This window comes from Marmota monax, unplaced genomic scaffold, assembly GCF_021218885.2.
Source record: "Marmota monax isolate L192 unplaced genomic scaffold, Marmota_monax_Labrador192_F-V1.1 WCK01_AAM20220418_F8-fsc00197, whole genome shotgun sequence".
Classification (NCBI taxonomy): Eukaryota; Metazoa; Chordata; class Mammalia; order Rodentia; family Sciuridae; genus Marmota; species Marmota monax.
The window spans coordinates 2,729,853-2,851,748 of record NW_026694815.1 but is presented as its reverse complement, the minus strand read 5'-3'; the positions used below and the strand labels follow the sequence as shown (position 1 = coordinate 2,851,748).

Below are 121,896 nucleotides of genomic sequence, written 5' to 3'. Positions count from 1 at the left end.
TAATGTATTAATAGCTTTTCATTAAATCTTTTTGTCTTGTTTTTAAACAGTAATACCCAGAGAAAGAAAATCAGGGCAAAGCACAAAGCTACAAAGTACATACTGAAGAAGATGCTAGAATACTGGCTGACTCTTGAGGTAGGCAAAGTGGAAGACCTGGGGAGAGGAAAAATGGTGCCACATTATGAAGAAGTTTGGCATTAATGAAGAGTAGCACTGGGTTGCTCTGCCTGTGTTTTCTTTTCTTTCTTTCTTTTTTTTGGTACCAGTGATTAAACCGGGGTGCTTAACCACTGAGACATATCCCTACCCCTTTTTATTTTTATTTTGAGACACAGTCTTATTAGTTTGCTTGCAGTCTTGCAGAGTTGTTGAGGCTGGCTTTGATCCTCCTGTCTCAGCCTCCAGAACCCCTAAGATTACAGGTGTGCACCAAGGTACCCAGCTGTATTTTATTTATAAAATAACACTTAACAAAACACTACCTAATTAATCCATTCAAAAGTATTGAAAACCCCCACAGAATTATATGACAGGAAATGATGAAAATAATAAAAATACTCTTTCATGTCTGTTACCCTTCCTATTAGCGACAAAGTATTACATAGACACACTGTCATTTAATTTTCTCCTCTTTATACTTTGATTGTTTTAAAAAATCTTCTGTAAAAACTACCACATAAACTATTCTTATCCCAACTTCTTTGTACCCATGAGTATATCTATAGACACTTAGAAGTGAGATTATTTAGCCAAAGTTCATGATATTTAATATTTTTGATAAATGCTACCAGCTTTCCCTTCTACAAAGCTGTCCATATTTACAACCAGTTCGACTTTCCTCAGGAGCATGTATGCTGACCTATTTCTTTACTGCTCCACCAACACTGAATGTGACCATTCTTTCAATTTTTATAACCTGATAGAGGCAAAAATCACGTTGTGTTCTTTCAGTTCCCATTCTGTTTATTATTATTATTGAAGCTGAGCATCTTATCGTGTGTTTATTAGTCACATATATTTGTCTATTTTTGAAAACTGAGTTCTTTTTATTTTTGCTTTATAATAACAGTTTTATATGTATACATATACACACATATGTACTAGCTATTGAGCTTTTGTGTGTTTTACATATTTTAGACCATTTTCACCCTTCCTTTGTGTTTTTGTTAATGATGCCTTTCTTCAAGCAATTAAAGCACTATTTAATCAATTACATTTTTCAATAACTTCCTTCATGGCTTCTGGGCTTTATGTCTCTTCTGCCTCTAATTATCAAACTAAATCATGATATTTTGTAATTTTGTTGTTCATGTGTAGACTTTAAATCTCCCTATAATTTATTTTTGGTATGGCTGGTTAGATGTTTAGCTTTTTATTTATTTATTTATTTATTTTTGTAGGATGGTCATTATTTCACCATTTGGTTCTTTCTCTTTTTTGAGCTGGCTTTTAGTATGTATCAAATACATATGTAAATGGATCTTTTTTGTTTTATTTTATTCTACTGATATTTTTATACCTAGGGAAATACCACACTGTGTTCATTGCTATGGATGTGTAGTGGGTTTTATTCTTTGGGCCAAGGATGCACTTCATCATTTTTTCTTCTGTTGATTATCCTTGTACATTTTCTTTTCCAAATTAATTTAGAATCAGCATGTTGATCTCCAGAACTGTGAAAAAAATATCTTTCTGCTGTTTAAGTCACTTAATTTGTCGTATTTTTGTAATGGCAGCCCTAGAAAACTGATATAACAGTCCAGAAAAGGATGGGAGTAGGGTTCCAAGAAATATAAGGGCTTTCCAAGACATGTAGTTTCATTTTTTTTTAAATATATTTTTTAAGTTGTTGATAGACCTTTATTTTATTTATTTATATGTGGTGCTGAGAATCAAACCCAGTGCCTCACACATGCCAGGCAAGTGCACTACTGCTGAGCCCCAGCCCCAATGTAGCTTCTTCTTCTTTTTTTTTTAATTTTTTTTTTGTAGATGAGTAGCATGCCCATCTGTCTTTATGTGGTGCTGAGGATTGAACCCAGTGCCTCACATGTGCTAGACAAGCGCTCTGCCACTGAGCTACAGCCCCAGTCCCTCACATGTAGCTTCTTAAATCACATAAATCTCAAGATGAATTTGAATTTGAAAAATAACATTGCCAAAGAAAAAAATTAATAATAACAGGCAATTTTAAGCTGGATTTCTACCAGGACATGATACCCTTGGTCCTTGTGTAAAGAATTATTAGACATCAATGAGCAGGTGGGGGTAGATTCTGAAGACCTCACCAAATGGGGAAACCCCAGAATCCTGAACTATGGTGATGCTATAGTATTTATAGCTTAAAGGACCCAGAACCCAGAAATCAGCTTGCTTTCCACCATGACCGGGGCCATGATGTAGTCCTGGGTCTCTTGCTAATGCAGTCTCTGCTTTGTGTCTTTCTATTCCTGACGACTGCTCCAGTCTTGGTAGAACAAGGCCTCTTTACCCACATTTATGACCTCTCAAATCTCTGGTATCTAAACATATTTAAGAGGTGGCTATCAACCATTACCAAAAAGATTCACATAAGTAAATCCGTTTTGCACTGAGTTTCTTTCCAGTTTCACCCATACTTTGGCCTACTTTAAAACAGTTGAGGTAATGTGTTGATGGGAGTTATTTTTATATGTCTTGGAGAATTTTTTTGAGATATTTTATGGGACGAAATGAATCACTCATCCCACACAGATGGGGACTTCTCAACACAGTCCCTCAAAAACTCATGGATTGTGAGCCCAAGGAGAAATCTTATCTGTGGCCTTCTTTATAAACACTCAGGTCATGTTCGTACCCTTAGGGGGTCCTGCCTGGACCCAGACACAGCTGCTGGGGAGTTCTTCCTTCCTGTGCTCCCATGGTGCCAAAGCAGAGATGGGGCACCCACACTTATTAGCAATGCTAATCAAGACAACAATTAGATACATGGTTTTAGGTATCTACTTAGCAAATTCTTAGCTATTTTAGCATGGTTTCCATGCTGGCTAAATTGCTATCAAAGTGTAAACATTTCAAGGTGTTCCTTTCATTTTACTAGCATCAATATAACTACTATACACCAAGAAATTTCAAAATTAAACTAATTTAAAAGATTTGTAACTTAGAATCATGTTCAAAATACTTTCACTTCTCCCTATCAGAGGGTCAAAAGAGTTGAAGTTGTAAATATTTATTTTCCATACTGAAAAATTTTAGGTGTATAGAACCTTTCACCAGTTATTAAAGGTTATGGTTTGGTGGGATGACCATTGAATAGCTTCCTATAGATCAGAGCATTGTGAAAATGACTGGTCCATGAAATGGCAGTTGAGGTGGTATAGAATCTCACTTGTGAGACCCTGGAGTAGCATGCTTCAGAAGCAACTGATAGTTTTGGGAATGTGCCAAGAAGCTTGAAGATATGGAAAAACATCTCTTTAATGTTGCAGGTCTTGGCAGTTATATAGTAGGCCCCAGGCAAGTATAACAAAATAGTTTCAAAGTAGATCACATTGTATTTCTGAGTTTTAAAGTTCCCCCAGTTAAAAAAGGTATTCAGTCAATATGAAATGCATACTTTTGGTTTGTATGAAACATGCATACTAAATTACTGTCACATTAAAATTTATTTAAAAATACATGATCGCATTAAAAAGCATATTTTACAGTAGTTAAAGCAGCAATAGTTTTTTTATTACAAATTCTAAAAAAAAGAATCCAACTTTAAAAGTAAAAAGACACACTGATTATCATTGAAAACATTAAATTTAAAATTATCTCCTAAACAACAACAAAAAATCTTTACATTAGCACAACTGCAATGTATTTGTTGGGTTTTACAGACATAGAATTGCTGTATGGTTTAGACCCTATCAATAATTTCTTTTAAGTACAATGATAACGAAGCATTAAGACAACTAGACACAGGTAGTAGTGGATCTGAAAAATAAAGGGTCCATTGACCAGTTTTGGGTCAGAGAAACCTATTCTGTTGGTAATAAAAGGTTCTTATGAATTGGGTCGTGGCCATGCACGTCAGTGTACAGGAAGAGCAGAAGGCCCTACTCCTTCCCTGCCAGTTCCAGGAAGCAGCCACTTCTTCTATGACTCATAGATGTTCCTTGGTCCTTATTTATCTGGACATACTCATGGGATATTCAGAACTGAAATTAAGAACCCCAAACAAACTTATTTGCATTTGAAGTCTTTTATATCATATTCTCCCCATTATTCTAAGACCCCACCAACAGGGGTAGCTGGAGCTGCTCACATGGTACAGGCTGTCTGACCCTGGGGTTCTGGTTTTGATGGTGCTATCAGTGGTCAAAGAAGAGTCTTGAAGGCCCAGAGACTGTGGCAGTGGCTTTAGCTATGGTGAGCAACAGCTGAGTACAATGTTCTCAGCAAGCAGTGTTACCCACTGGGTTGGGCCATAACAAAATGCATTTGAAATCAATAAGACTAAACCGTATACATAAAACAATAATGAACAGTATGAACCAACAACTACAACGATAACGGATCAGGCCTCTAAAAATCCAGAAACCAGAAAACTATTTTAAAGTGTTTAAATATAATTATACAAGAAAAAAAAAAAAAAACTCAGCTAAACAAGTTAAGCAACCTTATTTTCACATCCATACATTTAAAAAAAAAATGACCTTTGCTGGCATTAGGTACTATATGATCTTTAGTACTTTTCCCCTTGATATATAAGCACGTTAGAGAACTTTATAAAGTAGAGAACATACAGAGAAGGCACTGTTTTGGCACTAGCAAAAAGGGTAGTTAACTTCATTCACCAGAAATACTCACTAATCACGTGAATCTTAATAATCCATGACGTACACTCTAAACTCAATCCTTGAAAGCCCTGTGGGAATTGTAATTTTGGTGCTGTCACTTGAAGCAATCAGGAGAACGGTGAGGGCAACGGTGCAGGGCAAGGAGAGCTGGAATTTTGGCACGACTTTGTCATGTAGTTTGCAATTCTGGAATATGCCCTGATAGAGATAATAAGGCTCAGCTGCTCTCTCATCATTGAGGGCAATTACTTTCCCTTATACTCCTTGTGAAGTACTCAAATGAATTTAGAAAATATGGTAAAAACAGATTCTAATTAAAAATGTTTTATCAAAAAGAACTGACAGCTAACTTGCCAACACCCAGGACTCAGAAAATATTTTGGCTAATATTTAAAATAAAAAAGTTTAAAAACTTTTTCATTAAAATAAAAAACAGGCTCTTATTCTGCCTTTCATTGGTTGATATCAACTTTGGTAACAGTAAAATTTTATATACTGATATTAGTTTCAACATTGAGATGTTGATACATAGAACTAATGCACATGTGTATGTATCAAATGATATTTTAGTTTTCTTGATGTTTATCTTGGGGGAAAAAGTGGTTAAGCAATTATCTGAATTTTAGTATATACCGAAGGCTCTAACAAGCTTTTCTCATAAGGAGTTTTTAAACTAGAGTATGCACAGTCATCTTCTTAAATGCAGGGATAGCATTGCCTTTTATGGTAATTCACAAAGTATTCCTTTTTAGAGAAAAACATTAAGGAGTCATTATAAGACATTTTCATTGAAAAATGTTGAGAACATAGTTCCTAGTATATAAAGAAAAGTTATGGGAGCTGCTTTTACTTAATCACAATTAAAAGAATGTGATATACTTTTTTTTTTTTTAATTCTGGAGAGGACTTTATATAAATTTGATTGATTACTAGTCAAATCTACATAAAACATTTTGGTAATCCTAAAAAAGTAAATATAACATTTTGTTCAAAGGGTTATAAATTCAAATGCAGGCAACAGAACTGGTGTGTCAGAAAAGGTACAAAGGAAACAAGTAAACAGTGATACCTAAAGTCCCTACCTCTACTCCATTTAGATTACAAAGCACCTGTTATAATATATCTATAATGTAGAGTTCAGTGATTTTATATTAGAAACATGATAAATATTTCTTAATCTATCTATAGAAAATATACATATAAAATTGCTGTATATTTTTAAATAGTTTAAAACCTAAAATACCTATCAATATAAAACACTAATTTTTCTCCACATCAGTTGGCTTTTCTATCCAAATAACAATATCATATCCAAAGCCTACCATAAACACAACTTAATACACTGATGTTTGAAACACACACACACACACACATATACATCACACATACATACATAAACGTGCTTACATACATACAAACAGGCACATCCACTTGAGTCTTCACAGAAAAAATGTGCTGCCATGACCAAGCATCTCTTCATAGACATTTTTGTCTACTAAGCATTTCAATGTGGAAAAAACAATTTTTAACTTAATTCTGCTCCCTAATTGAATACAGTGGGCATAATATTTTAGCTGCCTATCACATTCTAAGCTAATTTCTTAATTTTGTTATAGTAAAAGATTAAAAGATTCATATATGAAATTGTGCACATTTCCTGTGTGAAGGGCCCATTCTACATTGATTCTAGAATAAAAAGGGTCTAAGTGTACTGCTAGAACAGCAAGGATTTCATCCCCACAGTCCTTACTAAAATATTTTGCCCCTTGCTTATTTAACTCCTCCCCTTCAGTAAAACTTGGCTGGGCTTCAGATTTTACCACATGCATCCTGGAAATTGTGGAATGTCAGTAATGAGTTGCGTTAGGGATGCTAAAACATAGCAGCTATAAACATAGGCCTCCTACCTATTAATCTGATATTCAATTAAAACAACTCCTGACTACACAATATAATTGTAACTTGAATAGCATCAATAAGATAACTGATCTCCTAAAAGAAATGTCAGAAAACAAATGTTTTCCTTGCCTTTGGATTAGGGGGATCAACTAGCATGCTTGGTAACACTCACCCAGGTGTTCTGGGATGCCACCCACCTGTAAGTGTCTAGCTCTAGCCTCCTCTAATGAACCATTTAAATATTTGCACAAAAAGTCATTCATGAGGAGCAAAACACATTTAAGATGAATTTATGATCCACTATAAGGTAAAATATAGAACGTAGAATATTTTAACATATACAATTTATTCAGAGACAAAGGTTATCATGTTTATATAGCTTTAATTCAGTTTGGTTAATTTTTTAGTTTAAAGCTTTAAGTAATTATGTTCTTCAAATTCTTCAAAAGAATTCCCCACTTATTGATGGCTATTGTGAAACACTGCAACTGGTACTAATAGTTTAACTGGTACTAACAGCTTAAATGACTGTTAGTCATTTAAAAGCAAAGGAAATAAAAAGTGCTAAAAGATTTATTGGGGAGCAGGGTGGAAGACTTCCCTAAGTGCTTCCAAAAGAAACAACAGAATCAAAATAGATCTTAACTCCTTAAACTGGGTCAAATGCCCTTTACTATCCAAACAGGCACTTTAATATCAGAATAGGGGAGTTGTTTCTTACATTCTTGCATCTTTTCCTCTACTTGGTGTTGTAAAGGTAGAATTTGCTATTGTATCCCCTCACACTTAGGATAAGACAAAATAATAGAAAAAGAGGAGTGAATTTTGTGCCTGTTTAGTTAAAAATGTTGAACTGTGATCAGGTCCTACAAAAAATGTATGAATTATTCCATCAACTGAGTCATTTGTCAGATTCTACTGGTTTAAGTGACTTCCATTTATTCCTGCTTTCAGGCCATGGGGCCCACCTCACTCCTTAGTTTTAAGAGTCCCAAGTAGATCACAGTACATCTCACAAGCACTTCAGTGGGTTGAGGGTGCAGACGGTGCAGGTATCTCACCTCTAAGGACCATAGCTTGCAAAGAAGAGTTGCAGGGGATGCCATCTGGTGACATGGAATGCCATTCTGTCCTGCATATAACAGCAGAAGCAAATGCTCCTTCTGGCTGAAGTTAGCAAACTGTTGTACCACACAGGAAAAAACTGAACTAAACTCATTACTGGTATTTACAACTTAAAGAAAAGGCTCATTCTTTATCCCCTCACCCCTATCAGTGATAGACATGATAGTGGGCAACTGCATCTTTAGTGTACCTGCACTGACATTAACGAAGCCTATTAAGGAAAAGCAATCATTATTTCCCCAACCACAGAGGGCACGTATAAAACACTTTCTATTCAGTGATTTACCTCTATTTAGGTATGTGCAGTATATGCCACCAATTATGACAATACTGGTGTGATGTGACAAAATAATAGTAAAATACACCAACTAACTTTTAACATTCATGTTCCCAAACACATACCTACATTCACACATACACACACACATACACTATTTTAGGGATATTCATCACTGAGAAGAGAGCTCAGGAGGTTTCCCATGCATATAATTCACCAAGTGAGGAGATACAATTCAGGTGAACTGTGCACGCCGCAATCCCATGACAACCTAGCATGATGATGACATCCTGTCATAGTTTATTCAATGTAGGATATGTACGTAAGACTGTGGACCAGCTCTGCTCCTGCAAGCATTAGCATTCACTTGTCTTTTCATGGAATATGAAAGGCAAACTGAGATTTCTTTGGTGATGGTCATTTGGTTGAATGGCAGATTTTTCCTCTGCTGTTGTATTAATGTTGTCTGAATAAGCATCTTCATCATCTTCTTCATCCCTTGGGTTACCCTCCAGGCTGTGTCTAATGCCGTAAGCAAAGTAAATAAGAAAACCTTTTGGAGGGAAAAAAACAACAACAAAGTTTTAGGTGTGTCAGAAAGTAACTCTTCATCTGGGAAATTTAACATACAACTTAATAGGTTTTCCCCTCTTCTCTTTCTGGCATTTTAGAAGAATGGAATGCAAATACAAGGTACCCCATAGCATGTCTCCTCTATATTTTTCTGGTAGAAAAATGTACTTCTTTATTTTCAACTTTATAGCATGCATTTTTCTCTAAATAAATGTTTTTCAGGCAATGTTTATATGGAATAAAATTATATGTATGTTTTCAAAACTCAATATCATACTTTCAACAAAATGACATGTAGGTAAAGACTAAAATTACATCTTAAATATGCATGGTGGACTATCACAGTCATGGTTAGTTATTCTGGAAAGCATGTCCTATGTTAATAAAACATGGATATGCCTTCCACATGTCACTATCACCAGGAGAGGCCAAAGAATGGTGTATACAGGAACTGTCAATCAACGGTCATGCTAACTGTGTGAGGCTAAGAGGTGATGTTTTACGTATTCTTTTAAGGTAATTACATATATGCAAGCATTTTGCTGTGTTTTGGTTATATTTTAGAGAACTGGGTGAGAATTTGGGTTGATATGACATTACTTTTTCTGTGCTTCATTTTTCTCATTCATAAGTTGGAGAAAATAGAACCCAAGTGGTTTTCCAGGCTTACTGAGAGATTTACATTAAAAAAGGGATCTGAGGGACTGGAAATATCTTTGGGTGGTACGGCATTTGCCTAGCATGTGCGAGAGCCTGAAGTCTATCCCCAGCACTTCAAGCACAACAAAAAACAAACAAACAAACACAAAAAAACAGGTATGTAAAAAATACCTGAGAAAGAAAACACTGATGTATTCTAAGACTTGGGATAGGAAGGAACTGAAGAATTTTAAAAAGCTTGAAGTTAGAGAGGAAATATTCTCTAATGACAGCCCATGAAAAATGAAAGAGAGGGCCAAAGTTCCCAAAACTAATACATTAAAAAACTTACCAAGAGCCATCCAAATGCTGAATCTGACCCAAGTATCTGCACTCAATTGGACCATCAGGTAAATGTTCACCAGGATGCTAAATGCTGGCAAAAATGGTAAGAATGGAACCTAAGAGGAAAAGGACATCTTTTTAAACTCATATTTTTATACTCATATTTGAAAGCATATTCCTCAAATGATTCCAAAATTACGCAATAAATTTGTCATAATTACTCTCAAAATGCATCATTAAATTTATATTCTTCCAAGAAAACCAATCCAAGTAAAAAATGTACTTCTAGAGACTGCTGAAAGGAGAGACACATTTCAGATTATTTACTGAAGCTCAAAGCAATAGGAGATTTGCATCACCACCAAGATAAAGTGGGTTAAGGGCTTATCCGTCTACTATAGAAATCAACAGGGCATGCCTCTGGAACTCTGTGTATACATGGTAACCCTCTTCCAGCCCAAGCCTGCTCTCACTTCTAATAGGACATGATTATTACAGAGGAAGGGCTTTCGATGGGAATAAATGTGAGAGGGCTTTGAATCTCTAAATATATTCCAATTATTTTTCTGATATTACAGATTAGTAAAAAAATTTGTTTATTACCCTATATAAAAATCTTGCATTAGGAGCATATCCAAATTTTAGCAATGGGGAGTACAACAGCCAATATAGAGGGAATACTGTGACAAAAGGGACATGTCCAGGAATTTTGATATTCTTGTTCATGGGTTAACATTGTTAGAATTAGTATTTTTTTAAAAAAACAACTCACAGTTCAAACAGAGGGAAGTAAGTGCACACAATGTTTAGGATCTCTAATCCCCACCACACATACCATAAAGGCTACTTTTTGCTGATTTTGTGGCTGCCTCCAAATAGTGAGGATGACGGTGATGCAGAGAACGAGAAACAGCACGAGAAGAGCGAGGCTCCAGGCTTCCCTCCTGGCAATAGCCTGGACTCCATAAGTGGTCAGAATACTCAGGCCCAATATGAGGAATGCTGCAAGGTGTAAGTATTAAAATGAAGTCAGCATGTGCACTTCACTTCCGCAGTTCTAAGTCTATTCTGATACAACATGAGTTCTTTATATATGTGCTTCACTGAATATAAAGATTATTTGCTTCCTCCTTTCTTCTTTTGCATTGGGAAAAGAGATGGTTGATTTTACTGATTTAAGAAACACTGTATGATTCTGCATTACCGTCTGCTTAGACAACAACCTTCTCACTTGGTGCTACCATCTTGCTTTCCTTGCCCATATGCCATCTGGAACCTCATTTGCTACTCTCTGACTATATTACATGGACTGATGGGATGCTATAGAGGGTAGACAGTTCCCCCGCTTTTTTTTTCCCCCAATGAGAGATGGCAAGTGTATTTTAAGCTGTTGCAAACATAAAGTGATAATTCAGATGGATAATATTATATGACCTGCATCATTTCTCCCTGTTTCAGACAATGACATGATTCCTAGTCTATATTAGAGGGTCCTCTAACTCTTCTTCAGAGAAACCTCTTCTTCCCTGGCTTGCCAGCAATAATCTTGTGCCATAAAAGCCTTGTGAAAGCAAGGACCATCTCTCCTACTACTCCAAGTGCCCAGCAGGGTGCCACACCGATGATGATCAAGAAAAGTCACTGGATTTACGGGTAATTAGATAACTGGGTGAGCAAACAAAGATTTACTACATTGCCTCCCAATCCTATCAGATTCCGGTTCCATTATTGGAAGAGGTATTTGACTTGATAGACTTAAAGCAGAGTATCCTAACAGCCAGTGAAATGTTTTGCACTTCTGCAACTCTTTCCTTAGGAAATTTCTTCCTTTCTTCTTCAATTATCAAGACACAATAAACCTATCTTGATAATACTCACATAATCTCAACTACACATAACTTGTTAGGTGGAAATTTCAGGACTCAAATTGGTTGCTAACATAGGTTAGAGCAACACAAGTCCTACTGTCCTCTTTCTTTCACTTCATTCTGGCTCCATCTACACACATCTGCTGGTCTTTACAACATGCAGTGAGGAAGACTTACCTAGGAATCCTACCAGAAAGCTCACGAGAGAAGCCGACTGTCGTGTAGGCAGAGCAGAGGGGCTAAAGAGTGTTCGCAGGCTGAAGCCTTGTTGTTGCAGCATGATGACTTGGGACTCACTTTTTGAGGCTGTATCGGCACATGATCCCAGAGCTTCTTTCTCAGGGGAGTATTTGGGCTGCTCATAACATAAACCAGGCTGGTACCTATCCCAAATAGATACTTGTGTCTTTATTTTCAAAGAGACATTTGGCTCAAATGAAACCAGCAGCTACAACTCTTTTTTTTTTTTTTTTTATAATTACCTATATTTTATTTTTATTTTTTTAATTTTTTATTGTTGGTTGTTCAAAACATTACATGTTTCTTGATATATCATATTTCACACTTTGATTCAAGTGGGTTATGAACTCCCATTTTTACCCCATATACAGATTGCAGAATCACATCAGTTACACATCCATTGATTTACATATTGCCATACTAGTGTCTGTTGTGTTCTGCTGCCTTTCCTATCCTCTACTATCCCCCCTCCCCTCCCCTCTTCTCTCTCTAACCCCTCTACTGTCATTCATTTCTCCCCCTTGTATTATTTTTCCCTTTCCCCTCACTTCCTCTTGTATGTACTTTTGTATAACTCTGAGGGTCTCCTTCCATTTCCATGCAATTTCCCTTCTCTCTCCCTTTCCCTCCCACCTCTCATCCCTGTTTAATGTTAATCTTCTTCTCCTGCTCTTCGTCCCTACTCTGTTCTTAGTTACTCTCCTTATACCAAAGAAGACATTTGGCATTTGTTTTTTAGGGATTGGCTGGCTTCCCTTAGCATAATCTGCTCTAATGGCATCCATTTCCCTGCAAATTCTATGATTTTGTCATTTTTTAATGCAGAGTAATACTCCATTGTGTATAAATGCCACATTTTTTTTTTATCCATTCGTCTATTGAAGGGCATTTAGGTTGGTTCCACAGTCTTGCTATTGTGAATTGAGCTGCTATGAACACTGATGTAGCAGTGTCCCTGTAGCATGCTCTTTTTAGGTCTTTAGGGAATAGACCGAGAAGGGGAATAGCTGGGTCAAATGGTGGCTCCATTCCCAGCTTTCCAAGAAATCTCCATACTGCTTTTCAAATTGGCTGCACCAATTTGCAGTCCCACCAGCAATGTAGAAGAGTACCCTTTTCCCCACATCCTCGCCAGCACTTGTTGTTGTTTGACTTCATAATGGCTGCCAATCTTACTGGAGTGAGATGGTATCTTAGGGTGGTTTTGATTTGCATTTCTCTGACTGCTAGAGATGGTGAGCATTTTTTCATGTACTTGTTGATTGACTGTATGTCCTCCTCTGAGAAGTGTCTGTTCAGGTCCTTGGCCCATTTGTTGATTGGGTTGTTTGTTATCTTATTGTCTAATTTTTTGAGTTCTTTGTAGCTACAACTCTTAAGTAGGACATGTTACAAAGTCATACTGTATGTAATCAAGTGACTCTTCCCACGACCCAGACACATGATGTGCCGACCCAGGTCACAAACCTCTTCAATAAAACATCTGTAGCAACCCTGGATTTTCTCTGATAACACTTAATTAGAAAGTTATACAATAGATGCAAAAAACAGTTAAATTTTAAGGTGAGGCAATTGTGACAATAGGATAATTGTTTCTGAAATTGTCTAAGCTCAAAGGAAATGAAGTTCATGGAAACAGTATAGAAACTTTGGCTAAATACCAGCTACCGAATAGTGTAATCTCTTCAGGTTGGTATTCAAAGGCCTCATCATAGTCTGGTCTCATTTCCACTAACTTTCCAATCTGACTCCTGTAGTTTAACCCAGACTAGCTCATCTAACCATTTTGCCTTCTCCCTACCCAGTGCATACCATTTTCCTTTATGATTTGTGCCCTCTTCCTCTATAGAAAGTTGTCAAGATAGCAGCCTGCACCTCCTACCACAGGCCCCACCTCCTGGTATCTCCCCCATCCTTCTCCAGTGAGGCCTCTTCTTCTGAGCAGCCTTTGCTTACTTTAGAAAGTAGTATTTTCCCTCCATATAAAGAAATATGCTCACTGAGAAAAAATACACTAAAGTATACAGAAGAAAATTAAAACCACCTGGAACCACTCCCAGTGTTAATCACTGTTAGCATTTTGGTACAATTTCATCCAGACATATATGTGTATATACATATATCAATTCTTTATGTAAACATGTTATTTAAGTAAGCTCAGATGCTATATATAGGTTTACATCCTGAAACTGACATATATATCCACACAATTATCATTTTATTTGCTGTAAAAGAATCCACTGAATAAATGTATCCTCATTTATCTAACCATTCTCTTTTTGATAGGTTAGTTGCATTTTTTTTCACTCTTGTAAATTTACCTTTTCCATGAACATCTTTTAAATCTATCTCTGCATGCTTCTTTTTTAAATTTGTTTTAGTTACACATGACAGTACAATGATCTTGACATATCATACATTTGAATCAGACAGGGTTTAATTTCTCATTGTTCTGAATGTACAGGTTGCAGAATCATATTGGTCATGCAGTCACATATATACATACAGCAATAATAATGTGTGCATGCTTCTTCAATTAAACTTTTAGTGTAAAATTTTGGCACTGAATTATCGGGACAAAAAGTATTGTATATTTAAATGTCTTTATACATTATAAGAAATTACCATTTACATAGATTGGGCCAACCTATCACTAATGATCAAACTGTGCTCAATTCTTTGCTAAAGACCAAGGCTGCTTCTGCTTCTGCCACTTTACAATGATTTTTAATGACGGACATGGCCTCTCACCTTGTCAGACTATTGGCATCCTTGAAAGAAAGGATGGTAAGACCCATTTTCTTTACTCCCAGAGCCCTACCTGGCACATGCCTTTCAGAACCAGTGGCAACTCACCTGAGAATGAGCACACAGGCTGCGACCAGAGAGTAGGCCATAAGGGTGCCAATGGACATCATGTCCACAAGTGCCTTCAGGTCAAAAAGAAATGCCATCACAGCTATTGGGAGAAGAAAAGGAAAAAAGACCAAGTTCATGACCTCAGATGAAATTCAATACAGTTAATCACTTGACTCAGGGACAAATAACTGGCACTTTTTTAAAAATTTCAATATCAATGACAAATTAAAGTATAGAAAATATATTTCTCATAGTTATAAAGTGTTCTTTAGGTCATATAAATTGCTAATCAGTCTTCAAAGACTCTCAGCTGTCTAGCAAGTACAAAATACGTCTCATTTATTATTTGCAACACATTTGTCCTGACAAACAGTGAAAATATATGATAGAATACTGTCCTGGGATGTCTCAGAAGAAAAACTTTGCTAGCAAATACTGGCTAGCTCATTATTAAAAATCATTAAAAAATTTCAGAGAGTTTTCATATAGAAGTTATATAGTCATTTTAATTTCTATCTGTATTAAGAAGTACATACAACTCAAAAACTTTGAAATGAGTTTGAAAAATTAAACAATACAATAATTTTCAATTCAATATTTCTAATATAGATGAAATTCTACTGTGATTAAAGCTATACATTCCAGGTAGACTGGTTAGATGTGAGAGACCAGTTTGTGGTTCTGCACACCAAATCCCAATGATGTTAGCAAGTAAAATATACTTTAATATTAACTTAAATTTATCACATATTAGTCCTTATCCTATAAGTAGAGAATGTCACATTACATTTACATGGTATTCTAGACCTCTCTCTGAAAGATGTATATCTTATGATTTCATTTCATCTTTAAGTCAATGATCTTATGAGATGGGAAATAATTTCAGTTTACCTATGTAAAATAGCTGCTATTGGACCATTTTTGACCCAAAACCCAGCATTTGCCCATAGTCTGACCTAACCGGATTATCCCCATTTTATAGACAGGTTAACTCAGCAAGGCTACAATCACCAGGCTGAGGCAGAGCTCCACCTAAACCAACATCCCTGCACTCCTTCTACAATACTACATCTTTTCTTTAAATACACTGTAAGCCTAACTTCAAAAACTCTTTATTGCTAGTATACTTAATTTTAATATGTTGTATAAGGATCACAGTGAAATAAAGTAGTTAGAGAGGAAAATATGATTGATTATCCATACAGGCAAGTAAGGTCTGAGAGTCCAAAATAACCAAAATATAATATTTCAGAGCATTAAAAGAAGAATTCCATTACAATTACCTTCTTTCATTATTAACTTCTACATCTTATTATGCTGCTAAATTACATTATTTTCAAGTGGAAAGGGATACATTATTTTTAAAATTCTGAATACAAAGTATTATTGGGCAATAGTTTTACTTAAAAGAGAAAAAGGTTTTAGAGATTAAATAAAATGTGTGATCCTTTGACAAGAAAAATTTATGAACTATCTTTAATACTGTAATGCACTGATAAATAAAATGATCTTTGGGTCATCCAGTTCAATCTTTATTTTATAGGGACAGAAATCTGAGAAAACACATGACCTGACCTTCTAATCTACACCTTGTCAACTGTCAGATTTATTGAAAAATGTTCAAAGTGAAACTTTTTCAGCAAATACTTTCTAGCCCTGAAATCTCATTTCATATATAATGAAGCATTAGCCCTCTCTAAGTCCCCAATATATCAGAGCTTTAACAAAATTATTTTGACTTAAATGTCTACTACCAAGACTATATCATTTTATATATATATATAAAACTTTCTATTGTTTTTATCCTGCTTCCTATAACAGTCCTTTAAGACCATTCTTTTCAAGCTGTAGAATCTCTGAAATTTTTTGCATGCAATAAGAATCTGGCCGAAGGCATTTTACAAGGATATTAAGACATGTCAAAATGTAGGCAATCTGGATTTTCTGAATGTAAGTTACACGTCCAAATTGGTGCAAATACAACTAGATTCCAAATGGGGTAAGAGGATATTGTAAGTCTTAGAGAACTAGGCACCCAGGAAGGAGGGATGCCACAGTACTGAGGGCAGCGAGTATAATGGCCAGCCAGAGGTTATTTTTTATCTTTGACATTTCTCAATACTTTAATCAAGGAGGGGTGAAGTTTAACTTTCAAAAAATCCTAGAATCATTATTTTAAAATTAATATTTCCCAAATTAAGTGATTCTTCAATTAAAATATTCTGTATCAAAAATAGAATTTCATGTGCTCATTCATCAATTAAAAAAGTATACCCAATACATATTGAAGAAGCATTATTTTATAACCTTTGCACATCAGTTAGAAGTCCAAATGGTTAAAATAATGACATAATTTAAAAATCTCAAAAGATCAATTAAGGATGAATTTCAATTTACCACCACCACCACAATTTTCAAATGTTAATCCCAATGCTCATACATTAATTTATCCATGATTTTGTTCTTAACTTACATGCACAGCATGCAGACCCACTTTCTAAGTCCATGCATGCGCACAAAATGCTCCAGTCCAGTGCTGAAGAAGCCTATGTGTAAAGCTTACCAGAAATGACCCCTGCAGTCAACGTGGCAGCAACTGGTGACTGCCTCTTACTCACTCTGGCAAGAAATCTAAACAGTAAACCATCCCGGGCCATGGCAAACAGAATGCGGGGTAAAGGAAACATAGAGCCCAGAAGACTAGAACAGAAAAATTCATAATCCACATGTAAGTTATTTTAAGTATTATTCCAGAAAGGTATATACACAGGTAAAGACTGGACATAGTAACATGCAGAACCAAAAAATTCAAAACAAGAACAAGTCACAAAAAATTACTGAACTATTGAACTTCGTATCAATCAAAACAGGTGATCACCTAACTTTCTATTCTTTCTCAGAATCCTTGATGAAAAAGATCCCCCTTTTCTCAACAGACATCAACCCTCTCTCACCTGCCACTGCACCCGATGATAAAGTAGCAATTATTGGTGTCTTCGTTTTGGAATTGATTTGAGCTAGACATTTGAAAAGCAACCCATCCTCCGCCATAGCATAGATTACCCGAGGCATTGGGAAAATGGATCCAAGAAGACTGAATGAAAAGCAAAGACATGCAGTATGGCAAACACATTCATGCAAGATTACACCTCAGCACTGAAATCAAGTAACTGTGTACAAATCAGCTGGACAGCTATAATTATGAAGTATATTATTTTAAAATGCACTATGATTGGACATTTAAAAATATTTGACAATACATTGTACTAGTCGTTATTTTGTTCCAGATTATTTGCCCAACCAAATTATCACACTGAAAACAATATTGCAAGTAAGTCATCTGTGTGCATCTTACTGAATTAAAATGAAATAATTAGACATTACCAAAAAAACCAAATTAATATCATTAAGACATTTTTGGTGACAATAATTCATAAATAAAATTCCTAAATTAACACATAATTAAAGAAGAGATTAAGCAGCTGTATCTCATATTCAGTAACTATGCATTTTTATATTATCATTATTTTTCATCATATAGACTAATCTTTGATCAAATTGGTAATAATTCCCAGCATCACAAGATAATTAAAGCTGATACAGGTTTTTTAAAAAAATCAACTTACTGCAAATGTAGTACAGAGAAGTAGCCACAACTAAAAGTTAGTAACAGTAAAGTTTAACAAGAATTTTGCTTAAGATTTTTAATTACTTGTGTTTCTAGTAATACCATTCCATCTATTATTTAGTTGTAGAAGATGAACACTAAAGAGAAAACAAGTAAAATGCTTTATTTTTAAAAATCCATTTTCTCTTTTAATAAAGGTGTGTTGAGCTTAATCACAGATGAATCTCTGTCCAACCCTTCTAAGACTACAGTGACACAATATGTTTACAATTCTGAGTTTTTAAACCATGTGAAGGTCTTCAAAATAAACCTCAACACTAGCAGATGGCTGAGAAACCCACAATAGCAATTTCTTTCTTTTTTGAGATCTTACAATACTACTCAGGCTGGCCCCAAACTCCTGGGCTCAAGTAATCCTCCTGCCTCAGCCTCCTCTGTGACTAAAACTATAGGTGTACACTACTGTGTCCAGGTCACAGAATAATTTCTAATTGCCACTCAACATTATTATGTTTTAAAAAAATAAAAGGAATTCTGAAATAAAACTACACTGAAAGTTATATTTATTTTTCTAATTTGACTTTTAGAAAATTACTTTCACTCAAAACATTAGTAATCAGGCAAAAAGATTAATTTTCTCTTTGTAAAAATATTCTATAGTACAATGTACCATATTAGGGTAAAATTTTACTTTTGATCATGTATTAATTGGAAATATGGATAACTCAAAAAAAAAAAAACCAAGATATGAATCCTAAAGTATTAAAACGAACAGCAACTGAATATGACCATGTAAGATTCAAATACCCTTTTCTCTTCAGATAAATAGGATATGAACTTCCACCATTAATTTGAGAATGGTAATTTCTATTTCTAGAGCAAGTTCATTCTGAAAAGTCTATGCTCATAATAAAAAGCATATGTTTATATTTTAAAATGATACAACACGTATCTTCCACTCATACAGACTCAGTATTACTTTAAGGGACAGCAGGAAGTGCCAAGTCTGCATACAGTTTCAGACCGTCTAACACTGCAAGCAACACCAAGGCCAGCAGAAAAACGTACCACAGTTAGATTCCTAAAGTTTTATAACACACACTTATACAAAGATGAGTGACATATATGTGTTTGTGCTGATGCCATATATATTTGAGTAGAAGCTTGGACCATCCATATCTTGAAAAGCTAATTCTAAACTGATGGGGAAAAGGGCTTTTTGTTTTAATCAATTAATATTATTACATGGCAATTCAGTGCAAACTGTTTAGTGAGAGCACACAGCTGCAAAATAAGTTCATCATGTTAGGATATTTTTAGAACATACAAAGGCAATTTTTTTTAGATACTAACTGTACTTTTATTTTTCATCATATAGACTAATGGAGGAACCCAAACTGCCCCTACCCCAAAGGCAAAGCAATGTACCTTGTTGACAACGCACACAGAGAGCCTGCTGCAACAACATATTTGGCAGGGCCCCATCCAACATACTCAAATGCCACTGGAAGGGGGCTTTTTTCATCGAGGAGGTAGTAGGGCATCATAAGTGTCAAAGCTGCAGAGACCCCGAAATAAGCCATAAAGCAAACAAGCAAAGAAGTCACTATTCCAATGGGAATAGCTTTCTGGGGATTCCGGACCTCTTCGCCTAAGGAAAGAAACAAAAGATATTCATGCTTAATATAAAATAAAATTAAGGGCAAAGAACTTAATGTGGGTCAAATTCTTCCTGTCCTCCATGATGATTCTACTCTGCACCTGTCCCTGCTGTTTTCTTAGATTGATCCACTTATTTGACACAAAACTTCCCCTCTTTTTTTTGAAAGTACTTAGCTATTACATAAAAATCTAATTTCCAGAGGGAGAAGTCACGCATTTTAAAAAAAGAGAAGTTTCCCATTTAAAAAAAAAAACAAAAAAACATATCAGCATTCTTAAGGATTTAGGGATAGGCCTACAGTCTTAATCCACTTGGAAAATGACTCATCCACAGAGATTAAATGACTTCCATGACACTCTGTAGGCTCTTAAACATGAAGGCTTCCCATAAACTTATTTCTAAAGGAATTCTAGTTGCAATATAAAAAAAGAATATTTTGTATCCTTACAAAATTAGGCATTACCCAAAACATGGTCAACTATATTATAAGGTCATGTAATGGTAAGAACCCAGAGGAAATACTTGCAGAGTGATTCTTCTTTTAAAAATTTGTTCTTTTTAGATACACATGACTGTAGAGTGTATTTTGACATATTATACACACATGGAGTTTAACTTATTCTATTTAGGATCTCATTTTTGTGGTTGTGCATGATGTGGAGTTTCACTGGTTGTGTATTCGTATATGTACATATCTGAATTGTTAGGAAATAGGAAAGTTATATGTAAGATTCATTTTGTTTCTTATTTCCATACCCCCTCCCTTCCCTTTATCCCCCTTTGTCTAATCCAATGAATTTCTATTCTTCCCTCCCCACCCCCTTTATGTGTTAGCATCCACATATCAGAGAGAACATTTGGCCTTTGGTTTTTTGGGATTGGCTTATTTCATTTAGCATGACAGTCTCCAGTTCTATCCATTTACTGGCAAATGCCATATTTCATTCTTCTTTAAGGCTGAGCAATATTCCATGGTATAAATATACTGCATTTTATTTATCCATTCATCTGTTGAAGGGAATCTAAGTTGGTTCCATAGCTTAACTATCGTGAATTATCGAGCTGCTAACTGACTTGGCTGTGTTACTGTGGTATGCTGATTTTAAGTCTTTTGGGTATAAACTGAGGAGTGAGATAACTGGGCCAAATGGTGGTTTCTGAGATGCAACAATTTGCAATCCCAACCAGCAATGTATGAGTGTACTGGAGTGAGATGAAACTTCAGCGTAGTTTTAATTTATATTTCTCTAATTACTAGTGATGTTGAACATTTTTTCATTTATTTGTTGACCATTCATATTTCTTCTTCTGTGAAGTGTCTGTTCAGTTCCTTGGACCACTTATTGATTGGGTTATTTGGGTTTTAGGGGTTAAGTTTTTGAGTTCTTTATATATCCTGGAGATTAATGCTCTATCTGAGGTGCAGGTGGCAAAGGTTTCCTCCCATTTTGTAGGCTCTCTGTTCACCTTCTTGATTGTTTCCTTTGCTGTGAAGAAGCTTTTTAGTTTGATGCCATCCCACTTAGTGATTCTTGATTTTATTCATTGTGCTTTAGGAGTCTTGTTGAGGAACTCTGTTCCTAAGCTGACATGACAGAGCGTTGGGCCTACATTTTCTTCTAGTAGGCATAAGGTCTCTGGTGTAATGCCGAAGTCCTTGATCCACTTTTGAGTTTTGTGCAGGATGAGAGACAGGGGTTAAATTTCACTCTGCTACAAATGGATTTCCAGTTTTCCTAGCACTATTTGTTGAAGAGGCTATCTTTTCTCCAACATATGTTTATGGCACCTTTGGCTAGTATGAGGTAACTGTATTTATGTGGGTTTGCCTGTGTCCTCTATTCTGTTTCACTGGTCTTCGTGTCTGTTTTTGTGCCAATACCATGCTGGTTTCTTTACTACATCCGTGTCGTACAATAATAACGTCTACTATTGTGATGCCTCCTACTTCACTTTTCTCACTAAGCATTGCTTTGGTCGTTCTGGGTCTCTTATTTTTCCAAATGAATTTCACAAGTGCTTTTTCTATTTTATGAAGATCATTATCAGAACCTTAACAGGAAAATTGCACTAAATCTGTATAGCACTTTTGGTATTATGGCCATTTCGACAATACTAATTCTGCCTATCTAAGAACATGCAAGATCTTTCCATCTTCTGAGGTCTTCTTCAATTTCTTTCTTTAGAGTTCTATAGTTTTCACTGTAGAGGTCTTTCGCTTCTCTTGTTAGCTCAAGTCCCAAATGTTTTAATTTTTTTGAGGCTAGTTTGACTCAGATAGTTTTCATAATTTCTCTTTCAGTTGATTCATCATTGGTGTAGAGGAATGTAATTGATTTATGATTGTTAATTTTATATCCTGACACTTCACTGAATTCATTTATGAGTTCTAGAAGCGTTCTGGTTTTGTGCAGGGTGAGAGACAGGGGTTAACTTTTTTGGGTCATCTAAATATAGAATCATTTCATTGACAAATAGGGTTAGTTTGAGTCCTTCTTTTCCTATTTGTAACTCTTTAGCTAGAGTTTCAAGGACTATGTTAAAAAGAAGTGGTGAAAGAGGGCACCTTTGTCTTATTTCAGTTTTTAGAGGGAATGCTTTCAATTTTTCTCCATTTAGAATGATGTTGGCCTTTAGTGTATACAGCTTTCACAATGTTGAGGCATGTTCCTATTATCCCTAGCTTTTCTAGTGTTTTGAACATGAAGGGGTGCTGTATTTTGTCAAATGCGTTTTTTGCATCTATTGAGATAATTACGTGATTTTTGTCTTTAAGTCTATTGATGTGATGAATTACGTTTATTGATTTTATAAGTTGAACCACCTTGCATCCCTGGGATAAACCCCACACTTGATTGTGGTTCACTATCTTTTTAATATGTTTTTGTATTCAATTTGCCAGTATTTCATTAAGAATGCTTCCATCTATGTTCATCAGGGATATTGGTGTGAAGTTTTCTTTCCTTGATGTGTCTTGGTCTGGTTTTGGTATCAGGGTGATATTAGCTTCATAGAATGAGTTTGAAAAGGTTTCTTCCTTTTCTATTTCATGGAATAATTTAAGGAGGATTGGGGTTAGTTCTCTAAAGGTCTGGTAGAATTGGCTGAGAATCTGTCTGGCCTTGGGCTTTTATTTGTTGGTAGGCTTTTGATGACATCTTCAATTTCATTGCTTGAAATTGATTTGTTTAAATGTTCTATGTTGGAGAGTAATTTTTCTTTGAGTACTTATTGTACAGGATAAAGATAAAAGAATCAGTCAATGTTTTGTCTGACTAAAGAAAAGACAATTTAAGAAGATAATCACTTTAAAGTGATAGCACTCCAAATAGAAGGTTAAGGATAGTAATTATGATTAACACTAAGTATTTGACAGCTTGCAAAGTACTGGTCTCATATGCTATCTTAGGCAATCTTCACAGTATCTGAGGGGTCTGTACAGCTATAGAAGCCAAGGCTCAGTAGTTTCACTAAACTACTGAATGTCACTACAGGTGTCACAAATGGATCTGGAACTAGTACCCTTCCTACCCAAATCCCACTCTTTCCTTGACTCTCTGCTGCCACGCACAGCTACTCCTGTGGTATAAGGAATACTTTCACCTTCTACCTGGAGTTAAGACATTATTCTTACCAGTTGTTGCAATGCAGTCAAATCCCACAAAGGCATAAAAGCAAGTGGCAGCACCAGCTAAGGTTCCTGCAAAGCCGTAAGGCATAAAGCCACCAGCCCCATAGATGCTTGTTCCGTTTTCAGAAGGTGGCTCTCTAAGGAAGACAGCAAACATTGTTAAGTAATTTTCATAGAAACTTACACTTTTGGTGATTTGTCTCAAACAACATCCTTTTAAAGTTGTTGTATTCATCAGTTCTTTGAAGCTGACATATAAAAAACTAAAACTAACATCTTATTTTGTCACCCTGTTCTTGATGATGACCCTCTGTGTCACTAACATCCAAGCAGAGGTTAATCAATAGCAAATGCATAAGATCCAGACCTACTCTGGCTGCAACCCACAAGTAGGCAAGATTTTCAGAGTACAGACCTTAGCATGAGCCAAGCTCTGTGACAAAGACAAGAAACTTCCTTCCTATTTTTCCAATACAAGTACATTCTTCAACTCATGAAGCAGATAGGAGCCAGATTACAAGTAAAACAGAATTCCCTAGGCTTGCTCAATAATATGGAAGCTAAAATTTTATTATATGTTAAAAACTGTATAAAATCAGAGGACACTAATTTCTACCTAATCAGAATGACCATGAACAATATATATAGAGAAACATTTACATGTATCTTACTCTATGTAATAGATGTTTCTGTAATCTTATTTCTGCTTATGCAACTAATATCATTCTCCAAAAAACAAGACCTAAAAATTATTAAAAGTCTGAAAAAATGCAAAGAAACTGAATGTGGTCCCAAAGGATGCATGACTCAAAAACACTCATTGTTTTTTAGAGGTGGTGAACAGCTGCGGGGAAAAAGTCAAGTTCTTCCAGTGGTTAGGGTTTGCCCTGGCCCTTCCCCAGAACCAGCAGCTATACAGCTTCTCACAGTGGCTCAAGAGGGAGCACACCTACACCTTTATGTCTGGAGGGGAGTCTGGGAGGGAGAGCCTTGGCATAGAACAGAGCCCAGAAAGGGCTGAGAGCCACTGCACTAAAGGAAACTTTCATGTACTCCCCATTACAATGCAACATTAAAATAAAAATTAAAAGGGGGATTAAAAAAAAAAAACGTAAATATTTTACCTGGCATTTGCTGATATATTTTTGAGAAACTCTTCACTAATCTTCCAGTTAGCCACATTTCCCTTCACAAAGCCAGCAACCATGACAAAGAGAAGGACTAGGATATTAATAGCTGTGAAGAATTTATTTACCCAAGCAGACTCCTTTACTCCAAAAGATAAAAGACCTACGGAAAAAGAAAGAGCATTGTCATTTTACCTACAAGAAAGGCAATGACATTTTGAAGCAAATATAGACTTAGGGATGTTATTGTTACCAGCCTTCTTGTATTTAACTCCCATTTATCCATTTCCATGGCTAGTTCACTCATTAGTTGGCTCATTGTGAAGCCACATCTTCTGAACACAACCAGTTTGATTTCTGGAGGAAAAAGTGCTCAGCCAGGAGATTCCACACTAAGAAATATAAGTCTAGTAACTCTGGCCATTGTTACCAATGGTGGGCAAATGTAAAGCAACACTTCACTCTAATGGAATGCTATTCTAAAAAGCTATTTTAAGCTATTTATTTCATGGTACTGGGGAATGAACCTTTTAAAATTAAAAGCTCAATCATACATCCGCCATGTATTTATTTTACACATAGTTGGAATATAATTCTTCAATTGCCATGCCAAAAAAGTTCCTTGTTAAATTTATTTTAATCAATAGCTTTATAGAAACTATTGATTTATTGTATAGTAAGATATATTTATTGTATAGTAAGATATAAAAATATTCTATACAAGAGATTTTATCAGAAGAACTAAGAGAATAAAAGTCAACCATGATGTCTCCTCCAGAATTTTGCACATACAAACACAGAGACATATTTCCACATCAACAAATACATAACCTCATTTTTAATAGCTGTGTAACCAATTATACAGAGATACCATACTTTAATCTCTTATTTATAGACAATTAGATCACTCTTAAGTTTTTTTTTACATTTATAAAGAGCAGTGATATCATCCTCTTATAAATATCTCTATATACTTTCTAATTATTTCTTTACAACAATTTTCTTTTTAAAATTTTTTTTAGTTGTACATGAATACAATGTCTTTATTTTGTTTATTTATTTTTATGTGGTGCTGAGGATCAAACCCAGTGCCTCACACATTTGAGGCAAGCACTCTGCCACTGAGCTACAGCCTCAGCCCACAACAATTTTCTTTTTTTTTTTTTAAATTTTTTTGATAATGAGACTTTAATCCAGGGACATTTTACCACTAAGCTGCATCCCCAGCCTTTTTTTTTTTAATTTATTTTTTAGTTGTAGTTGGACACAATACCTTTATTTTACTTATTTATTTTTATGTGGTGCTGAGGATCGAACCCAGGGCCTCACCTGTGTTAGGCAAGCACTCTACCGCTGAACCATAGCGCCCCCCAGCCCTTTTTATTTTGAGCTATTTACAATAATTTTATATAAGTTAATACTGTATCAAAGGTTATGCAATTTTACCCAAGGCTTTTTAGTCATATTGTAAAAATATTCTACAGAAACTTTGGCCCAATTGAAATTGCCCAGTTTTTCTATCAGTGTATTCTGTTCATACTGATTTATAAGATTTATTTATATATTAATGCTATAAGCTCTCTGTATAGTAGGTACTTTCCCTATTTATCATTTGCTTTCTTTCTTTTTTTATTTAATATTTTATTTTATTTCTCTGTGGTACTGGGGACAGAACCCAAGGCCTTGTGCACATGAGGCAGGTGCTCTAACACTTAACTATACCCAGTTCTGTCATTTGCTTTTAACCTTCCTATTGATTATATATATAGAAAAGTTTTTCAAGTAAACTATAAATTTTCCTTTTTTATTTACTATCTTTAATGATTTTTTTCCTAACATTAACCTATAAATGTTCATATGTTTCCTTCTAGTTATTAATGATTATTATATTTATCATATTTGAATCTTTAATCTATCTAGCATAAGATATGAATTATGGATCTAATAAAGTTTACATATTATTATTGGAGAAATGACTGCTATGGAAATACTATGCCACAGATTTACTTGCTTCTTCTCTATACCCACAACACCCTGTATCCCATAAGCAACATTTTCCAAGCAGAGGTGAGAGAAGTTGAATCTCATTCTTCTAATTCCCAGAATCTCATAATAATAACTCTGAATGATACAAAGGACAGCCACAGGGTCAGCACAAGTACTGACTCTGTAATTGTCTAGCTGGGTTACAAATGGTTGCTATACATCCCACAGAATAACAAAGGCACTATCACATTTTATATCAGTTTCCCAATGTTCCATGTGCACTCTTTACTCTGAGGTCTCATCTCCCACCAATAGATTAAAGACCAATAAATATCTCATCTGAATATGGCATGTACTTCCCTCCGATTGACAAGGCAGGGGGAATTACCAAAGGAATAAATATTTATAAGAGGGGTTTCTGACCTTCAGAGACTCTAAGGACAGAGTTATAATGTAAGTTTAGACTATCTTTAAAGGAAAGCTATGATGGTGAATGAACAGAGAAAAATGATGTAGGCTCAGGTCAAGCCTTAGTCTTGCCATGGAATTTAAATGGGTCACAGCTACATGCTGCTCAATGCTGAGAGATTAATGCTGAATATTTTAAGTTTAATGAAATCATCTCTAAATAAAATATGATATAACTTATTTAATGTAAGCTAGGCTGTTTAGCTACCAAACCAAACTAAATTCCATCATCTGATGAAAGACAGTGAATGTATTTTTTTTTGCCATTAGAAGCAAAATAGAAAACATTTTAGACCTATAAATTTTGTTCATGTTTCTATCCCTATATAATACATTTTATTAAGGACTAACTTTTTAAATGATAAGTATATTTTTAAAATTAGATAATTTTACAAGTAAACATTTTATAATGAGCCTAAAAGATATTTTTGTCACATCCTTCTAATCTGGGGGAAAATAATAGAGGTAAGGCTGGATAGGCAAGACCGGTAGATTACTCAGGGTAAATCAAGTAGGAAGTAGGAACAATTAAAAAAATTTATTTAGTGCAATCCTTGATGGGCTTAACTAGGACTTCAGGGCTGGCGGTATGGCTCAGTAATAGTGTTTGCCTAGCATGTCCAATGGCTCTGGGGTAGAGCATTTGCCTAGCATGCCCAAGGCCCTGGGTTTGATCCCTAGCAACACACACACACACACACACACACACACACACACACAAGCAAAACCAGGACTGCAGATAGCACTATCAATCAAAATTAAAAATGTTCAAATAATTAAAAAAAAGTAAAAGGGCATAGCAGGAAGCAAAATAAGCCAATCCCAAAGAATAAAGGCCCAATGTTTTTTCTGATATGATGATGCTAATATTCACAATAGCAGGCAAGGAAAAGAATAGAGGTATTCTGGACTAGACAGAGGGAAGTGAAGGGAGGGAAAAGAGTCTGGGGGTAGGAATGATATAATGAACTGGACATTATTACCCTATGTGCCTACATGATTACATGACCTAAGTAACTCTATATCATGTACAACCAGATGAACGAGAAGTTATACTCCATTTATGTATGATGTATCAAAATGTATTCTACTGTCATATATGACTAATTAGAACAAATAAAAAATATATTAAAGAAACAAAGAAAAAAATGGGGCTGGGACTGTAGCTCAGTGGCAGAACGCTTGCCTGGCATATGTGAGACACTGAATTCGATCCTCGGTACCACATAAAAATAAACATAAAATAAAGGCATGCTGTCCATCTACAACTGAAAAAAAAAAAAAGAAAAAAAGAAAAAGAAAACAGAAGGGGACAGCAGGGATTAACTATGCTTACAAAATGAAGTTGGCCGTCAATTGAGTGCTTACTATGTTCCATGAAAGAGGCATGTTTAAGGTAGAAACTGATATCCTTATTTTATGGATGAGAAAACTGAGTGATGGATGGAAAGATTAAGTAAACTGTTCTAAAAGCAGTAAGTGGCAGAGCAAGACTAAAAACCAGATTGTTCCTACTTCTAGTTCTTGTGCCTTTTTAAACCACTATGCTATAACACTGGTAAAAACTGAAAAATTTCATCAACTATGTTTGCTATACAACATCTATGTTCAAAAACAAAAGGTGTGGGCTGGGGTTGTGGCTCAGTGGTAGAGCACTGGCTTAGCACATGTGAGGCACTGGGTTTGATTCTCAGCACCACATACATAAATAAATAATGGTATTGTGTCCATCTACAACTAAAAAATATCCAAAAAAAGACAAAAAAAAAAAAAAAAAAAAAAAAAAAGATGACCTGAATGCCTCCTTTTCAACCAGATGCCTACAGTATGCAGATGAAAGCATGATAGAAAACCTGAATTTCTTCTAGAAATAGTATACTTGCAAATATCCTTAGTTGTATTGGATAAGATGAATCAATCCCAAGAAATTGTACATTTTCCTTATTGAAACTTCATTGCCACTCCGGCAAATGTTCAATTTATATTATAAAACTGATGTCCTCATGCTATCATTTGGCTAATGCCTTTTACTCAGACATGTTTCTTCTATCATTCCAAATAATTCAGATTCAGACTTTTGTTTTTGGTTTGCTACTGAGGTTTAAACCCAGAGGCACTTTATCACTGAGCTTTTTTATTTTTAATTTTGAGAAAGGGTCTTGCTAAATTGCTGAGGCTGATCTTGAACTTGCAATCCTTTTTTTTTTTTGAGTCTCCTGAGTTGCTTAATTTTGAAACATAACCAATCACAGAAGATAAAATGAGTTTAACCAGTGACAATGCCCACAGACATCCAACAGAAACCTAAGTGAGTAAACATGCTGACTTAATCTGGAGAACTCACACTCCAAATTCAGCAGTGACCTACTTTGCTGAGATGATTAATTTGGAATTTGGCTCATCATAGGGAAACATATGATTGGTTATCTTACCTGCTAGAAGTAATATAAGGCACACAGCAAAAAAGTCTGGATACTCTGCAAGGCCAGTATAATTCATTTTGAAGTATGTTCTGAAAAACTGACCAATCTGCTTGCTAAGAAGTTCATCAAAGGTGCCACTCCATGCTCTTGCCACACTTGATGTACCTTCCCAAAATATAGAACATTCAGAGAATAAAAATCACTAGCAGAAAATTAACATCATATGCTACTTGGTCTTATTCTAGGATTAACTTACATTAATTCACATAGATTGAAAATTGTAATCACATTATAAAATTATTTTAATAATTTTGTAATTATACAATAGTATCAAATGCTCAAGTTCAAAACTGTAGAATCAGGTGACTTTATTTGCAATAAAGAACCACATAATACATATTATATACATATATTTTATATATATATATATATATATATATATATATACACACACACACACACACACACACACACATATATTTCTTTTTTTTTTTTTTTTTTTAACATGGGATTTTCAAACCCATTAGGAGACATATCTGGTGTTGAACCAAAATCACAGAATTGGGGCAGGGATGTAGCTCAGTGGTAAAGTGCTTGCCCAGCATGCATGAGGCCCTGGCTTCAATTTCAAGCAAAAAAATAAATAAATAAGATCAACAGATCAATCAATTGATCAATCACAGAATTGTGCAACTGGAGATATTTCAGAAATGAGAAAAGTGAGACACTGGGATGGGCGGTCAGGCAGCTGCCAAGGAATGCAGACCTGCACTCGCACCACCAGGCCTCTTGCTCAGGGGTGCTGCTTCTACCAGTCTACACAATTTAGATTTATCTGTGAAACGTACCTATCACATATGACAAAATTAGATTCCAGCCAGTGATGAAGGCCCACAGCTCGCCAACTGTAACGTAAGTGTACAAATATGCAGACCCAGTTTTGGGGACTCGGGCCCCAAATTCAGCGTAGCAGAGGCCAGCCATTACGGACGCCAGGGCGGCAATGAGGAAGGAGACCACAATGCTGGGGCCCGAGTCAGCTTTGGCAACCTCCCCAGCAAGGACATACACGCCAGCACCCAGGGTGCTTCCAACCCCCAGGGCGATGAGGTCCATGGTGGTCAAGCAGCGGCATAGTTTGGAATCTTCCAGACTGTCTAGAGTGACGATTTTTCTCCGGATCAGACATCGGGCAAAAGTCAGCACTGCTTTGCAGGGAATCATTCTGAAGAGTGCAACCTGAGTGGGAGAGGGAGGAGGAGGGGATCAGAGGCATCTAGAAATAGCATTCCTCCATCTGGCGACCTGTGCTGTCCTGACTCAGGGTGACTGCATTCACTTTTTACCTGTTAATACGGTTTTACCTGCAACCACATGATGGAGAGTTGAGAGCTATGTATTTGCTAGAGCCCACTCACACTCCACACATAAGATGCCATTGAGTGGCTGATTTGGGAAACAAAGGGTTAGCAGACCTGGGTGTTCAAAAGGATTTGTCACTTTTGTTCACTTTCTAAAAATTTAAAAAAGTATTCTGTTGACAGAAATTCCAGGAGGTGGCTAATTTAGTCATTGCTCCAAGGAAGGAAGTAAATTGCCTCATCTGTTAAGTTTGTTTCTGTATCTATAAGCATTCAGGTATTTTAGACCTTACTAAATGTCAACTCAGGTATTTTAGACCTTACTAAATGTCAGGGGTTGTGCTATGAGTATGTGCAGAAAGGTGTTACACAGATGTGTTTTCTAGCTTTACGGCATTTACAGTTTAGTTTCGTCTAAAAGCAGGTAAAATGGTGATCGTGATGCTAGCCAGTCTGTGTGAACTACTGTTTCCTTTTTAAACAATGTAGAGCAGATGTTAACTTGCTAGGATAATAAAACTGCTCCCAAACCATGCTGAGATTATCTGACTAAAACTACTATTCAATCATGCTTTAAGTATGACTTCCTATATTTGAGATTTTAAAAGAAATAAGTAAACCCAAAATCCATGTCAACTATTATATATTATTATTTATAGTCTTTTTTTTTTAAATGGAAGAAATAAAGGCAAGGAATCTTACTCCCCATTCCTCATTTTATATTTCTAATATCTGTTTAAACTTGATTCCAATGAATATGTACAGCCTATGCATAAAATATAAAAATTAGAAAACTCTACATGGCCTTGTCTACAGAGACATGTGATTCAGCAGACAAATTCTAAAGAATAGGAAATAGAATACAAATTGCTTATCAGTCAATAAAATTTTAACTGAAAAGTCATGTTTGTTTTCACTTCATGTATTGTACTTCTGCACAATGATCTTGTTGGCTTTGAATGCTGTTTCCTTCAACTTCTTTATATTCACCATCAATACCCTCAACTCAAGATCACAACTTGACATCTTTATATACTATAAAATAAACCCTTGAACATGTCTAAACCTTAATCTAAAGCTTGTATTAAAATGTTTTATTGGTAAGAATAAAATAAAGCCACTTTACTAAATCTAAATGACTTTCATTCATAAGAGAAAGAGATATTTCTGGAATGTGAACAAATCAGTATCACATTAATTCTGGCAGGTAAAATTAACCCACTGAACATTATTCATTGACATAAATACAAGTTCTCAATATTGAAAGCAGCTAATTCAAAGAATCTAAAGCAACATGGAAAACAAGTAAAAAATTTCTTGAAATTAAAAATACACTTTACACATCTTCAATTTCTTCCACACCAAAACATAGCACTTCACAAGTGCTTGTTGAAAAATTTGCAACTTTGTCAATACTATATTTAGGCGTTGATAGCTATCCCTGTATAACATATCTAGAAGATAAAGTAGGTACATGTTCTGCTTTAAAAAGAATCAGAAAGTAGAAAGTTTTATGTAGAGTTCAATTAAGAGGGGAGGGAAGATGGGAGAAGGTATTTATTAAATGCTGAGTTTCTGTAACATTTCAAGTATTTTTATACAGACCTGTTCGAAGATCAAGAATTAGGCACCACTGCTAAAGGAACAGTACTTGGAAATGGCACACTGAATTTCACTAGAGATTTAAGATCATGGGACATGTCATACCCAACTGTAGGAATGCAACAAGGGGGCAACAGAAAGAGGTATACCTATTTGTCATTTAACTAAATAAATGTTCATGAAGGAGCTAGCACTTGTTTAACCTTGACTTTTGTGAATAAAAGACACAGATTCTACAACTAAGCATATTTAACATAGGAAAAAAAATCAGAAAGCAAGCAAGGAAAACGAAGCAGGGATTTTTGATAAGATTGGGGGTGAGGTTTTACTTTTAAAAACTTTTTCTGATATTATAATCACACTCATGTTTGTGAAATTTTGAGAGGAAAATATAGCATAAAAACGAAAGAAAATAAGGAAACCAATTGTTACCCGAAATCAATAGATTAGTGATGGTCAGCTCTTCAATATAATATTGAATGTCATTCATTTCAGATTATGTAGGAAGTAAAAAGTGAACCCTTTTAGAAATGTATCGCTTTCATCGGGTAAGACTGGATTTCTCCTGCTTGTCTCCTATTAAAGATGCAAAGTATTTTATGTGCAGACAGCTTTTCTATGTGGCTCTGGGGAAATAAGACACACAGGTCCCATTTGTCAAGCATTCATTTGCTTCTGAGTAATTGAAAAGCATACGTCAGAAATTTCTCAGAACTGACAGGTTACTCAATGTCCTTTGCAAACAATCTCAACTACGCATAGCCTGGTAAAATACCGATAATAAAAGCAGTAACACAAAACTAATTTTGTAGAAATGTAATGGGATGGGAGAAAAGGAACATGAAAACATACTGGGTCAACTTAATGAGTCATTCTTAAATAAACATTCATCACATCCTAGTGGGCGTATCATACAGTGCTTAGTAACTAAAGAAAAAAGACAATCTCATGCTTTTATAATATATATATATATATATATATATATATATTCTTTTTTTTTTTGCAGAGACAGCGATATATAAAAATAGTGTGGCAACAAGGGAATGAGAAAAATGATATGTGTGTCCAGTGTTAGTGAAATAATTTGTTATCAATACATTTTTTTTGTTTAATAACTTTTCCTTTAAATATTTTTTAAAAACTCTTGTGAGATAGTTACGTCAACCTTACTCTATTTTTTTTTAAGAGAGAGAGAGAGAGAGGGAGAGAATTTTAATATTTATTTTTTAATTATCGGCGGACACAATATCTTTGTTTGTATGTGGTGCTGAGGATTGAACCCAGGCTGCACGCATGCCAGGCGAGCGCGATACCGCTTGAGCCACATCCCCAGCCCCTTACTCTCATTTTTGCAAGGCACTTTCACTGCTAAAAAAATATTCAATGGACATCATTATCCAAAGTACATGTATAAAGACACGAATTGGTGTGAACATACTTTATATACAACCAGAGATATGAAAAATTGTGCCCTATCTGTGTAATAAGAATTGTAATGCACTCCGCTGTCATTTATTTTAAAAAAGATCAATTAAAAATTTTTTCAAAAAAATAAAAAATTATACAGCAGGAAAAAAAATAATTCACTCATACTTATCCTTTTGCAACAAACCCATACGAAGTGATGCTACTGATACAGGGAGCTGACAATTTTTCCAGGAGTGCACTATGGATCTGCACCATATACCCACAGTCAGCTTCTGCTATACTGACCAAGGATTCATCTTTAGTATGGAACCTGCATACATGTGCTAAAAGACAGTGATCTGACTCTGGGAAGAGGCCCATGTAACACCATCCCCATGTCCCTGGCCTTAGAATTATAAAGGGTCTCCATATGACACATCTATATGATATCTATATGTCTCTATATGACATCTCAAATCATTATGGTGATACCAGAAATAGATATGTATCCTTCTTCAATATTTTTTAATAATTGCTAAAACAGTGGCTTCTTATTTGAGGAAGGAAAACAGGCATAATATTAGATGAGACCTGAAAATAAAATTAGCCAAGTGAGGACTAGGAAGGATTAACAATAGGGTCTGCTGCAGAAGGTTCTGGATGATTTCAATGAGCCAATGAATCTAATGACACATGTGCATCTTCCTCAGTCCACCTTCACCCACTCCCCACCTTAAGTATCACAGTTTCTAAGCACCTTATGCCTTGACGAACTCCTATCAGTTTTTTTTTTTAAGTATTTTTCTTAGTCATAGATGGACACAATAACTTTATTTAATTAACTTATCTACATGGGTGGTGAGAATCAAACCCAGTGCTACCCACTTGCCTCACACTCTACCACTGAGCTATGACTCCAACCCCAACCCCTATTAATTCTTGCCAAAAAAAGTTAAAACTCCTGCTTCAGCATCTTGGAGTTATGACCTTTTAAAACTTCTTCCATCCAGGTTGCCAACATGACAGCACAGAATTTGGGGATCGAGTAAATCCTCAGCCCGGATGATTTTCCACCACAGAGAGGACTTCCTTTCAACTCCTCAGACATCTTTAAAAATCTGCTAATACAGTCAAAAGTCCATCCTGGATTTTCACTTTGGTTCAATAGTTTGATGCAGAGTTTAAGTCACATAGAAATGAATTGTTCCCCTCCTGTTCTAAGTACAGGCTGAAATTTCAAATTCAGTCCTCTGTCCCAGTATCACAGGCCCTAACAATAAATCTTACAGGAGTGGAACTAGCAGTGACAAGTGAGTGGGACAGGCATCCCAACAAATCATCCATGAATTAGCTCATTCAAATTATAACCAATTTTTCCTTCCTCATTCCAGTTGCTAGTTTCACGGACAGACATATGCACTTTGTTTTTGGACTGACAGAAGGAAAGTAATTACAGTAAATAGGACAAAGATCTTTGCCTCCTGGGATTTTTTTCTCTCAACCAGACCTTTTGATCTTGGATTTCCACACCCATCATAAATTGTATTTCTACAACTTTAAAGTTCCAAGACAATTTTACAAATTATATTGTAGGTTAAATAACTTTAGTAAAAAGAAAGAAAGATATGGACAGGATACCACAAAATTATTGGGTTTTCTCTTGGAGCTGAGGTTATAGATCAGCAGCAGAGTGCTTGCCTCACACATGTGAGGCACAGGGTTCAATCCTCAGCACCACATGAAAATAAATAAAGATATTGTGTCCATCTTTAAAAAATCTTTTAAAAATATTGGGTTTTCTCTTATTCTTTTTTCTTAGCTTTGTGAGATAAATTTCTTAAGAAATAACTATTATTCAGGATAAAAGGCAATCATAAAAGATAACTGTTCAGTCTGGGTTTACAAAACAAACAAACAAACAAACAAAACCAAAACAACAAACTTTTGCATTCAAACATAAAATCTTAATTTTCTGGAAAATAAGAATACTTTTTCATATACATTTCACTTATATTTGATCCAAAATTTATCTTACCTTCATGTCAAATTTTCTGAACAATTTCTGAACAACTTACACAACTCTAATCTCTAAAGTTTTCTCCAGATAGGTGAATGTCATTGTAGATACCAGTATAAATTAAAACACAGTTGAGGCCACTACAAAGTTACAACCACTGTCCTAATACAGTTTATATTTTCTTCCTTTTTATAGCAAGGCAGTACTGTCAGAAGTAAGAGCAAAATGTACTATTTCAAAATTTCTGATACAGAGTCCAGACCCAGGCAAGGACTTTTCTTAAGGACATGCAAGAAATAAATGGCTGATGTAGAGATTTGAAGTTTGTAAAGACAACGGGTGCTTCAAAACATGTGAATTCATTTAACTTTAGTGAAAGCAAAAACCAGGAGCAAAATATACCTGTCATTCAAATAGATGCAAATAAATGAATAAATAAAGGGGGTGGAGCATGCAACCTTGTTCTTAGGGTTGGGGAAGAAGAAAGTGAAATGAAGAAAGCAAGCCCTCTGCATCTTGGTAACCAGAGCAGCTGCCCAGTCAGCACTATGCCTGTCCTGTCAAAGAGCTCAGTGACCGGCTTAGACCCATAAGGTCTTTGCAATCGTTGGGTAATAAATCACTCTGAATGCCAGAGGGTACCACCTGTTCCCTCTCCCCAGGCTGCTGGGACCATCACCCTATGAGTGCCACTGCAAACATTAGGAAACACCCTTTCCAAAGTTATTTCACACCCGTCACTAATCTACAAGTGCTACTATTAACAAATACCTAAGTACTGGGCTGGGGTTGTGGCTCAGTGGTAAAGTGCTTGTCTAGCAGGCACTGGGTTCGATCCTCAGCACCACATAAATGTAAAATAAAGATATTGTGTCCACCTAAAACTTAAGAATAAACATTAAAAAAATAAAAATAAAAATACCTAAGTATTGAACTCAGAGGCACTCAACCACTGAGCCAAATCCCCAGCCCTATTTTGTATTCAGAGACAGGGTCTCACTGAGTTGCTTAGTACTTTGCCATTGCTGAGGCTGGCTTTGAACTCATGATCCTCTTGTCTTAGCCTCCAGAGTTGCTGGGATTACAGGCTTGTACCACTGTCCCCGATAACTTATTCTTTGATGACCTGTCACACTATCCCTGTAGGATCAGGACTGTTATTAATCTCATAGCATGGATGAGAAAACTGAGGTATAGAAGAGTTATGCAATATCACAATCAGCATGTCATGGAAACAGAGGTGAAACGCAGCAGGTGGGACCCTCTACTGACAACCACTATGCTGCCCAGTCATTATACCACGGACCCATCTCACTGACCACTGCTCCTGCCTCCTCTCCACTGCTCTCCCCATAGCACTGTTTTACAACCCCCAAGCCACAGTAAGTGGGCTACAGACAGGTACCTAGCTTAGGGTTAAATACTCAAAGGCTGGGCACATTTAGGAGACTTTGTAACTCTGAACATTACAACAACTGAACCAGTCAAACCATCAGTCCTCTGGCTGGAGTCACATGGGCCGGGCACCAGTCTGGCAGAGTGCAGAAACCAAGAAGCTGGCAGGAGAAGCCAGGCTGTGGCCACTCAGAAAAGAGCAGGGATAACAGAGTGTATTGCCCAAGCAGGGAGACATGGAAGGAGGGGCACAAGCCAACTTTTCCCTTCCTTCGGCCCCTGCTGACCTGATATTGAGTGTGCCAGATTCCCCTGCATCTTTTCCACAAACCTCTGTGTGCTTAAGCTATGCTGAGTTGTCTTTGGTCAAGAAAACCAGAAGCTATCGCTGAAGGTCATGGGGGTCACAAGAGGGCCTGCTCCACCAGGCTTTATACTCCCACTTTCAACTCTTCAATGAAATCTGGACCTTTGGCAATTTCTGCTACATTTCCTGATAATTCCTCTTCCTTCCAGAAACAGGTGTATGGATGTAATAACTTGAAATCTGTTTCAATATTTTTCCCATAAGGTATTCAAAGAGTTTAATAACATTTAGGCCTGCTTTTCACACACACTCACTGAACACTGTAACATTTGGCATGATGTTTTTTATGGGGCAAGCTATTTCAGGTGAGTAGATTTTCTAGATTACTGAAGTTTATAGCATTAAATCTTTGGTTACTGTCAATTAAATTGCCAGTAATTCTTCTATAAATGCTGCTGAATTTTATGGTGGCCAATGCAGTGTCCAAACTGCTCCTCGTTACAAGAGGGGGATTCATTCAGTATTACGTCTCAAGGAAACTGCATTAAAAAATAAACACAACTGTTTTAAAAACACTCTATATTACCTTACGCCTACCTTTAATCCACTGCCCATAAAATTCAAGCCAACTCCAGGAGGCCAAGAAAATCCAGATGACCTGGAGGAACCTTAAGCATGTCTTGATTAGTAGCTGAATTTCAGATCTGAGACACTAGAAGTAGGTACCTAGACTGGGAAGGGAATTAAAAGTACATGAAACCTCTCTTTGTTTGAAGGCAAAGAGCTGAGAAATCCAATTTCCTCTAATCATTCTCTTGGAAAGCACCCCTTTCCATCTACCAACTTTACCTCCTCCACCCCCAAACCACCTAACTTCATTAATAGTTAGAATTTGACCACTTTTGTTTCAATAGTTGGCAAAATTTCTTCCATAAAAATATGGTAGAAAAAGAATTGAACAAGAATTCACACTCATTTTTAATTCAAGTTCAAGAAATGGAGATGGATATCAAGTTATGGTTTATGGTTTTGCTACAAAGTCAGTTCTTGAAAAACAGTAATAACTTTTGAAACTATTTTTCAACTTTGAAAAGCACGTTCTGATTTGGTACCTCTTAAACTACAGGAATAATGCATAGCCACATATTTTTATCATTAGCATCTTGGCAGTTTGTTGAAACACTACTATCGACTAAGAGAAGTTTCTGAGTTCCCCCCACTGGTTTTAAATACTTCTGAATAAAACATTCCTGTTGTGTGCTCCGAGAAGCAATGAAAATGGTGCCAATTCTTCATCATCATGGTTCAGAGTCAGTAAAAATTATATTTAGAATATGCAAACGAAGAATAATTTTTTAAATTGAAATGTTTTTAAATTAAAATGAAACAATAAGATCCCTAAAATTGAAGTCTGACTTCCTTGTCACATTTGTATTCTCTTATCAGTAAACTATAACTGCAAACAATTTCCCTCAAAAGGATTTACCAGAATTTGTCTTAATTTTTATATTATTACACAGACTTGAATTCAACCCACCAGTCGTTCAACACAATGCCAATTTCTCTAAAAGATCAAGCCTTAAAATTTTCAAAAAATAAAAAGTCTACATGCAATTTCTTAACAAAATTCCAGGGGAGAGAGGGGAATAGACAAGTGGTCATTACCAAAGAATTTGCTAGACAGTTGTGGCTATGGGAAGTCCAGGAACTACTGGGACTCCCAGAAAGGGCTCGCCTTGGTCAGACTGGGGCTGGAGTCGGAGGCAGCAAGGGCTTTTCCTTGGGAGAAGCCACGACTAATCTGACTAATCCATTATTCCACTCCTGAATCCATTCTTTAAAAAAGTTGAATACTGTTTAGCTACTCCTTAGAGCAAAGAAAAAAATCAGAAAACCAACTATGCTCTTTTCTAATAACTAAGCAATATCCACAATCTTCAAAACACATGTTGAATTTTGATGATTTACATAATCTGTCACTTCTTAAAATACACATTCAAAAATTTTCCTCAAAAAATGTCCTCACTGTATTTTTAAAAAAACTCTGAAAAGATTCTGAATTTTGTAAAAATACTTATTAGCAATTAATATTTATTCCCCTAATAAATAGCATAAAAGAAAAAAATTCCTAGACATATTATTCTGCAAATTCTTAGTTAAAAGTTCCTGGAAACACTTATTTTGATTTTTAGTTTTGAATAGCAATAGCTTAAATGGCTATACAATTTAAGATTCAAATTATCTCAGAATCTAAAAAACTACTGGGTAATCATTGATCAATGAGTTTTAAAGAGTAGGTTTATATGAATAAAGCATTGCAAACTCTGAAATTTATATAAAATATGTATATATTTACTTATATCAAATTAAACTCTACCTGCTACTCCTGATACTTCTCATACTTCTTGTTTAAAACATTCATTTTTAATCTTATTACCCCAAACTAAAATTTAGGTAAATGGTAAGTTAGCCTTCTCTCCTCTAAAGGCTTTACAATAGCAGTGGTACACCTGTACTATTCAAGTAAGAAGAGTGTAGAAAGAACCAAGATAAACTCCCTTGGACCCCACATGCATCCTGCTTCTGTAGGAAAAATCCTCTGATCTGCCCTTCATGGCATTCAGCCCTAAGATGCAGAGAGAAAGATCTACTCTTTGGCCCTGAATTCTGGCTATGTCCAGAAAACCAGCCCTGACCTTAAATGATGCCCACGAGAAAAAAAGCAAATATTTGAAACCATGTTGTACAGAGATGTGTAAATAAACTAGTTTGCCTCAACAATTTAGTTTCCATAGTTTTACAGATGCTTAAGAATATTTAGAAATATCAGCACATAGTAAAATAAGAGAATTATAAAATGTAAACAATGAGCTTTCAATTTTCAGACTCCGGATCAATTTATCCATACTTGCATCTCATCGGCCTCCTGCCAACTTCAACAACTCCAACATTTCAGCCTGGGTTTCAAAACCCCTCCGCTGTGACTTGTTCTCAGCAGAACCTCCTAGCCTTATATTTTGTTATTCTCCACATGCATATTGTAGTCTAGTCTGTCCTCATACTATCCTTAGAACATTTGTCTTCTTACCTGCATAGGTAAAAAGATGCCCTAAGCTGTTTCTGGCTGCCTCTCGCTAGTCCCTAGTCCCCCACTCCCAGGTCTTCTGAGCTACTGCAGAGACAGATGGAGAAGGTTCTCTGCCTTCTCTATCAGCTCCTGAGCTTTCTTTTTGACTCTACAGCAGCCTAAAGAACAAGACCCTCCAGAATGTCCACCTGCTAAGTGAGAAGTGGGGAGGAGAGGAAAAAGAAGTGGAATACGGCTGTCTCCTTCAAGAGATGTGATTGAAGATGGAAATTCCTTTCAAGTGTCCTTTTGGCAGCTGGTCTGTGCTGCTTTGAGAACATCTCTCTGAAGACATGTGGTAGGGTTCACATGGTTGCTCACACCCTGTGCCCTCTTGCTCCCTGCTCTCCCAGTGAAGGGAATGCTGCTTGCCTGATGTAAAAGACACTGTGTGTGTTCACATGCCATCACTTCTAAATAGTTTTTTTTTTTTTTTTTTTTTGCTTAACATACATTTTAAAATACACCCCTAGCCTACTCTGTATTTTTAGGTCACTTTTTCTTTATCATAGATAGTATAAAGGTGACTACTTGCTTTCCTCCTTGTTAGGAGTTGACTTTTGTCCTCCCACAAGCTATGATGATGTTCTAAATCCCAGTACCTAGCAGTGAGTTTGACAGAACACATCAGCTACAGGCAGCCGTGAGGACGCAAGGACAAGGGGAGAGAGGGTTGTACCACAGATGTGAGGTTAAGGGTAATTACTGCAACCACAGCAGAGTGTCAGGAAACACAGGTGCTGCCGAGCAGAGAGCAGCAGATTGTTCAAACTCTGCCCAGATTTTTAAATGAATTTGGCTCCAGTGATGTGTGATTTTTTAAAAAACATATTTATTTTTTTAGCTACAGGTGGATGCAATATCTTTATTTTATTTTTATGTGGTGCTGAGGATTGAACCCAGTGCCTCAGGTGTGATAGGCGAGTGCTCTACCTCTGAGCCACAACCCCAGCCTGATGTGTGATTTTTAAGGCATTTTTAATGCTCTCAATTTTTAATTATAAAGTACACATGTAAATATATCTTAGAAACCTTAGGTTAACATTTGAAAGCCTACAAATGCTCCTTGTAGAGGGCCTTCAAGGAAACTGTTCCCACCTTATTTTTACCGCAGAGTTCCATCATCCCTGACAGGTGGCCATCTTCTGGGGGCAAAGAGTCCCCTAAATTTCAAGATTTCCTGTTCTCTCCTTGTGTAGCTCTCAGGGCTACAAAGCCTTTTATTTCATGGCACTCTCTCCTCCTTTAACTCCTACTAATGTGTCTAATTCTGCCCGAAGGACAAATATAGAAAAGTCTTCTCATGTAAGTCTAGTTCCAAATCCTAAGCCATCTATCCCTTCAGATAAATGTATTAATTCAAAGTCCAACAAACACTGATCTAAATAAGGCACTCCTTACAACACAAATGTGGTCAGCCAAGGACTCCATCCACCCTCTATACTTGTATACCTGTATTCTTTTTTGCTTTGTTTTCCACAACCGCCTCAGGCTGCCTCCACACGGTACACACAGCCCTGCTGGCTCTGCTCCTCCCTATCTCCTCAGCTCATCTTCTGCTCCCCACGCCCAGCACACTGGGTTTCCTATCAACTTCCTCAGAACTCCAGCCTCACTGCTGCAGGGCTCTTAGCACAGCTGTTTCTTCTTCCTGGAAAGTTGCTCCTTCTCTTTTTAACTTGGAGAGCACCCAATCACTCGGGACAAACCTCCCTCCCCTGCTAAACCAGGTCACCCTATTGTTTTGTTTTGTTTTTCCGTAGGGAAAATGCTGGGCATCAAACTAAACTCAGAGCCTCAAGCAGGCTGAGCACATGCTCCACTACAAAGCCACACCCCTAACCTACTCTGTATTTTTAGGTCACTTTTTCTTTATCACAGATAGTATACAGGTGACTACTTGCTTTCCTCCTTGTTAAGGAGTTGACTTTTGTCCTCCCACAAGCTATGATGATGTTCTAAATCCCAGTACCTTGCCTCGTGATGTTATTTGGAAACAGGGCCTTTGTAGGTGTTATCAATTTAAGATAAGGTCATTAGGGTGGGCCCTAATCCACTATGATCAGTCTTTCTAAGAAGAGGTTAAGTCAGGAAGAAGGTCTTGTGATGAACAGAGGCAGAAGTTGGAGTTATGCAGCTACAAGCTAAGGAACACCAAGACTGCCGGCCACCATCCGATGCTAGGGAAGGTGAGGGAGGATTCTCCACCACAGTGTCAGGGAAGTGTGGCTTGGCTGTCTCCTTGATTCTGGACCTGTACCTTCCACCTTCCAGAACTGTGAGATAATAATTTCTGTTATTTTTAAGATACCTGTTTTTTTTTTTTAATGGCAATCCTTGGAAATTAATACACTTCTTTAGACTACAAGTTGCTCTACAAGTTTCTTGAAATCAAGGTCTACGTTGTATTCACTTGTTGCATCTAGTGTCCTCAGTCTTTGAGATACAGTCAGGAGTGCAGTCAATATTTGTTCAATGAATGAGTGAATGAATGAATGGCTCGTACTTGGTTTGTAGTCAACTAAATTTCTTGTCTTTTTTCTCAAAGATATTTACATAGATATCATAATGTACTAATAAAAACATTTATTTTACACTTTTGGAGGAGAAGGAGGGTACCAGGGATTGAACCCAGGGATGCTTAACCACTGAGTCACAGCCACAGCCCTTTATATTTTATTTTTATTTGCTAAATTTCTTAGGGCCTAAGTTGCTGAGGCTGGCCTCAAGTTTGCAATCCTCTACCTCAGCCTCCCTAGTTACTGGGATAATAGGTGTGTACCACCATTTTTAAAAGGGGTATCAGTATAGAATGGGTTCCTTGACTTTTATTTTGTCTCACTACCTTAAAACCTAAATTCATCATTTTGAGTTTTATAGTGCTTGGGGTCATGTTGTAGTGCAAATCCATCAAACAGTGTTTTGAAACACGCCATCCACCTCTGTGCCACGGCAAATCTGATCTTAACCCAAGTAAATGACAAAAAAGGTTAAGCCTGACGGAGCAACAAAAGATCACTATGGCATACCACCGAGAACTTCCCTATATGATACTGACCCATAAGTCAACACCCTGAGCATATGATGCCCCTATGGAGAAATCCACATTTCTCTCCAGCTTATCCCAAGGTTATCAGAATATATGGTGCTGAGTGCTTTGCTGAAATCCTAACACATTATGTTTAAGCTTCTCAAATACAGCAGTCTGATAACTATAAAAGAGAGGATGTGAAATGTGTTAGGCACAATTTGTTCTTGGTAAACTCAGGGTGCCTTTTGGGGATCAGTTACTTCTTTTCCAAGTACATACCACAGATTGCTGGAATTCTGCTAATGAACTGTGTCCAACTCCCTGTTCTGTGGTTTCCAGACTCTACACTGGTCTTCAGTTTAAAAATAAGGGTGATTGCCTCTTTCCTTTCTGGTACTTCAGGGTGCCAGGATTACAGGTGGTCGCTCCACACACATAGCTACAAATCCTCTTAATATCACAGGATGTAATTCATTCGAAAATTGAACGAGCTTAGCAGTTAGGTTCTCTCTCACCAGCATGGGCTTTGGCTTCCCTCATGGTTATCCACTCCACCTTCTACTCAGATGGCCATTCTTCCTAGATGGACAGAAGGAATATGGAGATTCAGGAGCTCTATATTGCCTAGGTCACCTGCTGCTGCTACCAGGTAAGAATTCGCCCTTTGTTGTTCACCTTCACGATCAAATATTTCATGAAACTCAAAACATTTCTTTGTGACTTTTTCACAAATTCATACTATTCGCTGTATTCTTAAATATGAACCCCTCAAATGAATTCCTGTGACAGTGACATGAATGCTCTCGTATCTGCCCCTCCTGTTTCCAACGCTAAGCATTCGTTATCTGACTAGGATTTTAATTGTATTGTGGTCTTTTCTTCTTCTCATAGAGTATAACCTTTCCGGATTAGAGTTCATGGAGTTCTATTTGTGTTTTCTTTGAGTATTCTGAAATCTGCTTTTGAGAATGTAAGTATATGGATTGTGTCCACCAGCTAGTCATTAGAGAATGTCCTTGGGTATAAGCAAACTATTTCTGTTATCAGGAGAAAAAGTGTTATAGATAAAAAAAAAAAAAAAGCTTCTGCAATTTTTTGAACCTCCCAAACTCTCACTACTCAGCCTCCCTATTTCATTTATCTTCTGTGAACAAAGACCAAGTTTGTTTAAGAATCTTTCATAGGAAGGTTTCAACAAATCCTGCTTGCAGGAATGTCCTTTGCATGCAGCAAAACAATGTTTCATCATCTGCAGCTCTAGCACCATCCAGTTGCTTAATGTGCCCCGAGTGTGAACTCGCATACAGCCCATCACTAAGGAAGCATGCAGAATTATACCACAATAAGTTAAAGGTAAACAGTTGTCAAATTAAAATCCCAGTAAACAAATCCTCCTGCAGTATCACCAGTGCTTCCCTCAGGACTTGCCATTCCTGCAGTTCACACACCCGGAGCTGTTATCTATAATGGTGCCCCTTTCCTAGGACATTGTCCTGTGAACACAAAGACAATTTATTAGGCAATCAAAAGCAAATGCAACAAGTGCTAATAATTACAACTAAGATCTCTGGCCACTTGCTGCTTTCATGTTTGTGTTTTTTATTGTATATTCTCATGGCATACAACATAATGTTCTTATATACTTATTCATAGTGAAATGGTTACTATAAACAAATTAATACATGCGTCAGATCAGTCACCCTTTAAAAAAAAAGATTTCTATATAGTTTTCCAATTAGAGAAATACCCATAATGAAAAGATAATTTTAAAAACACAAATGTAGAGAAAATATGTGGGGAAAGGGTTCCATATTAGATTACAATTTTATCTAACTTCAGGGACAGAGTCAAGTTCTGAGTCTGAACTTGACTCCTGCCCCAATCAATAATTTTTGGTGACTTCTTCAATACCAAAAGTTAAGGTGCTATTGCTTAAAAAAAAAAAAAAGCAAGCACATGGATATCACAGATATTAATCATGGAGGCTAAGAACTTGTTCCTGACTTCACGTGGTGGCTGTTACTTCTGCTACAAACAAGCCAGGGGAAAAAAAATCAGGATTAGGTGTGCAAGTTACAACTGTATACATAAATGCACAAACATTTCATCTAATTATTTTTACTAATTCTTAAGGTGGGGATAAAGAGAAAACAAAAGGCAATTTTTTTTTTTTGGATAATTTACAAAGGCAACAACGGAACAATTATTCCCATACTCTAGGCATAGAACAGAACTTTAAGATGGCACTCATGCAAAATTAAACACTTGAAAAATTTCTAATGAGAATCAGGTGTAGTTATATTGCCACCCATGCACCGATCTTACAGGTAAGTGATAAAAGCGAACTCCTAAAAGCAACCCAATGTGGGAGCAGCTTGGGATTTTCGATGCCCTCAGACAGGTTTCTACCTCTCAGTTCCTGGTGAAATGAAGAACACAGTGTCATTCTTGGAAGGATGCTGTAGGATCCAATGAGATAGATACGCAAAATGCAGAAAAGGCAGGCACTTAATTTATTATTATAATATAAACCAAAGTCATGTATTTGAAATTCTTGTCTCAGAACACCAAAAATAATCCACTATAAAAACCACCTGCTTTTAATGAGAGAGACTGTGGATACACAGAAGTTAAGACTTACAATGAAAGGGATTGCTGATCACTAAAGAAGAAAGCTCAGGCCCAAAGACTTTTTTCCAGGCACACAGACAACTAATGAGACTAGATCAGAACCCAGGTCTCCCTGTTCCACACAGCGTTCTGGTGACCTGTGACTGAGTGGTTCTCTAAAGCTGCCACCTCATCCCTTCCCCGTCCCCATGAGATTTTGTATAAACAGTCTCTCTCTTTACATAAAGCTCCTTTATGCTCAAACACCAGCATACAGACATTAGAGTCTTTTGAAGGCAGGTTCAAAAATGTACAGATAGGGTATCACTGATCTGCAATGCTTGGGGCCAGAAGTGTTCCAGACTTTAGAGATTTTGTGACGTTGGAATACCTGCAGACTTTCACTGGTTGAGCATCCCTACTCTGAAAATCTAAACTTTCTGAGCATCACTTTGGAGCTCAAAAAGTTTTAGATTTTTGAAGTTTGGATTTTCAGATTAGGGATGCTCAACCTGAATTTTAAGTGTCAGGAGACTTGAGAAATCAGAGGCTGAATCTTACAAATACATGCTATCGTTAATTCTTCTTTTTTTGTACTGAGGGTTGAACCCAGGAGCACTCGACCACTGAGCACATCCCCAGCCTTATTTTGTATTTTACTTAGATACAGTGCTTCACTGAGATGCTTACTACCTTGCTTTTGCTGGGGCTGGCTTTGAACTTGTGATCCCCTGACTCAGCCTCCCGAGCTGCTGGGATTACAGGCATGCACCACCACGCCCGGCTCTTGTTAATTCTTATAAGAATATCTTTCCCGTATAACACATACTTAAAACTAAGAAATACCCATATACTATTACTTTTTGGCAACTACATGGGATTTCCATTTCCTGAAGTGTATGGGTAGGATACTCTGAAGAGCTTTCCTACAAAAACCCAATTAAATTCTGAATATATGAAAATGTGATAGACTAGCACTCAGGAGAAAGTAAGGGAAATTTCACAAAAGGTTAGTGGCGGGGGGCATGAATGAGATGGAAGCAAAAGAGTGGATAGAAAGTTTATGTGATGGGGAGAGATGCCTAGGCAAGTAGGAAGCCGCAGGCCCTCCTCCAGATGAGAGAGTTGAAACCAGACTACAATGCTAGGGCAGGACAAAGAGGACTCAAGTGGTCCAGGTCAGTGGCATTTTTGTGTACCTAATAAAATAGATTTAGCATGTTTTATATACCAATGTATATCCTCCCTGGAGGAAAGTCCACTTAATTTTGGACTTCAGAATTTCTACAGATTAAATTCAACAAAATATGGGCTCACAATCAAAAAATCCCAAACACACATTATTAAATAAACCACTACATATTAAAGTTAAAATGCTATATGTGAAAGTTAATAGAAACAACATATCTAACCCTCCTCAAACTTCAGATTAAGCATAAGGAATAGCTATGTAGAAAAAGTTTTAGAAAATAAAAGATCAAAATTTTAAAAAATGAAATCAAAGCAGAAAACTTATGAAATCACCCAGGTAGATTTTAAAAATAACTGAAGAGATCTCTTGGGAAAATAGAATCACAGAAAAATTTAATACTTAGTAAATGAGTTAAATGGCATCTTAGACACAGCTAAAGAATTCCTTAACTAAAATGGAACACAATAATTACACATAGGTTATTATCAGGAAAGAGAGTCAATAGACTTGTTTAAAGTATGCATGGCAAACTTCAGATCTAAGCACCAAAAGAAAAGAAATAGAGTTCATATAAGTCAAGGAAGTAGAGGAAGTAAATGGAATAATAAAATCCAAATAGTACAGAATCGTGGCCAGACTTGTATAATAGTTTCCTTTGAAATTTGCTTCATGGCTTAAAATTTATTTTATTGGTTTTTGTGTACATTTCTCATACTCTTATAAAGAGTATAGATTCTCTAATTTCTCGATGCCAAGTTCTGTGCATGTTAGTTAGTACAACACATTTACTTGTGTATTTGTTTACTGTTGCTCTCTGTGGGTTAATTTCCATGAGAGTGAGGACTTGGTTTTGTTTATGACTCTGTCATTAATGACTAGAACAGTGATGCACAGTAGGAAAAAAAAAGGAGGTAAGAAATGGGGCACAAATAAAACATAAGTTAAAATGATAGAAACGGGTCTAAAGGATCAAGAATCTCAGTAAATATGATTTACAAAATTTCCTGTCAAAACCAAAGAGCGTCTATTTGAATTTTTAAAAAACTCATAACTGAGATATATCAAAACAAAAGAATATGGAAAGGTTGGAAATAGATGGAGAAAGAATAAATAGGATAATAATCATAATAAATAAAGAAAAAACAAGCAGGCAAATGCTGATAAGTAGAGAAAGAAAATTCAGGCAAATTCTAATAAAAAAGAAAGCAGAGTTATGTCAATAAGATATTACATAACCATGTTAATATAAGATATGATGAACTTTGAGGCTAAAGGCCTAATAATTAGAGCTACTACATAAAAATTAAAATTATTATTATTTAGTTGAATAAATTCAACTACACTTCTATGTATACGTTAGTCAGTTTTGTTATTATAACAAAATACCTAAGGCTGGGAGCTTTATAAAGAAAAGAAGTTGACTTAACTCAAAGTTCTGGAGGTTCAGAGGCATGGAACAGACATCAGCTTAGCTCTGGTGAAGGCCTCATATGGTGGATGGCATCAAGATAGGAGTGCATGCAAGAAGAAGAGATCACATGCCTAGACAGGAATCCAGAGTGAAGGGAGAGGCCAATCTTGTTCTTCTAGCAACCTTGTAGGAACAAATTCAGGGTCCAAGGAGAACTACCTTAACCTCTCCCCAAGAGCAACAACCCCAATGACCTGACCAGCTCTAACTCGACCCCACCTCCCAAGGGTCCCACCACCTCTCAACACTGCCACACTGAGGCCCAAGCTTCCAGTACACAAACCCTTGGGGGACAAATCACATCTAAACCATAGCGATGTACTAAAATAAAACAGCTTCAGAAAACATAAAGCAAAAACTGAAAAAAATATGGGGACAAACTGAGGAATGCATGCTTAGTGAGAGACTTCAGCCCACCTCCCTCGATGATTGATGTTAAAAGAACAAAAAATAAGCAGTGCTACAGATGATGTGAACAGCTCACCTAACATGGTTTTATTAACTTATAAACGGCAATCAGTTCTACTGTGCATCACGGTTCTAGTCATTTAATGTCAGAGTCAGAGCCATAAACAAAACTAAGTCCTCACTCTCATGGAAATTAACCCACAGGGAGCAACAATAAACAAATACACAAGTAAATGTGTCAGACTAACATGCTAGGAATTCTGAATCAAGAAATTAGAGAATCCATACTCTTTTTAAACCCATGAGAAACAAAACTGATAAAATTTTAACCCATGAAGCGAATTTCAAAGGAAACTCATACAAATCTGACCACAATTCAGACTGGTGAGCTAGTTAGGTCAGTCCCAAATCTACTTTAAAAGTCAAATATTTTGGAAGTTTATGGATACACTGAGGAAAGGATTGTAGGTCAACAAATACCTTCCAAGTTTTTAAATGCCCCACTTTATGAGAAAAGGACCTTTAAGCTACCCTAGAATAATTGTGCTAAATGTTTTAATGCCTTCATCTCAGAATCTATTAGTCCATTCTATTTTTTTTTAAACACTGTTTACTGTTTAAAAATTCTTCAATACTGAAAATCTGAATCCTCTTGCCTATCTTCATTTTAACTTCCTCTACCACCAAGTCCCCTGAATTCATTAGGATTAGGCTCAGATGTCAGGGACAGAAAACCCAGATGGCAGTGGTTTGAACCTGCAGCTTATTTCACTCTCCTGTCAGGCAGGTCTCGAGTTCATCTACTGAGATCTACAGATCAGGGACGTGAGCTCCTTCTCACTTATTCCACTATACAGCATTAACCCCAAGGTCTAAGCAATCTCTTCAAACTCCAGTCCTCATATTTGTATTCCAGTCAGTACCAACTCAGAAGGGATAAAGAAAATACTCTCCCCCACACCTTTGAAGGATACTTCCCAGAAGTCACAAAGGACATTTCCCCTCACTTGATATTAGCTAGAATTCAGGGCTGGGGATGTCGCTCAGTGGTTTGCTTTGCTTAGCATGCACAAGGCCTGGGCTCAATCCCCAGCAGGGAAGGGGCGGGGAGGATATTAGTAGAAGTGCTTCAGTAGCCACAGTATGCTTCATGGGAGACTAAGAACCCAGTCTTTATTTTAGGTATTCATGCATATGTCCAGATAAAAACTGGGAAACAGATAAGGAGGACAAGCAGCATTCTCTATTTCATTGTCTGAGAAAACAGGATAAAACAGAGAGAATCCTGCCCAGTCTCTTCTCTGGACCACCCGCCCGGGTAGGCACAAACAAGTGCAGGATGCACTCAAGTCCCAGGACACACACTCAGCCCTGCATCTTGTGGTCAGTCAGGTTTTTAGGCTCTCAAGCCCCAAGTACAGCCTGGACCATTTCCCCCTCCTGCCTCAGATGCTGAGTTGCTGCAGGCACTGCAGTCATTAAAGGCACAGGCTCAACAACATTTTGTAGCCTCTGTTAAAAAACAACAACAACAACAAAACAACTTTTCCAAATGCAAGTTCCCTAAGCATGGCCCTGGGTAAGGCTTCCCTGGAGAGCTGCTTGACAAAACCTTCAACAGGAAAATGAAAGCACCGAGAAACTGGCTTCCGCATTTGGGTTTGATTTTTTCCTTCACTGGCTGCTCATGAGCAATGCGTCACCGTGGGTGTGGACACAGAGCTGGGTTTCCTTCAAGCATTCGCCTCTTGGGTTCTCCTCCTTCGCCAAGCTGTCCCAGCACCCCCTGCTAATGAGACACTTGCTGCCAGAAAGCTGAAAAGAAGCCACAGCCCAGTGCCACGTCTCCTTCCTGTGAGGAGCCCCTCTCTGGGCTAAGTCCTGCCCGGTCTGTCTTCACAGTGTGAAGCTCAGAAATGGAATTCCAGAGGCACCAGATGGATGTCAGGCAGGGATGAGTGTGGACGAGCAGTAGAACTTTTTCAGTGTAACTTCTTTAGTGCACACAACTAACAGGACAGAAACTGTGCCTAGAGTTAAATACCAGGGAACTAGCAGAATACTGCCAAATTCATCTGATGCAAATTCTTAGAACCCTACACTCTGTTCCCTTGCCATCAATCACAAAGAACAAGCACAGGTCATTTACAAGCATTTTTTGTGCGGGGCAGAAACAAAGTACACCAAACATTGCCTAAGTTCTACAAGTATTTCCCTCCATGTTTCCGAAATACAAACGTTTCTTTGACCTCCTTTCATCAAAACGTACAATTTCATGTTTTAAATGAATTTTTCCTAGAAGTAAGAATCTTAAAAAGGCTCAGGGACTACAAAAACCCAAACAGAACAAAACAAAAAGATTCAAAAGATGAATAGGAAAACATTGTAGTTACTTGCATATATTAACCTAATCGATAATATCAACAAATCAGCCAGAGTAAATATCATTATGGTACTATGTGTTTTCTTTCAAAATCAAATTCCAACTCAAAAATGCTAAGCCTGAAATAGATTTACAAAATGTCATTTCAGTAACATGTATCTTAGCTCTAGATGAAAATTTTAAACAATTTTCAAAGAGGTAACAATTGATTTGCTTTTAAGACACTTTCAAAAATCTTACATAGCAGTTTTGTGGTCACAAATGAATAATGGAGTGTAAAATAAACATGTTCCTTCATTTAAAAATATATCCTCTTTCTTAAAGGACTTGGAAATTTGCAAATACTACTACTGCTTATGGGGACTTTTAGTATTGAAGTTTCCTTCAATCTAAAATTCACCCCATAGTTCTGATTTCATAGGAGCTTATTACTCCTTATTGCAATTCATACACCTCAATGGGGACCCCAACATAAACTCTTTACCCCAGCATTCAAAGTCTCTACCATGACCTCAATCCATATAGCTAGACTTCTCTCTCAGAATTAAATCAATCAATATAAGTGAAATGTTTGAAACAGCGTTGGCACACAGAAAGCAAGTAATAATTGGGAAATATTTCCACAATCTTCTTCTTCCCCTCCCCTCTGCACAGATCTCTACATTCCACTTTCTTTGATCTAGGAGAATTGTGTGCTCTTGCCAACAGGTCCCATAATTTCTAGAAGGTTTTTTTTTTTTTTTTTTTTAAAGACAGTTTTACTTAAAGTGTCATTTCTTTATCTCGATGTCAAATATGTAACCTTGATACAAATACAGGAGGAGTTCTCTATTCATGCTGTTCCATAATCAACAATGTCTTTTTAAAAAAAAAAAAAACTTTTTGTAGTTATAGGTAGACAGCATGCCTTTATTTTATTTGTTTATTTTTATGTGGTGCTGAGGATGGAACCCAGTGCTTCACACGTGCAAGGCAGGCACCCTGCCACTGAGCTACAGCCCCAGCCCAACAACAATGTCTTTTTAACCTCTTCTTAAACATGGAGATGTTCTTTCACACCTCTTTCATGGTCTTTCTCAAATCCCAGCTTCTCCATTAAACTTCCTCTTGGCTTCTGTGAAGGGTTTCCTCCTTTGACAGCCCATTATACCCTACTGACACCTCTGTGGATGGCATCCATCACTAGAGCCCTGCACTAGAGCAATGTCTGTATTTAGCTTATCTCCTCATTCTCGAGGCATGCTCATTTGATAAAGCTGAAGGGCAGCCTGTTGGATGCATCTTCATATGACCCCCTCCTTTGTAGAGTTTACTACCTGCCTTTGAATTGAAAAAGATAATAAAATATTTTTAATTTTTTGGAGTGAAAGTACATTTCTGTGTTGAATAATACTTATGATTTTTATTTAAGGATAAGGGTTCATGTATGCACACACACATGGATTCTGACGATTCCCCAAGCATGAGATGACTCTGCTTTGAAATATATCTTGATGGAACATATACTATAATAAAGTTTTTATTTTTGAGGATTCGATCCTAAACATATTTGCTATGTGTAACACAAAACCAATATTTTTAAGACTTAAAATGCTTTGGTTACTTATCTAAATCTCAAAATGTCCCCAGTATTAAGTACTCACCAAACAGCATCCCACAAGCTGAACATGAACTTCTGTCTTTCTCATCTGTAAATTAGAGATAATAATGTGCCTGCCTGTATTCTGAAGACCTGGAGAACCTCTTATCTTGATGTGAATGATCTTGATGTGAGTGAGGGAGACAAGATGAAGCTGCAGTGAAAAAAGTTAAGAGACTGAAGGATTTGAAGTAAAGATCAGGAAGCAATGAAACAGCTGAAAATACACAGGTATATATAAAGCAAAAGAAGAGCCCAATGATTTAGTCCATAGCCTCAGGAAGGCTCACCTGGAGAATGGCTGGGAGGAGCCAGAGGTAGAGGCAGGAAGCTTGCAGCTACAGGGGGAAGAGAAAATGGCAGGAATATGGAAGTGTGTCTGATATTGCCTAATGAAAATTTGATCATCAATTCAAAATCTGAAAAACATTCCGGAATGAGACAGGTTCATAAAATGTACACAGATATACTACCATTGCTGTGATATTTACCTCTGGTGCCACTACTGAGACCCAAGTTTTATCAAGGGAACACAGTTTTAGGAACTAGGCTATTAGATAGGTTAACCTAACTAAATTACCCAATAATGCTATGAGGTAGGTACCAATTATTATCTCTAATTTAAAGATGAGAAAACCAAAGCTTAGAAAGATCAACTACTAGCTAGTAGTTATAGACTGAGTGTTTACATACTCCCCCCTTCCCCCAATTCTTGTGTGATTTTAATGCCCCAGTATGATAGTATTTGGTGCTGCAAACTTTGGGATGCAATTAGGGTTAGAGGAGATCATGTGGGAAGGATCCCCCATGAGAAGAGTCTGAGCTGGTACTCTACCATGTAAGGGCATAGAGAGAAGAGGGCTAGCTAGCAGTCAGAAAAAGAGCCGCAAGCAAAGCCTTACTGTCCTGGTACCCTCATCTCAGACTATTAGCCTCCAGAACTATAAGAAATAAATGTCTGTTGTTTAAGCCTCCCATCCTGTGGTATTTGTTACAGCACCTCGAGCAGACTAACACACTAGTACATACCAAGTTTAAGATCCTAAATTAAGTCTGACTCTCCATGATAGGTTAAAATATGCATTAGTATTTAGAAGCAATATAATGATTTTTTTTTTTTTAATACTAGGGATGGAACTTGGGCACTTTACACTGAGCTACATCCTGGTCCCTTTATTCTGTTTTTTTTTTTTTTTTTTTTTGAGATAGGGTCTTGCTAAGTTGCTAAGGGTCTCACCTAGTTAAAGAGGCCGGTCTCAAACTTGTGATCCTCCTACTTTACTTAGCATCCTAAATTACCAGCATGGAGTGGGGGGAGAGAAAGGGAGAGAGAAGGGAAATCATATGGAAATGGTAGGAGACCCTCAATGTTACACAAAATTAAACATAAGAGGTTGTGAGGGGAAAGGGCGGGGAAAACAAGGGAGAGAATTGAACAACAGCAGATGAGGTAGAGAGGGAAGATGGGAGGGGAGGGGAGGGGGGATAGTAGGGGATAGGAAAGGTAGCAGAATACAACAGTCACTAATATGCCATTATGTAAAAATGTGAGTGTGTAACCAATGTGATTCTGCAATTTGTATTTGGGGTAAAAATGGGAGTTCATAACCCACTTGAGTCAAATGTATGCAAGATGATATATCATGAGCTTTGTAATGTTTTGAACAACCAATAAAAAAAAAAGTAGGTATTCAACAATAGCAAATATTTCATTTCAAAGTGGTAATGCATCTGTTCTCTTTGCCCGGATTAAAATCTGAAGTTTATTTCTAAACATTCCCCAAAAAAGTATTACATCAAAATAACCACTGACTTTTATGTAATTCTTTCTATTTCTTCTGTCAGGCTTCAAATGACAAATGTTTATCTCTTTAAAGGAATTACATAGCATAGCAGGGGGCTTTACAAAGAATGTTCATGTATTTTTTCTTAATCTTTCCAGGAATGATTATTAACAAAGATAAATAATGTCAGAGATTATTGTGAAATAATTAAAGTGATTACCTGATTTCCAAAATAAATAAATAAATTACCAGCATGGACCACTGCACCCAGCACGAAGTCTTATAATGAAAACAAAAATAAAATTTGTTGGCTAATGTTCTATTGTGTTGTAGCCACTGAAGTTTTTGACTAGATGTTTGCACCATCTAAGAGACAAGCATGAAGTTTATATTTCTTCCACAGTTCAGTTTTCCACAATGAACCCTGGGTTGAGGAAACTGACCGCTGTGTTGAGCAAAGTGTTAACTACCACATCCCAGGAAGTAAGAGGCACAGGCAGTTCTCCACGAATAAATAGTCCTGTTATGAAGCACACATTCTAAACTGAGATGAAATACTATCCAGTGTGTGCCTTCAGAAAAAGAAACTTGTCGCCATAGCTTGGGGAAGAGCCAATACTGGCTAAAGATTACATCATGGAGCTCTGTATAGTAGCTGAAGAGGATTATGAAATAAGAAGAAAGAAGAAAAAGGAATAAACATCTGAGCTATCATATGAGGAGAAAATGTAATTCAAAGGGGATTTCATTTTTAAGCAAGATTCTTCTACACCAGATATGAAAATGACGAGTAACAACTAAGGCTCTTCATTGCTCTTCTGCTATGTTGTTAGGCTCCCGGCACAGGTGACTTTATTTATTCCTCATCACCACTAGAAAAAGCATCCCATCTTCAATGATGAAACTTAAGCTCAGAGATGTTAAGTAACTTGATCAAAATCACAGAGCTAGAATTGGCCCTGTGTAACTTCAAAGTCATATCTTTTCCTCTATGTCACACAACCTAGAAGCTATGAGAAATGCAGAATTCTGTCTGCTCCTAGGCTCTAGGCAGCCTACCTAACACTGAGAAATAAGGCTTAGCTTACAGTTCCCTGCATATGTACAAACCAGGAGTCGAGAGTGTTGGTAGGTAGTTTACACCAAAGTCAATACTGTCCAAGACTTCACACCCCACTCAATATCCTCCTCCTCCCAATAGTGGCATTCATGTAAATCCATAGGGATTAGAAAATTTTAAAAACTATAAGGTATATCTGCATTATTGATGCATTCTGCAAAAGTGTCAAGGGGCATTAAACTATGACATATATACTATTCAGATCAAATAAATATTGATTTGGTAAATCTAAGTTTAAAGGTTCATCTGATACAACAAGTCTATTTTGGTATTAACAACTGTAATTTCCTTTTCTGCCCCCCTTTTCCTGTACTCTAGTGGCACACAGTTCTACCGATAAGTCTACCCATCAGACATAAAATAATTTCCTACAAGACGAGAAAAGAAATGCTACATCATTGACCTACTTAGCCCAATCCATGCCATCAGATACTGGGAATATCCAGATCCCATACTAACAGATTTTTTTTTTTTATCCTTTTCTTTGCAATCAAGTTTTCATGGAGTCTCTACTGCCTTTATCCTAAGACACAAAACTGATTTTTCTTCCCATTCAAATACACTTCAAGAGAAATCCAGAAAACTTATAATTTTAAGTTATTCTAGAATCGGATGGCTTAAAGGACTCAGCTCTCACTAGCTGCTACATACTTCCCTGGCTTTCCATGCATTTTAAGATGGGAATATGTATTTGAAATTGCTTTATACACCACTGTGTTCTGACATTATTTAAGATCTAAAATAAAAACAGAGGTCTTCTGGGCTGCAGTTCACTCCACATCTACTCTTTCGAGAATGTCAGGGACTTTGCTGATTTCTTTATAACTATTTATCAGTCACTGCTTCCAATGCCCAATGTATACTTTAGGACCCACAATTTTTAACTTGATCACTCTCTGTTTCACCAGTTCTCCACATTCCTTACTATTCTGCACTTTCTGTTTCATTCATTTATGTTACTTGCCTGGATCCAGAGAACTGAGACCAAATCAGTGGAGGTCTGTTGAGGTGAAGGAAGTCTCACAAATGTGCAGAGGTGTTTTTCTCCTAAGCAACCCAGTAAGGGCTGAGCTTGTATCCTTGTACTACACTTTCTCCCTCTCTCTTTTTTTTTTTGGTGGTACCAGGGATTGAACCCAAGGGTGCTTAACAACCGAGTGACATCTTCAGCCCTTTTAATTTTTTGAAACAGGGTTTGGCTAACTTACTTAGGGCCTTATTAAGTTGCTGAGGCTGGCCTCAAACTTGCAAACCTCCTTCCTCAGACTCCCAAGATGCTGGGATTATAGGATGCATCACCATGCCTAGCTGGGAGCTTGTACCCTTACAGAGAAGAGGGTGTCTTTAATATTTAAGTGCACTTTTCAGGTTGAGATAAGCCCAGGAATTTTTCTCCCCCTATGCTATTATTATGCATATGAATATATGTATTATCCAAGGAATAAATCTTGGAAAATAAAGGGTTTAAGTTCTTTATGTGTGTGAATAAAGGTAAAGTGTCACTTTCTTTCTTTTTTTTTTTTTCCAGTGCAGAGCAAATTTGTAACTATAAAATGCTTTAAAACTCATTAAGATGGCCACAATTAAAAGGTACAGAGAAAAAAGATATAAGGCTGTGGACAAATTGGAACCCCTGTGTGGTGGTGGAAATATAAACTGGTGCCACCACTGTGAGAAACAGTATTGTGTATTCAAAAATCTTAATTACCATGGGATCCAGTGATTTCATCTCTGGATATGCACCAGAAAGAAGGCAGGGTATTAAAGAAATATTTGTATGCCCACGTTTGTAGGGGCACTATTCACAATATCCCCCCCTCCAAAGTAGAAGAGTTCTAAGTTTCCACCAATGGATAAAAGATCAGCAAATGTGGAGTATTCATTTTTTCTACAATGGATATTATTCAGCTTTAAAAGGAAGCAAATGCTGACACATGCTACAACAGAGATGAACCTTGAGGACGTTATAAATTGAATAAGAAAGTCACAACAGGACAAAGACTGTGTGATTCCCTTTTATGTGAGGTCCTGAAGATAGTCCCATTGATGGAGACAGAAAGCAGAATGGTGGTTACCAGGGGCTAGAGCAGGTGGGGAAAGGGGAGTTGTTTAATTGGTATAGAGTTTCGGCTCTGCAAAATTAAAAAGTTCAGAGCTCAGTTGCACCACAATGTGAATGCACTTAATACTACTCAACTGCACACTTAAAAAAGCTTAAGAGTAAACTTTTATGTGTATAAAATTGTGGTGGATAAAAAACTAAAAATAAACACCTTAGGAGGGTTGGGAAAAGATTATATACTTTTTGCTCCAAAACACTTGGGGTTCTATTTTTTTAATGATTTTAAAAATGATACTGGATTGTATGACTCTGGGACCACGGGAGGAAAAAAACCCATAGCTCTTTGTTATTCAGTTTTGGCTACAGATGCACTAACATAAGTTCCAAAAGCTCCTTTTCATTTGTGTCTGCATCTAAATACACAGAAAAGTTCTGCACTTACTAGGCATTCCATAGTTACTGAGCAGTCATAGTAGTAAAATCAAGAAAACTGAGATTACAAAGTTTAAAATTTATCTCTGATCTGGTATGCCAAAGATTTCTAATCATCTTAAAAGGACAGATGATTTTGTGAAATCAATGGTTCCACGTATCAGTTTGTTAGGAGGTAACTTATAGAAAGAATATAAATTTTAGTGGCAATAAAATGAGTTCCAACTCTAAATTCTAACTTTCAAGAGTCCAAGTTGCAAATGGGAAATTTTTTAAACAGAGAATGTTGCTGTTTAGGCTTTGGAAAGCCCCCAGTTCATTGCCTTGTAACAATAAACCCTTATAAAATAATTATTATCCTTGAAAAACCTAATCTAAAACAAGTAGATGCTTTGCATAATAAAATGTTAAATGTATACATAACACTTAATGCTTTAGAGACAAATTATATAGAATACAAAGGTGATTGAATTCTATCTACTCTATATCACTTGAACAGTAACAAAAGCTAATAGCAGAATTTTGAAAGGGAGCAACTATATTAGTTCAATTCTAAGCATGCATTGAGCCCTTTCCAGCTCCATTTAAAAGTTACTCAGAAGCGATGCTTCCTTGCAAGGTTAACATGATGGTACAAATGAATGCAGAAAAAAGATTTTGAGTTACCATTTTCACTGGTTTTTTTCTATCCTCCAAAAAGGTTGTAAATTATCCTACAATTAGCATATTTACAGAAAGGATTGAGGGAAAAAGGAGTGTAGGAGAACTAGCAAGGGAGAGGACAGCAAGGATGCCCCACCTGTGCCACAAATATGCTGGGTACAGGCTCCTCACACCATGGCACACTCCCCAGAGTCTGTGCCAGATGCACATAACCATGTTCTTCAAGGACAAACTGATCCAAAGGAGATGATACAAACTCAAGGCCAAGGACAGCAGAGCTAAGGGACACACCTAGGACAAGATCTATAAAAGAGCTCAGCCTTGAGAGATGGGTCTCTGGTGAGCAGGAGAGTCAGGTTTAAGTAGGTTTGCTATTCACACTCTCAAGAGAAGAAAATGGAGGAGAACAGGAGGAAAAGAAAGGGAGCAAAGAAGGAAAATAACCAATGGTAAATTACTTTCTTAAACAGCCACTGCCCCAGGAATGTCCCAGTTACAAATCAGGATCGCTAACATCTGTGAGTGGCATCATACCCCTGTGGTCAGGAGAGACCACAAGACACTTTTGGTGGGAAAACCTAAGAAATAATGAATGTGCTACATTTCTTGTTCAGAGCAGAAAACTTAAGGGTTCTTCTGATGCTTTAACCACTCCCTCCCTGTCTTCCTAGCCACCAAACTAATTTGGAAAAATCAGCACTGTAGTATGAGGGGTTAAGATGCTAAGGGGAAAATGCTGATTTCCCCCATTACAGTTACAGATATTCTCAATGTTTTATTGTCTTTAAATACGAAAATATTATTTATATTACAAGTTGGGAAATATTTTGAGTTTTCTGCAGATATGTCTCTCTCTACATAATACACACACCTATGAGAAATGGTCAGACATGGTTCTGCTTGAAATGAAATGTAATGTGTAGGCTGCTTCTGAGTCTAGAATCTCGTGATTTACTAATGCTAACAAGTAATATCATGTCTTTAAAGATGTGAAAAATGTCAACCCAGGAAATAATTCCAGTAGGTATTCTATTCAAATGGACAGTAGAGAAAAATTGCTCCTTAAAACATTTTTCTGCATATTATCATTTTGCTGGGGGTGAAGAAAAAGAAATAATAATTTTTTCCTTTTATTTTATACTTAGTTTTTTAAAAAAGAACACCCCCCCATCAATTCTTGAAAACAACCTTAATTTTGATTCATGAATACAAAATGAGAAGTCAAATTACATAGTTCAATTTTACTGATTCCTCTGGTATAATATGTAGTGCATGAAAATTACATGTGGTAAATTACACTGTTAAAACAGAGAGTTTGAATGTACAACTACTATTGGTCCTGAAGATTAGGGCTGGTGTCCACACTCTGCTAGTAGATCTCCCCAGATGCCCACCATGAAAATCCAATCAACAAAGACAAACAATGGATTCAAAACTGGATCAGTACCCAATACTTCAAAACTGGATTTGCAGAAATTATGTGGCTCTTTGCAGCTTTAAAAGTTTAAAATCTTTACAAATAGTGCTTTCCCTTTTTAAAGTCACAGTAACAATTTAGCACTTTGAAAAAGATACCAGGCATACCTAGAGGTAACAATGCAGTAAAAAGAGAAAAAAAAATTTAAATTAATTTACAGAAATAACTTTTTAAAAAATTATATTATTTTATTTTTTTAGTTGTAGATGGACACCCAGGGCCTCATGAAAGGCAAGCGCTGTACCATTGAGCCACAACTCCAGCCCACAAGAATAACTTTTAAAGCAACAATACTAGGTTGTTTGTCCTTCACATATCTTTTGTGTTCTGTAGCAAAACTGATCAGAGCAATGTAAATATGTTATTCATTATCCAAAAAGTTCATATGATCCATTTCAGGGAAGATAAAATGCATTACCAACAGAAATTTTATGCAAAGTCTGCTCTTTTTTTGTTTGGGTCACTGAACTAAGTGCAAACCATCTGTTACCTAGAAAAATCAGAAAAAGTAAAAATTCACACAGCTTTCTTTTTTTAACACACCCCAATAGCACTCCAAACAGACCTACTTTTACACAAGCACCATTTATGAGGTTTAAATCTTAATGACTGTAAATGGCTTTAAAACCCATATTTACAATGCTTTTTATGTTTTAGATTGGCTATATTTTTCTCATTTTCCACAAATGTATGACATTTAATAAAATTGTTCATATGCTAAGAATGTCACACTACTAAAATGTCTTATCAAACACACCAAGCTCCAAGAAATTTTTAAATCTAAAAACCTTTCAGTTAAAATTGTATTTTAATCCTATTTATAAAATTCCACATGGTAGTTTGTGACAGCTATTATGATTTTCTTTCATGAAAGCAGAATGGCCCGATATAAATCAGGATGTTTTCCAAGTCAAAATGCTTGGACTATTGTCTTCGCTTGGTTTCTCACTGTCTAACATCAGCTGACTTACACATCTCTAGACTTCAGCGTCTTAACTTAAAAAAGTACTCTAAAATGTCATTCTTGGGAGTTTACTTCCCTTCCAAATGCATGTAGTAGCACTGTGCTCAGCTCATAGGTAGCCCCAGGAACTTGGAAACCCTCCACAGCCAAGGGAAGGAGAAATGAACACTTCTAAAGCATTAGAAAGTTTCCTTAGGACAGTTTTAAATATACTGATTACAGCTTGAAATACAAAACCAAATTCCATGCCCCAGAGTACTGGAGATCCACCCCAGAACCTTAGGCATGCTAGACCATCACGCCCCAGTCCCTCACCATTTTTACAGTAATAAAATCAAACTATTTCCAGGATACCAAGCCTTATTCATGCATCAACCATCTAATGAAAAAGTGATTTTTTTTTCAAAGGTGAAATTTCCAGTTTCAGAGAGTTTAAAACAAGCACCAGCCTTGATGTTTTCACAGCTCTAGTACTATGAATTTTATCAACACCCACGATTGTTCCTCAATGGCATGTGAATCTGTTTTGTGCTATTTTCTGGATGAATAGTGCACACACAAACCTACTCCACCTACATAACCACTAAATGTGATGCATTTTTAAAAGATTTATTTTCCCCTTGGTGCAACAAAACATTACAAATCCTAACAACGCATCAAGCAAGAACTTCTGCACAGAATCAACTCTCAAATTCCTCACTTTGCCTTATTATTATTCACTCAGCACATTACTAAACACAAGGAAGAGGAAAGGCCTTGGGTTTACACGTTAAAAACAATGCCCACAATGATGCTTCCCTTGCTCTTTAGTATATGACCTCTTTGGTTTTATTCTACTGGGAGTTTATTAAATTCCAGAGATTTCCACAAGATCCACCAAGGCAGCAAGACTGGATTTCACAGTCACTCTCTAAAGATGCTTCAACTTTAAAGAGGATACTGACTATTCCTATTCATTCTTGTTTTTTCTTCCTGTTTATGGATGCATTTACAAATACTCAAAATCATCGTGGCTAAACCTCAGAATTAATTTACCTCCTGGTCCAGAGGCACATGTTGAAATCTGTGAGTCTGAGAATTTGAAGGAAAAGATGGTGATGCACGAAATTAAAGTCCAAAATGTTCCTTCAAGGCCAGGAACAGCTTCTACTGTGGAACAGTCACCCCAGTATTACTAGTGTAGCTCTTTGACTCAGAGTGCCCCCCACTGCCACACCTACCACAGAGCCACTCTCAGTCCTTCCCTGAAGACCAAAATCCATCTTAAATCATTAAGAGGAAAGGGTACATGACCAAGCCCCCATCCTGCAGAGAATTCTCCTACAATATTTTTCCGAGGAGTTAAAATGGTTTCTGACCACAAGGTTCTTGTCCTAGTATCTCAAAACAGCAGCTGTGCACTGGTTGGTATATAGGGAGTCTTGAACTTCCACAAATCTCACACAAAATTGTTGGGTGTTGGGGTGCAGTCTAAATGTCTGTATGTGCTTTCTTTTTTTAATGAGGAAGTGAACTGAGTGGAATGGGAGGATACACAATTTCATCACAAAGTAGCTACATATTCCCCCAAACATCAAGGAAGCCATTTCTATACGGAATGGCTGCTGTGAACTGAGGTTCTTATTTATGTCCCTGACTAGAAATGTAATCAGAATGGACAGCATATCAGGGTAAAGGAGGAAGAGCTCCTTTCTGATTCTATCTTATAGACACAAAGTATAGGTGAAATTGCATTAGCTCAAGTACTAAACTGAATTAGTAGGTCACTAAACTAAATGTATTTCCTTCTAACATTATTAGAAAAGACTGCTGAAAATTATTTCATTCATTTTCAAACTGAATCTCTTTAATTCTCCCACTTGATCCAGTTACTCAGTACTTCCAGATCTGCAGTTAAATTTCAGAGATTGCTCAAATAGCATGGACTTCAAAGTTGTAAATATTAACTATTCTACCTAACAAGAAAGTGAACTTTAACTTCTCCAAAACTGTTAATGTAATTTTGTCTATATTATTTGTCTGTAATGTAAAAAAAAGGCAAAGAGAAGAGGATTTGGGAGGAAAATAACTCTGAACATACACATAGATTCTTTAAGGAATTCGTTTAGAAATGTAACAGATTTAATAAAGTTACTCTGGCAATTCAAAATGACCTCAATTTTATCCCCAAATGGAGACCAATTCTATTAATATTGGCTTTGCTAATTATAATTACATAAACATTTAAAAATATCACTTCAAGATTATAAATTGTGAATAAAGGGCACCTAATGAAAAATAAGGTTTTCAACCTTCTGTATTATTTAAAATGATCATTAAAGCAGACAAAAAGTCTATTCAGAGTAGCTTAAATTTGGGGGAATGAAATTTTCCCAGAGGAATTCATATCCAATTTGATACAAACTGTCAGGAAACTTTTTTATTTGAATTTTTATCAGAAAAAAAATACCTAGGATAAATTCCAACTATCCTCTGAACTATTGGCCCCATGTAAAAATACTAAGTGCCTTTTACTTGAAAAGACCAAGAACATTGTTGAAGTGAAAACACAGTAAATTTCGGGAGGAAAAAAAATAAAAATCCATGTCTGAAAAAAGCCATCCTTCCAAAGGATAAGGGGGAAAATTCGCTCAATAAAAATATTCTTTACTTGAAGGAAAAACACAAAGGAGAGATTTTTGAAAATTTTATTCACTAATTTATTTAGGGGAAGTCCATGTAAAATCTTATTCATATATCACTGAAAAATACAATATAATGAATGCTTACCCAGTATCTAACCCAAGAACTAAAACGACAGATATTCATTGGCCACTGATGAACAAACAATGTCAAGAAAACAGTGTGTTGCCAAGAATTATCAAGGAAATTCTCAGTACTCCAGGGTCATTAAACAAAATCTTCATGATGTTTTTTTCAATTAGAAGAAATGGACTCACTCCAGCACTCCTTTAAATAATGTCCCTAGTAGACTGAAACGTAAGTTAATTTCTTGCCCACTCCCCATTGTGCCCCTATCTCAGGAATGATTACCAAGATTTTTTTTTTTTTTTAAAGAACTAGAAACTTGGAAGTTGAGGCAGTGGTACACACCTTCACTTCTTCATGGATCACTACACTGTCCAAGAGAAGAGCTATGTCTGACAGGAATTGAAGATTACAGGAAAGCATTCTTAAAAAACATACACACATACACACACACACACACTTACCTAATAACCAATGGTAGGTCACTAAACTGAATGCCTTTCTTTCTGACAAAGTACTCTTCCCTCTAGAACATGGAATGGACAAGAATGTCTTCCACCATCAACATTTTATTAGTTCTTCATCCATGCCAAGCTGAAAGCCAAGACTGGAAGATGCTGACTACTTTCTGGGGTGGTCTTCAGAGGGTCTCCTGCTGCAGCAGCAATAATAGAAGGGACAGCTGAAAGCCCCTCAGGATTTGTGGGTGGTAAATTCACTGAGTTTGTGTAAAATCAGTGTAACAATTCAAATGAGAGTAAGAAATTAAGACATAACTTTACATTCTTAATTTGACTGATTGCAGTTTTGGAATTTTAGTCTTTGTGATTTCCATCTAAAATATAATCTCTTGAGTGGGCAAAGTGGAGCAACACCTTAATCCCAGCTATTCAGGAGGCTGAGGTAGAAGGATTGCAACTTTTTACTTGTGAGACCCTCTCTTAAAAATAAAAATATTGAGGATATAGCTCAGTAGGAGAGTTCCCATGGGTAAAATCATCAGTAGTACAAAGTAAAAATAATAATGAAATAAAATATAACCTCATAGAATACTGTACCTTTTCTCTCAGATCTTTCAATAGTTTGTCAACACCCAGAGGCAGGGACCAAGTGACTTATTCTGTGTTTCTCTACAGACCCTAGACCCAGTCCACAGTCACATATAATACACATTCATTCATCCATGATGAATGAACTAAATTTTGATGATGAAAAACTCCATTAGATATTCTTAAACTCAAAGTTCCAATAGAATCTCCATGTATCAAAATGCCACTCAGTAATTTGGTTACTCATACAATTACTAAATACTATTAACTTTTGCATAGTAGTGGTACATTTTACACATTAGTTTCACAAAAATCAAATTCAGTTGTTTCCACTAAATGCATACTTTCTTTTAGAAGCCATACAGAATGAATGATGAGCAGGGGATTATAACACAAAGAATCTATTTGCTTTGATAAAATAAGACACTGCATGTGATACATAAATGATATCCCAGTCCTGCCACTCTAACACATTTCAAATTCTAGAAAGTCTGTGATTTTTAAGAAGCAGAAACTGTATTGAATTCAGAAAATCTGCCCAAAGTTCATATTAAGGAAGCCAATAATGCAGAAATTGCAAAGAGATTTTTATTATTTTTTTAGGTTCTATATAAATTAACTGTTAGTTCCACTAGTGACTACTGCCACTCACCATTTACCAAAATAATGGCTAGATACCACAGACAAAGTATCTAGCCATTAAGAAAATACCCTAGCCAAACAATCTTTATGTTTTTATCACGATCAAGGTTATCAACTCACACAACATTTTTCTGCCAACAGAGAAGTAAAATCAGTAAAAAGTGAGCTTTAAATTTTACTTTATAATTTGACTTTCTGAGGAGACAAACATCTGTTTTTCAGTGCAATCTGCTTATATGACCCCTGAAATGAGTACCAGTACAGTACAAAATGAAGGTGTCCGGATCACAGCCTTGTTTGGTCTCCATAGAAACCCCAAGCTCTATACTCTGTGATCACTACATCTCCCCTAGAAAGAAATGAGCTTTGATGGGGGGACACCATTGTATTTAATATAATTGTATGTTTAGGGAGCCTTTGATACAATTGTATGTATGATAAAGCCAGAATGGGTTAAGAGAATTTTCTCCCACAACTGTGGGAAAAAGTAGTAAGAATCAACAAGGGACATAAAAATTCTTTGTTGTGTATTGTTCACCAAATATTCCAAAAATGAATATAACAGTGCTTTTTTTTTTTAACTCCTAGAAGAAAGGTCATGTAACGTTCTCATATCATTTGCCTTATAGCATGCAACAGCACTTTTTTATTTTCCTAGAATGTGCAGGTATAGATTCATAATTTATTTCATTTTTAAGGGGAAAATAAGAAATAAAATCCAATACATGACATACCCTAGCAGGATGATCCAATCTTGGATGAATAAAGTTCCATGTCAAGAAAAAACCAAGATTTTCAACAATGTATCAAATCAATAGGCACCAAAAAAACCAGGGAACCACAGATCTCTCTGTAGACAGAGATTCAAACTAAGCCTAAATAAGGACAGAAGGGATATAATCTACATTCAAATCCAGTCTTTTAAGCAATAGCCACAATTACACATACCTTTCCTTAAGTCAACACTAATTATACTTACCACTGAGAAGGTTGCCACAATGACAGCAGAGGTTCTCAGAACTAACCTGAAGTTTATGAGTCCATAGGCATGTGAAAAACAACAGTATACTCCTTGTTTCCATAGAATAACATATACCAGTTCTGTTTACTAAGTTGGACAGGAAAAACTAATAGATGAGGGCTGGGCTGTGGCTCAGCAGTAGGGCGCTCACCTAGCATGTGCGAGGCGCTGGGTTCGATCCTCAGCACCGCGTAAAAATAAATAAATAGATAAATAAAGGTATAAAAAATTAATAGATGAATCATATGCTGAGATTGTTTTGAGTAGCTGGCACCTGAGGAAAATGAATCCCCATTTGGCATAGTTTTGTCAAAATGGCATCCACATACTCATAATTACCACCACCACTTCTAAAACAGCCAGAAAGGCACAGGAAATAAAAGAGAAGTCAGGATAAATTTGTTACTAGCAGTCAAACAAAAATGCTAAGTACATGTGCTTTTAATGATCATCTTTGTAGATATCTTCATAGATCAGATGCATTAATCACCTGCTTTCTGATGTGCACAGTACTGAAATCATCTGTTGAGAGGTGGTATTATTTTTTTATACAGTTATGGCAAATTTAAAAAATTGCTCTTTTTAATTCTCCATCAACATAGAATTTCCCAAAGGTGAAAATAATCATCAAATACCTCCAAGGCTGGAGCTATACATTATTGTTCACATAGCGGCATTTGTTCAACCATAGAGACACACTAACCATGTGCTATGAGATGACTGTGTTGCTAAAGTAGAGGACAATGGAAAGAACAATTTATTCGTTTTTTTTTTGTTGTTCTTCAAGGTTATATCTATATGGATCTGAATACTACATAGAGGTTTAGAATAAGCACATTTTCTAAGCCATTCATCAAGTGGTATCACCTAAGAGAAACTTTAAGTATTTAGTTGTATTGCACAACATTTAAATGATGCACATAGTACCAAATGTGAAAATTTAGAAATATATTCAACTGAAAATTTTACTTTTATTCTAAATGTTTTGGCATCAGGTAAGCAATAAGAAGTCAGTCTTCAAAGATCCATGTGTTCACACCCATTTTGGTGAAAGAGTGAAGCAAAGAGTAATATAAGGGTGTTTTCATGATTGTGTTTTGAAAGCTGGTCACTGAAGGGTACCAACATAAAGCCAGCAGATGGCTCTGACAACACACACATATATACACACACACACACACACACAGAGGATATCGGGCAAACAAATATAACAAACAAGAAAGGAAGACATTAACCAGGCTAAATAAGAGAAGTCATCAGAGAAAATCTACAAGGGAAGAACCATTTGAAAAAAGTATGACCAAAAAAAAGAAGAAGATGCAGGTTCCATTCCTGGACAGAACAGTCAGGACAAAAAATGAGCTATGAGAAGAAAATAGGGACCAGGCACTGTCACTCTGCAAAGGTGAGCACATGTGTAATGATAGAAAAGAAACATTAACTTTAAAACTCTTCAGACACGTGTGTTCAAGTGGCAAAAATACATAGAACTATAAGATGAAAAACTCCAGAGAATGCTCAGATTTCTCAAATGACCACACAGCTATCATGTCTCTCCTCCCAGTTTCTAGTCTCCTTTTACAGTCTCCTAACTCTAACTCCAATGACAATGACTGAAGACTCTGGAATCAAGCTATGCTGATATGCTAAATAAGTCAAGGACTCTGCAAACAGAATCTCTGCAGATACCACAAAGTTTTAGTCCGGTCTCCAAGGCCTGCCATACCTTAAAAGATTAAAATGGCTTAAGGCAAATGACATTTACAAATCAAGGCAGGAAACTTGAAAAATCAATATATATGTTTATATATAACATGGCCTCCGGGAGTCACCCTGGAGTAGCCAACTAACAACATTTTAGTAAAGGGAGGAAAAAAGGTTCACATTTTGCGCTGAGACACCATTTCATATCAATCTTCTGTGAAGTTAGAAGAAAAAGGATTTAATATCCCAAAGTAACCATAAGGAAGTATAGAACATAGAATGGTTTTATCCTGTATATGTTGAGAAAAAGAAAACAAACACAAAACGTTTCACTTTCCTGAGAAGATAATTATTAGTAGTACTGAGGGAGGAAAAAGGGGGAAAAAAAGTTTTAAAACACAGGCTCAGGCAAGAATGAACAGGCCGGGGACCACATACACTTCATAGTCCAGTCCCTAGATTCAGGTAGTTCTGTTTCAGTAAGATCTGAAGATATTCCCTGTTCAAATATCTAGGTCAGTCTTATCAGTCCGAAATGAGTCACCTAAAATCCTCTTTTAAAGTTTTGCATAAGTGTTTTCAAGTTTGAATAGAATGAACTTTTTTACTCTTGAAATCTAGGTAGTTTCCTCTTCCAAAGCCTTGTATGACTTTGTGACTTTTGCTAAATGTATTTCTTTGATACAGCTACACGGTACCATTTCTGATTACCTTATTCCATAGATGGGAATATATGTGAAAACTGAAGGTTTAACGCTGGTTGAAACGGCGTTTTGGGGCGACGGGCTTAGCAATGATTGCTAATGGCTCACGATGTGAATTTCCAGTTCAATGCTGAAGGACTTAAAAGATACAAAATGGACTTAAAAGATACATCCTATCTCAAACACGTTTAAAACTACATCCATTTACTTTAAAATGCCAATTTCAACACCAGGAAGGGGCCATTTTACCTGTCCTACCAGGTCTCCAGCCGGAGGTGAAAAGGCTTCCAGCAAACCAAGCCGTGTTCCAAATTTCAACCAAGAACCCTAAAGGTGCAGAAGGCGACTTCTGGGACCTTTCGTAAGTCCCAGACACAGGACTGGCCTGCCTTTCCGGGAAGGGGTGCCCGGCCCCCGCGGAACAACAGTGACCCCCACGGAGTTCGGGTGTCAGGCTTTCTCCCAGCTCTTGCGACCCGCGCGGCTGCTGCACAGCCCGACGCGGCTAGACTACGAGAGGCGCACGGCGGAGCGCAGCCTTGCAGAGTCTACAGCTGCAGCCTCAGCCCACAGCTCCCGGGATCTCCTCCTAAGAGTTACTGGAGCCCGGCCTCCGGGCAGCTGCGCGCAGCTGGACACGGCCTGAGAGCCCCCGCCACACTTATTCCCCGCCAGCCCCAGACGCCCAGGCCGCCCCTCCGTGCGGCCGCAGACCCGGCAACTTACTGCTGCGCTAGGGCCAACCGAGGGGGCGGTGGTGGGCGAGCTTGTCTTTGCGCAAGGCTGGAAGTGGCTGGAAGAACGGCCGCCACCTCGCTTGTCCCCGCTGAGTAGAAAGCCTGACGCCGAGCTGCACAAGGCGGGCTGGGCACGTGGGCGTCCCTCTGTGTAGCCGCTCCGGGGGCGGAGCGAGGGGCGGGGAGGCACCGCCTTCTCCCGCCCCCGCGCTTGCCGACCCCCCTCCCCAAGCCCGCCTCCCACCGGGTCGGTCCCGCAGCTGGCCAATCCTCTGGGTGGGCGGTGTCCAGCTCTGCTCAGTTGGGATTGCCTGGGGCCAGCAGCGCTGGCACACGTGGGCGTGCACTCTCCTGGGTCACAGTGGGTGGGCGCTGGCTTGGAAAGGAGGATCTTGGCGGGAGAAGAAATTCTCCATTTCTTTTGGGGGACATAACCTTGGGAGCATTTCCGAAGTTTCTTCTAAATGGACTTTCCCCCCCTGTTTACTTTTCATTCTGAGGACAATTGGGAAATAAGAAAATAATAAATATAATGGTACATAGAAGCCCAGATGGTTATGCTTGTCGATTAGTACTACTTCCACCAAGAAAATAAAAGTTTATAAATAATGTGTAGTTGGTATTTTGAAAACTCCAGTAACGTGAGTAGGTAGTCATGATTGTTGGGAATGGGTCTATAAGAAAATGGCATTTGCGATTTCCAAGAGAGCAAGAGCAGAAGTTACACAATCAAGGTCTCTCATACTGTGCTATTGTTTACTTTGGGAGTCTCTGATAAGATTAGAGTCACAATGTGAAACTCTTGTTAATTTTAATCCAAATGAAGCAAAACACTGGCACAGAATTTAACAAAAAGTTTATACTATTGTTTTTGTTTGGCAGAAAGGTCTACCTTAACATTGTAGTAATGTCGCTTTATTCATCTACTAAGAATATCTTTGACATAGTGCAAGATTCATATTGATGCAGTGACACATACTTTTAATATTATGCTCTAAACCGTTTTTCTTTAAGGCACGTTTTACCAAGAGACTAATAAATGGTGTGGAGGGGGGACTTCACCTCAAGAAAATGGTACATGTACGAAATCTCAATTACTGTCTTCATAGTTCATTACCCCTTAGTCATCCATGGATTCCATTAAGGAATTCCAGGCCTAAAGGACACTGTGATTATTAGGGAATTATATGTTCAAGTAAATGTCCTAAGTGATGAAGACTCTACTAATGTAAAGTTATTTTCAAGGTATAAAATAGATTTTTTATGCAAATGATCACTAATAACATTAGAAAAATTATAGGTATGGACACTGACACCAAATTCCTATTCCAATTAAATCCCTAGTAGGCATTGCACAAAGGAGCGAAAACTAAAAAACTCAAGATGTTTCATCTAATTTTCAAGGGAAAGGATCTAATTTAAAAATTTTCATTTAAGGAAAAAAAAAAAGAAATTTCTGTTTTAAAATATAAGACACTTTCCCCATATATTTTTATTTAAATACCCTGTATTTAATCTGTGATTAGTTTGCAGCACAATGATTTGGGATAAATAAATGTATTCAACTTTTAGAAACTGTTGATTTTGTCAGAATACCAATCCTAGAGTTTATTCTGCCCATCTGATTTTGATACTTCCTGGGACAAAAACACAGTGTGTCCATGTGTAAATAATAAAAACCATTCCATCTTTTAACAAAAATGAGCAAGTTCTTTCTAATAAGTTTCCAATATGAGTACTTTGACACACTAGTCTTAATATATTCCATTTCTTATTTGAAATTATTGATTAACCCCGAGTCTTGCATTACATCTTTGATAATTTCTCAGCTTTTTAAACTTTGTGTAGATGAAGAAAGAATAAGATGACCACAGATCTAGTATGAGCTCTAACATGTACTGTTGGAGATAAGAGAAAGTGGAATAAAAATTTTAGAAGTGAAATATTTGAAATAAGTTGAACATTTTTTTTTTTTTAAATCTGCCAAGCTTTTTTCTTGGGAATGAAACAGAAAATCCACCTTAGTCATATTCAGGAGTAACCAAGATTGTTGCCTTCTGAGGATTTCACAAACAAACCTTAACTCCTAAAAGTTTATGAAATTGCAGGGTATTCCGAGGTACTGTTGTAGTTGAATATATTCCACACCCTGTCCTCCCACACTTGCCAAATACAACCCAAACTAAATCTTAAGTCCACAAGGACAAAGGATTTGCTTTAACTATCAATAAGGCTAAATGAATTGATTATTATTAGTTCTGCTTTGTGACTTTATAATCTTCAAGTTAAAATCCTCCATTTTTCTCCAAATGATTAGACCACTGGATATTGATCTCAAACTTGTAAAGGTGACTTTCCATTGGTCACATTCCACATTTGCCCATCCTTTAAGGTAAGCAATGAAATGTTGAATAAATGGTTGAAAATGAGTACAAGAAGTCCTTGTGATGACAAGTTATCTTTTAAATTCATGTTTTTCTGTTTCTCTTTTAACTAAGACCAAATAATGGTTTTGCAATGGTTTTCAGTCCTACACTGCTTCCCTTACACATTTCCCTGCATCCTGTCACTTGGCTTCTTGCTGGGTTTTCTTTACTTTGGCCATCAATCAAGAATCGCCCAGAATTCGACCGGCACTGTGCTGGGTTCTGTTTCCTTCTGCCAGAATTCCTGCTGGGATTGTATCTGCTGGGAAAAACAAAAAGTTAACTTTCTCCATCCAAACATCTTCAGTTAGCCTGTGATTCTAAGGACTAAAAACTGGGATTTTAGAAAAGAGCTCAACTAATGGACATCCTCTTTTGTCCTTCAGCTTTGACAAAGGTCCTAATTGCTCCAAAGATGTCTTCCTAACCATGTCCAGTAGACTGTTCTCAGTTTTCATGAGCCTCATATTCTCTCTTGCTTTCTGTTCTTTTCTTTCTTGAAATTGCCTCCCACCTTGGCTTCCATGATATCTTAGTTTTCCTCCTATCATCTTGATAACTTTTTGTTCTGCTTGCTAATTATGGCCTTCTTAAGGTTATACTCTTGAATCATTCTTATCTCCATCAACCTTCACAATCTTAGCTGAGATCCATTCCTAAGGCTCAACCAACTTGATGGCATGGATCCCCAAAGTTGCATTATCAGGCCTCATGTCTCATCTTTGCTCTAAATTGAGTCTCTGATGAGAAAAACTTGAAAAAACTAGATGGCTAAAATAAGTTCCTTACTTACTTATGCTATCTTCCTCCAATTTCCTTCTTTCTTCCTATTCTCCTGACACTTCAGGCTTAATGCCTTAGAATTATTGTTTACTCTTTCTTTTACTTTTTTATATTCCCCCAACCACACACTTCTGCTACTATTACTCCATTTGCTCTTTAACACAGAAATAACCCTTGATTTCTGTAAATTCACCTTCCTAATCTATACCCTCATTATGTTAAAGTAAATTATTTCAATCTTCACAAAAACTCATGGTATCTTCTAATTGATTATAGAATTCAACTAAACTCCCTAAGTCATGGAAAATCTCCATCATCCACCTTAGTACATTTTCTTTGTCTTACCATTTAGACCTATATCATCCACATAGTAGCCTCTACCATATGTGGCTCTTGAGCATTTGAGTGTGGCTAGTCCTAATTGAGATTCATTGATGTGCAAAATAAATGTTGTATTTCAAAGACTTAGTACAATAAAAATCATGTAAAAAAAAACTTCAATATTTTTTTCACCCGAGTACTTGTTGAAATAATCATTTGGATATATGGAGCTAAGTAAGATTAGATATGATTAGAATTGATTTAACTTATTTATTTGTACTTCTTTCAATGTGTTGCAAATGTGGCTTACTTTATATTTCTATTACAATCTGGTTTAGACAATGAACAAACCTGGGCTAGGTACAATGCAAGAACAGAGAAAATTTTCAAAGAGAAATAACCCTACTTCACTGTTGAGAGCCACAGTTTAGTCGGAATGACGCCTGGCATTTTGCTAGAGGGAATGGTTGAAAGGTGACCCTGCTCCGGGATTAGGGCGGCTCCGGGATTAGGGCAGATCCTGCTGCCTCAGGCTGCTACTTTGGAGTTCCCCTTGAGTTCGCGAGGGGTTCCGGGAGAATTGGCGCACGGAGCCTGGTGGAGGGAGTATGTTCCCGGGAAGTGTGTGTAGAGTACTGGTGAGAGTTCGGGAATAAGGAGTTGCTGTTTGAACCTACAAGGCTTTGCTGTTTGAACCTACAAGGCTTTGTGGCGGCTCGGTTATTTTGTGCCCAGACAGACTGTGGCACTTCACAACCTGGGTTTCTACACAGTCCACTTGAGGAGATGTTATGGTTTGGATTTTAATGTCCCTGAAAAGCTCTTGTGTTAGGCAATATAAGAATGTTCATCAGTGAAATGATAAGATATGAAAACCATAATCTCATCAGTGGATTAATCCACTTGACAGATTCATGATTTGAATGGACCACTGAGTGGTAATTGTAGGTAGGTAGGTACGGCGTGGCTGAAGGAAATTGGTCACTGGGGGCATATCTTACACCATATCAGTCCATGGCTCCTTCTACCCTTTTTCTGCTTTCAGATTACTGTGAGCTGAGAAGTTGTTTTTTTTTGTTTTGTTTTGTTTTGTCATACCCTTCCACCATGATGTTTTGAATCACCCCAGACCCAGACCAATGGAGTTGGTCAGCCATGGACCAAGACCTCTGAAACTGTGAGTTCAAAATAAACTCTTTCTCTAAGTTATTCTTGTCAAGTATTTATTTTGGTCTCAAAGATGCAAAACTGACTAACAACAGAATATAAGGCATTGAAAATCAATTATAAATAAAACCGGTAGACAAATTCCAAAAGAAAAAAATTATTCCTGTGAGAGAGAGCTTTAAAAAGGAGGTGGTTGGGAATGGCTTGTCTGAAGAAGTAGAGTTTTAAAACATCCTTGTCTGCAGCTAGGAAAGAAAGAGAAAAGCAATCTGGGGTAGAGGAAGTGAAGAAGCCCTGAATAGGCTTGGGATAAAATGGGTAGACCAATTTGTCTGGGGTGGAATATTGTGCTCTGATGTGGATTGGTTCTCCACATATCATTTGCCTCCATGCATTCCATTACCTTCAGAAGGACTTCTCTGCCCTATGAAGCTAGAAAATAAAGGGGATATTAATGTTGCCAGTCAGTCCTACCTACTTTGTTCTGCTTCTGACCAAGATTCTAAACCTGTGCACCAAACATAAATTTTTGTACATTGGCACTATGTGACCTTTTCTCTAAGGAAATATTGTCCTGAGTAAACCATTTCAATGAAGAGACCAACCCATGTGAAACAGAAGTCAGTGTTCATTTAAATTGCTACTTATCTAGTTGACTAATCATTCCCCTCTGTCCTGAGATAACTGGGACAGCTGGTCTACCTTACTCTACTATACTTCAAGCTCTGATGCTTTTTCATTTCTAACCACTGGCCTTCTGTGAATTTGATAGCTATGACAAAATGACAGAGAAGAGACAATGTAAATATGTTATAATAGGGAATGTGGTTGCTTTCTCAAGCTACCTTACTGCTGACTTCACAACATTTTTTCTTAGCCTAAGTTGTGTGATATCATAGGAGGTTGCAATCCTACATGTTAAAGTCAGTTGTCTTCCATTTTAAAAATGTGTCTCCATGTATACCTCTATGAAGAAGAGTGTCTTACTCTCAACCAAATGAGAAAGAGATACTTGAGTCTCAACAGTTGGAGCTAGAAGAAGTCCTACATGGAAGTAGAATTATCTCTTCATAGGAGCCTAACTCAAATCCTTTCTCAATTCCCTGTCATGAACCTCTGAGACCTCTTTCTGGCTGCCTTTGAAGCCACGCTTGTTTCAAGTCCCTTGCTTATTCTCAAGGGACACTGGCTTAGCATCAGCATCAAAATGAAGTGAAACTTCCTAGATGGGAAATTCAAAGAAACCATTTCGATTCTAAGTGCTAGCAGTAAAGTTACATGATTAAGAAAACTCTTAAGTCCTAAAGAAATGAAGCCACAAGATAAAATGATAGGAGGTTTGAACTGTTAAGTTACTGAATGGGAATCTTTTCATGACACACCAGTTATATCATATATTCATAAAGTTAGCCATAATAGAATTACTCATAGAAAAGTTTTAGCCCAAGTTTGGAAAAGAAAAAAAAAAAACCTAAGTTCCAATTTCCCCTTAGCAAAAACTTCTTACATAGTGCTGTGAATTCCAGATTGTGAAACTTGGTTCTTGAAATATTCATGTGGAAAATATTACTGTCTAACACCTTCCAGTGCTTCCCTGTGGCCTCATTAGAAAATTTAATTCTTTGAGATCGAACGGTAAAAATGTCCATTACTGTCTGGTACTGAGGAGAAAGGAAACGGGAGAGTCAATTCCTTGCTCTGCATGACTTCGATATATTTAACTGTCTTAGATATATTTATATTTATATTTAACTGACTTAGACAGAATCCATCCTTGAAAATGTGAATTTGTAATGTGTCCTAATGTCCTCAGGCAATGAATGCTTCAGATAATATGTTTTAAAAGTTCCCACCTGTTTTACTTTTAAATTTGGATTGGTTTGAATTGATGCCCTTTGGCAAATTAAGCGGTCACTTTTTTTCCTTCTGAATCCCAGACAAAAATGCAGTCTTAGTTAATGATGAGTGGTATGGTCCACCAGCATCTTTGTAACAAGTCAGTGCATGCTTACTCACTCAGAAGGAGAACATCTGGGGCTTTTCCTCAACATAGAGAAGAGTTGTAACTACCCACTCTGATGTGGATTGAACCCCACTTTCAAGTATTAAATCAAACTACATTGTGTGGAGATATTGTGCATTTTTTCAGAAGCTTTAGAGGAAGCTTTTCCTTTTCTCTTTTACCTGGAAAGGGAGAGGGACACAGAGAAAGAGAGACTAGGAGAACTCTTATAATACTTACAGTAGTGCTGACCCTGAGTGGGATGCCGCCCTGGAGAGCATTGCAGATATGTTCGGTTTTCATTTTAATCTTCTCTAAAATTTAATTTGGGGGAAGAAATTATGAAATAAAAAGACAGTTGTATACAGATATGCAGTAAAAAGCACACATTAATCTTACTGGTTCCTAACTTAACTAAATGTTTGATTTTGAGCAAAACATTCCTTGATTAAATCAATGTGTTTTCCTTTTTTCCTGACAGTGGGAATACTAATGCTTATTTAACTTCTCCAAGACATTGTGAAGACATACATAAGTAAGGGAAAAGATTGTGTACAAATTAAATTACTAAGGTTTTACTCTTATATCACTTCATACTTCCAACAATCTATTCAATTCTAAATACAATTTAAAATTTTAAATCTCTTAATTTTAGAAAAATACCACATGATCTCACTCATATATGGACTATAAAAAAAGATGATCTTATACAAGTTTAGAGTGAATGGAGTTACAGAGGATGAGAGGGGAGGAAGAAGAACAAATGGAGAAAACTTATCAATGTGTACACTAAGTTACTGTTGGATAGGAGGAAGTACTTCTGCTATGTTGTTGCGTAATAGAATGACTATAGATAACAAAAATATACTATATACTTTAAAAATATTGAAGAAAGAATTATAAAAGTTTTCAACATAAAGAAAAAATAAAAATTTGAGAGTATAAATATATTTAACTGATTTAAACATTATGCAATGGATTAAATGATTTAAATGTTATGCATTATACTCATGTGTTGAAACATTAAATGGTACTCCATTAATATATGCAATGTTTTAAGTATCAGCTAAAAGATACAAAAATTTTAAAAAACTCTTAATTCACAAGGTAGAGACAAATATTGTGATGAAAGCATTAGATTAAAGCATTAGATTTAACTGTTTGACAAGAGTAATCTAAGTGCTGTGAGTATGGATATGGTTTACTCTCCAAAGATTTGTGTTATGGAAATTTAGTTAGGAACATCCAGTGTTAAGCTAAAATACCTTTAAGAGGGATTAATGCTTTCCTCCTCAGAGTGAGTTAGTTATTCTCATGTTGAAAACGGTATTGATTACAGAAAAACTGTGTCTTCCAGTTAAATTATTCTGTATACTTGACTGTCCAATCAACTGTTTAACCCATTCACTGAGTTCTTATTATGTTTATGATTTTTAGCTCTAAAATATCAATTAGATAATTTCTAATTCACTGAGGATATTATACATTCTTTTTATATTTTGTACATATTCTCCTATTTTAAGATATATTAATCATAGTAATAAACTCATATACTCTGCCTCTGCTATCTGAATCACACTACATTTGATCTTATCCAGAAGACCAAGACACGAGTCTGCTCTTCTCTTTATTCATTCCTTTTTAAAAACTCCTTAATAACAGTAAGTTTTTTTTCTTTTAGCATGTATTTTAGCCTATTTTCTACTGCTATGACAGAATACTACACAATGGATAATTTATAGAGAAAATAAGTTTATTGCTCATGGTTCAGGAAGCTGTGAAATTGTGGATTGAAGGCTGCATGTGATGAGGCCTTCCTGGTGGGTCAATCCATGATGTCAGATGGAAAGGACAGAGAGAATGCATAGAGAGAAGGAGATTGCTTTTATGAGAAAGGCAATCCTGTGATAACTGTACCACTCCCATAATTAAGGCTTTAATCTGTCATGATGGTCCTGCCTAAACACCTCAGAAAGACTCACCTCCCAGTACTATTATAATGACAATGAAGTTTCAACATGAGTTTTAGAACAGACATTTGAACCATAACAGCAGGTATAGAACTATTTTGTTGTAAGCTGGTAATTGTGCATTGAATCACCAAGTGGCTCCACTACAGAGTTATCATTTCCTGTGTTGGGAAGATGGACTAAGGAGCTAGTTACTTAAATCAATCATGGATTAAGATAGGCCAGAGGTGAGCAAGCTTTCAATAATTCTTGGACTAATCTTTACTTGTAAGACACTGCTCAGATATAGGCCTGCTCGACTTTCACTTGGGAGTGTACATGACACTAACTGCTCAGCTTTGAAGGATTATGGGGATCAATCTCTACAATCCAAATGTTCACAGTCTAGCTCTTCAGCCTTTTGCAAAATGAAAGGCCAGAATCCAACTAAATGTCTTAATGGAAAAACTGAATGTGCTTGAGACAAGCCACTTTACTGTGTCTTGTGTACAAAATATAGCATGGATTTAGGAAAATATGCCTTTTAGAAATTTCAGAGTAGCTCACCAACATCTCACAATGTAGAAGAGACTTTGGGGAAAATGATTACCAGTTGAAGTCCCCCAAAGGTCTACTTTATGAATGCAGGCCTGGGAAGTAACTAAGAAGACTGGAGTCCCTCTGCTTCTTAGCAGAGTTCCTGTCCTCCAATGGGGCCAAACTTCCTGCTCTATTCACATCCAGCATCCACTAGTTCTCCAGAGAAAAGAACACCTGTTGATACTCAACTCACTTAACAATTGTGTTCCAGTTGGAAAATTTAGTTCGTTGAGTCCTCCTTGCCTTCCCAGCTCTCTGATGACCTCAAAGTATGGTTTTTAAGGTTTAATTGGAGACCTCTAGGTCTTTTTCCCCAGAGAAAACAAAATTTGCCAAGACTTATTACATCCTACATACAAAAATTGTAAATAACTTCTTCATCCTATTTTGTAATCAAAGACGCAAAGGAATTGTGTGGCAACTGCTATTGTCCTGTTTAGAGATTATAAAGACATTCTCCCTAAGTTTAAATAATTTTCCCAAGGGGGTAAAGGGCAGTGGTTAAAAAAAAATCTCTGATGTCTGACTCCTTCCTGTGTTCTCCAGCATACCAAGGTAAGTTTTATAGCCCTCAGAATTCAGTCACAAAACAAGAAACCACACTCCTGAGATAACAAGTTACTAAGTAGAAGGCATAGCTGTCACCATGAGGACTGGAGATCAATGGAAAGAGGTCAGATATTCACACCCAGATCTTGGGAATAGGTTCTATGATTCTAGGACCCCAACCTCTGAGGACAGGTATAGCCAAGTTGGTGCTAGAACCTCTGGAATCTGGCAGAGGGCTCAGAGAACCAGGACCCAGGGTTCTGAGGATAAGTTGTTTGGTAGCTTTGCTGTATTTCTGGGGCTGATGATACTTTTGCTTCTGGAAGTTCCTAAATACACATAGGAATAATGTACAGACTGAAAACTACTGCAGCTGATTTTTAGATGAAAACTCTAAGTGAGGTGGTGCCATGCAAACTTCAAGCAGTTCCCACAGATATCCAGTCTCCCTGTGGCTCCCCCAAGGGCAGAAACTGCTAAGGAGGACTGCAAAGAGGTGTGATTTGTGAGTTTCCTCTCTCCCTGTGACACAGCAGAGTGAAAAAGGAAGGTGGTTTTGATTTGAGAGATGGGGAGTACACACACACACACACACACACACGCACGATCCATCCATGCAGTAGGCCTTTGCTGAAGAAACACAAAGAACTATTTCCATGAAAAATAAACCACGAGGTGGGCTGAAGTTTGTAATAGAATGCTTGCCTAGTGAGTGCTAGGCTCTGAATTTACTCCCCGCTACTGCAGAAAACATAAAGAAATAACAAACAAATCACTAAAATTTCTTGAAATAATGAAAAGTAGGAATGTTCTAGGAATTACATTTATTAAATGATGAATGTTTCTGATCCTGAAGCAATGATCTCTGGACCTTTCTGTCAGTGGTTTCTAACATCGGCAATAACATTTCTACTGCCAGGATAATAAATGTTAATGCATGGGAAATTTCATTGAGGATTGGGATTCTTTTCTGAAAATGAAAAACTTTTGCTCTTCTGTCTCAGTTAAAATTTAAATAATGTGCTCATCTTTGTCAGGTGAAGAGTAAGTTTGAACACTTAGCTATTCCATCTCAGGTGAAGGTTGCACATTTTCCTCTTCTTTCTTAGGCATTGTTTATCGTTTTTTCTTACAAAACGAAAGTAACAAAATCAAAAGCATAAGACCAAGTGGAAATAAAAAAATAAGTGGTGCAGGGAAATACTTCGTTGCCATTTTCTCAGGGGGTGGTGCAGGAGTTGTTTCATTGGGTGGTGCAGGGGTTGTTTCATTGGGTGGTGCAGAGGTTGGTGCATTGGGTGGTGCAGGGGTTGGTGCATTGGGTGGTGCAGGGGTTGGTGCATTGGATGGTGCAGGGGTTGGTGCATTGGATGGTGCAGGGGTTGGTGTAGGGGGTGGTGTAGTGATTGATGCAGGGGGTGGTAGAGTGGGTGGTTCAGGAGGTGGTGGGCCACTGTCAACACTCCCTCCGTGGCCTTTTTCTGTGCAGTTGGGGGGACCCCAGTAAGGGTCACAATGGCAGTGATGTTTGTTGTTGCAGATCCCTTTCATAGCACAGTTCTTTGCTGAACATTTTGCATTAAATGTCAACAAAAATTTAGAGACACACTTCCGGCGAATGCACACAAGTCCATCACCACACTCTGTGCCATCTTTCACAGCACCAATATCTGGTATGGTCATCCCAAAATGATAGTCGGTACCCCAGCAGGTCACACCATTGAAGTCAATCCAATGCACTGTAGAGTGACCTGTCAAAGTAGGAATTTCTTTCACATTCTCACACTGAACTCTTCCACAGAGGAAGTCTGATATATTACACATAACATAGTGGTCATCACTGAGACCACAGTTACCAAAGCGGTCACCTCGGCGGTTCACTTCCGTGTAGCAACTCTTCTGTGCACTCCTGGATTCTTTGCCAAATATCTGTTTGCACTGTTCATCACGTACATTGCATGTCTTCTCATGGCAGTAGCCACTGTCCCTGCATAGGAGCCCATCCTGCACATACACATCTTCTGGACACTCAGGTGAGGTGCCATTGCACCACTCTGGAAGATCACATTCACTGACATTTTCTCTACACTCTTTACCTTGTGGCAAGAGATAGCAGTCTTCACAACAAAGCCCAGAAGCACATTCAGCCCCAAATTTCAGAGTGCAGTTTTCCGAACAACATGGATGGTTTGAACACAAATTTGGGGGTCCACAGTCACACTCCTCTCCTTCTTCAACCACACCATTCCCACAGACTGTCCCTCTGGGGCGGGCCACTTGTTTCAGTGGAGCAGTTCGCAAACAGTTCATAGATGGAAAGTTTTCCCACATATAAGCATAACTGCAGTTGCTGAATTTTCGGCCATATGGTGGTTCTCTGGACATTATACAACGGGGTTGCCCGCATGTACATATTACTGCATCATGGTACATACCCAGATTGTGTCCAATCTCATGTGCTATGGAAAGTGACAATTCCAATGGTTTATCATCCATGACACGATTCACTCCACATCCCAAGTGAGATTCACATACAGTTCCAACATAAGATAAGTCAAGATATATATGAAAATCTTGTCTTGCCAATAAATGTACAACATCAGTTTTTACGCGAGATTGAAAGCTAGTTTTCCTCCAATTGCAAAAATCATCCAGGAGTTTAGATATGTTATCAGTCACACTGACAAGGTTCCTTTCATTCCAGACCTCAAATCCAAGTAAAATCAATTCAACATCCAATTTTTTTAAAAGGGAATGTACTGTATTGCCAATGACAAATATTTCCTGTGTAATAAGTGAGATATTACTTTTCTTATAAAGGTATTGCTCATAATCTACAACAAAAACTGCTTCAAGATACCATGCGTGAGTCCACCAGCCTTCATAACCACTTTGCCTCAGAATGGTATTATTACTCCTTTGGAGCTTCAGTTGTCGTGCTAGTTCTTCTTCTGTTAGTCCACATCTCATGGGTGGGAATTGTGTCTTCTCTGTGTCCATCATATAAAGCAGATGTTCAAATGTGGTAGAAAGTCTTTTGGGTGTGATTTCATAAACAGTGTCATGGATCTCTAGTATTCCTCGAAAGCCCCCCAAACAGGTGCTAAGAGCAACCAGGGATTCTGGGTCCTCTTCCACATAGCCATCATAGTAGCAGTCACTCTGGACAAAGGGGTGGTCCTGGAGCAGAGCACGCTGCTTTGTGTAGGTGAACACAGAGAAGGATTTGGACACCAGAAGTTTCTTGGCCTTCATGTGGACAATGTGTTTCTTGCCTCCAAAGTGAAGACTATAGGAGATCCAGTTAGGGGGCCTCATGACTCTATTGGTGCCAGTTATCCTCAAGGGTATCATTACTTCTAGGAGGCTGTGGTGTTGAGAGTGGCCAATCTGGGCCCATCCAAAAAGGAAGAGCAAGATGCCCAGGTACAGCTGCAGGACAGTGATCCTCATATGCACCAGGGCCTCACCCACAACCATCATGGACAATGAGGCAGGCGAAAGGGCAGGGCAGGAGGTGCTGTTTTCCTGTCGCCTCCCTTTGACTTGGTTGCAAGCAGCATTGACCTTTAATAGTATGTCTTCTGGCAGAGTCAATCCATCAGAGCAACACAACTAAAAAAAAATGAAAAGGGGAGAGATGGGGTGGCTAAATTATGAACTGTCTTAGGTGGAGGAGAACAGCAGGATATGGGCTAAAATGCATTAGTGTTTGGTTAGAGCATGAATCCATATAGTGCATTGGATTTGCTTTTTAATTTTGGTGAGGTAGGGTCAGACTGTGAGTGTTGAAAGAATGAAAAATGGCTACTGGTTGAAAATTGCCACACATGGATGAAGGACATTTGGGTTTAAGGATATGTGGGTTCATAATATCATTCTCCAAATACATGTACAAATGGGAATATCTTCACAATAAATATTTAAAACAGAATCTAAATGAAAAGGAAAATTGTATGCCTTGTTTTGATAAGGGAATCTCAACTTATACAAATTTACTTGGAATAAATAACAATAGGCATCCCTTTCTATTTCAAGTGATTTTTTAGACACATTACTCAGCAGAGACATGTAAATGAATTCTCACATTATTTTTCTTCATGGTCCTTAATATAGATTTCCATGCAACTAATTATGACTTGTCCTCTTTTCCTCCAATCCTGTAGGATTTCAATGTCAAAACATCAATTGTCCTTCAAAAGTATTAGAGTCTGCTTATAATGAATATTTTCAGGCATTAAAGCAAGCAAAAGTAGAAATGGAAGGGGGAATACCATGGGTTGATAGATGTTACTCAAAGGTGTTTATATGTGATTATACTCATACCAAAAACAATATTTATCAATTTCTCTGGCCCTATGATAAGAAAAGGAGATCAAACAAGTTGGAAGTGTAACAGTTGGAAAAGAGAGGGTACTAAATGCAAAATAAAGTGCCTTCAGAAATGAAGAGGGAATCAATGAACTCTGAGAGGATGGAGGAAACCTTAAGTGCAGGTGATGTTGTACTAGAGCATAGGCTTCAATATCCCTGGCACAATCCCCCCAAATCAAAGGCTGAATGTTTTCTTTTATATAAGGATGCTGACTCATAATGGCAATGGGGGTGGGTAGCTTGGGAGAAATAGAGGAACTTTAGATAGGGCAAAGAGGAGAGAGGAGTAAGAAGGGGGCAAAGGAGTAGGAATGATGGTGGAATGAGTTAGATATCATTACCCTAAGTACATGTATGAAGACACAAATGATATGAAAATACTTTGTGTACAATCAGTAACTTGAAAAATTGTGCTGTATATGTGTAATACAAAATGAATTGCATTCTGCCATCATATATAGCAAATTAGAATAAATAAATAATTTAATTTAAAAAATCCTTGACATTTTAGGATGCCGAGGAAACCAGCTCCAAGATTAACTTTCCCATGATTTGTCTCAGAAATGACATAAAATACAGAAGTACCGATTAAACAATCATTTTGAGAGTACAAATATCCTATGATGAATGAGTGTAAATGAGAAATCTGATAAAAGCACAGTTCCTGGCTGATAATACTGATTTGTTGCTTTGTTATCAAGCAAAGTAGGAATGATGCTACAGAATATGCAGATACTGTGCAGCACACCTGGGAAACATCAAAGGATGATACAGGTTAATGGTGTGGAACATAAATTTACAGTGTTTGCAGCAAAGATATACTTTAAGAATCTGTTAAATTGCATTCAATAGTTTCCATATAACATGCCTGTTTTTCTTGACCTCATGAGAGTATCCACAGTTTTCATGACATCGTTAAAGCAATGATAACATAAAAGTGATGACATTAAGAACCACCACACTGGTTAGGGGAGAAAGAGCAACAGCACCAGCAGAGGAATGTGGAATGTGCAATGAGGGATCTAAAAAACACTGACCATTTCCCACAAAAGGAATTCAAACACAAAAGTAGCTGGATTTAGTATCTGTTGCCTCCTGGACCCAGGACACATTTCTCCTTAATTTTTTCTTTGATCTTGATCCTCATTTCTTTGAGATTTTCGCTCTCTACTCATTTTCCTATTACTATGGAATCTTCCTCTCACAAAACACAGCACTCTCTCCTCTGTTATCAGTTCTTCATGGAAGACTCTTTTTCTTAGTTTTACAACATTTTTTGAGTCAACAATTTGAAGTGCACCAAGGGAGATTTTTTTTTCCTCATAGCCCCACTCTGTCATACAGACCAGATATTCAGTCATAACTTGCTTTGGTTGCAAAGCCACTTCCAAACTGAAAAACTAGCAGCCATCTCCTTCCACCATTATCTACCATTCTTTCTCATACTTTCATCAACCTCCTGATCAATCCCCGAAAAAGCCAGGAAGTGTTGGGTGCCTACTGCTGCTTTCTTCTCCACCAATAACCTTATCCATGCTCTGTGTTAAGCAAGCCTGTGGGCAACCCACAAGCTCCCAGATGTGTTTTTGTTACCGTTACAACTTGTGCTCAACAGTTTTGAGCCATTGACGGAAAGCTGTGTCCTATATCATGTTATCATGCTTGGCCATCTTAACTGTCACATATTAGTTAGCCATAATTTTATTCTTAAATAACAGTTACTCATCAGTTCCATAGAGGATGCACAATGTTTTCTCACTTTTCAAGCTTCCATCATTAACCTGTCTTTCCCATACCTCAGCTCTAGTCTCCATTGGTTCAACCACTGTTGACCAATGTGCTCAACCCAATGTAGATTACTGCATTCACCACTGTGGCCACACACTGCCAATACTTCTGGGGAAATAAATCATAGCAGAGTCTATTTAGGAGGATGGATAAGGTAGGGGGACACACAGAACTAGAATAAGATAGCCTGACAGCTCAGCTTAAAGGACAAACTGACAAACAGATATTGATTTTAAATACTTCCATGATTTTAAAAATCTGTGCATTTTGTCCACATGGTCTCCAAACTTACTGGTTTTTTTTTTCCTGAATTTCCTCATCAATGTGTAGGACCCTCAACTGAAAATCAATACTGTCTTTGTTTTTGCAAGTTGTTATTATTATCAAATTTCCATGATGGTCATTTAAGTTCTAAAACCAAGAATTTTTCATTTAATGCTATTTAATAAAGGATCAGGTGATTTTATTTTATTTTTTTTCATTTGTCACTGCAGACAGGTGGTAGGGGACCTGTTTGAAGCTGGGCACTATCCTCATGTTTAAAATGACAAGAGCACTGTGATTGCTTGGGGAAGTAATTAAGTGAAAGATGAGGAAGCTAATTTCATAAATGCCAATAGCCCACAGGAGTAAGCAAGATCAGTAAAGAATACCACTGAGGACAACTTCTCCAAATCATGAGTAAAATTCTGATCTGCTTCTCTGCTCTGCATGTCTTTAGATGTATTTAATAATTATGAAGGTGTGTAGATTTTTGTTGTGATGAAAATTGTCATTGATTACTTGTGTGCATTGTTAAGAGTGAACCAAAATAAATCTATCAGAATGTATTCTTAAGACATCACCTTCCAAGCAGTTAGTAGGAAAACAAACTCAAAAGAAAATTGGAGCCAGGTTATCTTTTCACTCATTATATTTTTTTTAATACAGGGACTCCAGATGTCAAGACCTGAGGGAATACAATGCTTTCATTCATAAAGTGGAATAATTTCATAATAGTACAGAGACCTTATAGTTGATTGTCATAAGCCAAAGCTTCATCAAATCCATCATTCTTATATTCTAATTACTACCTACACCTCACTCTTATTTATAGTATAAATCCATGTTTTCAATCTTGAATAACAACACATTAAAAATGGTTTGCAGGGTTCCCACCAAATAAAGTAGAATAGGAAATGGTAAAGTGCATAATCTTCTTCAAGATCTGTATAAGTAGGCTGGTGATGTAGCTTGGCAGTAGAATGCTTACCTGGCATGTGTGAAGCACTGGGTTCGATCCCCAGCACCACATAAAAATAAATAAAATAAAAGTATTGTGTTCATCTACAACTAAAAAAATATTTTAAAAAAGATCGGAATAACTGGCAAGAAATCATGGTTTTATTGAGCTGTGTGTGGGGAGAGGTGTAAGGGTTTGTGTTCATTCATGTCCTCATTATTTGAGTTTCTTGTCTTCAAAACTAAACTCTTGAATGACTTACCAACAGATGAAGTGATGATTCCCATAATTATTTCTAGGTATAGCCCCCTTCGTGTCTCATTTCTGACACCCACCAACAAAGACTTTCTCAAGAACTCTCATGACAAAGAGAAATATGAATCCCCTCCCTTTCAATTGTCTCTCATTTGATTGAGCTCTAGATTGAGCTTCCTAGCAACAAGAGTCTCTCAGAATTCAGAAGAACATGACAACAACCCCAGATTCCTCTTCACTCTGGTTCCATTAGCTCTATCAAACTTTATTGCTACTTACTACTCAGTATAAATAACCCTGACTTCCTTACCCACATTGATTGTTCAATGAGAATAAGACTAATTTCCTTACTCCTTACTCCCATTCTATATGTTCCCCATATACACTGTGTACTTTGCTCATACCACTATCCTGGTCTCAGTTTATTTCAACATTGAACCACACTGTGGAACACTTGAAGGACTTCAAGTTCCAGAAAAAAAAATTGAGCCCATTTAAAAATCATTCTCACAGACACCCAGACATCAGCATTCATCTGTATCTTCATTCCTTGGGCAATGACTGAGAGACATTGCATATCTGCAGATGAACTTTCTTGCCTGCCCCACTCCAATTTTATCACTATTTCTTAAGGAACCAAACTTGATTTGATGGTTTTCATGTCTGTATTATTTTGCTAGGGCTGTCATAGCAAAGGAATATAAAATATGTACTCAGAAAAAAGGAAAGAAATTTACTGTATGATAGTTTTTAGAAGCCAGAAGTTCAACATCATGCTATCCTCACGCCCCTTGTGCCTCTAAAGTTGTTAAGGAATGATTTAGTTCAGCCTTCTCTCCCAGCTTCTGATCTGTAGCTGCATAATTCTAATCTCCATTTACGGTTTTCCCTGTGTCCAAAATTCCCCCTTTCATAGGGGCACCGAATTACATCAGAGAACATGGATGCTAAGTAAAAAACTATCACAAGAGACACAGGAATTCATTATGTAATGAGAAAAGATTGATTCATCAGAAAGATATATGACAATTATAAATATCTCTGTGTACAACATCAGTGCACCTAAATATCTGAAACAAATATTGATAGATCTGAAGAGAGACATAGACAGCAATATAATAATAGTAAAAGACCTCAATACCCTGCTTTCCATTGTGGCTATAATATTATACATATAGTTCATACGTAAATAACACATGTGAACAACGCTATAGAATAAAGAAACCTATAAGACATGAACAGAACATGCCACCCAGCTGCAGTGCATACACATTCTATTCAAGCAGGCAGAGAACATGTTGCTGGACTGATCACATGTTACATTTCAGAAGAAGTCACAACAATTTTAAAAGATTGTAGTTACGTTGTTAAGTATCTCTTCTGAACAAAATGGGATGAAACTAGAAGTCAACAGTCAATGGAAAACTGGAAAAATCCACAAATGTGTAGAAATTACACAATGCACTCTCGCACAACCAATGGGTCCGACATGAATAAAGGGAAAAATTTTAAATATCTTGGTTCAAACAAAAATAAAAACAAAACATTCCAAATCTTCTAAGATTCATCAAAAGCATCTTGTAAGGGCAGCTGATAGCAATAAATCTCAAGGAACAGGGAGATAGGAAAACTCTAAGCCCAAGTAATCAGAATGAAGGACATCACAATTATTAGAATAGAAAAAAAGAGAAAAGAATCAATAAGGCTAAGAAATTTTTAATTTAAGGATAGAAAAAAACGAAATCAACCAACCCTTTAGTGCCAGTTACAGTGGTGCTTGCCTGTAACCCCAGCCACTCAGGAGGCTGAGGTTGGAGGACTGCAAGTTCAAATTGAACTTCATCAACTTAGTGAAGCCCTAAGCAACTCAGCAAAACCCTTTCTCAAAAATAAAAAGGGCTGAGGATGTACTTCAATGGTTAAGCATCCCTGGGTTCAAAAACCAAAACAAACACACACAAACAAAAAACACCCTTAGCTAAACTAACACAAAAATTGAGGTGGCTCAAATATAATTGGAAATGAAAGAGAAGACATTTCAACAGATGCTTCAACAAGAGTGTGCTGTTATTAAGCAAGATGGGCTTCCTTGCCTACTCTCTTGCTTTCTTTCTTACCATATGACCTCTTCTACATGTGCCACTGGCCACTCTTGCATGTATACTTGCTACGTGATGCCATCCACCACGGTATGTTGTTTTCAGAAAGGACTCAGTAAAGGCTAACAAGTTGGATCTGGTTTTGGACTTTTAGTTGCCAAACAGTAAGTTAAATAAACTATTTTTATTTATAATGTATCCAGCCTCAGATATCTTGTTATAACAATTAATATAGATTAAGACAGTAGGGTTTAAAGAATTGACCTGTTTGAACCAGATTACTCTCTCCAAGCAGTCCTTCAACAACAATTCCATCTATAGGGCCACCCCATGAGTGAGCAGTGGTAGATGCTGGAGGATGACCCTTGACTGTCATCTGGTCCAAAGGACTTTAGCATCTGTTCATGCAGCCTTCCCTTTTGCTGGCCCTGTGTCTACTTTCTTCTTAACATGTTTATCATTTAAGGAGAATTGGTTCAAAAATAATTCACAATAGGAAAACATTAAGGAGAGAAACATTTTGCAATTACATTTCATTTCAAATGCTTAATCAGGAGAACAGACCCAGCGGCCCGCCGGCATGGTAGACACATCACCCCAATTGGAGGAAGGGCCCAGCTGCCGCCCGCAAGGTAGACAGACCACGCTTCCCAGAGAAGGGGCCCAGCGGCCCACCGGCCTAGTTTAAAGATCACCCCAATTGGAGGAGGGGCACAGCCGCCACCTGCTCCTGCAAGGTAGGCAGACCTGCAACATGGAGAACAGGCCCAGCGGCCCACCAGCATGGTAGACAGATCACCCCTATTGGAGGATGGACCCAGCTGTTGCCCACAAGGTAGGCAGACCACGCGATCCGGAGGAGGGGCCCAGCAGCCCGCCGGCATGATAGACAGATCACTCCAATTGGGAGACTTTGCCACTATACAAAAGCAACATAAATATATAGGGGGAAAATTAAATAACACAACAGTTTCACCAAGCAGAAAGAAACGCGAGCAGTATGAAAAGACAAGGAAAGAAAGGACCACAAGCAATGCAGTTCAACTCAACTTTAGAAGAGGTAATATCTGCAGCAGATGGAATGTCAGATAAAGAATTCAGGATTTACATGCTTCAGATGATCTGGAGTCTCAAGGAAGACATTAGACAGCAAAATCAGACAATGAAAGATCACTTCAACAATGAATTACATAAACAAATCCAAGAAGCAAAAGATCAACTATACAGGGAGATAGAGGTTATAAAAAACAAACAAACAGAAATCCTTGAAATGCAGGAAGCAATAAACCAAATTAAAAACTTAAATGAGAATACTACCAGCAGGTAGAACACTTAGAAGATAGAACATCAGACAATGAAGACAAAATATTTCAACTTGAAAAGAACATAGACAGCTCAGTGAGACTGTTAAGAAACCATGAGCAGAACATCCAAGAAATATGGAATAACATAAAGAGACCAAACTTAAGAGTCATTGGGATACAGGAAGGTATAGAACTCCAAACCAAAGGAATGAGCAATCTATTCAATGAAATAATACGAGAAAACTTCCCAGACTTGAAGAATGAGACAGAATCCCAAATCCTAGAAGCCTACAGGACGCCGAATGTGCAAAATCATAAGAGATCCACACCTAGACACATTATAATGAAGATGCCCAACATACAGAATAAGGAGAGAATTTTAAAAGCTACAAGAGAAAGGAAGCAGATTACATTTAGGGGTAAACCAATCAGGATAACAGCTGATCTTTCAACACAGACTCTGAAAGCTAGAAGATCCTGGAACAACATATTTCAAATGCTGAAAGAAAATGGGTTCCAACCAAGAATTGTGTATCCAGCGATATTAAGCTTCAGGATGGAAGATGAAATTAAAACTTTCCAAGATAAACAAAAGTTAAAAGAATTTGCAGCTAAAAAACCATCTCTTCAAAACATCCTCGGCAAAACATTACAGGAAGAGGAAATGGAAAACAACAATGAAAACCAACAGTGGGAAGTAGTACAGTAAAGGGAAAAAATAATCAAAGAGGAAAAACAAACCATGTTAAGTAACATAAATAAACAAATATGGCTGGAAGAACAATCCATATCTCAATAATAACCCTAAATGTTAATGGCTTAAACTCACCAATTAAGAGACACAGGCTAGTAGAATGGATCCAAAAAAAAAAAAAGATCCTAAATATGATATGTCAAGAGCTTTGTAATGTTTTGAACAACCAATAAAAAAAAAAGAAAAAAAAAAGATCCAACAATATGCTGCCTACAGGAGATGCATTTGATAGGAAAAGACATACATAGACTGAAGGTGAAAGGTTGGGAAAAATCATATCACTCATATGGACTTTGGAAACAAGCAGGAGTGTCCATACTCATATCAAATAAAATAGATTTCAAGCCAAAGTTAATCAAAAGGGATAAAGAGGGACACTACATACTGCTCAAGGGAACCATACACCAACAAGACATAACAATCATAAATATATATGCCCCAAACAATGGTGCAGCTATGTTCATCAAACAAACTCTTCTCAAGTTCAAGAGTCTAACAGACCACCATACAATAATTATGGGAGACTTCAACACACCTCTCTCACCACTGGACAGATCTTCCAAACAAAAGTTGAATAAAGAAACTATAGAACTCAATAATACAATTAATAACCTAGACTTAATTGACATATATAGAATATACCACCCAAAAATAAGCAGTTACACTTTTTTCTCAGCAGCACATGGATCCTTCTCAAAAATAGATCATATGTTATGTCACAGGGCAACTCTTAGACATTATAAAGGAGTAGAGATAATACCATGCATCTTATCTGATCATAATGGAATGAAACTGGAAATCAAAGATAAAAGAAGAAAGGAAAAATCATGCATCACTTGGAGAATGAACAATAGGTTACTGAATGATCAATGGGTTATAGAAGACATCAAGGAGGAAATTAAAAAATTCTTAGAGATAAATGAAAACACAGACACAACATATCGGAATCTATTGGACACAATGAAAGCAGTTCTAAGAGGAAAATTCATTGCTTGGAGTTCATTCCTTAAAAAAAGAAAAAACCAACAAATAAATGATCTCACACTTTATCTCAAAATCCTAGAAAAAGAAGAGCAAAACAACAGCAAAAGAAGTAGAAGGCAAGAAATAATTAAAATCAGAGCTGAAATTAATGAAATCGAAACAAAAGAAACAATTGAAAAAATTGACAAAACTAAAAGTTGAAAAAATAAATAAGAATGACAGATCCTTAGTCATGCTAACGAAGAGAAGAAGAGAGAACTCAAATTACTAGCATATGGGATGAAAAAGGCAATATCACAACAGACACTTCAGAAATACAGAAGATAATTAGAAATTATTTTGAATCCTTATACTCCAATAAAATAGAGGATAGTGAAGGCATCGACAAATTTCGTAAGTCATATGATCTGCCCAGATTGAGTCAGGAGGATATAGACAACCTAAACAGACCAATATCAACTGAGGAAATACAAGAAGCCATCAAAAGACTACCAACTAAGAAAAGCCCAGGACTGGATGGGTATACAGCAGAGTTTTACAAAACCTTTAAAGAAGAACTAATACCAATGCTTTTCAAGATATTTCCGGAAATAGAAAAAGAGGGAGAACTTCCAAATTCATTCTATGAGGCCAACATCACCCTGATTCCTAAACCAGACAAAGACACTTCAAAGAAAGAAAACTACAGACCAATATCTCTAATGAACCTAGATGCAAAAATCCTCAATAATATTCTGGCGAATCGGACACAAAAACATATCAAAAAAATTGTGCACCATGATCAAGTAGGATTCATCCCTGGGATGCAAGGCTGGATCAATATACGGAAATCAATAAATGTTATTCACCACATCAATAGACTTAAAGATAAGAACCATATGATCATCTCGATAGATGCAGAAAAAGCATTCGACAAAGTACAGCATCCCTTTATGTTCAAAACTCTAGAAAAACTAGGGATAACAGGAACATACCTCAATATTGTAAAAGCTATCTATGCTAAGCCTCAGGCTAGCATCATTCTGAATGGAGAAAAATTGAAGGCATTCCCTCTAAAATCTGGAACAAGACAGGGATGCCCTCTCTCACCACTTCTGTTCAACAGTTCTCGAAATACTGGCCAGAGCAATTAGACAGACGAAAGAAATTAAAGGCATAAAAATAGGAAAAGAATAACTTAAATTATCACTATTTGCAGGTGACATGATTCTATACCTAGCAGACCCCAAAGGGTCTACAAAGAAACTATTAGAGCTAATAAATGAATTCAGCAAAGTGGCAGGATATAAAATCAACACACATAAATCAAAGGCATTTCTGTATATCATCGACAAATCCTCTGAAATGGAAATGAGGACAACCACTCCATTCACAATATCCTCAAAAAAAAAATAAAATACTTGGGAATAAACCTAACAAAAGAGGTGAAAGACTTATACAATGAAAACTACAGAACCCTAAAGAGAGAAATAGAAGAAGATCTTAGAAGATGGAAAAATATACCCTGTTCATGGATAGGCAGAACTAACACCATCAAAATGGCGATATTATCAAAAGTTCTCTATAGGTTTAATGCAATGCCAATCAAAATCCCAACGGCATTTCTTGTAGAAATAGAGAAAGCAATCATGAAATTCATATGGAAAAATAAAAGACCCAGAATAGCAAAAACAACTCTAAGCAGGAAGTGTGAATCAGGCGGTATGGCGATACCAGATCTCAAACTATACTACAGAGCAATGGTAACAAAAACAGCATGGTACCAAAACAGGCGGGTGGACCAATGGTACAGAATAGAGGACACAGAAACCAATCCACAAAATTACAACTATCTTATATTTGATAAAGGGGCTAAAAGCATGAAATGGAGGAAGGATAGCATCTTCAACAAATGGTGCTGGGAAAACTGGAAATCCACATGCAACAAAATGAAACTGAATCCCTTTCTCTCGCCATGCACAAAAGTTAATTCAAAATGGATCAAGGAGCTTGATATCAAATCAGAGACACGCCGTCTGATAGAAGAAAAAGTTGGCTACGATCTACATACTGTGGGGTCAGGCTCCAAATTCCTCAATAGGACACCCATAGCATAAGAGTTAATAACTAGAATCAACAAATGGGACTTACTCAAACTAAAAAGTTTTTTCTCAGCAAAAGAAACAATAAGAGAGGTAAATAGGGAGCCTACATCATGGGAACAAATCTTTACTCCTCACACTTCAGATAGAGCCCTAATATCTAGAGTATACAAAGAACTCAAAAAATTAAACAATAAGAAAACAAATAACCCAATCAACAAATGGGCCAAGGACCTGAACAGACACTTCTCAGAGGAGGACATACAATCAATCAACAAGTACATGAAAAAATGCTACCATCTCTAGCAGTCAGAGAAATGCAAATCAAAACCACCCTAAGATACCATCTCACTCCAGTAAGATTGGCAGCCATTATGAAGTCAAACAACAACAAGTGCTGGCGAGGATGTGGGGAAAAGGGTACACTTGTACATTGCTGGTGGGACTGCAAATTGTTGCGGCCAATTTGGAAAGCAGTATGGAGGTTTCTTGGAAAGCTGGGAATGGAGCCACCATTTGACCCAGCTATTCCCCTTCTCGGTCTATTCCCTAAAGACCTAAAGAGAGCGTAGTACAGGGACACTGCTACATCGATGTTCATAGCAGCACAATCCACAATAGCAAGACTGTGGAACCAACCTAGATGCCCTTCAATAGACGAATGGATAAAAAAAAATGTGGCATTTATACACAATGGAGTATTACTCTGCATTAAAAAATGACAAAATCATGGAATTTGCAGGGAAATGGATGGCATTAGAGCAGATTATGCTAAGGGAAGCCAGCCAATCCCTAAAAAACAAATGCCAAACGTCTTCTTTGATATAAGGAGAGTAACTAAGAACAGAGTAGGGAGGAAGAGCATGAGAAGAAGATTAACATTAAACAGGGATGAGAGGTGGGAGGGAAAGGGAGAGAAAAGGGAAATTGCATGGAAATGGAAGGAGACCCTCAGGGTTATACAAAATTACATACAAGAGGAAGTGAGGGGAAAGGGAAAAAAATAACAAGGGGGAGAAATGAATTACAGTAGATGGGGTAGAGAGAGTAGAGGGGAGGGGAGGGGGGATAGTAGAGGATAGGAAAGGCAGCAGAATACAACAGACACTAGTATGGCAATATGTAAATCAGTGGATGTGTAACCGATGTGATTCTGCAATCTGTATATGGGGTAAAAATGGGAGTTCATAACCCACTTGAATCAAAGTGTGAAATATGATATATCAAGAACTATGTAATGTTTTGAACAACCAACAATAAAAATTTTAAAAAATAAAATAAAAAAATAATAAATGCTTAATGAGGTCACAACATATGTAGGTATGGGATGATTGTGTGAAATATGAAAAAAAATCTCTATTTTTTTTATTAAATGCTTCTTAGTATGGGTTTCCAAAACACCTGCTGGCCCTCTATTTTAATGTAGAAGTTACAATCTCAGCTTCCATGGGTTAGGGATAGGGAACAGTAAACTTTGCCCTTAGTTGTGTGTTAGATAAAAAGGAATTAGTAAGAGGAAGGATATGGAACTGAGAAAGCACTTCAAATATTAAATTAAAACAAAAACAAGAGGCTGGGGTTGTAGCTAGGTGGCATAGCACTTGTCTCACATGGGTGAGGCACTGGGTTTCATCCTCAGCACCATACCAAAATAAATTGATGAATTAAATGTACTGTTTGTATCTAAACTCAAATTTTTCTTTTCTAAAAAATCAATGAAGAATTCTTAAAACACACACACACACACACAAACAAACAAACAAAAACTGAGCCTGACAAGCAATATACAACACAGGCAGAATTTGGGGTTGAAGATTTTCAACATTTGAAAGTTTACTCATCTAATCATGCAGTCAATGGAAATTCTTTATCAAAATTATTTTTAAATCCCAAAAGTTGACATTCATTTAGTATAGGCTTAGGATTCCCATGAAAGTACTTTTTTGATTTGTTAAACAAATGCAAACTTTAGTATACATTTCTTTTAAAAAGTTACATAAGCACTTTTCCAAGAAAAACTCTTCTTGTTTGTATGGGAAACTATACAAAGGAGTTTATTAGCAGTAAGATTATGCATGATCATCAGAATGATAAGTAATCTTTTTTTAACTGAGTGCATATTCTAATCCTCCTGTATGAATTAGGGGAATACAATCTTTGAAGTATTGTTAGGGAGGTCATCTTGACTAAATTGAACTTGACAGTGTCTCTTTCTCTAGATCCAATGTGCTGAGACTTGGAGCCCCATATAGAATCATAGAGAATACTGGTTTAAATATGATTTGATGAGTACATTCCAGCATTAGATAAAGCAACTCAGGGCAATGAAAACTGCATTGAGTAACCATCTAACATTTCCTGTGTGTGTGTGTGTGTGTGTGTGTGTGTATTTGCAAGCGCGCACATGTGCACATGTGGTAGGAGTTTGTTGGGGTTTCACATCCTTTTATATTTAAGAGAGTTTGGCACAAATATCTAAGGAGGTAGATACCTATTTTGCAAATGCATGCTGGCAATCCATAGCTTTGCTGCTTGTGCTCTGCAGGATCCCAGAAGAGTCATTGATGTGGACTAGAGTTTGAAAGGCACCTCTTTGGTTATGCAGTGTACAATTTAGCCTTAAAAGCAGTCTTATTATGAATTCAAGCTGTTCTGCATAGACGAGCTTCTCAGAAAGCAGAATTTGTCCATTTAGTGTACAAATGGAAAATGCCCATGTGTGTATATTTTGCTATGGTTTGGACATGGTTTGTCCCCCAGAGGTTCATGGGCTGAATGTTGAGAGGTAGTAGAATCTTTAACAGGTATGTGTGTGGGGGCGAGGATAATAACAATGGAAGGTGAAGGTCATGGGATTGATGCTGTCTCCAGAGTTCTAGCTCTCCTGGGATCAGATTAGTACTTGTGATACTGGTTGTTCCAAAGTGAGTTTGACTTTTTTAGCTCATTCTCTTGCTTTCCCTTTCTGCATACATCATGCTCTCACATGTGCCAGCTGATCTACTATTTAGTGAAATGGCCAGGGGGTCCTTCTCAAATGCTGATACCATGCTGTTCTTTCCATTTATCAGAATCATAAAACACAAAATCTCTTTTCTTATGAAGTACTTGGCTGTGTTATAGCAACACAAAATGGGCAAAGACATACATATTTGTAAATAACCATTTTAAATGGACTTTTAATATGAGTATACAATCTCTTGGTTTCCCAAAGAAAGTAGAACAAAATCTTGTTGCAACTTTGGTTCTTGACTATGAGCATGTAAATAATTAGAACACTGCTTTGTAGTATGTGTTACCCAGGTGATTATCGAATTAGGTGTAGTGAATGAGCACTACAGCTGTGTTTTTTTTTAAGTTATCAAAATGCTTTTTCTAAAGCATGTTTTCAATGAAAAAACAACTTTTAAAAGGACCTGCCTTAGTTTGGGATCTCTCAGAGATGCTGAAATAAGGATTTGAGTGCAAGAAATTTATTTGGGAGAACTCAGGATGTAGGGACTGAACAGATGGGACAGGAGCAAAGGGTCTGTTACCAAGAGCAGTGCTTCATGAACAACTGGAGCTTAATTCTTCTTGGTGACTTTGGGAAACAACATGTAAGTCACATGTCTCAGAATTGTCTCATTGAGAGGAAAGGAAAATGTGATATTTGCATGCCATCCTTCATCAGGCTTGGTTCAGGGCTTCTCCTGGGGAGTTGTTGACACCTCCAGAAAATGGGTGTTCCATTTCCAGGTAGCTACAACAATCTGATAATATCAACTTAGAAGGAGGAAAAGTTTATTTTGGCTCACAGTTCTGGAGGTTCCAGTCCAGGATCAGTTAGCCCATTGGTTCTGAATCTGTGGTGAGACAACACATCATGGCGGAGAACATAAGGTGGCACAAAGCCACCCATTCCACAGCCATAGATGAAAACCAAGGAAGAAGGGTCAAAGTTCCAACACATCCTTCCCTAGCATGGCCCCAACAGTCAGAACACCTCCCATCAGGCCCCACCTCTTCAGAGTTTCCACCACCTGCCCACAGCACCATGGTCTCGGAACCAAGCTTTAAATACATGGGCCTTTGGTGAACATTCCAGATATAAGGGGTAACAGTGGGCAGGCATGCCTTAGTGGCCAGAGAAAGCCTCCGTGGATGTCTTGCAGGACATAATCATCCTTGCCCTTATCATGTAACAACAACCCTTTTATCCTCATGTGTATCAGGCTTCATTTTTCTTGTTGGTCCACTAGAAGAAGAAGCAAAAGGACAATGGAGAACAGGTAACTTTAGTTTTAGTAGGACCCTTATTCTATCTTTTTTTGCAGAGAGTTTCCTCTTCCTCACAGGATCCAGGACTTCTTGGCTCAATATGGCCAAAATTTGTGGAGATGGGAAGCACAAATTTCTCAAGTGGCTCTCTGACCCAGGCATTTTGAACATTGATTCTATGGAGGCTAATTTCTTAAGTGAAGTTAAAATTGCTTTAGGTTTGGGACCATAGTCCTTGCTTCCTACCATTCTAATCAATATATTATATAGCCCTTAGTTTATCTTCAGGAAGGTGAAAGGGGTTCCAATTTGGTTATTCTCACCATACAGGCCAGGTACTAGATTTTCCCAGTCATAGCTACGGCATTTGAATAAGCACTTAGCAGAGTAATTTCTACTTAGTAGTCCATAGTTCTAGTGGATCTACTGTGAAGTGAACTTAGGCAAGGACTTCAGACTTTATTTATCATCTAGCCTCTGTGTACACACATTCTAAAAAGGGACTATGGTGTTGGTTTAGGCCCTTGACATAAGGGACTTGCATGCAACAGGTGATTCTTAAATATGCTGAACAACTTGCAAGAAACAGTTGCCTTAATATTATTTCATCCATAAGGAGGGAGAACTGGGGTAGTTATACTCCATTTTCCTTATAGGTTGAGGGCTGCTTCAATGTATTAATTATCCAGTACATCTGGCCTGCCATATGCCAGGCACAACAGAAAAACAAAAACAAAAACAATAAACCTCCAGTTGTAGGCATTTGGAGTCTAGTCAGTACTATGTTCACTACTGAAAAATTAGTCAAGGGGATATACATGAGACAGGGCCATTACCTACTCCTTTTAATCAACCTTTAATTTTAATTTACTTGACTTTATTTTATTGTTATTTCTTAGCTTATAAATAAAAACCCAATTGACTCCTTTCTTTATATATCTTAGAAAACTGTAAAACCTAATCAAATTATGGATTAAAAGTGAATAAGATTGTAAACCAATAAAATTCATATTGATAGCATTAATTCAATGTAAGAGATGAAAGTTCATTAAAACTGTCAGGTAAAATAATGGATATAATATTGCTAAGATTTTTCATGTCTGTTTGCTTTTATTAGAAAGGAAGATCCAACTTTTCCTGACATTTTTCTTGTCTTTTTTCGTATTTTTCCAACAACTAAAAGTTTTCATTTATGTGGTAAAACATAGACTGACTTATCTTTGCTTGGATTGAAAGTATTATTTATATATTAAGACTTTTTGAGCTATTGCCTTCTTGAGCTCCAACAATGAAGGTATTATCATAATATCAGTGTTAATGCAAGCACTTGAAGGAACATTTAATGCAAACATTTGTTAAGCATTTTCATGCAGAGCTGGCACTCACCAATTTCAGAAACAGTGCTGTGCTGAAGTGATCGAGAGTATTGTGTCTATGGTAAGAATAAGAACTTGGACTTGGGTTGTGACTCAGTGGTAGAGCACTTGCCTAGCACACAGGAGTCACTGAGTTCAATCCAGAGCACCACAAAAAAATAAATAAACAAAATAAAGGTGTTGTGTTCACCTACAACTAAAACAAATTAAAAAAAAAAAAAGAATACAGAACTAATGTTGGTCAGTGTGAAAATTATGGCTAAAGAGCAGAATATTAATTCTATGAACCTTGACATTATAAGAATATAGCATATGTAATCATTTATTTTAAAATCATGTAAATATAAAAACCACGATATTGGGATATGGAAATACAAAAGCCTAAATGTAAGTACTCATTTTATCATTTTTCCTGTTAAAGTTTTGTAGCTCTGTTTAGGTGTCTGGATATAGCTAAATATTAATAAACAATAAGTAATAGATGAGTTTTCTGATGTTTCAAGAACATAATAATATCTTAAAGTTTAATATTATCAGAACTCCTTAAGGACTTTTTTGCTTAATTTTAGAAAAATTTTGAAAGAAATACATTTTGCAATAAACAAATATTAATCTCACATTGACCAATTCCAGCAATTTCATTTCAGTATCCTTTTCTTTTGTTGAATTAAAGTAAAAATAAACTGACTACCTTAATTTTTGCATAACATGTACACCATAATTGCTGGATCTGAAAACTTTCCCTTCTTCATTACTCTTTTTTTTGTTTCTGAACAATGATATCGATGGTTAGAATTATATGTTACTTTTGGCTACTGGTGTTTTTGATTGATGAGAATTTGGGGGTATTTTGAATTTTTTTCTTTTGATTTTTCTAGAAATTTTGTAATTAAGAAATTTGTATAAGGCAGAAGTCAGAAAAAAGTATTGCAAAACATAGTGTAAAGAAACTTAATTTCCATTATTTTTTTCTTTAATTATTTCATAACTTCTATATTGATTTAAAGATCTGAACATATTTTAAAACCAATCCACAGTACTAACCAACCTGTTTCTGAGGACCAACTCTAGTCCAGATGTAGCGTATGTAGGGTGTGTGTGTGTTTGTGTGTTTGGGGGTTAATGGGAATTTTCTCCCCTTCCCCCCAAATGAAAAATGTTCCTTTTTATTCTGCCTGTATTTGTGGTTAAAGTCCATCACTTTTCCTTTGGTTTAACACATGGCTTAAATTTCTGAAATTTATGGTTAAGATTAGTGTCTTTAAAATTAGCCAACTAGAGCCAATGAGACCATGTGACAGGGTGATTATGCGGGGGGGGGGGAATAAGATCCTCCTACACTAAAGTTCTCTATCCCGTGGGTGATTGGTAGACATTGAAGTTCAATGTTATGACTTTTATTCTTTGCTAATAAATAGGCAATGAGGAACAAGAATCTTCCAACTCACCAATTCCTAAAAAGTCCATATAACTTAAATAGTATCTTGCGCAAAGTTTAAGAATCCATGCCAGCTACAACTGCAATTCCAACCCTTAGTTCAACCAGTGTGTTGAAGTTATGTTCAGCCATAGAAGTTCAAATGTAAGAGCTTATGAAGATTCATTCCTATGAGAAACAACCATACATCTGGAATTTCCAGGTGTTATAGCTGGGCCAGGGTAGGATGTTAAGTGAGATCTCTTCCTGTTGTCTCAGGATTGCAGTTGAAAGGGAAAATTAAGGGAAAAACCCCTGAGTATCCCTCATTCTAAGTTCAGGGAAATTAGAAGTTGGGGCTTATCCTTCTCTACCAGTCTGAGAAGATCTGGGTATGAGATGAGGGCTCTGGAAGCATGAGATTCATGGATTGAAATTATTCCCATCTTTGTCTAAAACCAAAGATGAAGGACCCCAAAACCCACCAAAATCACTTCCAAGGATTGGAATCAGGGGAGATTTTTGTTTAATATTCTTGTTGACAAGAATCTGGCCAACAGGTCTGGTGATGGGACTAGTTTATGGTATGAGAGAATAGAGGAAGGATGTTGGTGTGGGTTGCCATGCTCCATGGGGGTTGAAATCTCACCCCATTCCTTGCTGAGTTTCTTATTTGAGAAGGGTACAGTACTTGATCATCTGACCCACTGACCACAGAACTGGCTTCATGAGTTAGACTGGGAGTATTGCCAGGACCATGGCCTTGTTGGGAAGAAAGAGGTGGACATATGAGAGAAGTGTGATATGAAGTTTCCAGCTAGTTGGAAGTTGTAACCAGCTCTGTAAAGGAGCTATCAAAGGTGAACAAATCTTCTCCAGAGTGAATGCTCTTGAGCTATTGATACCCATACAATGAGCTATAAAAGCACTTACAATCATTGGGGGAAAAGGACTGTAGTCTAGAATCTAGAATCATAGAATACAGTGATGAGAAACCTCTGTCCTAACAATAGTTAGGCAGTTTCTTTAAACAGTTAAGAAATTTCTTTAAACATTAATTATATATCTACCATAAGAACCAAACTTTCCATTGCTAGATATTTATAAAACAGAAACAAATACCTATGTCCATACAGAAACTTGGATACCATCGAGACACTAAAGCACATGGCTGTAATGCTAGCTATTTGGGAGATTGAGACTGGGGGATTGCAATTTGAAGGTCAGCCTAGGCAACATAACCAGACCTTTTTCAAAAATAAATTTTTAAAAAAAGTCTTTAAAAAATGGCTTGGGATAGGGCTGGTGTTGTGTCTCGAAGGTGGAACACTTTCCTGGCATGCGTGAGACACTGGGTTGCGTGAGGCACCGGGTTCGATCTTCAACACCACATGAAGTAAAATAAAGAAATTGTGTCCATCTGTAACTAAAAAATATTTTAAAAAATGACTTGGGATAAAACTCAGTGATAGAGGGCTTACTCATCTGGTGTAAGGCCCTGGGTTCAATTCCTAGTACCACAAAAGCAAACAAACTCGATACAAATCTTCATAGTATCTTTGTTTTTAATAATCCCCAAGGAGAAATAACTCAAATGTTCATCAATATGTGAGTGCGTATACAAATTAGGTATAATCATGTATTTAGATATTACTCAATAAGAATAAGAATTGTACTACTGAAACGCACAATACCAGGATAAATCTCAAAAAATTTTTATGCCAAGTGAAATAAACAAACCCCCCCTAAAATGCATACTGTATATGAAAAAGAGTGTTCAGGGAGAGGTAGGAGCCAGGGAACATAAGAGACAAGAAGAAAATTTAGGTGTTAACGGATCCATGAAACCATGGCCACATTCAAGGATACGAGAACCACTGTTTTGATTGTGGTCATGGGTTCCATTGGTGCTTAAATATATCCAAATTTATCAAAATGTACATGATAAATGTGCATTTCATCATATGCTAACAATAACTTTAATTTAAAGATATGAAATGAGGCTATAAATGTTGAAAGAGATTGATCTAGAAATAAAAGTTATTGAAAAGATATGGAATTGGACTGAGGGAGAATTAGGATGGTAACTCCATAAACAGAAATGGGTTAATTTAAAAAACACAGTTGGGAAATCTTTTACTGTTTATATTCACTGAACTGCAACTTCACAGAGAATCTTTTAGAAAACCAGCCACTCATTTGCAGTCATCAAATTCTGTACACAACCCAAGAGTCTCATTATCCTTATATACTACCTTGATCTCCAGGTATTACTTCTACTAGTGGAGTTTAAGGGTCTCTTGGTTCATACATGACATGCTGGAGTTTGAGAATTAATCTCATTTCCCCCCACTTGAAGTTTTGACCTAGTTGAGAAACAGACACTAATGTTGGATCTAACTTTAATTTATTATGGATGTCATATTTATTATAATACTCCTCAGACTTAAGTCCATCCTTATCCTTCTGGGATAGCTACAATTTATTTGTCTGCTCCTCCTGGGGATAGTTGCAGCAAATTCATATAAAGAAGCCTGTTCAGAGTAAGAGTGACAAAATCTGTCAGTTCAGACATTGAAAACATCACTGAGATGAACTTCTTGAGAAAATGTTTAGAATCATAAAAGGAGTTTATTGTCATAAACATCAAGCTAATGATGAATTACAAATATTCAGAAACCACTTTGTCTTAGTCAGCTACTAATTGCTGTGAACAAAATACCTGACCAGAACAACTTAGAGGAGAAAAAGTTTATTTGGGTTCAAAGTTTCAGAGGTTCAGTCCAGGGCCAGCTGGCTCCATTCCTCTGGGCCTAGAGGTGAGCAGGAATGTCATGGCAGAAGCCCATGGAGGAGGAAAACTGTTCAACTCACGGCAGCCAGGAAACAGAGAGAAAGAGAGAGCAGGAGTAGGGAAAGGGCCAAGGACATATATAGTCCAAGGACATGGACCCAGTGATGATTTCCTCCAGTCATGCCCAATCTGACTGTATATACAGTTACCACCAGTGGTCCATTCAAATTAGTAATCCATCAAGGGTATTAATCCACTGATGGGGTTACCACTGTCAAAACCTAATCCTTACACCTTTGAACACTCTTACATTGCCTAGCACATGAGTTTTTCAGCGGACATTAGAGATACAAACCATAACACACCTTGATAGAGAATATACTATACTGAAAACCTGTAGATTGTTTGTTGTTTACACAGAGGAAAAGTCACATACTGAGTAACTACCACTTAATAGAATTTATATGTTTATTTGCTTTCTTCAGTATTTAATTTTGGAAGCATATTTTAAAATCACCAGCTATCTTTTGTAAATAAATTGTGGGTAAATATTCAGGCACAAATTAGTATCATCTTTTTCCTATACTCATTGCTCGTACCAACGTTAATCTCGACACAATTTTTGTTCCAGTTGATATCTAGCTCAACATTTAGTCTTTAATTAACTTTGTGACAAAATCTGTCAGTTAGCTGTTTTCCCAACCACATGTGTCAAGAACTATCTATCAGTGTGTTGTTTAACTGTAAACTATAATGTTATGAAGACATGCATAGCAGTTCCTATTTCACTGTGAAACCTATTGATGCAAAAGTTTTGTACCCTTTACTCATTTAAGTTAGGTTCATGGAACCCTTTGGAGACAGAGATAGATAGAGGTAGTGTTAGAGATAGAGATGGGGTGGAGGAGATTGAAAGAGAGAGAGAGAAAGAGAGATTGAAAGAGAGAATTGAAAGATTGAAATTATACTCATAAACACTCTTTTAATCAGTGAATTTATGACCCTCATTCAGCATATGATAGTGGATGAATCTGCGCCACATTCTTTAGCTGGTCTCAGATCCTACAAGTATCCCATCTTATGGCACCAAGTATTATTCTGGAGCTTAAAGGTCTATGTATTCAATACAATACCACACAGAATTCCATCTAACTAATTCATCCAGTGTCAAGCAAAAATATGGTGATATGTTCTAATGTTGGAAAAAAATTTTATCTGTTATATTAAATAAGAGTTTGTATCCAAGGAGAAGGCCTTAGGTATCCTAACAGCTTCATCCTAAGCAATTTTCTCTCTTGGAAGAAATGTGTTTTTCTTTGCCTTCCATGCTACCTTTAACCTACAACCTAGGAAAGATACAATGCCTTTGTAACATATACCATTCACAAATGTCATTAGTAAAGGGATTTGAGGAGTTAATACTGTTTTCCATTTGGGCATTTTTCTTAAACTTTATAGCTGATTTGTCATGTTGGTTGACATATTTGTATGTTGATGTATATATTTTTCTTTAAAGAGTGGAATTTCTTTTTGATACAGGGAACTGAACTCAGGGATACTTTACCACTAAACCTGTATCCTCATCCCTTTTGTATTTAAAAAATTTTTTAGTTTGGAGGTAAGAAACAAAAAAAATTATTGTTATTTTCTCTCAATAACAATAGTTCTTTTTTTTTCTGGCCAAATTAGTATATCCTATGTGTGAGAAGTACACCTCATTTTAATTTCCATTTGGCCTATATGGTACTTTATAATAAAGAAGAAAAATGCAGAAGAATATTATGTATTTCCCTCTTGATTTAGTTTTATTATGATGTAGTATATTAAGATTTGATTATGATTATTACACAGAAAGTAATTATTTCTAATAATTATTTAGGAATTTTTTTACATAATTTTGCTAAGTAACAAGAGCTACTGTATGTATAACTTATTCATTTCCCTCAAAATCTGTTTTTATCTTTAAAAAATATTGAGTCGGGCTGTCCTTGAAGTTGAGAACCCCTGAGTCAGTCTCCTGAATTGCTGGGATTATATGCATGTGTCTGTGGGTGATAGGATGGCTAATCTAATAAAAAGTTGCTCAAATATTTATTATCTTCCAATATAGTTGTCTCTTTAGACTGCTTTTGTAAACTAATTTTTCAGTCTATATGTTAGCACAAATATTTGTTTATGTTTTCTTTATGCTGTGTGTTGGTTTGTTAATTTACATTTATAACTATACAAGATTAGAGTATTTTAAAATATCACCTTATTATTTAATGTATCATTTTTGGTTTATTATTTTAAAATGATCTTTTGTGATTTGATACAAAAAGAATTATAGCCCTAGAGAACAAGATCACAAAGAGTGCTGATTAAAGATTCAAACCCAGATCTATTGGTCTTGAAACCTACCCCCCCATCCTTAATATGTCTTATTCTCCTATTGAAGGATTTATTAGGATTAGTTAGTTCCCTCTTGTTATAAAACTGAAGCCCCTGTCCCAGAATTAACTTGAGTGGAGACCAATCATCATTTTCCTTTGTCAAATTGGAAATTCATGGCTTTGACAGATAAGATGATCTCTGAGCAAAAATAAAAGATGTTTTATAAATTAAAAAAAAGAATTATAGCCCACAAAAAGTAATAAAAAATAAAAGGGCCGTGCACACAATTTTCTCTGGTCCATTAACTTTCCCTTAGGACAAAACAAATAAAATCTGCAACATTTCAACACTCTTATAACTATATACCCCCATAAATAGGGTAAGAGACTATTTCTGAGCTTGGAATACGTAACCTTTTAGGATTATTTTTATTTAAAAAATTTTTTAAAATCTTTTATTTATTTATTTATTCTTTTTATGTGGTGCTGACGTTCAAACCCAGTGCCTTGCATGTGCTAGAAGAATGCTCTACTGCTGAGCCATAACCCCAGCCCTTATTTTTATTTTGTTTATTTATGATTTTTTTTTAAGAAGGAGTGCAGCTATACTGCCTATGCTGTTCTCAAACTCTTGGACTCAAGTGATCCTCCTACCTCAGCCTCCTGTGTAGCTAATGCTACAGGCATGTGCTACCTTCCCTAGTTGAAGATTATTTTAATGTGATGCTTCTATTATTGCTCCCAAGAAAAAAGTGTCAAGTGACATACCACAGTGTACAGTACTGGGGAAACCTGAGATTTGTATTGTTGAAGCTCAATGTTATTCCTGTGCATTGGTAAGCCACACTATGGTCAGGGAATCCTAGAACCAATGTGAATCCTAGCTTGGCCCAGTACAGTATGCCATCTGCACAAAAGGATGATCTAGGATTTAAAACGTCTTTCACAAGATCTTAATGCATGTTGGTGACAGAGCCAGGAAAGAAAAACTAACATCCCAAATTTCTCACTTTATAATTTGATTTCTCAAAGCAAGTCTTGTGATGTTGCCTGTATGCAAGGTAAAAATATTTGAGCTATGTAAATATAGCTACTCCTGCTCTTGGTTTTGGTTTCTGCTTCCATGGAATATTTTTGTCCATCCCTTTATTTTGGTGTGTCTTGACCAGCAAGTGTATTGCTATATGGAGCATATTGCTGAGTCTTTGTTTTTCCTATTCAGCTATTATAATAAATCTTTTATGTGGGGAATGTAAGCCATTTACATTCCAACTTCTTATTGCTAGGTAAGGACTTAGTCCTGTTGTTTTGTTAATTTTATGGTTGTTTTGTATATGCTTTGGTTTTTTCCTTCCTCTTTTGTCCTTTGTGCTTGGTTGGTTTCTGTATTTAAGGGTGGATTCTTTTTCTCTTTTATCTGACTATTAAGTTTTATACTTTCTTACATTTTCTTGATAGTAGTTATTATCTTTTTATTTTGATGTGTAGAACTCCCTTAAAGAATTTGTTGCAAGACTAGCCTAATGATGATGAATTGCCTCAGATTTCACTTGTCTTGGAAAGATTTCATCTTCAGCTCTGAAGGGTAGCTATTCTGGGTATAGTATTCTTTTCAGCAGCTTTTATTTTATTTTGGTTTTATCTTTAGGGTTTCAAAGACATTTTCCCAATGAGATATCCAATGAGAATTTTCCTGTTAGTTTTCATATGTGTGCTTTGATGCTTTTCCATTGCCATTTTTAGAATTCTATGCCTTGGACTTATAACATTTGATTATAATATATCTCAGAGAGTAAATGTTTTGGCTGAATCTTATTGGGGTTTTATAGACCTGTGTATTGACATCTTCCCCAAGATGTGGGAAGTTTTCAGCTAGAATTTTATTAAATAGGCTTGCTATACATTTTCTTCTGTCTTCTTTCTGTACTCTCTATAATGTGAATGTTTTTATTTTTAGTGGATTTCCACAAGTCTCCAAGATTCTCTTCATTCATTCTAATATTTTGTTCTTCTTCATGTGTATTGGGGTGGTAGGAAAGAGCAGAGATAGAGACTTGGGTATTTTAAAAAGATCTGTTTTCAAGTTCAGAAGTTTTTCTCCTACTTTATATATCCTGCTGTTATTGAGAATCTCACTTGCGTTTTTTCCTTTATTGAGTTGTCAGCTCCAAGATTTAAATTTCTGTTTCTTAAGTATTATCTTTACACTTTCCTGAATACTCATTTATATCATGAGTTGTTTTCCTAAATTCATTCAAATGCTCCCTACGTTCTCTTTTATTTGTTTAAAATCATTATTTTGAATTCTTTCTTGGGCAATTTGTTGATTTCCTTTTCTTTTGGGGACTGTTGCTAGTTATTGTCTTCCTTTAGAATGTCATGTTACTTTGCTTTTTTAATGCTTTTTAAGTGCCCTTATGTTGATATTGGTATCTTTGATGAATCAATTGGCTTTACTAATTTTATAAGATGGCTTTCATGGTAAAAGACTTTACTCTGGTGCTGTGTTCTAGGATTTTGTTGGAGTAAGGTATGATGGCTTTGGTTAAAGTTGAGAATGTAGTTTCTTCAGCTCTAATCAGGACCAATGCTTTTTTACCCTAATACTCAACTCTATCTTTAACTGTTCTTAATACTATTGAGGTATATAATGTCTAGCATACGACCAATATCACAGGAATAGTTAATATAGTGGAAGTCATAGAAAACACCAATTGTTTGATTTTAAGTCAGACATAATGCATGATTATTCACTGTTTTTACTGATGGATAATTTGTTCTTACTATCTCTATGTATTACATCAATTAACACTAGATATAAAAATAGGAACTAAGGACCTAATCTATTGCTATATAGTGTTTGCATACATTGGTGCTCATGGGAGTTCCCCTCCCCATCTGTGAGGTGCTAAAAACATTGATAGACCCTATAAATGTATAAGGTAGAAAATACACAGCCTTAGATCCATCCAGATAGATGGGTAGACAATCAATACGAAAACCAAGGGAACAAATCACCTCAAATAACACAGAATACCTCAACAATCCACTTAATTGACCCCAAAGTGGAGGAAATAACAGAGATAGAATTTAGAAAGTTCATAGTTAAACTGATCTATATGGTAAAAGATAATGTAAGGAGTGGAATCAGAGAGAAAACACAGGAAGTGAAAGATCACTTCAATTAAGAGATAGAGATTCTGAAAAGAAATCAAGCAGAAATCCTCAAAATGAAGGAAATGATAAATCAAATTAAAAATGCAATGAAAGTCATCACCAACAGACTAGACCACTTAGAAGACAAGAGTTTCAGGCAATGAAGACAAAATATATAATTTAGAAAATAAAGTTGAACATGATGAAAAGATGTTAAGAATCCATGAACAGAACTTCTAAGAAATATAGGGTAATATGAAAAGATTAAACTTAAGATTTATCATGATAGAGGAAGGCTTAGAGATACAAACTGCAGGAATGCACAATCTTTCCATTGAAATAATATCAGAAAATTTGTGAATCCTTAAGAATGAAATGGAAAATCAAATACAGCAGGGTTATGGAATCCCAAATACACAAAATTAAAAAGATCCACACCAAGGCACATTATAATGAAAATACCTTACATACAGAATAAGAATAAAATTTTAAAGGATGTCAGATAAAAATTATGGGTAACATTTAGAGGGAAACTAATCTGGATCTGAGCTGATTTCTCAGCCCAGATGCTCAAAGCTAGGTGGTCTTGGAATAATACACACACACACACACACACACACACCATGCTCTGAAAGAAAAATGTATGACAGCCATGAATACTATGCTCAGCAAAATAAAGCTTCATATTTGAGGAGGAAATAAAAACCTTCCATGATAAACAGAATTCAGATCTAGAAAACCTGAACTACAAAACCTACTCAATACAATATTTTATGAAGAAGAAATAAAAAGTAAAACTGAAAATCTGCAAAGGGATAAACTACACTAAAGGAATAATTGATCAAAGGAGAAACTAATTTAAATTAAATAATTAATATGATATAAATTAATACGATATAAAATGAAAATAAAAATAAATAAAAATCATTTCTGAATAATAACATTGAATGTAAATGGCCTAAATTCATCAATCAAAAGACATAAACTGGCAGAACAAACAAGACCCAGGGACTGTGGCTGTAACTCACTGTCAGAGCACTTGCATAGCATGTGCAAGGCACTGGGTTTGATCCTTAGCATCACATAAAAATAAACAAGTAAAATAAAGGCATTCTGTCCATTTACAACTACAAAAAATTTAAAAATCCCAACCAACCAACCAAACAAACAAAAAACCCCAAGACCCCAAAATATGCTGTCTCCAAGAGACTCACCACATAGGGAAAGATATCCACACACTGAAGTTAAAAGGATGGGAAAAACACATAAAGTACATAAATCTTGTAAATGAGAAAGGGTTTCTAGCCTCATATCAGATAAAATGGATTTCAAGCCAAAGTTAATCAGAAGAGACAAAGAAGGATATTTCATACTGCTTAAGGGAATTACATATCAACAAGACAATTACAATCAATTGTAAATATTTTTGCCCCAAATAATGGAGCATCTACATACATCAAACATACCCTTCTCAATTTCAAGAACCAAATAGACCACAGCACAATAATACTGGGTGTCTTTAACACACCCCTTTCACCATTGGATAGATCCTCCAAACATAAACTAAATAAAGAATAATATTATTAGTAGTAATAATATTAGTAGTAGTATTAATAAATACTACTAATAATTTAGACTTAACAGACATATAGAGAATAGTTCATATATCAATGACTTAATATACTTTCTTCTCAGCAACACATGAATTCTTCTCTAAAATAGACCATATCTTAAGGCACAAACCAACTCTGAGCAAATATAAAAAAGATAGAGATAATACCTTGCTTTCTATTAAATCATAATGGAATGAAATTAGAAACCAATGACAAAGAATAGAGGCTACCCTGACACCTGGAGACTAAATAATACACTATTGAATGATTAATGGATAGCAGTGGAAATCAGGGATGAAATAAAAATATACTTAAAGGAAAATGAGAATTGAAACACAACTTATCAAAATCTCTGGGACAATGAAGGCAGTTCTAAGAGGAAAGTTCATTGCAGTGAGTGCATTCACTAAATAAACAGAAAGTCACCAAATAAATAACCTAACATTATATCTTAAAGCCCTAGAAAAAGAAGAAGAAATCAATACTAAAAGGAGAAGACAGGGAATAATTAAAATCAGAGCCCAAAATCTATGAAATTGAATCTAAGAAAAAATTCAAAATATAGACTAAATAAAAACTTGGTTCTTTGAAAAAATAAATAAAATTGGTAAACCCTTAGCTAAGCTAATGACAAAAAGAGAGAAAACTCATATCACTAAAATTCATGATGCAAAAGGAAATATCACTACAGACACTATTAAATACAGATAATAATCAGAAACTACTTTGAAAATCTATACTGCAATAAAATTGGAAACCATGAAGGCATTGACAAATTTCTAGAGATATATGACCTCCCTAAATTGAAACAAGAGAACCTAGAAAATTTGAATAGATTAATTTTAAACAATGAAAGTGAATATGCCATCAAAAGCCTACCAACAAAGAAAAACCCAGGAACAAAGGAATTCTCAGCTGAGTTCTACCAGACCTTCAAAGAAGAACATATGCCAATACTTTTCAAATTATTCCACAAAATAGAAAAGGACGGTGCCCTTCCAAACTCATTCTATGAAGCTAGTATCATCCTGATAGCAAAACCAGACAAAGACACATCAAGGAAAGAAAACTTTGGAACGATATCCCTGATGAACACAGATGCAAAAATTCTTAATACAATATTGGCATATAGCATACTAAAACATTAAAAAGGTAGTGCACCATGATCAAGCGAGGTTCATCCCAGGTATGCAAGGTTGGCTCAACAAACAGAAATCAATAAATGTAATTCATCACATTAACAGACTTACAGGCAAAAATCACATAATTATCTCAATAGATGCTTAAAAAGCATTTGACAAAATTCAGCATCCACTCGTGTTCAAAACCCTAGAAAAATTAGGGATAGTAGGAACGTACCTCCACATTGTAAAAGCTATAGATGTTAAACCAAAGGCTAACATCATTATAAATGAAAAAAAATTGAAAATATTCCCTCTAAGAACTGGAAGAAAGTAGGGATGCCCTCTTTCCCTAGTCCTATTCAACACAGTCCTTGAAATCCTAACCAGAGCAATTAGAAAAAAGAAAGAATTTAAAGAGATACAAATAGTAAAAGAAGAACTCAAAATATCCTTATTTGCCAACAACACAATTCTATATTTAAAAGACCCCAAATACTCCACCAGAAAGCTTCTTGAACTCCTAAATGAATTCAGCAAATTAGCAGGATATAACTTTAACATGCATCAATCAACTGCATTCCTGTATACCAATGATGAATCAGCTGAGAGAAATCAAGAAAACTCTTTCTCAATAGCCTTGAAAAAAAATAAACCTAACATAAGATTAAATAAATCTAACAAATAAATAAATTTTAACAAGATAAAATAAATTTAACAAATGCATCTAACATAAGAGGTGAACGACCTCTACAGTAAAGATTATCGAACACTAAACAAATTGAAGAAGGCCCTAGAAAATGGAAAAATTCCAAAGATTTCTTGGAAATGCAGAATTACTAATATCAAAATGGCCATACTACACAAAGCACTATGCAGATTCAATGCAATTACTATTAAATTCCAATGACATTCTTCATAGAAATAGGAAAAGCAATCATAAAATTTATTTGGAAAAATAAGAGGCCTAGAATAGCCAAAACATCCTTACCAAGAAAATAATATGGGAGGCATTACAATATCAGACCTTAAATTATGCTACAGAGCCATAGTAACAAAACTGTCATGGTATTGGCACAAAAACAGACATGAAGACCAATGGAGCAGAATAGCAGACACAGAGACAAACCCACATAAGTATAGTTTATCTCTTATTGGACAAAGGCATCATAATAATATATTAGAGAAAAGATAGCCTCTACAACAAATGTTGCTGGGAAAACTGGAAACACATATACAGTAGATTGAAATTAAACACATATTTCTCACCCTGTACAAAACTCCAAACAAAGTGGATCAAGGATCTAGGCATTAGATCAGAGACCCTGTGCCTACTAGAAGAAAAAGTAGGCACAAATCTCCATCATATGGGCTCAAGAACAGACTTCCTGAATAAGACTCTGAAAGTACAAAAAGTAAAATCAAGAATCAATAAAAGGGATGGAAACAAACTAAAAAGCTTCTTCAAAGCAAAGGAAACAATAAAGAGCAGGAACATAGAGCCTACATATGTGAGAAAATCTTGACCACCTGTATCACAGATAGAACATTAATCTCTAGGATATATAAAGAACTCAAGATTTAACAACAACAACAACAAAAATAAAATAACCAATAAAAATAAATAACCCAATTAATAAATGGGCAAAGGAACTGAACAGGCACTTCACAGAAGAAGAAATACAAATGGTCAAGAAAAAATGTTCAAAAATCTGCAATTTGGGAAATGCAAATTAAAACTATACGGAGACTTCATCTCACTACAGTCAGAATGGCAATTATCAAAAATGCAAGTAACAATAAGTGTTGGCAAGGATGTGGGAATTTTTTTCAAAATCTAGAGGAGATCCGAAGAAGATTTGAATAAGCAGGGAAAAAACGAGCAAACTTGAAGAGAGATCATTAGAGAGGACACAATCTAAAGAAAGAAGAAAAGCTAACAATGTCTCTGAGAAATATATAATCCAATATGGAGGAATGGGATGGATTCTTACTTCCATTTTAAAAAGAACATTGACAAACAGTTATTTGAACATCACTTGCATCAAATTCCCTTTCACTTTCTTGGACTCTAATACTAGGAATCAAATAATTTTCTACATATTTCATATACTTTCTTTCATGGGCCTTTTTTATGCTTTATTACGGGTGTTTTTAAACTGATATGTCTTCCAGTTAAGTAATTTTGTATATCTGACTGTCCAATCAACTGTTCAACTTATCTACTGAGTTCTATTTACAATAATTTTGAGTTGGAAAATATCAATTAGATAATTCCTAATTCACTGAAGATATTCTACATTTTCTTACATTTTATACATATTCTCCTATTTTAACATATATTAATCATGATCATAGACTCATGTATTGTTTCTCTACATTCTGAATCATTTTGGAACTTCTAAGAATTTGTTCTTTTATCTCCTTACTCCATTTTTTAAAAAAAATTCTCTAATAGCAAGTCAGGTTTTTTCCTTTTACCATGTATTTTAGCCTATTTTCTGCTGCTATCACATAATATTACAAATTGGGTAATTTACAGAGAAAATAAGTTTATTGCTCATGATTCTGGAAGTTGTGAAATTATTGAACGCTGCATGTGATGAGGCCTTCCTGGTGCATCAATCCATGATGACAGATGGAAAAGGACAGAGTTGATGCAAGAGAGAAGATGCATAGCAAGAAGGAGATTGCTTTTATGAGAAAGGCAATCCTGTGATAACTGTGATAACTGTACCATTCTCATAATGAAGGCTTTAATCTGTCATGATGGTCCTGCCTAAACACCTCAGAAAGACGCACCTCCAAATACCATTATAGTGACAATGAAATTTCAAAATGAGTTTTGGAACAGACATTTGAACCATAATAGCAAGTGTAAAAATATTTCGCTGTATGTTGGTAATTATACATTGAATCACCAACAGCTCCACTACAATTTCTGATTTCCTGGGTTGGGAAGATGGACTAAGGAGCTAATTACTTAAATCAATCATGGATTAAGCTAGGCCAGAGGTGAGCAAGCTTTCAATAAATCTTGGACTAATCTTTACTTATAGAGCACTGCTCAGATATGGACCTGCTTCACTTTCACTTGGGAGTGTACATGACACTAACTGCTCAGCTTTGAAGGATTATGGGGATCAGTCTCTACAATCCAAATGTTCACAGTCTAGCTCTTCAGCCTTCTGTGAAATGAAAGGCCAGAATCCAATTAAGTGTCTTAATGGAAAAACTGAATGTGCTTGAGACAAGCCACTTCACTGTGTCTTGTGTACAAAATGTAACATGGATTTAGGAAAATATGCCTTTTAGAAATTTCAGAGTATTTCACCAACATCTCACAATGCAGAAGAGACTTTGGGGAAAATGATTACCAGTTGAAGTCCCCCAAAGGTCTACTTTATGAATGCAGGCCTGGGAAGTAACTAAGAGGACTGGAGTCCCTCTGCTTCTCAGCAGAGTTCCTGTCCTCCAATGGGGCCAAACTTCCTCCTCTATTCACATCCAGCATCCACTAGTTCTCCAGAGAAAAGAACACCTGTCGATACTCAACTCACTTCACAACTGTGTTCCAGTTGGAAAATTTAGTTCATTGAGTCCTCCTTGCCTTCCCAGCTCTCTGATGACCTCAAAGTATGGTTTTTAAGGTTTAATTGGAGATCTCTAGGTCTTTTTCCCCAGAGAAAACAAAATTTGCCAAGACTTATTACATCCTACATACAAAACTTGTAAATAACTTGTTCATCCTATTTTGTAATCAAAGACGCAAAGGAATTGTGTGGCAACTGCTATTGTCCTGTTTAGAGATTACAAAGACATTCTCCCTAAGTTTAAATAATTTTCCCAAGGGGGTAAAGGGCAGTGGTTAAAAAAAAAATCTCTGATGTCTGACTCCTTCCTGTGTTCTCCAGCATACCAAGGTAAGTTTTATAGCCCTCAGAATTCAGTCACAAACAAGAAACCACACTCCTGAGATAACAAGTTACTAAGTAGAAGGCATAGCTGTCACCATGAGGAATGGAGATCAATGGAAAAAGGTCAGATATTCACACCCAGATCTTGGGAATAGGTTCTATGATTCTAGGACCCCAACCTCTGAGGACAGGTATAGCCAAGTTGGTGCTAGAACCTCTGGAATCTGGCAGAGGGCTCAGAGAACCAGGACCCAGGGCTCTGAGGATAAGTTGTTTGGTAGCTTTGCTGTATCTCTGGGGCTGATGATACTTTTGCTTCTGGAAGTTCCTAAATATACATAGGAATAATGTACAGACTGAAAACTACTGCAGCTGATTTTTAGATGGAAAACTCTAAGTGAGGTGGTGCTGATGCAAACTTCAAGCAGTTCCCACAGGTATCCAGTCTCTCTGTGGCTCCCCCAAGGGCAGAAACTGCTAAGGAGGACTGCAAAGAGGTGTGATTTGTGAGTTTCCTCTCTCCCTGTGACACAGCAGAGTGATGAGAGATGGGGAGCACACACACACACTCTCTCTCACTCTCTCTCTCTCTCTCTCACACACACACACACACATACACACACTTGATCTAATCATGCAGTAGGCTTAAGAAACACAAAGAAGTATTTCCATGAACAACAAACCACTATGACTAATATTTGGTGGTAGAATGGTTGCCTAGCATGTGCAAGGCTCTGAAATCAATCCCTAGTGCAGTAAACATTAAAAAATAATGAAATCAGCCAGGGGCAGTGGTGCACACATGAAATCCCAACAGTTTGGGAAGCTAAGGCAACAGGATCACAAGTTCAAAGCCAGCCTTAGCCAAAGCAAGGTGCCAAGCAACTCAGGGAGACCCTGTGTCTTAAGAAAATGCAAAATAGGGCTGGGGATGTGGCTCAGTGGCTGAGTGCCCCTGAATTCAATCTCCAGTACCCAATAAAAGAAATTAAAAAACCTACTAAAATTGCTTGAAATAATGATAAGTAGGAAACTGTTATTAATTACATGTATTATGGTGAATGCTTATGATCCTGAAGCAATGATCTCTGGACCTTCCTGACAGTGGTTTCTAACATTTGCCATAACATTTCTACTTCCGGGATAATAAATGTTAATGCATGGGAAATTTCACTGAGGATTGGGATTATTTTTTGAAAACGTAAAAATTTTGCTCTTCTATCTCAGGTAAAGTTTATATATTGAGCTCTTCTTTGTCAAGTAAAGGGTAAGTTTGAACACACAGCTATTCCATCTCAGGTGAAGGTTGCATATTTCCGTCTTCTTTCTTAGGCGTTGTTTATAGGATCGCCAAAATCAAAAGTAACACAATCAACATCAAAAGACAAAATGGAAATAAAAAAATAAGTGGTGCAGGGAAATTCTTCTTTGGCCTAGCTCTCTTCATTACTATTTTCCCAGGAGGTGGGCCACTGTCAACACTCCCTCCATAGCCTTCTTCTGTGCAGTTTGGGGGCTCCCAGTTAGGGTCACAATGGCAGTGATGTTTGTTGTTGCAGATCCCTTTCATAGCACAGGTCTCTGGTGAACAATCACTTGCCCACAATGACATAGAGACACACTTCCGGTGTATGCATACTTGTCCATCACCACACTCTGTGCCATCTTTCACATCACCAATATCTGGTACAGTCATCCCAAAATGATAGTCGGTACCCCAGCAGGTCACACCATTGAAGTCCATCCAATGCACAGTAGTATGACCTCTCAAAGAGGGAATTTCTTTCACATTCTCACACTGAACTCTTCCACAGAGGAAATCTGATGTGTTACACATGACATAGTGGTCATCAATGATACCACAGTTACCAAAGCGGTCACCTCGGCTGTTCATTTCTGTGTAGCAACTCTCCTGTGCATTCCTGGATTATTTGCCAAAGATCTGTCTGCACTGTTCATCACGTGCATTGCATCTCTTCTCATGGCAGTAGCCACTGTCCATGCAACGGACCCCATCCTGCACATACACATCTTCTGGACACTCAGGTGAGGTACCACTGCACCACTCTGGAAGATCACACTCACTGACATTTTCTCTACACACTTGACCCGGTGGCAAGAGAAGGCAGTCTTCGCAACAAAGCCCAGAAGCACATTCAGCCCCATTTTTCAGAGTGCAACTTACTGAACAACATGGATGGTTTGAACACAAAATTGGGGGTCCACAGTCACACTCCTCTCCTTCTTCAACTACACCATTCCCACAGACATTCCCCCTGAAGACATCCATTTGTTTTGGTGCATTGCGCAAACAGTTCATAAATGGAAAGTTTTCCCACATATAAGCATAACTGCAGTTGCTGAATCTTGTGCCATCTGATTGTTCTTCAGACATTATACAATGGCGTTGCCCATATTGACATATCCATACATCATGGTACATACCCAGATTATGACCCACCTCATGTGCAGTAGTAAGTGAAAAATCAAAAAGATAATCATTCGTGAGACTTTCCACTCCACATTCCATACCAGGTATGCATACAGTTGCAATATAGGCTAAGCCAAGATGTATACCAAAATCTTGTTTTGCCCAAAAATGTACAAGATCATGTTTTTTGCGAGATTCAAGGCTGATTCTCTTCCAATTGCAAAACTCATCCAGGAGTCTAAATATGTTATTAGTCACTTTGATAAAGTTCTTTTCATTCCAGACCTCAATTCCAAGTAAACTCAAATTAACATCCAATTTACTTAAAAGGGAATGTACATTGTTGAGAATGACAAATGCTTCCTGTACCACAAGTGAAACATTACCTCTCTTATACAGGAATCGCTGATAGTCTACAACCAAAACTGCTTCAAGATACCATGTGTGGGTCCACCACCCTTCATAGCCACTTTGCTTCAGAATGGAATTATCACTCCTTTGCAGTGTCAGTTGTCGTGCTAGTTCTTCTTCTGTTAGTCCACATCTGTGGGGCGGGAATTGTGTCTTCTCTCTGCGCATCTTATAAACCAGATGTTCAAATGTGGTAGAAAATCTTCTGGGTTTGATTTCATAAACATTGTCATGGATCTCTAACATACCTTGAAAGCTCCCCAAACAGGCGCTCAGAGCAACCAGGGATTCTGGGTCCCCTTCCACATAACCATGATAGTAGCAGTTACTTTGGACAAAAGGGTGGTCCTCATGCAGAGCACCCTGGTCTGTGTAGGTGAACACAGAGAAGGGTTTGGACACCAGAAGTTTCTTGGCCTTCATGTGGACAATGTGTTTCTTGCCTCCAAAGTGCAGACTGTAGGAGATCCAGTCAGGGGTCCTCATGCCTCTACGGGTGCCAGTTATCCTCAAGGGTATCATTACTTCTGGGGGGCTATAGTGTTGAGAGTGCCCAATCTGGACCCATCCAGAAAGGAAGAGCAATATTCCCAGGCAGAGGTGTAGGACAGTGATCCTCATATGCACCAGGGCCTCACCCACAGCCATCATGGTTTATGACTGGAGGTAATGGGGCAGGGCAGGAGGTGCTGTTGTCCTGTCTCCTCCCTTTGACTTGGTTGCAAGCAGCACTGACCTTTAATTGGATGTCTTCTGGCAGAGTCAATTCATCAGAGCAACACAGCTAAAAGAAAAAATGAAAAGAAGGGCAGAGATGGGCTACCTAAATTATGAAAAGTCTAAGGTGGAGAAGAACAGCAGGGTATGGGTTAAAATGCATTAGTGTTTGGTTTAAGGTATGACTCCATATAGTGCACTGGATTTGCTCTTTAGTTTTGATGAGGTGGAGTCAGACTGTGGGAGTTGAAAATTATAACAACTGCCCATTGGTTGAAATTTGCCATACCCGTGGGTTCATGAACCATTCTCTAAATACATGTACAAAAGGGAACATTTTCTCAATAAATATTTAAAACCAGAGTCTGAATGAAAAGCTGAATATATACCTTGTTTTGATGAGGGAGTTACAATATATACAAATCGACTTGGAATAAATAATAATTGGTTGTCTTTCCTATATCAAATGACTATTTACACACATTACTCAGGAGAAATATGCAAAACAATTTTATATACATTACTTTTCTTCATGATCCTTAACATGGGCTTCCATGCAACTAATTATGATTTGTATGATCTTCCTCCAATTCTGTCGGATTTCAATGTCAAAGCACCAATTGTCCTTCAAAGGTATTAGAATCTGCTTGTGATGGATATTTTCAGGCATAAAGCAAGCAATAGTGGAGTTGGAAGGGGGAACACATAACTTGGTTTTGTTACTGAAAGGTGTTTTATGTGATTACACTCATACAAAAAATAATATTTTCAAAATCTCTGGCTGCATATAAAGAAAAGTAGATCAAACTAGCTGAAAGAGGAACAGAAATAGGGAGGGTGGGAGCAAAATAAAGCCTCTTGATATGAAAAGGAAATCAATGAACCCTGGGAGAATGGAGGAAAGCTTCAGTGCAGGTGATGTTGTACCAGAGCATAGGCATCAAAATCCCTGGCATTTCAGGATCCTGAGGAAACTGCTCCAAGATCAACCTTCCCATGGATTTGTCTCAGAAATG

The 121,896-nt window shown here is 36.8% G+C and overlaps 2 protein-coding genes across 6 annotated transcripts; both read right to left on the bottom strand.

Moving 5' to 3' along the window:
* Positions 1-3,631: 3,631 nt before the first annotated feature.
* Slc7a2 (solute carrier family 7 member 2) lies at positions 3,632-70,783 on the bottom strand. 5 transcript variants are annotated; one of them, XM_058573118.1, is made up of 14 exons: positions 70,627-70,768; positions 44,107-44,406; positions 38,267-38,400; positions 30,429-30,819; positions 29,590-29,745; positions 24,701-24,866; positions 23,580-23,713; positions 19,711-19,933; positions 17,609-17,748; positions 14,652-14,754; positions 11,733-11,938; positions 10,523-10,689; positions 9,695-9,803; positions 3,632-8,683 (listed from the first exon to the last, which is right to left on the bottom strand). In XM_058573118.1, the coding sequence occupies exons 3-14, from the start codon at positions 38,282-38,284 to the stop codon at positions 8,487-8,489; spliced, it is 2,010 nt and encodes a 669-aa protein (XP_058429101.1). In that variant the 5' UTR covers positions 38,285-38,400; positions 44,107-44,406; positions 70,627-70,768; the 3' UTR covers positions 3,632-8,486. The 5 variants fall into 5 exon arrangements, with proteins under 5 accessions (XP_058429101.1, XP_046281909.1, XP_046281908.1 ...); XM_046425953.2 differs by lacking the exon at positions 17,609-17,748 and adding an exon at positions 17,218-17,354 and having other exon boundaries at positions 70,627-70,767; XM_046425952.2 differs by lacking the exon at positions 44,107-44,406 and having other exon boundaries at positions 70,627-70,767.
* Positions 70,784-119,248: 48,465 nt separating this feature from the next.
* On the bottom strand, positions 119,249-120,685 carry LOC124080126 (disintegrin and metalloproteinase domain-containing protein 25-like). The gene has a single exon (XM_046425989.1). It carries the CDS (start codon positions 120,683-120,685, stop codon positions 119,249-119,251), a length of 1,437 nt encoding a protein of 478 aa, XP_046281945.1.
* Positions 120,686-121,896: the final 1,211 nt, after the last annotated feature.

What these genes read in the sequence shown, in the direction of transcription:
- Slc7a2 (XM_058573118.1), bottom strand. An exon ending in ATCATCGGGTGCAGTGGCAG is followed by an intron (nt 14,755 to 17,608) that starts GTGAGAGAGGGT and finishes TTCTCCCAATAG; the next exon opens with CTGTGATGGCATTTCTTTTT. An exon ending in AGCAAAAAGTAGCCTTTATG is followed by an intron (nt 9,804 to 10,522) that starts GTATGTGTGGTG and finishes TTTTCCTCTTAG; the next exon opens with GTTCCATTCTTACCATTTTT.
- LOC124080126 (XM_046425989.1), bottom strand. Translation starts at nt 120,685, where the DNA reads ATGATACCCTTGAGGATAACTGGCACCCGTAGAGGCATGAGGACCCCT.